General features: G+C 44.3%; 16 protein-coding genes across 22 annotated transcripts; 9 read left to right on the plus strand and 7 right to left on the minus strand.

Annotated features, from left to right (window-relative positions):
- Positions 1-5,105: 5,105 nt before the first annotated feature.
- On the plus strand, positions 5,106-16,052 carry LOC108110526 (homeobox protein goosecoid). The gene is given in 4 exon segments (XM_017219607.2): positions 5,106-5,400; positions 5,402-5,978; positions 6,946-7,313; positions 15,090-16,052. Coding segments are annotated over 4 exon segments (1,272 nt in total). The 5' UTR covers positions 5,106-5,349; the 3' UTR covers positions 15,366-16,052.
- Positions 16,053-20,140: 4,088 nt separating this feature from the next.
- On the minus strand, positions 20,141-22,168 carry LOC108110481 (retinal homeobox protein Rx). The gene is made up of 3 exons (XM_017219559.2): positions 21,686-22,168; positions 21,280-21,545; positions 20,141-21,219 (listed from the first exon to the last, which is right to left on the minus strand). The coding sequence occupies exons 1-3, from the start codon at positions 21,724-21,726 to the stop codon at positions 20,471-20,473; spliced, it is 1,056 nt and encodes a 351-aa protein (XP_017075048.1). The 5' UTR covers positions 21,727-22,168; the 3' UTR covers positions 20,141-20,470.
- A 760-nt stretch (positions 22,169-22,928) lies between these two features.
- Positions 22,929-24,107, plus strand: LOC108111205. 2 transcript variants are annotated; one of them, XM_017220602.2, is made up of 3 exons: positions 22,929-23,337; positions 23,461-23,799; positions 23,858-24,107. In XM_017220602.2, exons 1-3 carry the CDS (start codon positions 23,251-23,253, stop codon positions 24,101-24,103), a joined length of 672 nt encoding a protein of 223 aa, XP_017076091.2. In that variant the 5' UTR covers positions 22,929-23,250; the 3' UTR covers positions 24,104-24,107. The 2 variants fall into 2 exon arrangements, with proteins under 2 accessions (XP_017076091.2, XP_017076092.2); XM_017220603.2 differs by having other exon boundaries at positions 23,461-23,793.
- Positions 24,108-24,132: 25 nt separating this feature from the next.
- LOC108111206 lies at positions 24,133-25,565 on the minus strand. The gene is made up of 3 exons (XM_017220604.2): positions 25,380-25,565; positions 24,972-25,282; positions 24,133-24,918 (listed from the first exon to the last, which is right to left on the minus strand). Exons 1-3 carry the CDS (start codon positions 25,435-25,437, stop codon positions 24,826-24,828), a joined length of 462 nt encoding a protein of 153 aa, XP_017076093.1. The 5' UTR covers positions 25,438-25,565; the 3' UTR covers positions 24,133-24,825.
- A 249-nt stretch (positions 25,566-25,814) lies between these two features.
- Positions 25,815-27,022, plus strand: LOC108110864 (inositol polyphosphate multikinase). Its single transcript, XM_017220111.2, has one exon. It carries the CDS (start codon positions 25,917-25,919, stop codon positions 26,847-26,849), a length of 933 nt encoding a protein of 310 aa, XP_017075600.1. The 5' UTR covers positions 25,815-25,916; the 3' UTR covers positions 26,850-27,022.
- A 339-nt stretch (positions 27,023-27,361) lies between these two features.
- On the minus strand, positions 27,362-31,773 carry LOC108110863 (splicing factor 3B subunit 1). Its single transcript, XM_017220110.2, has 3 exons — positions 31,670-31,773; positions 30,819-31,507; positions 27,362-30,729 (listed from the first exon to the last, which is right to left on the minus strand). Exons 1-3 carry the CDS (start codon positions 31,695-31,697, stop codon positions 27,427-27,429), a joined length of 4,020 nt encoding a protein of 1,339 aa, XP_017075599.1. The 5' UTR covers positions 31,698-31,773; the 3' UTR covers positions 27,362-27,426.
- A 383-nt stretch (positions 31,774-32,156) lies between these two features.
- LOC108111070 (protein Notchless) lies at positions 32,157-33,939 on the plus strand. Its single transcript, XM_017220400.2, has 4 exons — positions 32,157-33,213; positions 33,270-33,620; positions 33,675-33,801; positions 33,864-33,939. Exons 1-4 carry the CDS (start codon positions 32,235-32,237, stop codon positions 33,874-33,876), a joined length of 1,470 nt encoding a protein of 489 aa, XP_017075889.1. The 5' UTR covers positions 32,157-32,234; the 3' UTR covers positions 33,877-33,939.
- Positions 33,825-36,119, minus strand: LOC108111069 (pseudouridine-metabolizing bifunctional protein C1861.05). The gene has a single exon (XM_017220399.2). The coding sequence runs from the start codon at positions 36,072-36,074 to the stop codon at positions 33,972-33,974; it is 2,103 nt and encodes a 700-aa protein (XP_017075888.2). The 5' UTR covers positions 36,075-36,119; the 3' UTR covers positions 33,825-33,971.
- Positions 36,120-36,834: 715 nt separating this feature from the next.
- On the plus strand, positions 36,835-39,701 carry LOC108111101 (proteoglycan 4). Its single transcript, XM_017220442.2, has 2 exons — positions 36,835-37,307; positions 37,370-39,701. Exon 2 carries the CDS (start codon positions 37,378-37,380, stop codon positions 39,688-39,690), a length of 2,313 nt encoding a protein of 770 aa, XP_017075931.2. The 5' UTR covers positions 36,835-37,307; positions 37,370-37,377; the 3' UTR covers positions 39,691-39,701.
- Positions 39,702-39,854: 153 nt separating this feature from the next.
- On the minus strand, positions 39,855-40,888 carry LOC108111102 (translocator protein). The gene is made up of 2 exons (XM_017220444.2): positions 40,476-40,888; positions 39,855-40,416 (listed from the first exon to the last, which is right to left on the minus strand). Exons 1-2 carry the CDS (start codon positions 40,812-40,814, stop codon positions 40,201-40,203), a joined length of 555 nt encoding a protein of 184 aa, XP_017075933.1. The 5' UTR covers positions 40,815-40,888; the 3' UTR covers positions 39,855-40,200.
- Positions 40,889-41,513: 625 nt separating this feature from the next.
- On the plus strand, positions 41,514-46,496 carry LOC108111224 (intraflagellar transport protein 140 homolog). Its single transcript, XM_017220626.2, is given in 7 exon segments — positions 41,514-41,687; positions 41,765-42,363; positions 42,421-42,581; positions 42,647-43,624; positions 43,627-44,804; positions 44,862-45,972; positions 46,043-46,496. Coding segments are annotated over 7 exon segments (4,512 nt in total). The 5' UTR covers positions 41,514-41,540; the 3' UTR covers positions 46,381-46,496.
- A 1,305-nt stretch (positions 46,497-47,801) lies between these two features.
- Positions 47,802-53,432, plus strand: LOC108110728 (DNA-binding protein D-ETS-6). Of its 2 annotated transcripts, none has more exons than XM_017219918.2 (3): positions 47,802-49,192; positions 52,309-52,549; positions 52,785-53,432. In XM_017219918.2, the coding sequence occupies exons 1-3, from the start codon at positions 48,460-48,462 to the stop codon at positions 53,254-53,256; spliced, it is 1,446 nt and encodes a 481-aa protein (XP_017075407.2). In that variant the 5' UTR covers positions 47,802-48,459; the 3' UTR covers positions 53,257-53,432. The 2 variants fall into 2 exon arrangements, with proteins under 2 accessions (XP_017075407.2, XP_017075408.2); XM_017219919.2 differs by lacking the exon at positions 47,802-49,192 and adding an exon at positions 51,090-51,346.
- Positions 53,433-53,540: 108 nt separating this feature from the next.
- LOC108110729 (neuronal acetylcholine receptor subunit alpha-5) lies at positions 53,541-55,594 on the minus strand. Its single transcript, XM_017219920.2, has 4 exons — positions 55,408-55,594; positions 55,156-55,349; positions 54,291-54,918; positions 53,541-54,140 (listed from the first exon to the last, which is right to left on the minus strand). The coding sequence occupies exons 1-4, from the start codon at positions 55,511-55,513 to the stop codon at positions 53,749-53,751; spliced, it is 1,320 nt and encodes a 439-aa protein (XP_017075409.2). The 5' UTR covers positions 55,514-55,594; the 3' UTR covers positions 53,541-53,748.
- Positions 55,595-56,165: 571 nt separating this feature from the next.
- LOC108110731 (minor histocompatibility antigen H13) lies at positions 56,166-58,139 on the plus strand. The gene is made up of 3 exons (XM_017219921.2): positions 56,166-56,508; positions 56,580-57,430; positions 57,524-58,139. The coding sequence occupies exons 1-3, from the start codon at positions 56,299-56,301 to the stop codon at positions 57,630-57,632; spliced, it is 1,170 nt and encodes a 389-aa protein (XP_017075410.2). The 5' UTR covers positions 56,166-56,298; the 3' UTR covers positions 57,633-58,139.
- A 325-nt stretch (positions 58,140-58,464) lies between these two features.
- LOC108110732 (SUMO-conjugating enzyme UBC9-B) lies at positions 58,465-59,507 on the plus strand. Its single transcript, XM_017219922.2, has 2 exons — positions 58,465-58,624; positions 58,706-59,507. The coding sequence occupies exon 2, from the start codon at positions 58,803-58,805 to the stop codon at positions 59,280-59,282; it is 480 nt and encodes a 159-aa protein (XP_017075411.1). The 5' UTR covers positions 58,465-58,624; positions 58,706-58,802; the 3' UTR covers positions 59,283-59,507.
- Positions 59,508-60,471: 964 nt separating this feature from the next.
- LOC108110727 (zinc finger protein ush) lies at positions 60,472-112,037 on the minus strand. Of its 5 annotated transcripts, none has more exons than XM_017219913.2 (8): positions 111,102-112,037; positions 75,640-75,684; positions 64,069-65,000; positions 63,603-64,000; positions 63,337-63,537; positions 61,854-63,237; positions 61,642-61,784; positions 60,472-61,485 (listed from the first exon to the last, which is right to left on the minus strand). In XM_017219913.2, exons 1-8 carry the CDS (start codon positions 111,142-111,144, stop codon positions 61,050-61,052), a joined length of 3,582 nt encoding a protein of 1,193 aa, XP_017075402.2. In that variant the 5' UTR covers positions 111,145-112,037; the 3' UTR covers positions 60,472-61,049. The 5 variants fall into 5 exon arrangements, with proteins under 5 accessions (XP_017075402.2, XP_017075403.2, XP_017075405.2 ...); XM_017219914.2 differs by having other exon boundaries at positions 63,603-63,997; positions 111,102-112,036; XM_017219916.2 differs by lacking the exon at positions 111,102-112,037 and adding an exon at positions 77,256-77,847 and having other exon boundaries at positions 63,603-63,997.
- Between the last annotated feature and the right edge of the window lie 8,876 nt (positions 112,038-120,913).

Raw genomic sequence — 120,913 nt, forward strand, 5'->3', positions numbered from 1 at the left:
TTTGTTGCGATTTGCAACGGTCAATTGAAAAGCGGCCGGGAAAACGATCGGAGAATTGTTAAGAGCCCAAGCCCAGACAGGACCTTAAAACCGAACCTGCATAGCAGTTTTGTTTGGGTTAGTTTTTTATGCCCGAGACAACATGGCAAATACGTTCAGAACACGGGATAACAAGGAAATGGGGAAAGGGAATAGGAACGGGACGAGAAAAGACGACAGGCTAGGACAACATGGCCAGGGGAAAACAATAACGCCACACACGCTGCAAAAAAAGCCTCCAGAGGGACTGCTCCTACACTGCTACAAAATACACAATCCAATCTGTGAAAATCAAATTCAATATAACAATTTACTACTTCAGAGTATTTTCTACCAATAATAATTATTAAGCATCAACATTATAATGTTACATGCTCGTATACCTTCTTCATACACTTTTGAAATACGTTTTCTGTACTCTCACTAGTTTGCTGATCAATTTTTTATATTTTCCCAAATAGTTTCCCAATAATATTTTTGCTATTCCAATACTGAGCCTTTATTTTTGTTTCCCTTTTTCACCTTTGCAATCCTTGCATTTGTTTGATTTCATTTCCTTTCGCGATTTGTTTGTTTGCCAATTTGTTTTGCTTTGTAAGAGGTGACGGATACGTCGAACAGGAGCAGAAGCAACTGAAACATCGCCAGGACCTGGGATTGCAGTCGAGGCTCAGTCTCAGGCCCATATTTTGATTTTCGAGATTTGTCAAGAAAGAGTTGGGACAAACAGCAATCTGAAAAGGGCATGGAAACAGCTAGAAAGTGGTGAAAGGTCCTTCTGCAAAGAAAACTCGGCTAATTAATTGAGTTGAAGTAATTTTCGGTAAAGAGCAAAAGTTCTTGCAAATGGGATTGCCTTTTGCCAGGCTCTTTTTTACCTCCTTCGTTTAGGATGTTTTCCCAGCCATTCCCACTCGACAAATATTTGACTGGCCATTCTCGCCCCTTTTCCATATTTTTTCCACCCACGCGCCCCCAAAATATCCCCGGGTCACATAATTTAAATTTTTAATTACGCATCAAATCAACACGAGCAATTATGACAGCCTAAAAGCAGAATGGAAGGGAGAGTTGCTTTGGGCTTTTGATTTTTGGAAAAGGAGAAGGAAACCAATTCCATTAGAGGAAATAATATATAACCTGAGTTTGTACTTGGTAAAACCACAGTTTTAGATATATTTTGACATAAATACACTTTTTTAAATAATTTTCATCTGGCTTAATGTTCGAATAGCAAATAATTGAACCATTAAACCTTCTAAAGGAAGACGAATGCCTGAGGACTCAGATCAGAATTTTGTTTGGGGTTATCTGTCAATTGATTTCTCACTTGGTTCCATTATACTTCTCCATTCGATTGAGCCCTGAATTGAGGCATTATCCAGAAGTATCTTCCCAAAGCAAATCAAACAAGCCGGGAATCCCGCCACAGCCCAATATCAAACAGCCCTGACCAAAGTGTGGCCTTGTTTACGCAAATACGAACCCAAAACACGGATCCTTGGGATGTGGAAAGGAGCAGCTGCTCCTGATGGCCGCCCTCTGTCTCTTTCCCGCTCTATCTCCCTCTCTTTCCCGCTCGATCAAGCGGCTCTTTTGTCGACCATTTTGGTTTTGCCTCACGCCCCGAATCGTTCCCTCCATGGCATCCCATTCATCCGCACGGGTTTTCGGTTTTATTGCACCTTTTGTCTCCACCCATCCCTCTCTCTCTCTGATCCCATAGCCCCGTCTCTTTCTCCTTCTCGCCATGCGTAATCGAGGCAATTTGCACGCTTACGCATATCGCAAGATTAAACTTATCCCTGATCCCTGAGCTGACTGATCCCTTGATGCGGCTGCCATTGCCAGAAATTGCTTCTACTTTCTACACTGAGAGAGTTGATATCAAAAGGGCTTCCGACTTGGATTACTTAAATAGAGAATTTAAAAAAAATGTTACAAATACCAAAAGGTCAAAATCCATTAGAAAGCTACGGTACCAGCAGATATCGTCATGTTCTTGAATTTTCTGCTACTACAATTTTTTCCTGTGTACCTCTGGGATCGACATGAGAAACATCCGACTGGATCGACCGTACGACGCATAAAACGATATTTGGATTAGGCATTTAATTGACTGCTAAGAGAAAACCGGTGTGACCATATAGAGATGTATCCAGGGGTTGCTACTGCTGGCGTGGATTAGAGGCGATACCGATGACGAGGCTTCATTACCATATCAATGTCGGCAGCAGGCGACTCAGCCGCAATGGCAAATCCTCATCACGGGATTTAACTGCTGAATCCGAAGAATCTGATTCCGATTCTGGTGCGGATTCTGCTGCTGATTTCGATTTGGCTTCTCGAGGAAATTCGCTTAAATTTTTAACAAGACAAATACGCAAAGCACACGCCCTCCCACCCCCGCTTCCTTCTCTCACTGCTCCACCGCTTCTGGGAAAAATTCCTAGAGGGAGAAAGAGAGACAGTGAGAGCGAGGAAAACTTTTCTAATTTTGCACAACTGGAAAATGTAGCCGTGGGCGTCGAAAGAGAAATGGCAACAGAAAATCGAAATAAAAACCATCATCATCGGTGGCCAAGAAAAAGTTCGAAGAAGAAGATGATGGTTTTCCCCGCAGTTTTCCGTCGCTTTTTCTCCGGCGCTCAAATGGAAAAGTAGAAAAACCTTTTATTCCACAATGTTTGCTTAGTCCTTTGCCAATTGAACTTTTTCGCACAGCCAATCGAAGGGTAGTGGCGCAAAACCAAATACAATACTTAGACGAGTTAATTTAATTTTTTATTTAAAATTCAATCTACGAACTAAAACAAAAAGTGCACAGCGAGTGGGGTAATAAATCAGGTCAGAGTCGTGGAGCAAGGGGAAAAATATCAAAAAGTTCCAGAAAAAAGTATGCAGGGAAAATAATAGAAAAAGTGCAGCCCAACTTTTAAGCTTAGCGAGAAGCGCACTCCCAGTGGTTCCTCTCTCCCTCTTCTTTTTGCCTTTCTCCCCCTGAAGTTTCTTCTATACTTGCACCACCTCCATCGGTTTTCCCGTCGGGAGTTTTTGGTCATGTAAGAAGTTCAGTGCAAAGGCAAATAGCAAAGCCCAGGGAGAGATGGGATGGGGAATCCACTGAGAATCGGAGAGAACCTTGGAGAGAAAACGTCCTCGCCCTGCGGTCCTTTGCCTGCTTAATTATTCAATAATTTCTAAAAGCATTTGGCCACATTCGACGTCATCAGCCGTCATCCTTTCATCCTTTTGCAATATGCGACAGGCAACTCCTCCCTCGTCCTTTCCCCCTAATCAGTTCCACACATATTTCCCGGCCCACACTCAAATATCTGCATTTATGAAAGCTTCGCTCTTAGGACCTCTTCGCCCTTTAAAGAACACCGAGCAAAATGCCTTAAATTACAATTTTATATTATTTTAATTTAAGATAAATTACATATAATAAAATATTAATTTAATTCATAATTTATAACAGTTACATCGATTGGTAGCTTTCCCAATACAGAATCATGTATGTGAGTACCTTTAACACAATAAATGTTTAACAAATCTTAACTATTCTTGCGAATTATTTTCCAAGTGGTCCCCGAATAGGTGACATTCTATGGACTTTTCGCTCCATTCGTTTTCCTGGCTGGCTTTCCATTTGCTTTTGTGTGTGTGTGGCTTGCCAGAGTTGCATTTATCATTAGTCGTAGCTTAGCTTTTGTTTTCCTGCATTTGGGTGAGGGAGGGGGTGCGGGTGACCCCGGGGGCCATTGGGGATTTTGCACTTGGGCATGTTTGATGTGGAAACTTTAGATTAAAATATTTTCATATGCACACACACGAGGTGGAACAATAGCGAACGGTCGCCAGAGTCACCAAAGTACTGCAGATTATTCGTAGGGCGCTTCCAATTTGCTTCCTGCGAAAGCTTCACCTTCCCGTATACTATCTTCGGTAGAATGCTTGCTATATAAAGCATTCAGCTCTCCTCCTCAGCTATAACCCTTAACCTCCGAAGGGGCCAGATGACGAAGCTGGAGAAAGGAACCAGGGCAAGAAGCAGCGCATCTCCGTGGGCGGATTGAGCGCATAATGATGTTTATGTGTTGCCAGAAACATAAAAGCATTAATTTAGTCATTATCTTCTTAAGATACAGCGCCGGCAGAGGCATCGTAGAATCCCCTGAAATCGAGAAGAGAGCCAGTCTTTTCACCACCCATCACGTTCATCAGCATTTTTATGCTACCCCACACTGCCCACTCGGGTGAACGAGATAGCTGCAGTATAGCCATCCCTTGTGCACCCTCGCCCCTTCTCTTTTGCACTCTCTACAGCTATCTCTTTCTTGGGGGGCCGTGGGTCTGTCAGTGATGACTTTATCTGTATAAATAACTGTCAGTGGCCAAAGAAAGTAGGTAAAGAGCGAAAAAATACAACAAAAACACAGAATAATTGGGATGAAGGGGGCTTGGGAGCGGGGCATTATCTCCATAGCGCCATCTTTATAAAAGACCTCCTGGCAACCTTAAAACCTGGAAAACTGCATGATGGGGACACTGACACCTTCAACCACCACCGACAAGAGCGAGGGAAAGAGACACTGAACGATGAAAAGAAAGGGAGGGAGAAAGGTTTATAGAGAGAGGTCCGCAGCCAGAGAGCGCTGCCAAACAATATGGTAGCATTGAGGGCGTGGCTTCGCCTCAATTCCATTGGCTGAACTCCCAATATGTCCGCTAAGCGAGAGAGCAGACCGTGCGTTTGTATCTGGTATCTGAGAGTAAGTATCTATATCTGTACGAGAACTGGCCTGACGACTACTCGACAACTTGTCGGGCGGAACGCTCTCACAACAGTTTCGCAGCTCGAGCGGACAAGAAGGGTTCCCGGTGGCTGAAAAACCTGTGAAAATTATCAAAAATCACGACGCGATTCTGGTGCGTGATTATCGTTCGGTTCAGTGAATTTTACCTTGATTGAATTTCTGTGGAAACCAGTGACGGGAAAACTTCCTAGACTCCAATTTAACTCTCTGAACCAATTAGTGGATTTTTCTTCGATTTTAAAGAGTTAGAAAAAGTTGTAATAAAGTAATCTGTGTTACAAAAAAAAAAAACATTTTCGATCTTGAACGTTCCACAAACTCCTTCAAAATTCTCTCCTCATTGTGGACCCCTGGAGGAGGAGGCGGTGGAGGAACCACCACCACTCCCAACACGGCGCCAGACATTCCGCCCTCGAAGGCCAAGTTCAAGATCACCGTCGTCAGCACGCCCAGCCCCTCCCCGCCGCCCACGCCACCTCCTGCTGGTTCTATGCTCGCACAAATGGTTGAAACCAACTCCCCGCCGTCGGGTTATACGCTCAAAGAGATCGCCCAGCGATCTTGGAGAGCAGCAGCAGCCACCACGGCAGATCTCACGATCCCCAGGCAACTCGGCCGCCTATCACCTGACCACCGCCATGCTCCTGAACTCCCAGCAATGTGGCTACTTGGGTCAGCGATTGCAATCGGTGCTCCAGCAGCAACACGCCCACCAGCAATCGCAGAGTCAGACCCCTTCCTCTGACGATGGCAGCCAGTCGGGAGTCACTATTCTGGAGGAGGACCGGAGAGGAGGAGCTGCCGCCGCATCTCTATTCACCATCGACAGCATTTTGGGCTCCAGGCAACAAGGTGGAGCATCCGCTGCAAGCCAAGGCAACCACATCAGCAGCAATGGCAACCAAAATGGACTGACCTCGAATGGCATCAGTTTAGGACTGAAGAGGAGTGGCGCCGAGTCCCCCGCCTCGCCCAACTCAAACTCCAGTTCCAGCGCAGCTGCCAGTCCCATCCGACCGCAGAGGGTTCCTGCCATGTTGCAGCATCCTGGCCTGCATCTGGGTCACCTGGCGGCTGCAGCAGCAAGCGGCTTCGCCGCCTCTCCCTCAGATTTTCTAGGTGAGCTTAACATTAGTCCACTATATATACCATATATAATTTATTTAAACTTTAAGCTGCAAGCGAATTTTTATAGACTTACCACCACTTTCCATCGATGTTATGGAATTATTGTTATTTATGAAAGCTTAAGGTTCTTTCTTAGCTAACAACGAATATTTTTGAATTCCTTGTTCTCCCAGAAAACAGCTTGAGGGAACGCACTCATGCAGTCAGAAATCACCCACACTCATCCTGACATCCTCATCCTCAATTCCACCCACTGAACAGAACCACTCCCGTTCCCAAGCGAAGCCTGAATGGCATTATTCATAATTAGGCAATGATCCGTGAAAGATGATTCCGCATTTCCCTTCCATTTTCCTTCGATTTTGCGGTGAGAGGATTTGCATTGGGGTCTAAGTCTTAGATTGGGCCGGAAAACCGGAGAAATCCTGGGTCAGGGGTGGCTTTAAGATGGGCTCCGGTCTTGTGTTGATTCGAGCGTGGATCTCCGGCGCAGATTTATGCAGAATCCCGCTTAAATTCATTCAAAGGCTCCCCCGCAGGACATGAATATTAAAAACCAGGGAAGCAACTTTTTTCCCCAGCTTGCTGCAACCGGAAACGGAAGCCTCACATATGCTTACAGCTGGGGTAAAAATAATAGATTCTGTTTTGGAATGTTCCATGCAAATATTTAACGGTCATTGTGAAATTCTTGAAGTATTTTGCCAGTATTTATTACTCCAAAAAACTAAGGGTACATTTTTTATACATATTTTTTTGTCCGCTTCTAGTCATTTTGCATCCACTGTAAAGCCAACATGGCGGCCGTTTTATTTTCCGCGTTTCGTTATGCGCATTTTTAAGGATTTACCCAGGAATATTCCACTTACCCCGTCCCTCTCTCGAGCGCTTATATGATGATGATATGACTGTTATTACAGCCAGAGAATAATGAATTTTCCTTTTGTTTTCCCTGCAGTGGCGTACCCCAACTTCTATCCAAACTACATGCACGCGGCTGCGGTGGCGCATGTGGCTGCCGCTCAGATGCAGGCGCATGTGAGCGGAGCAGCCGCAGGATTGGCGGGTCACGGACACCACCCGCACCACCCCCACGGACATCCGCACCACCCACATCTGGGCGCACATCATCACGGCCACGGGCAGCACCACCTAGGACACCTGGGTCATGGACCTCCGCCGAAGAGGAAGCGCCGCCATCGCACCATCTTCACGGAGGAGCAGTTGGAGCAACTGGAGGCCACCTTCGACAAGACCCACTATCCGGATGTGGTGCTGAGGGAGCAACTGGCTCTCAAGGTGGATCTCAAAGAGGAAAGGGTTGAGGTGAGTTCAGAGTATGATTAATCTCAATTTAAGGAAAATATTATCAAACTTCAATGGCTTTTGTGGTTCTAGGATTGCTACCTCCCCCTCTTTCTACCCAACAACCTTTTCTTCTATTTGGCTCTAATTTCACGCTCATTTTAATTCCCCGCGTGAAACCAATTGAGTGCCACACCCCCGCTCCCTTCCACTTAACCAATATGAATCAGATTCTGAATCTGTATCTGAATCTGAATCAGAATGAGAATCTCCGGCATCTGCACTGCCATCTCTCTTCTCTAAACGATTTCTCCCTCTGAGAACTTGGTCTTGTTTATTTAGTTGTTAGCCGCGTACATTTTGCGGGGCTTCTCCGCCGAGGAAAGCAAAACAATGCCAATCCCAATGATTCACTTAATTTGGGTAATGGGACTCGGGACACAACCGCATGTTTAAACGGATGGTGATGGTTATTTGCTTGGTGGTTGTCCCTGAATCGTATCATTGGTAATGTAAATATGCAGGGATTCCTGATGCCTTCTGCTCCCTTGTAAATCCCACCCTGGGGGCCCGGAGGGATAAACCATCCCTTTAACGTCGGCAAATGTGATTCAAAGTCCATTAGTGTCGAGGAAACCCGACAACAAACAAACAAATTGAGAGGTCACCAAGGAAGAAAGTGACGACAAAAGTTGACAATTTAATTTGTTCACATTTTTGAGCTCACATTGATGGGTGGCTATTCCGCGTCTTTGATAAGGATTAGCAACGCTTTCCGGTGCCCCTTAGTTTACGTTTCCCTGGCAATATGTTTGTCAACCGGTCAAATGTTTAATCTAACCCGTCCCACCCCAAACAGGAACCCCTTCTGCAATCACCCTCACCTTTTGGAATCCACGAAGGCGGACAAGTGCGACATTTGTTGACACTCGAGGGGGTGTGGGTTTATGTTTGGCCTTCAGCTTAAGACAACTTACACATTAACATTACTAACCATTTAGGATAATGAGAGGCGTGGCGTTACTTAACCCGCAGGCGATTTGACGCCTGCTTTTTGATTACGCGACAAATGTGACCCGCGGCCAACATTGGAATCCTAAGCGGATTAGATGCAGGTTGCAAGACCAGAGCGGAAGCTATTAGATAAAAATGAAAAACCGAAGTGTGGAAATGATTTCAAAACTTTTCAACTAATTGGAAATCGGGGAATCTCGAATCTGCTGGCTCATGAGGGCGACTAATTAACATACAACACACAAAAAGAGACTTCAAACTTGTCTCTGACAAGCAAAGTGGATGAAGAAAGAGACGGCAGCCATACCCAAGCCCCGATCCCCATTCTCCAATCCCCAATCCCAATCCCCAAGTAAATCTTGTGCTCAGTCATCGCTCGCCATTGACTTAAGCAGCATAATCAACTTCAGGTCTGGCTTCCAACTTGGAACCTCGGCTTTTGTGACTGCTACTGTTTAGCATATTTGCATGCCAAGAGTTGCCACTCGAGACCCCCTGCGCCCCGCGATTTCTGGACAGTCTCTCTAAGACCCCAGCCGGGCCATAAGTGGCAATAATTATTGAAAATCTTGCCTAAGACAAACAGCAGCAATAACAAAAGAGAAAACAGAAGGGAAAAACTTAACAAATTCGAAGCCTACACAAAGCTTACTCTAGCAGAGAAGAGTCCGTTCAATTTGTGATCTTCTATTTAATTATTAATCTTTAAGCTGAGAACCTAAAAACTCCGAGATGATAATATTAGAAACCAATTTATGATCATTGAATTAATATTGTTAAGTTGCCATACAAGTTAGTTGCCATGTTTTGGTTAGTTATAGTTAAGACCTTCACATAATGTTCTCATTTCATAAATTTCAGTTACCAAAAGTGCCTTCTGAATTCTCTTAATTATTCCGTTCCCATCCAAACATCGTTTGGCATTTAAATGATCTGCTTATTTTGACTTCATCATTTACAATTATTATTTTTATTTAGACACTCGAGGATCGGGTGGTTTCGGATCGGATTGGTTTCGATGGGATGGGATTGGATTGGATCGTAAAACAGTAGCTCTACCTGTAGAGCAAACAAACTCGTTCCCTTTGTCTGTCTGCCTCTCTTTTTTCGCCTTGCCTTCTTTGGTGCGTGCAAGTCAAATACGCCTAATCCCGCAGCTCAAGTGATCGCGGTGATTTCGTTCTCCGATCTGCCAGATAGAGAGGAACATACATGCGAGTATATAGAGGAGGAATACCTGGAGGGCATTTCAAATATTTGTCTTCGGTCGTCGCCAAGAAATTAGTAATCATCAGCTTGGCATAATTTCGATCGCTCAACTCTACAAATATTGGTGTTACCCCTTCCCGGACATACACACAGAGAGTGGAGGAGCCGAAGAATGTGCCCACTCATCACCCCTCATCACTCCATTGTGAACTGATCTCTGTTGTGTCTGCGATATTCTCCTACTTTGTCGTTTTGTTTTGGCCAGGACCTGAAAAGGGCTTGTCACCCTACTGCCTTTCTTTCAAGGATCATCCCGTGTCTCAAGCGTTGCCGCTTTGAAGTTGCACAATTGAGAGGCCTCAGCTTTTATTCCGGGCCACCTGCGTTGGCAATTAACTAAAATATTGCTTCTGTATTATTATTATTGTTTTTATTGTTGTCTCTTTTTAGACACAATAAACACATCTTTCTCTCCCCGATGTTTGTTTAGCCTCGAAATTGAATTAAAAACGGCAATGAGCTGGAATCAGCAGATTTCCGTTAATTTTACCCGAGGTCACGACCACCATCCACCCACCACCCACTGGGAGAGCCACTCAACAACCCACTTTCCTTCCGCAAATCTCACACCCCCACTTCCTCGGTAAATGCTGTTGTTATAATTTTTCATAATTTTCCATTATTCAAACACTTGCGTTACGAGGATGCGAATTTCCAGTTATCCCCCGAGAATTTTCTGGCGGCAAAGTGCGTTTACAGCCTTGAGCTATGGAAAATGGAAGGGGCAGGACTTTTCCGAGGGGACAGACGCTTTTCCCATGTTTGCTTTACAGTTTTGGCTGTCGAAGCGTGTAACCGTAGACAAATATTATCGCTGGGGGAGAAAATTGCCCTGGAAGCTGCATAAATTTACACAAAAAACGCACCACAAGTCAGGGGGCGGTGGGTGATGAAAAGTGAAGGTGGGAAGTGAAAGGTGGAAGGGGAAGGACAGGTGCACTTCTCACTAAGCTGTTAAAAGGTCGCCCGTGTAGGCGATTAACAAAAAAGGAAATAACTCGAAAAAAATGTATTTATAAATGCTTTTTTAAGGATGAAAAATTCATTATTTTAATGGGTTTTCTATGGGCACATTTGACAGACAACATTCAAATCTTATTTTGCTGGCTATGCCAAGGAACTTTAAATTTTGTAACAATCGATATACAAGATATTTGTAAACAAACTTCTCACTCGTCTCCATTATTTTTGTCTCTTTCTTTCCATCTCCTCAAATAATTACAGTTAGCTGATGATGTTCTGAGCTATTTGTAAACTGTAACTTTTTGAATAATAACTTAGATTTCTATCGCAAAAGCAAACAAGAACGTTCTAACTTGACATTTCCAATAAGAAATTAAAAGCCAAGAAGTCCGAAATGGCGGGATATATACATATAATTGCAAATAATGCTTTTATATGTATTATTTATTACACTTTAAATATATATTTTACTTAAAATGGTCTATGATTTATTTGGAACTTAACGCATATATCAACTTTTATGGTCCTTTGTTCATTTAATAAACAAAATTTTACCTCCATTTTATGGCGATAAGCCATTAATGAAACGGTTTTGAATAATAGCTTTATTTACAACATTTTGTTAATAATTAAGTGCACAACATGACAACGGATTTATTCAGTCGTTTTCAACAATTTTCAGCAATTAAATTCAGTTTTTGATCGCGGAGAATCACGCGTAAGCTTTTAACTTTTACCAGCCTCCTTCTTCTTTTTTTTCCCACATCCAGTTGGGATCCGCTTTGGTGTATTTTCTAACACTACTTCCAGTATTTTTAGCATTAGGTACTAACGCGATCTGTAAAGGCCGTTATTAAAATAAATTTAAACTTGTATAAGGTTTAATTCAAATTACAATTTTGTTAAACCATATTATTTATGGTATTATTGTTTGAAGCCATTTTTAAAGTAGAGATTCAGAGCAAGTCGATCTTAAACTCTTTAATTAGTGCACATGCACTGTCAAAAAGTGGAATGGGAATGTGCGTAACGAGCAATTTTCATGGGTGCGCGATTTTAATCCAACAACAGACGGAAACAGCGTCAACAATTTTCCAAAAAAGGTCGGATGAAAATTGGGAAAATGAGGGGTTGGGAAGAGTGTGGCGCCACCCACTTTGGTGACGAAGTTTCCGACCGACTTGTGTTGCCAATTTTCACTAATTAGAGCGACTGGCAAAAAGGCAGCCGCCATTTTGAGTTTTCCGCCTGCCCTCAACCGCCTACCGCCCCATTTTTCATCCATTTTCCCCATCTTAACCCCTTGCTCCACATTTTTATTAACCTATCCTGGAGAGATTCCATTTTATTTTTTGGTATCCTGGCTTTTTCAATGTTTTTTGGCTTTTGCCGTGGACAAAATTTTCCGAGCTTGGAAAAACACGGAAAAATTAGAAGAGGAAAATCGAAAGAGCAGGTGCAGCGATTAACGAAGCGCAAAGTTATCATAGCAGTGCAACCATGTGCTGCATTTTGGGAAACATTTCATAGTAATCCAGCCACGCAGTCAGCAGTCTGGCCAAAAACCCAAAAATAACACACACATCTGATGGTCAGTCGGCCAGAATGCTCCGCCCCTTGATTTCCCAATTGCCAGGGGGTGAAGGATAGTAAGGTGGGGAAGGGGTCTGGAGCGTAAAGCGCTTTTGTAGTTAATTAAAAATCAACCGCCGTGGGTATGTTTGTTCAATGGATTTCATGCACGTTTTCGAATGTGTGCCGCTTCGGCCTTTTTGCCCCTGGAGTTTCCACGGCCCCTCGATTTTCCTGCGGTATCAGCGATTTATGCGCTTTTGGATGAAAAATCTGTGGCAATATTTGCAGTGGCCAGTGGTTCCAGAAATCTCTCGACTCGAAGGCGCGAGCCAATGCATGTCAAGTTCTACGCTTCCTGGCGCAAAAAAATGCATCTGCTTCCATTTTACACTGAAAGAGTAGGCCCTACTGAGCATGCAAGTATCTTTTTATACTTCTTCTACTTTCCGAAAAAGTTGATTGATTTTTAAAGAGGTAGGAAAGCGCTCAGAAATATGTTTGATAGTATGCTATAATATATTTGCAGTATATATAAGCATATTGGTTAGAAAACAAAATTTACTTCCCTTCCTTCTTTACTTAAACTTCCTTTACTTTTATAGAGTTTTCAATTCAAAGCATTTTTCCCTCAGTGGGGAAATGCAGTTTCGCCATTTTGTTGGCATGTTGTTGAAGCTATCAATCAACATGGGAAATCGCCCACCACACAGATCCCCCTTTCCCGCCCCCTTGAACCGACACTTTTTGCGCCTTTGTTTATTTAATTTCTCCAAATTTTCACTGCGATTTTTGCGAGCGTGCCAGCCAGCGAAAAGTGGAAAAAACGCGCCTGCGGTTATGGCCAAATTGTTGTGCGTTAGTCAGATTTAAAACGCGTGGCGGGAGAAAGGAGCTGCCAGTGTTCGCCGGAACACTGTTGGCCGTACAAATTACGGGATTAGCAGAGCGAGCGTGTTTTTTCCGGCACACACACATGGATTTTGTAGTCCCGCCGGATTAGGGTTCAATGCGGTTCGCTGGCCAACATTTAATTAAAATATGAAACTTTAATAAGCGCCAAATGCCGAAAAAACCCAATCAGGCGGTAAAAATCGCCGTCGATTTTTTTCGCCCGCAGCTAAGTGATTTTTTTTTTTGTTTTAGAATTTGTGGATTAAAACTGTTGCATAGGTAATTATCTCGCTAGTTTGTGTGTTGACACAATTAAGCCGAGTAATTCACATATTCATTGCGTAATTTTAGAACTGCGTGCCCTGTGTTCTGTTGTTTTAATAACTTAAGCTCATAAAATTATGAAAATTATGAAAATAAATATGCCAAATATACGAGGGTAGAGGGAGTTGTCAAAAATCTAATTAGGCCCTGTGGAAAATGGAAAATTCAACTGCCATTTTGCCAGGGCATCAAACGCTTTGGCAACCAGCAAGGTTCAAAGGTTTCCAGGGCGAAAAAAATTCCATCATAACCAAATAAGTATGGGAAAGCAGCTGCGCTAATTTACTGCAAAACTAAATGCGTATTTTTTAGAGCAGCTGATAATGCCTTGCTTATAAGTTTAGCGCATTTCCCGTCATTTCCACATTTCCGCATTTTCCACAGCCACTTCGTCTGTTATTTCAACAAATTCAGTCGATTTGCTGCATAAACATTTTGCGAAACCCAGAGAAAACTCAACTTTTTCCTCGAATGATAACATTGTGGAAAATCAACTTTCCCACCGCTGCTAATTGTTCTAATTAAACTTTTTCCTGGCCGACTGGCTGCGAGTTTCGGGCCAGCATTCTGCCAGTATTTACTCAGCAAATAATCAACAACAGACGGACAAATAAACATATAGGGGTTGCAAATTCACCATTGCACTCGGATTGGGCAAATAGAGAATCGCAGGGAGAATTCCCGGGGAAAACGCAGAGAAAGAGAGAAAAGACTCCGCCCTCCGAGGAGGAGTGGGTTTTTGGGGTAGCTTTGGGGGCTAATGACAAGACAGATGGGTTCACTGCCCATGAGGGTGATTACATAACGGATTCCTTTCCCGCCCTCTCCTCCTTCAGATAAAATCTTCCCTTGCCCCCAAGAGAGATAACCTCCTGATGCTGATGATGTTTAACCCCTAAGTCACTTCGCAGCCGCCTTTTGTTTTAATTAACTAAGTAGCAGTGGGTGGGATGAAGGCGGATAGGGTTAAAGGTGGGGTATAAAAGCCCAACGGGTTGACAGGCGCAAAAGGCGTGGCCAAAGCCTAATTAAAAAGATAAAAACAATGAGTAAATCCGGCCCGAGAAGAGAAAATGGTTTTTTTACCTGACTTAAAAGAACGGAGTTTTCAGCTTTCGCTTGCTGAATATACAAGTTTAATGATTCCCTTAATAATATTTAAATATTTGTTCATGACTAATCAATATATAACGGTAACCCCGGGCCTTTCTTCCAATCATAAATTTACTTCCCACCCTCAAATCACAAAGAACTTTTCCTTTTCTACTGCCTTCTTCTGAATTTTCAATTAATTACAATTACAATAAGTCATCTCATTAAACCCTGAAAAGGCAGAAGTGGGAGGATTGGTGTCCCTGGCAACTGGCCAAAAGATAACCGCCAAGGTTGAGAGAGAAGCCTTGGAACGTGAAAAAAACAAGGGAGGGACGAAAAAATTACTTAAAATATTTATGAGCAGAAATCCCAAGCAGAAGAGCGAATTTCCGAGCAAAACGGATGAAAGTGTTTTTGAAGCCCCGCGCTCAAAAGTAACCTAGGTAGCCACCCTAGCCACCTCCTCGTTTTCTCATTGGATGAGTTTTTAAAACAGAAGGAGACTGTATTTGTTTATTAGCGCGAAAAGCTTCAACTTTATGAAACTTTTTATACCACATTGGAGAACTAATATTAAAGTAATAAGTTATTAAATAACTTATATAAATTTTAGAAATAAATAAATTATCCATTATTAAAAGACTGTATTTCCTCTTGTTTTTCCAGGTGTGGTTCAAGAACCGTCGGGCCAAGTGGCGCAAGCAAAAACGCGAGGAGCAGGAGCGGCTGCGTAAGTTGCAGGAGGAGCAATGCGGCAGCACCACCAACGGCACCACCAGCAGCACCAACAACAGCAGCATCGGCACCACCACTGCCACCGGAAACGCAGTACCCGTGAAATGCCCCGGATCCGATCACTACTCCGCGCAACTAGTCCACATCAAGAGCGATCCCAATGGATACAGCGATGCCGACGAGTCCTCCGACCTGGAAGTGGCCTAAGCTGGACCTTGGCTGTTGTTGTAAATACGGATGGATTACCATAGGGCATAGTAATACTTTAAGGGCCAGTTGATCAATGTCTTACTTACTTAGAAGTCACTTAAAATAAAAATGTATTTATTTTTTATCGCATAGGGAAACCTATGCATAAGATTTTGAAATGAAACTTGATTATTGAGTTAACAAACCCATTTATTTATTAAATTGTTTTACGCGACTGAGTACTTAAAATTAAATAGTTCAAAGAGTAAGCTTAAATTGACTTCTCGATGTCGGCCCTTAGCTCATAAGTTTTGTTTTGTAAATAGACGAGAAGAACCCCCATTTATGAACCTTTTTTGTTACTAAGTTATAAGTTGAAAGGGGAAAGAAACTAGACAAGTATCTTAACTATATTTAGTAAATCTGTACAGTCACTTATTGTATGTAAACATCTATGTGCGCGAATGTCATGTATCAAACTAAGTGTGAATGCGTTTTGTGGTAATTGTTTCGTGTCCTGTGTCCAAGTCCAAAGTTTATTGCATCTACTATAGAAACCTCCGAAGAAGAGTATTGATAAATAAGTAAAGCATACCATACTACACACAAGCTAAGTGTCATTCCTCCATCGAATAATTCTAATGTTAAAAATAACTTATTGAAAATCGAGAATAAAACAAAAACTTGCCAAAAGTCAAACGAAAATTGCAAGAGAAGTTCTTTAACTCCGGGTGGAAAACTTTCGATGATAAGTGGGAAGACCCGGCGAAAGTCTTTCACACCTGCCACTCCGGGTAATAGGAGATCCAAGGATAACTGAAGAGGAGCCAGGGAAATGGGGGAAACCTGGTGCAAGGTGGGGCGGCAGCGGTCAGCCTGTTAGCAGCTTCGATGGCCACTTTGATGGCTTCGCCTCCAATCAATTCGCCCACAGATACGGACCACACAAAGGATCTGAAACAGCAGAGGATGGGGCAGGAAACCTATGTGCATCTGCATCTTCCCCGCTCTGTGGCAGCTGTATCTGCATGTCCTCTGACGGCATTTGTTGGCCATTTTCATTCTTGCATTGCGAATCGGGGGTCGTGCCAAAACAAGATGGGAAAACCACTCAAATCATCCCCTGCACGGAGAGAATATCGAGCACAAATTATATTCACGTATTTCGGGGTACAACCCGAGGGAAATCATTTAACTAAGTGACTTAAAACTCAATTTTATAAAATAGGAATATATATGAAATATTTCAAAATATTTCATTTATATAAAACACTTTTATTCTATAACTTTGCTTTCCGCTCTCCGACTTACTTCTTCCTTCTTTCTGCTCACTCACAGTCTGTCACCCGAAATGTGATTGACAAATTGTCTCGTTTGGGCTGTTTTGTGTCCTTTCACTTTGTTTTTTCTCCCCATTTTTTGTGTTTTTCTCTTTGGCAAAGTTTCCATCTTGTTATTTTCCTTTGGCAGAGCTGGAGCAGCAAGTCTAGGTCCATTCAGGTGAGAGACTCCGACGACTCGAACCGATGGCCAAAATTCAAATTCAAATTTATTCCATCTTGACCTGACTTGGCTCGTTCTCTTTTATTTGGTCCTCTGCTCCTGAGTCGCCATTTTGTGCCCTGTCATTCCCGGTACTCTTATTTACACAGGCCTATCAATGTATACACCATCCCATTCCATCTGATACGATCTCGAGTTACCCGCAATCTCCAATCCCGAACTCGAATCCGGGATTCAGGATCCTGGCTCCTGGTTTCTGGCTCCTGGTTTTTGCGTCGGGCTTTGTTTGCTGCCCGTTAATAGTTCGTGTAAAAATCTACAAATATTTGCACTCTATTAATTTTTCTGATTTCTTTTTTCCACTCCCCGGCCCGGCCCGACCCGTCTCGTGTTTCCTTTGTTTTTCTAGTGCACGCCTCGCATAATTTTTTCCGTTCCCGTTCTGTATCAACACGACATTTAATATACGCCCATTCCCAGCTTGCCTTTCTGCCCACCAATTCCAGGCTATTTACTCGCTTTTTTCACATTTTAAAATAAAATATGTACTTTTTAAGCTTTTGGTAAAGCACGTTTCGCAACTATATTGTCTAGTCGATAGTGTCTTAGGTTATAAGTCATAGATAATAACTTTAGTATTACTTTAGAATCATAAGAATGATTCTCTTCAAGATTATCTAAACCTATTTACTCCCTCAAACAGCTTCCAAACCATGTTGATGCTTGGAGTCATTATAAAATGTATTAAAATTTACAACTACGAAACGCACTGTAGAAGGATATAAAAATGTATATGCATATAATTTTTTTCGACAATTTTACTGACCCGCGCTTTGTATGTATGTGCAGCATATGAAATATTTACCCATTAAATTTGCCTTTAATTAAATGGGTTCGCCCTGTTGTTACTTTTTTCTTATTCATAGGAGCCGAGGGGGGAGGTCGACATTTCGTTTGTTGAAATAAAAATATTGTTAATTGCAATTTATTCACATGAACACCTCTCCGCGATTCAGTTGGCGAAGAGCTGAGGATCCGGGGGCAGCAGTCATTTCAGTCGCATTCGATTTTAATATTTCATTATTTAAAATTGGCCTGGTGGAAGTCAGAGGGTAAAGGGGGCTGAAAATCGAATGCATATGCATAATGAATAACTCATTTGGATCCGACTGAGATTCATCAGTGTGGGGGTTCCAATGACTTACTGGGAACGGATTGTGCTGACCCCGGAATTATCATGGGATTTTGCAACACCGCTCAGGGAAAGGATTAAGCCCCAATCAGGTTTCTCTGATGCTGGAATAGGAGCTGATAATAATATTCCTTAAAGATATGTGTATACCTTTTTATCAGATTCACCCAGAAAAGAGTTTAATAATTTAATATATTACTTTCTTCTTTTTATTACTTTAAACTCTTCAAAGGTTTCCATTCGTGGTTTTAAAAATAAACCAAACTACTATTTAATATTATACATATTTATCCATACAGATATTCAGCCAAAGGGTTTACAAAAAATCTCGTCATCATTCTTCTTCCCATCAATCAGAGCAGTCCCAGAGGTTGACCCATGTCATGGCTCCTGGCAGAAATCCTGCCGTAGATTAGCAGACGAGGCAGGTGAGTTTAATCCATAAAATGTGCGATTATTGCGTTTATGCGGCCCGGGGCGCATTCGATATAAAATATAAACAAACGTTAGAGAAATTACAGCACAAAAGCCGAGCAAGGAGCAGCTCTCAGCTCTCTCGCAGCAAGTCCTTATACTCGTACGTTCAACACACATGGCTGTGTCCTCGCATGCTTCCCCTCGCTCCTCGGAGGACCGACGCTTATTTGACTATCGATTAAAGTTTGTGGTCCTTGTGCACACAGCCCCGAGATGCGAGTGCTCGAAATAATACCAAAGAAAAGATTTTCGATTAATTTTAAATGTGCCAGTTGCTTGTTCTAACTGCGGAGCAGAAGGAGTTTGAGAGGCTAGACAGAACCATGTCTATAGCTGTTCTCAAAATTAGACTAACTCTCGCAAAAGCATCCAAACTTGGAACTATATTTCGCCCTTCAATCACTTTCAAAAAAAGCCAACCAAATTTCACTGCGCATCGTTGCGCGGCCTCATAACAGAAGATTATCCAATGGCAACCGGTCGCATACTCATCCGCATCCCCATCCTCCTTCGCATCCAAGGGCCGCCATGTCAACCCTCGACCGGGGATAATGAACTTTTTTGGCCATCGGAGCGTGCTGGTGGATTTTTGAGTCTGTGGCCTGTCCGCACGCTGCGACATCCACCTCAGCCTCAATTAGCTTATTGTCCCCGTCATTGTCAGCTGCAAAATGGCATTCTGGGTGGCAGAGGGTGCTGTGGGAGTGAAGGGGGATGGCACTAGGTGGCCCTTGGCCTCGCAAAATCCACAAGGAGCTTGCCAAGGTGTTAAGCCAGCTGAGCCGAGTGCCCCCAGCACCGAATCTCTACCTCTGACTGATCTTTTGCCGCTCCATTCCCTTGAAGGCTTTAGCTTAAGTCCAACAAGCTGTGCTGGTCCGGCCCGAAGAGTATTAATCAAGCCAGGAACCTTCGAGTGATCACTTTCATTCATCACTTATTATATATATCATCACTTCCGTCAGAAAATTCTCTAAAACTATAAGAGTATATAAATGAAAGAATACAAAAGTTTTTCCGTACGATAAATCTGTGAAGATATGAGAATATTTCAACATATTTTCAATAAAATGTTGATTACAATAAACAGTATATCCTAGTACAAGTTCAACCTTTCAAACTGCTCAGCTTTCCACCATCATCAGCCCTCATCCGCTGTGAGCTTTTCCTTAAACCGAGTCGACTTTTAAATGGAGTCTAGGAGTCCTCCGTTAAGGCTGCTTAGGATTAGGTCCTGCAGGAGTCCACCTAATAGCAGTAAATGGAAATTATAGCCAGCTAGAGGGGTGGTCAGAAGAGGGGAGAGCAATTGTTAAAAAGCAAAGCAAATGTTATTGCCGAACAAACAGAACTGAAACCCGAAAACCATTCAAATCGCACAATTAGTTTGCCTCTAATCCGAGCCACAAATAAGGCGTGTGCAGAAGGCGGGGGCGTGGCAGGAGCGTCGGGGGTTCCATTGTTAGGCACACACATGCGGAATCCATAAAAGCTAAAACAGAACGTGGTAGCCAAACTCGTAGTCAAGGACCCGTTTTACCTCGACTTTATATTTAAATTTCCATTCTTCATATTCCTTAATATCGAAAAGTGCTCAACACAAAATATTATTTTCTTTAAATAAAAATGTTGTTTTTAATTATAATAGATTACAGATTTTCCTAGATTAAACAACTTTTTATGACTAAAGTAATCAGGAAATGAACTTTTAAGAATTTGAAAGAGTAATGTTTAAAGTCTTAAAACGTGCAATTACTTTTCGAAACATTTGTATTCAGGTAGGTTGATCTGGCTTGTTTGTAAATTTAGTGACTACGATTAACTAGAAAACAAGAATACCGCTCTAACCACCCACTTTTCCGCATAGAAGATGGAGCATTTCAAATTACACCTACAACTGGATTAACTTTAGCTTACATATAACTAAACAAAGAATTCACCTAAGTTGGATTTACAAAACATCGCTAGTGATGACACCACTTCCCACTGACCCACCCTCGTGCTGGTGATGATGCAGTTGCTCTACGAGATCAGCGATGCCATCGACACCGATGCTCAAAGAGGGCAGCGTCTTGTCCAGCACCAGAAGTGAGGGAGGTGTCTTGGGCTCGCCCTCTTCCAGGCCAAAGGTGGACATGCCAATCCCCTCCAGACACAGTTCATTGGAGGTTCCGACCAGCTGGGAGTGACCAACGTAGGACTGCATTTGGGACTGCTCCATGCTGAGAATACAGTCCGCCTTGAAGCTGTCGATCGTGAACTGGTCCACGTCTACGCTGAGGAACTTCATCTCATCGTAGGCGGAGGAGCCATCGGTCATGTCCAGATTCAAGGAGGCGGCGAACTCAAGACCCTGAGGATGTTGGGAATTCGGCTGCTGATTATGGACATTCGTGTTTTCATGGTGTGTTTGATGGTTTTGGAGCTGTTGTGGCGGGTGCTGCTGGTGGAGTTGATCTTCTGGATTCATCTGCGCTTGAGTATGCACTTGCGTTTGAGGTGGAGGGTAGGTGGACCATTCCATGGAAAGTCCACTGCCACCTCTTTCTAGTCCGAGGTGGTCGATGTTTAGGTTCAGAAAAATATTCGGTGATAGCCTGGAGGGCGACATGGTCCCTGTACCATAGGAAGCCTTCAGTTCGTTATCCAGGGAGTTGGAAGACTGCGGCGGGGTATCCGGTAATAAAGTTCCTCCTCCGCCTAAAATAATTTGAGCGAACAATAAACTGGAACCATGGTTAATGCTTTTGTGGCTCCTACCAAGCGCACTGTCCAGTTGGCCTAGCACTGCACTATCGTCGTAGGCCACGTCGAGATCCAGCGTTCCCTCCTTGTACTCTCCGCCAAGGCCACCGATCTTCTCCTGCTTGCGCCACTTGGCCCGCCGGTTCTGGAACCACACCTGCACCCGCGCTTCAGTCAAATCTATCCGTACGGCCAGCTCCTCCCGAAAGAAAACGTCCGGATAATGGGTCCGCTGGAAAGCCCTCTCTAGTTCCTGCAGCTGCAGGGTATTAAATGTGGTTCTGGGACGATGAAGATGGTATATAATGAGTGTGCATCTATCTAACAGACGTTAAAACTTAAAAGTATGTGTTCTTATATATTTTTTAGAATATTAATGCCAATTATTTTGTACACCCAACTACCAATACCTCCTACCTACCGATATCTCCTCTGCTTGCGCTTCATTGTGCCTTTTTCCATGCGAATCCTGAGTTTGGTTTATAGTAGGTGAAATGGGTGAAATGGGTGGCAAAGTAGTTTGGGTCTTGCTCAATCTCAATATCTCCCTGGGTGCGGAGGGGCGGTCAGCAGGCGCGTCGTGACATAGTCGCCGAGTGTTTTTCTATTTTTTAACGATTTTCGTAGACACTTCGAGGGCTTCGCGGTGCTGCTAGTTTTCGCTTTTCCGCTTGGACAAATTCCACGGCGGAAAAACTGTGCAGCAACAACAACGACCAAACGGATGAAGTCTCCGCAGGAATGCAGCTGCTGAGCTCAGCATAAGTCCATCACCAAAAAAAACTGCATCTCCTCTGATTCCGATTCCCGACTTCTTACGCTTGATTTTAGCTGTTGGTTGCAATGCGATGTCAATTTATCCGGCTGTGCATGTCAAACCTTATGGAACAGGCAATGTTCTTGCCTCGACGACGCGAATTCGACTGAGGAGGATTTGGATTTCCACAGCGGGCAGTGGTAGTGCGTGCTGCCCGTCGACGGAAGCCGTAGAAGTCGCCAGAGTCCACTGTACCTTGCACACTCACGAGCTCCCTACAAGTAAAGGTCTATACTATATGCTCCATAGGTCTGACCCGGTCTAGTCTCTTTGGCAGTCGTTCTAGCCGGGCGCTGTTTGTTATGCCAGAAGCGCTACACCTGACCCAAGCTGACCATAGCGGGAGACACAGTGAGCTCATAGATCATGATGACAGGAGCGCAACGATGGCTTTACAGGATGTATTTTGACATTCTTTTAAATAATTAATCGTTCTTTTTATTACAATATTAGCAAATCAGAAAAATTCATTTAATTTCAGTTTCCATTCTTTTATTATAAGTTTGAAGTAGAAATTCGTAACCTTTGGCAGTACCGACAAAGTAAATTGATTTAAAATATATTTGTAAAGATACGGATACATTTTATATTAAAGCTTATTAAAACTTTAAAATTATTACCGAGAAAAACATTTTTGATAATACCAATGGCTGCAAAACATAAATTTCCCAAAAATCGGAAATTAATAAAAGAAGTGGCTTCCTCTACAAAGGGAAATTCCGGAAAATAAAATCCAATCGGAAATTTATCCACAGCTAGTCCTTTCACTCAAAAGTATGCTACAGTAAAAGTTTTTGGAGCATTTTCTGAATCCAAAAAAAACCACCCTGGTTAACGTCATCGGTGGGAGGGGATCAGATTGCCGTTTGCCTGTGTACACATGTCTGGGTCAGTGGGTTCCTTTGGCCACTCGCACTCCTCGAAGTTCCCCACGCTTGCCGGCACTTGAGGCCTTAAAGCCATTTCCCCATTGAAAGCGGCAAAAAGTATAAATAGCCAAGGGACTCAACCCCATCAGTCGGGCCACTTGAGCTTGGCGTGGCTTGCCATTGTTGTGGTGTCAACTGTTGAACCCATTGTTCCATCCTGTCCAGGTGACGAACCGTAATGGATGCTGCTGCTCTCATCTCTAGCACAAAAGGTAATCTAAGACGCGGCTTTTGTCCTGGATGGCTATAAAAGTACGAAAAACCCTTGGCCAGAGCCGCATAAGGAGTTCAGCGCTGGGCAGGCACAGATTGAGCAAGATGCCGTGGGTAAGTCCATACGAGTGTGACCACATACATAAAACTTCTGAATGTCAATGTATTGTAAAAGAAGCATACATGCTAAATTAAACACATTTATTTTTAAAGAAGAAATAATCCTTTTTTCCCAAGTTTCCGATTTCCATACCGGCTCTAGCGCTGCTAAGCCTAATAAATAAAGGAGAGGCCAGTTTGTACTCCAGTGATAAAGGCTATGATGAAATAGTGGGTCTAAGGAGTTGCGAGCCACAATGCATGGAGCAGCACACCGAGGAGCAGCAATCCGACCGCAGTACATCCAAGATGCTTGATGCACTTTTCGGCTTTGGTCCTAGTACCCCACATCCAACGGAAATTGCAATGGTGATGCCCCACCAGCTGCCGCCAATGTACTATAATGATTTCTACGAGGATCTGCTGACCACCAAACGCAACGACGTACACTCCGCTGGCTGTGATTGCAAAGTTACGGTTTGTTTGAAAATCGTTAACAGCGACAGACGTTTACAGCTTTATTTCCATCCTCCAGAACGAGCTTGTGGATCTGGGCAGCCTACACTTTCCACGTTTCCTGATGAATGCCGTTTGCGAATCGGGCTCTGGACGGGACCTGGCCAAATGCTCACATGGATCCAATTGCAGGCCTTTCGAGTACAAGGTAAAGGTTTTGACACAGGCCTCCCAGCCAGCTCACTCCCACTCTTGGATGAACAAGGATCAACCGTGGCAATTTAAAACCGTAACAGTAACCGCAGGATGCTTTTGTGCCAAGTGAATGACAGGATGTGAGAAACTATCAATTCGTGACAGTTGAATAATTGTTTATTAAAGCGCCAAAAAGACGTCAAAGTTGCTTTATTGCAGGGGGGATTGAGTGTATATTATTTAAATCGGATTTCTATATTCTTATAGTATATTCTAATTTTAATCACCTGAACTAAGCTTAGAATTTCGCTTTTACTTTATTTTAACATAATATGTGTTTTATTGTTGTTAAAATATCGAATCAAGGGTTAAAAAACGTTAAATATTTTAAAAAATTGGAAAAAAAAAATTCAGTAGCTGTAAAACAGGTAAAGTCTAACTTCCAACAATAACAGAAATTACCGATATTGATTCGAGTTAGGAGACTGAGATTTCGAATATTATATATATCTCTATACCACTTAAATCAATTCAAGATTATAAACTTCAATATATAGAAATTTGACTGTATAAATACTTTTCAAAATTGACGTAAGAAAATTTACTACTCATTGAGTAGTTTCCAGTAAAAATGTACATTCGAAAATGTTTAAAATATTAGAAAGCGAAGTCTACTTCTTAAGGCTTCAGGCTAGTAATTAAACTAGTTTACTTTTTACCTCTCTCTGTTGAGCCAAGGCACTTGGACGGAGTACTTTTAAACTTTTCGTTGGAATATACTTAACTTATGGACGGTTTTGTTGAATTAATACCAAAATCGGAATGGGTATGGAATAACGAAGACTTTCAAGACTAAGAAAGTGAAATTAGCCAAGATCCTAGGCTTAAAAGGGTCAGGAACAGCGTCAAACCGACTCCATAACCTTGTCTTGAGAGAGCTCCACTCTGTAACATGTTTAGATAATTAGGTGATCCTGCTAAATATTATTTATACTCACAATCACGAAGTAGTTGCACCGATCGCCCTGGCAGCACTCGTTGCACGCCCAATCCTCGTACCAAATGTGGGTGCAGTAAAGCTGCATATATCTTTTTCTCTTCGACTGACACTGTTCCTTGGTCATACATCGCTTGGAGACGTAGTACTGCTTTAGAGCTCCCTCAGAGAAGTACGGTTGGGATCCCCAGCGAATCTCCGTCCCGCATACGTTTTCATAGGGCTCGCAGGTCTTGATAGTGTTAAGGCACTTTTCCGTATTGCCCGTTTGGTTGGAGCACACATAGCACTCCAATCCGTTAACAAAATTTACTAAAATATATGATTTATAGGAATGTTTTAAATAATTTTATTCGTACATATGCACATAGGTGTGGCCCGAACCTGGGCTTTCAATCCTAAAACTCACCTTGCGAACACAAGTAAACGGCAGCAACCACCACCAAAGCTATCTCCCAGGATTTCATCTTACAATCTCGATGGTTAGATAGCAGATAAGCTGAAGGTAAATAAACGCGCTAAATTAGCAAACAAAACCACTCCCCAAAAACATTAGCAACAAATTAGAAGAACGCTTTCGCTTTGCAGCACTGGCTCCAGGGCTCTTTACAACACCTAATGTTGGGAAGTGCTGCCACCTGTGGCGCCTCTTTTGGTCTTAGAATAATTATTTAAATAAAATTAAGCCCCTCATAATTAAATAGTTAAATTGTAATATAAAAATCAAAGGTTGTTTAGAAAATCATTTATTGGCTCCATCTTACAATGCTCAAAACATATTCCCGCCAAATGAAAAAAGTCAGATCTAACGGGTAGCGAGCCGGCTTGCCATCACTGATTCAGCGTTAAGTGCGCGCAACCTTTTCTGCGCGAGATTTCCCAAGGCATTCCGATTGCCGCCTTGAGTGGTGCTGCTGCTGGACTACTGGACTACAAATACTCCGCCATGGCCAAGAGTGAGCAGGAGTTGCCTAAAGGATTTCGCCAGCTGCAGACACAGGTGGCCGGCCACACATTCGAGGAGAGCAATTCCGAAGCAGTGGGTCTCCTGCAGGACTCAAAGGCCGGATGCGTCCTGAAACCTCTTGGGAAACCAGAGTGTGGCGAACGGGAACTTCGCTTTTATGAGTCACTGGCAGAAGCAGGTGCTTCAGGTGATAATGACCTTGCCCTGCTCCGCTGTCACGTCCCCAGATTTTACGGCCCCCTGAAACTGGTTGTGAATCGTCGTGAACGCACGTTCCTACGCCTGGAAGATCTTACGCGTGGGATGCGCCAGCCGTGTGTTATGGATGTAAAGATGGGTAAACGAACCTGGGATCCAGAATCCTCGCCAAATAAGCGAAAAGTTGAGGAAGCAAAGTACGTGATGTGCAAGCAAAAGCTGGGTCTTTGCTTGCCAGGATTTCAGGTGTACCTTCCCAAGGAGGAGAGTCATAAGGAAACCACAATCCTGCGACACGGCAAGGACTACGGAAAGAGCTTAAACGTGGAGGGATTCAAGCAGACGATGGCCTTGTTTTTTAATGCAAGCACAAGTGATTCCAAGACCAGGAGAGCGGGATCAGAGTTGCTTTTGAAAGAAGTACTCCGCCAGCTTCAGGAGATCCACTCCTGGTTTGACAGGCAACGCCTATTGCATTTTTTTGCCAGTTCTTTGCTCATATGCTACGATTACTCGAGATTAGGGGATTTCTCAAAAAGCCAGACTCTCCTCAATGGCCACCACCTTAATGAAGATGATCCTACAACTTGGGTAAGGGTCAGAATGATCGACTTTGCTCATGTTTACCCAGCAGAAAATGCCTTGCCAGACGAGAATTATATGTCCGGTCTGCAGAGCCTGATAGAAGTTGTCCAATCAATACTCCACCGATGATGATGAAAAGGGACCAAGACCACTCAAAGATGTAGTAGAGATGTTCCAATCTCATTGCAATGAGACACTTTTGTATTATCGTCTAAGCCAAAAAATTAGTCCACAGTAGATACCCACCTATTAAAGGATTGCGGAACTACTCTAAACGTAGAATAAAACAAGACTTTTATAAATTGTTTATGTAATTTATATCGAAATTGTGAATGGAAATGTCGTACGCAGTACAACAGGGGGTTATGACTCACTCAAATTACATTGCGATTGTTTCAAATGAAATTACTAAATCCAAGATATGAATAATGGCTGTAGATGCAATGATTCGTCTTTGCATTATCTGTTTAAGTACTTCTATCTAATCTGATTAAAGATAATAAATCGCATTCGATTATACAACGAATAGGGAATACGATTTCTTGTAATGCTTCCCGTTTGTATGATTTTCCATATCTCGCGACAGAAAATACGAATACAGCAAGTAAAAAAAGATAGATTATTTAAAAACATTCTTCTGGTATAGTTTGGATTTTTATATTTATATCTTAGATAATCCTATCGCTAGCCGATTAGTTATTACAACTTATAGCGTGTAGTCTAGTTCGTACCGTTCGTACTGGTTCTTCGGATCGTTGGTAATCCTTGGATAACCGGCAATTAATGCATCCTGACCCCCAATGTACAGCGAGTTGTAGATCTTCCAATAGACGTCCCTCACTTTGCGAGCGGGATGAAAAAGTCCTTGTAGCGTGTATTGCAGGATCTTTATGGGTCCGAGAGATACTCTTAAGCCATCAACAGAATCCATAAAGGCTTGGACAAGGTGAGGAGAAGTCTCAAAAATATTGGGCCACACATAGTTCAGTAGATGTGTTAATGCATCTTCGCAGCCAAAACCGTAGACTCCTAAAGACATGTGTTTAATGGCGGAGCAGGCGGTTTGTCTGTGGACCAGATCCCGGTCCATAAGTGCATCTTCTAGGAGTGGACAAACAGCATATATGTAATCCTTGCCCATTTCTCCGATGTATTCAAAAAGAAAGGAGAGGGACTTAAGAACACCATTCTGAACGTTTAGCTCTGGTACCCGATACTCGTTCATCAAGGCAGGGAGCACGGTGAAAGGCCGGCATGATTCCGCCACAATGGCAATTGCTACCGTGGTGCACACGCGGTTTTGGCGCTCCTGTACTTTTAGATTATTCAGAAGAGTAGCAAGCACGTCGTGGGGACCAATGGCCTTAGCTATGTAACCAAAAGTGTTGACCGTTGCTCTTCTAATAGCCTTCTTGTGGGCCTTGAGCAACTCTAGAAGCTCAAAACAAATACGCATCCATTCGCGAGCAGACACATATTCTGGTCCCCGATCTGCAATGCGACCAACCAGGTCAATACAGTTCTCTTGCACTTTTTCGTGACGATTCTTTAAAATAGGTGTGAGACGGGGAAGTAAGTCCTTAATGGGAGGCGTCATCTTCGTCATGCCAATAACATTTACGATGGCCTTTAGGGCTCCTAGTATACTACCCAATACCTCAGGATACTCCTCACCCAAGTACTCGTATAGCACAACTCCCAAATGTCCCATTAGCTTCTCTTCCTGACAAGTTTTCATCACGACCGCTATTCTGGAGATCAAATCAGCGGCTTGTTGACGCACTTTTGCAGATTTGTTGTTTAGTCGCCATAAAATTGTACCGCAAATCTGGGGCAAATATGGCTTAACTCGCTTGCCTAACTGGTTTACAATGGTTCCAAAGCCATTCAGCATCACCACATCTTCGGTAGTCTGTTCCTGGAAGGCATACAAAATACCATCGATAAGCTGTTCCTCTAGGCGGGAATCAATGTCCGCTGCTCCCAGATTGCCCATGATTTTCTCTACCGTTTCCATCACCATTTTCCTGTACTGCTCGTTCTCATCCTTCAGGTCATCAACGACACGATTGATAATCTCAGAGGCACCAACCTTGTTGGCAATTTCAACGGTGGTGTCTACTAACTGTCGGTAGTTTCTTCTGTCCAGCGCCATCCGATGATTCCAAAAGAACTTAAAGAAGTGCGGAAGGATCTCCTCTTTGATGTATTGTGGTTCCACACCATCGGTGGCACAACATTGTTTGACCACCTTTAACACGATCTTTTTCATTTCCTCATCTGGGGACTGAAACTCACGGATGAGAATCAACATCACTTCACGGGTATAGTAATTTGCATACTCGGCATCCATTAGGGGAATCAAATAACCAATAGCTTTTAGAAAGGCGGCTAGACCTTTGCCTCGATGGGTACGAATACCCTTCCAAAGAGGTTTCAGTACGGAATCGAAGGATTCAATGCCGTACGGTGTAGCTGCCTCAGCCAGAGCAGCAATTGCTAAGGCTGTAATTGTGCGCACCTTTTGCTGCTCATCTACTAAGCCGTGCTCGATAATCTCAACCAGAGCTTTAAGATGCGGCAATATAGCACATCCCATAAGAATAGCTATTTGCTGGACAATCTTGATGCCCGTGTGTCGCGCTTGCCAGGATTTCTTCGACTTGCACACGGCCTTTAAAAAGGGCAATAGGGATGGAATACCCAAAGCTGAAGCCACTACGGCAAAGGCCCTCGCTGTGGTGTTTCTCACGTACTCATCGATGTTGTCAATATCCGGTCTCATGGTGGAGATCATGGTGGCCAATCCAGCAGCCTTAGCCAGATTTGAAATAATTTCTCTGCCTTCTATGCGAGCATAGTGATCTTCATCGATCAGCAGAGGTTCTATGACCACTAGAATCTTATGCACATAGGGTCGTACTAAATCATCCAATTTGTAAAGAACACGATCGATAACCTTCACTAACAAATGTCGCTCTTGATCCTCCAAGGTGGGCGACATAAGCAACGGAAGGATCTGATTAAACAAAGGACCTGCTCCAAATTCCCTTGCTTTATCTGTTATCTGTCTTAAGGCCGACTTTCTCATCGGTGGTGAGCCGTTCTTGATTGTTAGCAGTAGCTTCATAATCTTTCGCTCTTTTAACTCCTCAGGAGACAAAGCGTCTTCATTGACGTCCACCAGAAGTTTATCAAAATATTGTGCATCCTCAGGCTTCATGAATGGGAGATTTTGACCCTTTGGTTGGTTATCCATGAACTTCGCGTTTTTATCCTCCACTTGGATGAAGAATCCGGCTGGAGTGCCAGCGATTGGTGTAGGGGTGGCCATCAGTTTCCTGCCGGGAGTACGAAGTGGAACGTAACCAGCTGGTGGCGGTAGAATTTTGTAACCAGGCGGAAAGATTTGGTCCAATTCGTCGTCAGTGTAAGGCCTGTTTCTCTCGTCGATCTCTTTTTCCCAACGATATGCCTGCAATTGCTCGGGTGTCATGGCAGCCAGAGCTCCCGCAGAGGGTGTTTGCATGGCCATTGCCTTTACTCCAATAGGGGTACTGCCTCCTGGTGTAAGCATAGGAGTAGCATGTCCTGGAGTCGCATGTGGCGTCATACTGGGCGTCATATTTGGAGTCATGGCATTAGCGTTTGTGGGCGTAATAGCGGGCGTAGCATTAGATGGAGTTTCATCCCAGCGGGAACGACGTTTGGAGGCTCCAGGAGTGGACTCGATAGAAATGCTCTCCACCCCTGCTCCGCTGCCGGAGCGATCTGGTTTTGGAGTTTCAGCCCATCCGCTGTGTCCGGGAGTTTCGCGCTCCGTCTTTGGGGTTTCATCCCAACGATTCCTTCGGGCCGACTTCTCGTGACCGGGTGTCTCGTGACCTGGGGTCATGGCGTGAGCCGGTGTGGCATCCCAGATGCGAGTCCCCAGACCTGGTGTGGCTCCAGGCGTTTCGCTTCCCTTGTGGCCTGGAGTCTCGTCCCAACGATGATCCCCAGGAGTTTTCTGTGGCGGATTGTGTGGTTAGTACATATGTATATAAGGACTTTTCTAAAACTATGAAATGAAATGATAATTTTGCTTGAAATACTTACGTCCTCCCAAGTTGGTGTAGCAGCGCTGCTGGGCGTTGCCACCTTGGCCGGGATAAAGCTGTCGCTGACCGTCTGGTCCCATCTGCCCCGCTTCCTGCCGCCGTCCTTGGGCGCCGCAGATTCTCCATTCGAAGATGATGACAATGCAGTCTTTACCAGAGTTCCCTCCTTGGTCTTCTCAAGGATCCTTCGCCGCAACTCTGTTTCCTCGCCCTTAAGCATTTGCTCGCGCATAATGTCCGTGTAGGTACGGGAGCCCACATCTGGAGTCTTTCCGCCGTCGGCAAAAGGATCTGCCCGCTCTGGCGATATGATAATGCGACGTCGCTTTTGCCTGTACTCATCCTCACGATCCGCAATAGTGGGGCGCCTCCGATCCGCCATGGGATCCACATCCTCTTTGCCCTGAGTAACATCCTTCAGCACGGATGTGGGCGCCGTGTATGTGGTGCGCTTTTGAGGCACTGGAAAACCGTCGTCTTCGTCCTCGTCCACCTCATCTGCATCGTTGGCCGCAATTGATGTGTTGTACCCCTCGTATCGTCCCTTTCCCTTGCCGGCCTCATCGTCGTACAAGTCGGTATCAAAGAATCCTCCGCTGTCCAGCAATCCTACACCAGCTGCCGCGGCAGTCGTCTTGGCCAGCTCTGTTTTTTTTTCCTGTATAACGCTGATTTGTGCCTCGATGTCTGTGGAGAACAACGGGTGAAATAATTGATTTTAATATGAGACCACCAGTATGGTAGACCAATGATAAAAATTTCAGAAGGCTGTCTTGTCCAGTCAATAAAATAAGGCTTTCTATATTTTCTGTGTCAGGGGTTAATATTGTATGCTTTTTTTTTACTTACCCTCATGTGTCCGCGGAATATTTTCCATTTTTTATATAGTTTTATTAAGACGCGTACATGAAAATCTTTGGATTTTAGAGATGGACTTTAGAAACTTATGTAGCTGTTATCGAAGTTGCTAAAACAAATATGGCGTCCAATAATTTCAATAATGGTTAAATCCTAATAATTTCTTAAACTTTATAAATCAAACGTTTACTGTTATAAAACATATTAAATGAACATAAGTATATACTTTAGAAATGGTTATCGCATTAATATTGTTTTCATCTTATTATACAAAGCGTTTTAGAGCGTGAATACAGCAATGTAACGAATAGAAAAGGTAACGAATCAAATATTTTGCAATATTTCAAAATAAAAACATTTTTTTAAAACAAATTTTACAAGGTTTATAAAACAATCGTTATTCTTAAAATTTTAAAGGTATTCGTGTCCCGACATGCTATGAGTAATCGATAGCAAATTTTGCTGGGTACCAATTCGATCACCACTAACGGAAAAGTGCGCGGCACGTGTTTATTTTTGTTTTGTCGTCTCTTCCATTTTTGAGGCTGCCGCGAATATGTTGGCCAAAAAACAGAAAATGATGGTAGAAACGGATTCGGAGCCGCAAACCACGCCTCACACGATACAAGCACGCCTCATTTCGGATTCTGGGGAGGAGGCCGGTCCGCCCATAGACCTTCCAGCAGGAATTACCACCCAGCAACTGGGATTAATATGCAATGCTCTGCTGAAGAACGAAGAAGCAACGCCTTATCTGTTCTTCGTAGGCGAAGATGAGATCAAGAAGAGCCTGGAGGAAACCCTGGACTTGGCTTCAGTGGACACAGAGAACGTAATTGATATTGTGTATCAACCGCAAGCAGTTTTTAAAGTACGCCCGGTGACAAGATGCACAAGTTCCATGCCAGGGCACGCAGAGGCTGTGGTCTCCCTTAATTTTAGCCCGGATGGAGCTCATCTGGCAAGTGGAAGTGGTGATACCACGGTACGATTGTGGGATCTTAACACAGAGACACCGCATTTCACCTGCACAGGTCACAAGCAATGGGTTTTGTGCGTATCCTGGGCTCCGGATGGCAAACGTTTGGCCAGCGGCTGCAAAGCTGGCTCTATAATCATCTGGGACCCAGAAACGGGACAGCAGAAGGGTCGCCCCTTAAGTGGACATAAGAAACACATAAACTGCCTCGCTTGGGAGCCCTATCATAGGGATCCCGAGTGCAGAAGACTTGCTTCCGCTAGTGGAGATGGGGACTGCAGGATTTGGGACGTTAAACTGGGTCAGTGTCTAATGAACATTGCTGGACACACGAATGCGGTGACTGCCGTCCGTTGGGGGGGTTCAGGACTTATTTATACTTCCTCGAAGGATCGCACAGTGAAAATGTGGCGATCTGCCGATGGCATCTTGTGCCGGACATTCTCTGGCCACGCTCACTGGGTTAACAACATTGCTCTGAGCACGGACTACGTGCTGCGCACAGGTCCATTCCATCCGGTTAAGGAACGCTCTAAGAGCAACATCAGCATAAGTAGTGAGAACTTTGTTATCGCATATTCTTTATCGATTCTAGTAGAGCTTAATTTACAGCTGAACAGTTGCAGGAATCCGCTTTAAAGCGCTTCCAGGCCGTCTGTCCAGATGAGGTGGAGTCCCTGGTTTCCTGTTCAGATGACAACACCCTCTATTTGTGGCGCAACAACCAAAACAAGTGCGTGGAACGAATGACAGGCCACCAGAATGTGGTTAACGATGTAAAATATTCGCCGGATGTTAAACTGATCGCGTCAGCTTCGTTCGACAAGTCTGTCCGTCTCTGGCGAGCCCACGATGGACAGTTTATGGCCACCTTCAGAGGTCATGTCCAGGCTGTATACACACTGGCCTGGTCTGCGGACTCACGTTTGATTGTATCAGGAAGCAAAGATTCAACACTGAAGGGTAAGCACCACATCTTGCCCATTTTGGCTCTGATTAATTCAAAAATTCTTTTAGTTTGGAGTGTACAAACCAAGAAATTAGCGCAAGAGCTGCCTGGGCATGCAGATGAGGTGTTTGGAGTGGACTGGGCGCCCGATGGCTCTCGAGTTGCCTCTGGAGGCAAGGACAAAGTCATAAAGCTGTAAGTTTTATAAATAAGGTTGCTAAGTTAACAATATCAATTGGTTTAATTGCATCTTTCAGATGGGCTTACTAAACACATTTTTATCTTGTACACTTTAAGAAAACACATAGGAATAAAGAAAAAGTCCTGTTTAAATGCCATTGTTCTTTTCGGTCACTAAATACCATCTAAATGCTTTGCTGTTGGATGATTTTCACAGTTTGCTTGTAACGACTCTCAAAGGTTTCCTGTATTGAGAAGTAGGTTTTGGGCACCGCAGACTCTGATTGGAGAGCTCTTTCAGCAGCAACGAAACCGCCGGCTACGCATTCGTCTAGGACTCGCCCTTGCAGCAGGGCAGTGATAAACCCAGCACAGAAACTGTCACCCGCTCCCGAGACATTGACAATATTGTGAACTGTAGGAGCGGCAAAGAAACGAATACGGTGGGGCGGTGCGAATTTGCTTACGTCCAAAAGCATCCTAGAATCATTGTCTGCATCCTGTCTATAGCTGAAAAGGACACCGTGGCTACCTAGGGTGGCTATGATGCAATTGAAGTGACAGTCAATTTTTTTGATCATGGATTTCGCTTGATGAAGAAGTTCCGGTTGTGGGAGTTTGTTATCTAGATTAAGTTGCACAGTTTCACCTGTGATGGCCTCCGTGATGGTCTTTAACTCTTGGAAATTCGGTTTTATCAGGCGTATGTTCTTTGTCAGCTCTGGCAGCAGTTTAAACGGTTTTCCCGCAATAAACATATCCGTCGGTTCAAAAAAAACGGGAATCTTGTTCTTTTGTGCCTGATGCAGGATGCTGGCCATGGCTTGCTCCGAAATGTTGCTGTCCATTATGATAATAGGAGCCTCACGGAAGAGTTTATGATGCGCTTGGAGGGTTTCGGGTGTAATGCTTTGGTGAATTTCCATGTTTCCCAAGATTAGCTTGCAATCTCCAAATTTATCGAAAATGACGGAGCACAGTGAGGTGTTATGGCTGTCTTCAAGGATCATACCCCGATGCAGCGCCTTTGGCATCATCTGAAGCAGTGTTTGTCCCATCTGATCGTTACCCACGGCGGATATAAAATTAACATCCCCGTATAGCTTGTAAATGCCCTCCGCTATGTTCCGACCTACTCCACCAGCAGCCTGTTTTGCTACTGAGGAATATGTGGATCCATCCAGCTTCACTTCCCGATTCTGGTCGTCTATTTTAAAAGAGAGATCCAGGATGGAGGCTCCCACAACCAGAGGTTTTCTGTTCAAGGTTCTTTTGCCTGTGTTTTCGATTTCTGTGGACACATCGCTAAGAGAAGCGGCTATTTGAGCAGCCACTTTCGCATTATTTTTTATCAGAGCTATATTGGACTGAAGACTCCTGCCCTCAGTGATCTTGGCTATGGCGGCGAGTAAGAATGGAGTCACCTCCTTTCCGGAAATTCCCTGAGTTTTAGCCTGGGCCGTTGCTTCCTTAATAGCCTCTTCAATTTTTAATTTATCTGCAGCAAACTCCTCCGGAATGGGGACACCAATAAGCAGCCCGGACTTTAGTCTTAGCTCCCGCCAGTATCGCAATAGCTCTGCCGCCTCCTGAACGCTGTTGAGGTTGTAGGGAACTGTGCAGCCGCTATCCCGTGTGTAGAAATCTGGAAAGACACCACCAGGACTTTCGAAACTGGCCACACACACACCTTGGGTCTCTAAGTATTCCAGTGTGCGAGGAATGTCTAAAATGGATTTGACGCCGCTGCACACGACTGCCACCGGAGTGCGACCCAGCTCGGTGAGATCTGCGGAAACATCTAAGGACTCGTGGCCATTGCGATGAACACCGCCAATTCCCCCTGTGGCAAAGACCTTTATTCCCACTCGATGGGCAATGATCATTGTGGCGGCAACAGTGGTTCCACCACTCTGTCTTCTGGATACCACGAAGGGTAGGTCTCTCCTGGAGCACTTGATCACCTGCTCCCTGGGCTTCTTGGCCAGCGTGGTAAGCTCCTCTCGGGTTAGACCGACCTTGATTCGTCCGTCAAGAATGCCAATGGTGGCGGGAATGGCTCCGTTTAGCCGAACTTGCTCCTCTACCGCCAACGCAGTAAGTACGTTTTCCGGCATAGGCATTCCATGCGTAATGATCGTGGACTCTAGGGCAACGACCGGCTTTTGAAGCTGCAACGCTTTCCTGATCTCAGGATGGAGTACAATGTGGTCATGCTGACGGTGGAGACTCCGTCGCACAAATCGCACGGCGGGAAACGGAAACAGAACACATCTCCGGAGCAACATTGGAATCAAATCAAAACAAACCAAACGCACGCCTGCTGATCTACAGGTGCTGCGCAAAGTGTGACCGCTTTTGGGGAATCAGGATAGAGAGTATTTTTGATATTTTCCCGTAAACTGTAATTTTTAAAAATATGGAATATAAATCTTTCCTTTTATATAGGAATTGATTTTGAACGTTTTTTTATGCAAAAAAAAATAGTCAGTTAATACTAAGTTTTCTGTAAACCCAAAAAGACCGACACCACTGTACCGTTCGATAATCGCACTCAAAGTCGATAGCTATCTATCAGACCGTTAAGAAATTGTTATCGACTTTAACTTGACCGCAAAAATTTGATTCTTATAAAAAATAGTTGTGCTCAACTTTGTTATAGTATCTCAACTTTCATACTTTTTTTTTTTACTATTGTTAATATCACTAAGTTAAGAATATGTAAAAATGTACCCAGAAATGGAATCCTTCTGATAATGTTACAAGAAATTCAGCAACGCGGATAGTAAGTGGTAGTTGGACAACTACTGTGGTACGGGTAATAACGATAGGATAACTAATTCGTCTTATAATCTGATTGAAGTTTTTTGGTCTTACCTAAAAAATAACTATGAAATTATATGACTTGTAACCAGTTATTTAAAATATATTTTTACTGGCAATTCATTAAATTCATTGGAAGGGAGGCAAACAAACTTACATACATATAAATCAATGCAAATTTTCTATTATTATTTTCTCTAAACAAAAATCCGCAGTGCGAGCGAAACTACCAGTGAGAAAAGTTCGCGGTCTATTTTCGGGACTCGAACCGTTCCATTTCATCCCATCCTATGCCTGTGCCCCATCATCAGTCCCGTTCCCATCCTTATCCATCCATTCGCATCCCGAGAGGCAACTGCGGTTCAACAGCCGCTTGGCTAGCCTCATGCCGAGAATCCCCATAAACTAAACTGAATCAAAGCAAACCAAAAGCATCGGCCATCGGCTGGTGTAGGAAATGTGGAGCTATTTTTAAGCACTGGGGCGACATTTTTCTTGTTTTCTCCCCGATTTGCTAGCGAAAACATACAAAAATTTGCAAAAAAAGAGCAGTCGGCACGATATTAATAAAAGCAGCGCTGCCGCTGCGTTGGATTCGTGGTATTCGGGTGGTTATTCTGGCGGATCGTGTGCCTGTCCACTGCATTTGTAATTTTGCCCGTGGAGTTGCACATTGTGTCATTTTAGCTGGGCGGAAAGTGAGGCGACTTCTTTGATTTTATGTAATATATATTTTAGACTAACCCTAGTTGTCCAATAGATAGCAAGATGAATGTGGAAAAGCTAAAGCGCCTGCAGGCCCAGGTTCGTATAGGTGGCAAGGGCACACCTCGCCGAAAGAAGAAGGTCATGCACCAGACTGCGGCCACCGACGATAAGAAGCTGCAGAGCTCCCTTAAAAAACTATCAGTGAGCACAATCCCGGGCATTGAAGAAGTCAACATAATTAAGGACGACTTAACCGTGATTCACTTCAACAACCCCAAGGCACAGGCATCTCTTTCGGCCAATACTTTTGCCGTCACGGGTCACGGCGAAACCCGGAAGGTCGTGGAAATGCTGCCGGACATTCTGCCCCAGTTGGGTCAGGAAACAGTTGTCCAACTGCGCATGTATGCAAACGCCATGAACAATCAGAAAGGAGGTTCTGGCAGCGGAGAGGGAACTGTTACCACCGAGGAGGATGATGACGTTCCCCTGCTCGTTGGAGATTTCGATGAAGTAGCTAAGGTGGAGGCCACAAAGCTCTCGGAACAGGCTACAAAAGAATCTGTAGAGAACAAACCAACCGATAAGCCACAACAGTTGCTCAAGAAGGATCAAAAGCAGTCACAGAAAACTCCGGAGGCAGCCAAAACAAACGAAAAACCTAAGGAGAAACAGGAGAACAAGAAGGCTCAATCCAAGGAAGGAAAGAAGAACGATCAGGCCAACAGAGACAAGCCAAATAAGAACAAGGAACATGCCAAGGGACAGCAGACCCCTCAAGCTAGCAAAGAAATTGCACAAGTTGCAGAAACGCCAAGGTTGGAACTTCCAAAGCCAGCGGCAGAACAGAAGAAGGATGACATAAAACCCGTTGACCAGAAGATAGAAACCAAGCCTGCGGAAAAAAAGGGGCAGCAATCTATACCCACTGAAATCGAACAGAAAATTGAATCTAAACCCACTGAGAAGAAAGTAGCGCCACCAAAATCGGCTGAAAAATCGGTGGAAAAGACAAAACCACTTGATCAGTCCAAAGACAATGCCAAAATATCGGAACAGCCGAATCCTACTGGTAAACAAGTGGGTCAGAACTCCCAGCCCAAATCCCCTGATCAGAAGATAGGGCCCCTAGAGCTGGCGGAACAAAAGAAGGACATCAATCCAGCGGAGGCAAAAATTGAAACACAGAGTCCTACTCCTGCAGGAAAGTCACAACCGCCTCTTCCAGTCCAGACTCTCGCACAGATTGTTGCCTCGGAGCCGCCCAAGCAATCTGATCTTTTAGAGAAATCTGTTGGGGAAACGGCACCTGCTCCCAAAATTGAGGAGCCTATAAAGGAATCGCCTCCTCCAGCTAAGATAGAGCCAGTTAGTCCGTCATCTGCACCTATCAAACCTGATGAGGCACCCAAGAGTTCTACTAATGAAGAGTCACTAACAAAGACTGCTCCCAAGCAGGAATCACCACCAAAGAGTGCACCCAAACAGGAGTTGCCGTCTAAGAGTGCTCCCAAACAACCTTCTCCACCTAATGGTGCACCTCCCCCACAAAATACAACAGAGAAACCAAAACAAGGTACTCCCACACCAGCTAAACAGATTACACCACCAGCCGATATCGAGAAAACTTTAGCTCCAGAAACTATCAAAAATCCGGCTCCGATTTCACAGGCACCACTTAAAGCTCAGGATCAAGCAACACCAACGCAGGCGGCGAAGTCAATTGTAGATGCAAAACTTGCTGCCAAGAAGGAGACACCTCCACCAGCTGCAGCTCCTGCAGAGGCGCCATCTCCAGTTGCTCCATCCCCAATGGGCCCCAGTACTCCACCGTCGACTCCCACTTCGGCGCCGCCAACTGCAACGGCAGTGACCCCACCATCTCCCGCCGCAGGCTCTCCTCCAATTACTCCGTCTCCGAAGCAGGTTCCTCAAGCTAATTTGAAGAAACAAGAGGTAGGGCAAAAGCCAAAGCAGCAGCAACCAGCTAGCAAGCCTCAGCAGGCGCAGAAGCAGCCACCAGGAGGAGCAAGTGCAGCAGGGGGAAACAAGCCCCAGCAGAAGCAGACAAATCCCAATGCCAATACTAAACCAACAGTTGCTCCAAAGCCAGGTCAGGCAACAGGGAAACCGGCGTCCGCATCTCCAAAAGCTTCCAACCAGCCAAATCAGCAGCAACAGCAGGGAAAAGCAGCAAGCAAAGCCTCTCCTCCCAAGCAATCAGGAGGCCAATCAACTGGAGGGCAGCAGAAGCCAGCGGCCAACTCTCCGAAGGCCACACCATCTCCGAAGGCAACCGGCTCTCCAAAAGCATCCTCTCCTAAGGGCTCAACCCCTCCTAATATCCCTTCTGCCCCTGGAGGCTCCAATTAAACCTCTCTTCTTCAATCCGGCTCCCTTGCATTTTAAACTATTTCGCATTTTCAGACTCTGTTTTCGATTTGGTAATCTCTATTAATGCCTGGTACTGACACATTTTTTGATAATTTCCTAATTTCATTTTTAAATAAAATTTTAATTTAAAAAACAATTACGTCTCCAGTGAAATAGTGTACAAGGATAAGGATTTTATTATTTCATTTTTTATCATTTTTATTTAAGATCCTGAATACTATTAAGATATAATGGTTTATTTTATAAAAACATTAAATTTACTGCTTAGAATCACTAAGCGTTTACGTAATTGAACTTCTGGTTTGATCGAACACTCCTCTGAGAAACCATTAACATATAATGTAGGATCCTTAAGTTGGTGATAACATATTTTAAATTTACCGCTCACTTTGAGGCACTATTTATCGATATCATATCCAACTTAGCCATCCCTGGTTCGATATATTGAAACATACAAAATATGAAAGAAACTTAAAACTTATCCTGTGCTTAATTGGCCTTGCCGTGACTACCAGAGGGTTTCTCGTCCTCCTGGGCTGGTTCCTTTTCCGGATTAAGTTTCCAGATGGCGTAATTTAGTGCAGTGGCAAATCCCAGCCAGGCGACGTAGGGTACAAAGAGCAAACCGGCGACCTTGTTGACCCGGTAAAAAAGAACTCCGCACGCTCCAGCGCACGCCGAAAGTGCGACTATGTCAATAAGCCCCTGATGGATGACACGAATTAGATATAAAACCCAGTGATAGTGATAAAACTATTACTTACTCCCTTAATGTTGTGCTGGCCGAAAAAGATCGGCGACCAAGCCCAGTTCAATGCCAGCTGGGTTCCGTAGGCTATTAAGGGTAGCCTGGCTTCCTCCCCGGCAAGTCCTCCGCCATCCCGCCACACCAGATAGGATCCGTAACCCATTCCGGCATACAGGGATGTCCACACCGGCGCAAACACCCAGTTGGGCGGCTTGAAAGATGGGAACTTAAGATTGGCATACCAGTTTTGAATGTGCTGTCTAGTTAGCCTGCCGTTGTAGATCCCGCCTAGATTAGGCAGGATTATGGCTCCTGCGATACGGAGAAGGTTTCCAGCACACGGACGATCAGCCATTTTCGAAGTTCGCACTGCAAATGAGTCGCAATATCAACTAACGTTCTGTTTTCTCCGTTTTGTTTGCCGGTGATTTCATTGGAATGCATGAGTATTGCGTGTTAACGAGGCGAATACGTAACGGCTGATTGTGTGGGTAAGCTTCAGAGGTAACCTTTTGACTTTTTTCAAGCTAAAAATTGTGAGGATAAAAAAATTATAAAATTGAGATCCAGTAAATATACAAAAATAGCTAAAGACCAAATACTTAACTGGTATGTACATATACATATATTAAACGCGACGGAAATACTGCAAGAGGTGGAAATCACATGCTTTGAAGAGGATAGAAATTGCTTATCAATCAATTGTAGTTTGATGTAATAAATAAGATTGGACTATTGTTTTCTTTGAATTTATTCATTTCATATCAAAGTCAATTCTGCAGAAAATTAAGAAAACATTTTTTGTGGACAAGCTATGAAAAATGTAAGTTTGAAGTGCAGATTTGTAATATTTATTCATATCATACTCTCCTTATATTGATCCTTAAATCCAAGAAAGATAACTGTCGGCGTACATCAACATTCAAATATATGTACATATTGTATTATATTTTAGGTGTCGCACATCAAATGCCGGCATGTATTAGATTGGAGCAACCATGACAACCGTTGCTATACAAACAAACCTACTGTGTTTTGGTTCTTGTAAGAAAAACATAGCTGCATTTAGGGTATAATCAAGATGACTCTGTATTTTGACACGAAAATTGAGTTCCTGGACTCGGATGCAGTGAGCACCATTAGTAGTTGGCATCCCAGTGAGCCACTCTTTGCAGTAGCCTCATTTAGTCCCGAAAGGGGAGGTTCTGTGACAATTTTCGCGGATACTGTGAGTAGTTATTTTTCACTGTCCTTTCCTTAATGGATTCACACATATACATACATATCTGGTACCTCGTTTTGCAGGGTGAGCCGCAGCGGGATGTAACTTATCCGGTGCACGCCACTTCCCAGGCAACGGCATTATGCTGGCATCCAGAGAAAGCGCTCCTAGCGAGCGGCTGGGAGCACGGGGACATCCACGTGTGGTTTGCCGGTCATAGGGAGTTCGCCAGCGTAAACGCACCGCACAAGGCTGCCATTGTCCTGTTGCAGTTTAGCGAACAAGGCGGACGAATGGTTACTGCGGATGCTATGGGGTTGGTTACCGGATGGCGTTGCGATGGTCAGTACCAATTCTTAACCATGTTCTCTCACGATCTGCGAGAGGTGCTACTACTTATCTGCTTCCGTCGAACGGTGGAGAGTGAAGTGCGTGAGGAGATGGCCAGTCTTGCTAAAGCAGCGGTGGCCGGAGATGAAAATGCCTTGGACACCCTAACCAATTGGAGGCCGCGTACTGCAGCCCGCAGCATGACACACTCAGGAGTCAGGGACAACCACTGCTTTTACGCCTGCACCCAAGGAGGAGTGGTGTACTACATCAACCAAGGGGGCGCCTGCGTCGAGGTGATGAAGTGCGGCTCTCTACCACCCATTGTCCAGATGTTGTGGCACCCCAAAAAGTAAATCGATCTTTAGATCGTAGATTTGTTCCATATTTGAACTTTATTAATTTCTAGGGATGCAGTAATTTGTCTGATGGAGGACTTGACCGTCACTCTCTTCTTGGTTGAATCCACGGGTATTCTAACTGAACTGGATCGCGTAAAGATGAGCGGCCGTGGAGGAGGCCGGCAGGGAGGAATCGCCTGGTCTGGAAACTCTCTGGCCATCATAACAGGTTGTATATTAAAACCCAACTAAAAATGAGCTTTAGTCAAATATTTATATACATAATTTCTTTAGGCGATCTTTTTGTACGGATTTGGGACATCGAAAGGAGTGACAATTACATTCTAAAAATGGATCTCCCCAGCTGCAACCAGCTAGGTTCATCCTTGGCCAGTTTGAGTAATGCCACAGTGTCCTCGTCTAACCAGTTCTTTAGTCATGACAGCAGCGAAAGCACCAGTGTGCCCCGCAAAACACCAAAGTTCGGTCAAATCAATGGAGAAGTTTTCACCTGCTTATCTTATAGCGCTACGGGTCAAACTCTGTGCGCAGGAACCTCCCAGGGAAATCTATTTACCTGGAAGAGGAGTGGCAGCAGATTAGTAGGTGCCCCTGAAGATGCCTGGCAGTTGACCAACATATCTTATGTAAGGGGAGCCATCCGGAGTTGCGAGTGGGGATTCAACGAGCTCGCTAAACCCTGCATGCTGGTGAATTGTATGTCCAATGTTTATATGCTCAAAGAGCAACCTCTGCTGGCCGTACATACCCGAGAACTGTGGGCAGTTCAGAGGTCTGCTAAATCTGTACAGTTGTCGCACTGCAGCGGTCGGGAGACCATAGTTCAATCGGAATTCGCTGTGACTGCCATGGCTTTAAACGAACTGAGTCTTGTGATGAGTAATGGCAGAAGCATATCATCATACAGTCTGCAGAAAGTGGAGAAGAGTTTGGATGAGTTTGATGTGATTCTAGAGACTGTGGAGGGTGCTCCGCCAACAACGGCATCAACAGCAACTAATTTAAGTGTTAAGCTTCTGCAGACCTTTTCTGCAGAATGTTTATCCTTGAATCTGTATAACCAGAACATATTCTGCCTGGCAAGCAGTGATATCATGGTCTACTCCGTGGGAGGCGTCGTTCTCCACCGAATACAAGCTACCGATATTGAAGGGAAAATCATCGGCATGGATTTGAGTGGCTGCTATCTCTCAGTGTTTACAATGAATGGTTACGTGAAAGCATACGATGTTTCAAGGCATGATCCCAAACTTCTTTTCCCAGCAAATCTGGCCATGACATCTTTGATGATTTCGGGGAGTTCATCCTGGTCAAATGCAACAGCTTGGGAAGCCATCTGGCCATGGTGATAGCCAGCAGAAGTTTTACCCCAATTTCGACTTTATTCTGCTGGGACTTTGAGCGTAATAATCTTTTTGAATATGGCTTAGTTAAGCAAGATTCTGGCTCTAAGAAGGAAATAATTTCATCAAGCTTGCCAGTTCGAATTTTTTGGGATGCAGATGAACCTCGACTCGTGGCTGTGGAGGTCAAGTCTATGATGCAGAAAACTCTGCTTCAGAAAAACTCTCCTCAACCCAGTCATTTTGTTCAGTCAAAAATATTGCTATTATTTTATTCCGAGAAAGGTTGCCTCAACATTCTTGAAACTCAACCCATGAGCCCAGGCTCTCTATTACTAAACCTTTGTGTGCCCAACGTGATACGGCTGAAGATTAATGCAGTGGAAGAGCAACCGCTTCAAGATTTCGTGGATCTACAGCAATGCAACCCCACTACAAGGAAACAAGTCCTCAATTTCAGTCTTTACGTTGCAGAAGGAAATATGGATCTGGCTTATCGTAGCATTCGCTCGATACAATCCAAAGTGATCTGGACCAATCTGGCAAAGATGTGTGTGCACACAAACCGCTTAGATGTGGCTAAAGTGTGTATGGGACATTTAGAGCAAGCCCGCTCCGTTCGTGCTTTACGGCAAGCCATTGAAGACGATGACCTCGAAACTGAAGCCAAGGTCGCTGTTTTGGCCATCGAACTCGGTATGATTGAGGAAGCCAAGGACCTTTATCGTCGATGCAAGCGTTTCGATTTGCTCAACAGACTACTCCAGTCTATAGGTCAGTTAGACGAGGCACTGCAATTGGCCGAAACAGAGGATCGAATTCATTTAAAGCACACTTACTACCAGAAGGCCCAGGAGTTGCGAGAGAAGGGTGACATCAAGGGTGCTCTGGAATACTTCGAAAGGACGCAGAATCCTGCGCAAAACATAACGCAGCTGCTATTGGAGAATCCAGTGGCCATGAAGCGCTACATCCAGACTACCAGTGATCCTAAGCTGCTTAAATGGTGGGGACAGTATATTGAGAGCTCAGGAGACATGGATGCTGCTTTGGCTGTTTACCACAAAGCGGAAGATTGGTTCTCACAGGTAAATTATAAGAGCTTTAAATATTACACGGTTGCCTGATCCCTTGTTTCTTTCCAGGTTAAGATCCTTTGCTATCTAGGAAAGATCTCTAAGGCAGACGCCATAGCCAGGCAGTCAGGAGATAGAGCGGCCTGCTATCACTTAGCGAGGCACTACGAGAACGTCGGCAAGTTCCAGGAGGCGATCATGTTCTTTACGCGTGCCCAGACCTTTAGCAATGCGATCCGCATCTGCAAGGAGAACGACTTTCAGGAAGAGCTATGGACAGTGGCCAGCTCATCAAGGCAGAGAGATAAGGCCATTGCTGCTGCTTATTTTGAAGAGTGCGGTAACTTTAAGCATGCGGTGGAACTTTATCACCGTGCTGGGATGCTTCATAAAGCCCTTGAGATGGCCTTTGAATCTCAGCAGCCGGAGATCCTGGAGATAATTGCTTCCGATCTCGTGCCCGAATCGGATGCTGAATTGATCAACCGCTGTGCAGATTTCTTCTGCAGCATTGAGCAATTCCAAAAGGCTGTGCACCTGCTTGCCAAGACCAGACACCTAGAACGAGCTTTGGGTATATGTTTGGATAAGGGGGTTCCCATAACGGAAGAACTCTCTGAGATGCTCACACCGGAGAAAGGAGAGTTTGAGGAGTCTACTCGAGTCCACATTTTGGTCCAGTTGGGTGAGCTCCTTCAGCAACAGGGTGACTACCACAGTGCTACTAAAAAGTTCACCCAGGCTGGAGACAAAATTAGGGCTATGAAGAGTCTTTTGAAATCGGGCAATACGGACAAAATTATTTTCTTTGCTAATATGTCCAGGCAACGTGAGGTGTACATCATGGCTGCGAACTATCTCCAAGCGTTGGATTGGCAATCAGATGCCCAGGTCCTCAAGCATATAGTCAGTTTTTATACCAAGGGCCAGGCCTTTGATTCCCTGGCTAACTTCTATGCCATCTGCGCTCAGATAGAGATTGAGGAGTTCCAGGACTACGGCAAGGCCCTAACCGCCATGCAGGAAGCATCAAAATGTTTGGAGAAGCTCAGCCATGCCCAGCACGTATACAACAATCTGCAGCGGACGGTAGCAGATGTCAAGGCGATCCTAGAAATCCAGCAGGCTTTGCGAGAAGGCGATCACCAATTGGTCATTGGATCCTGCCGCAGCATGCTCAGTAAGTCCCTGCCTTACAGTATATATTTTCTAGTTTCCTTATTTCCTTTTTTTTTCTTTATTATATTTAGTCAAGCCAGAGTTACCACCTATTCGCCACGCACACATCCTGTCCATGTTGGTTCGAGCCCTGGTCTACGCCAAGGACTATTCTGGGGCGGGAAAGGCCTTAAAAGAACTTGCCGTGAAAGACAACTCTTGGAGTGCCTCAGGACTATTGGATCGTGGAATTGTTCACAAAATCGCGCAGGAGTGTGACTTGGATTTTGATCTCATTTGGAATTCGGGACGGCATTTAACCGCCTCCACAAGCGGTACTGCGGCAACTGGAATGAGCAGCACATCAGCTATGACGACAAGTGATGATGACGAGGCCGATGACGAGGAGATCACCGAAGAGCTGCATTAGATGATTCAATGTATGGGCAATGCAGAGCTAGTCACGGCCATGTTTATTCCACAGCGAGTGTAAAATGTAAACCTTATAAAAATGATAAATAATTATATCATATTTCAACCGTAAAATCCCATCTACTCTTGAGCTGATGTTGCTAGACAAGCCAAAGTCCCCTGCTTCAAAGAATCTAAGAATCACTTTAATGATTATTTGAGTACAAACATTTGTCTAAGTTGCTCCTATAAGTAAACTTATACGAAAATACTTGCTTACAGCAACCCTTCAAGCCCATTTGCATATTCGGCATTTTATGAATGAACTTTACGACATACGCGACCTAGTAAAAGCTTTCGGCACAAAAACATACAGTGGGTCTGAGAGTCGGACGTCACATCAAAACAAATATAAACAGCGATATCGATTTGGATCGCCGGTTCTGCCGGCGCCAGCGGAAAAGAGAAAGAGAGCGGGCCGTCGGAGCGGCATGAATCACTTGCCCAAATGCGTCCTCAGCTATGAAATCAGAAGCGTTTCCAGGAAGTCCGCGAAGCTCAAACAGGCCGAAAGAGCAATCGCAAAATGATATGAACTAAATTGAAAAACGTCACCGTAATAAGCAAGCGATTTTATAATTGTTTGATCCAAAAATAAATAAATATCCATATATGGCAAACAATTTAAATAAATGCAATCAATATAAGACAGTCTATGACAGCTACAATTTAAAATTGTTTTAATAAGAAGATTAGGTCTTGTTTAAATATTTGTCATTTTTGAGTTTATAAAGGCAATGCATACTAACGATCACTTTCTCTGCGTGATTTAAGTAAGGCGACCTGTTGCCAAATATATGTATGTATTTGTATCGACATACAAATGTATGTATGTATGTTAGTATACTTACTTACAAACAATACATAGCTATGCATAGATACTGTTGTACACAGATATACTCAAGTAGGCATGGACCACAGACAACTAACGACTCATGGCTGATTTCCCAGAAAAATGACGGAGCAAAAGCAAGAAAAACAATTCGTAGCAGGAGGGGAATCGATGAATGAATTTTCGTTGGCCGCCAAACGGCCTTACACCCGACCCGAGCCACCCCCCTGTGGTCCACGTAACGCCTGGGGAACACCATCGGCTTCCCAGCGATCAAACTCTTGTGTGCTCTGTGGACGAGTGACTCATTCGAAGTTCGAACTACGCCAGTTCCACGACGTCATGCTTAAGGTTGTTATTTGCCAAGTAGATAAGCGGAGCACTTCGGAGAGCAAAAAGCTCTTAAAGAGAGAGGCTAACTGGTCCCGAACACCATGTGCCATTGGGGCAGCCGAATCTGTGAGAGAGCGCAAAAGCTTGCAGTCCGCGATTTCGTCATGGCTTTATCACAGCACGGCGGTTGTGATCATTAGTTCGTCACCCGCCAATTGGTTCGGACGCTCGCAATCGAGCAAAGATCTCCGATCTGGAGTGATCTACGGTAGTACTTTTAACCCGTTCGGAGGTTCTGTAATCGGTCAATGAAATAACGGTTATTAAAAGTTTTCTATCGCTAACTTTCCGCGAAAGATTTCCGCGATTTACGGCACGTGGAAAGCCTGCAGCTGACTCCACTTGTTTGATCAGCAGGTGAAATACCCTCGCCCGGTGAATCATCCAGCCAGGCGGACCCGCATCCTAAATCCGTTTCGTTTTCCACGATCAACCGGTTGCAGGCGACTAATAAATGCAATAATACTGAAGTGTAATTCCCAGAAAATCATGATTAAAACGGAGGGAAATGTAATTGTGTTGACTTAACGTGCAAACAGTTCCCAAAAATCATGTATTCGGTTTTCACCTTATTACCGGTTAAAGTCCTTCTAGAAAGTCACTAACAACAGTGTGGCTTTTAATTTTAAAAAGTTGATTTATGTAATAATCTACCAAAGCAAACTTCATAATAAAGTAAATTGTGCAAAACCAAAAAGCAAACTGATGAATATTATATCAAAGCTAAGTGATAATAAAAAGTTACCAAAACCCTGGAGGTGATGGTTATTTCGCAGTGACTAACAATAAAATAAAGAATTTAACGAAAATTGAATGGCAATTCTGCAGAATAGTCACCAGAGCCATAACCAAATTTCACTCCACATTTATACGGCTCAGAGTGTTTGGTGCCAGAAAAGGCCAATTAATGCCATGCATCAGGATGTCCGGCAAAAAAGTATCGGATCTGGAAGCGAGGCACAACTGGAAGCGAAGAAGAAAGTGGGTTCAGATCCGGAGGCTGAGAAGGAAAGCTCTCCCAGCAGGAGGAGAAGCAGAAGGCGCTGCAGCAGCAGTTCCACTAGTGACTCCAGTGAGTCTTCGGATTCCTCAACAGACTCGGACTCCGGGTCGTCTCACAGCAGTAGTAGTTGTAGAAGTCAAGCCGAATTGCCCGCCTTCAACTTGCCAGTGGCTCTCCCCCTGGACATACAAACTTCTCTTACCTCATCTTCCGCCCACCCGCCTCCGTCATCTCGAAGAGGCTCCAACGATTCCAATCGGACTATCTCGCCGGTGGAAGTGCCTGTTGACCCGCACGCCTGGACTACAGCGGACATTGCCTGTTGGGTAAAGTGGGCCACGCAAAAATTTAAACTGGATCCGGAACCGGATGTAGACAGGTTTCCCAAGGACGCCCAGGAACTGTGCGAGCTGACTCGCGCGGACTTCTGGGTCTGTGCAGGATCTAGACGAGGCGGCATGCTCTTGTCCAAGCACTTCGCGCTGAGCCTCTACCACGCCACTGGACGAGAGACTAGTCCAATGCTCAACGACAACGAACCAAGTGAGTATTTTTGAAAGTTTTCATTGCCTTTTCGGAGTGCAAGGGTTAGGGATCTATTCTGGGGCTCGTTTGTCAGATTTGTAAGCCTTGTCGTAATTTAAAAAATTCCTATTATTAATTATTATTATTTTTGCATTTTGACCCTTTTTTTTAATACTCGAAAAGATACAGTTTTTGTGACCATGTTGAGAGTTCGAAGTTTGAAGTTCAGACCAATATTTTTCTCACCTTTTAGAAATAGTGGCTAAACAACGGAACTTATCTCGGACCTCATAAATCTGAGTCGTTGTCCAGAGATTGAACTGCTTGGTAATTGGGTTCACGTGCTATTCCCAGTGGTGCGATTCTCAGACTCTCGAATCCTTTGTGGTCAGGCATCAATTGAATCCTTTTGACCTCCGCCGGCAGCCAAATGGCAACTGATTAAGATGTTGGCTGGCTGATAGAGCCGTTACTTATGTGTTCATTGATTGTTTTTCCCACACTCCGCCCCCTAGATTCGCCCCTTATTTAATGTGTTGATAAGGAAGAAAAGTGGCAAAAGGTGTGGGCCGTCGAAAAGCCTTTTAATTACATTTTCCTTGACTTCGCAAACTTTTTGACTCCGCAAACGTAAATCGCTTGGGAAAATCTCTGCGCGACAGCAGCAAAGTATGCAACACTTTTCCAGTTATTAACTGACGATGATAGCGGAGGGAGCGAGGCTTAGCGGGCGGTCGCGTCAAGTGATGAACTTAATAATAAACGATGTAAATATGATAATTTCTCTCAGGATGTGGCATCTAATAATAAAATCAAAATAATCCCACGCAAGCGACAAAAGTCGCCGAGTCAAGTTTCAGTCGAGCTACTATGGGGCGATGGGTGGTTGTGGGTTGGGTGGTATGTCATTGGCTACGGCTCTGCGGGTGGTCAACGTCTGGGCACAGGAAAATATTCATTCGTCGCATCCTTCCTGTGGCAGGAAGAGCTACTGAATAGAGTAGGAAAGACTCCTGATTTGGGTATGGCATATGTTGGTGGGTGGGCAACGTAGCCATATAGCTGACTTGATCCCGGGAGCAGGCGACGTCGATTTAATTGATTTGTTTTTTATGCCAACGAGGATTACGCGTTGTCGCCGTCACGCAGATTACATTTGTTGTGGGCTACAGTTGTTGTTCCAATGTCTGAGTCACCTCCCCTTTTTACCGCCCCTTTAATAAAATATATACAGGTCATATAGTATTTCATGGTTGATAACGAGCCACTTTCCATTTTTTAAATACACATGTAGGTACCACCTTTATATCTGTAGTTATATATTATATTTGTAATTTATAAAAAGAAAGCGTCTGTAATATTTCTCAAGCAACTTCTCCCACGATATCTTTTAAACTTATATTCTGATCTTTCGATTCGTACTGGGTATTTTAATGTCGAAGCCCTGGAAAAAGAAGTAGTTGTTTATTTTGTGCTTGCTGGTGGGTGGAGTGGGTGGTAGTAGAGTGGCTGCACGTGGCCTCTGACTTTTGTGACTCCTCCGGCAAATGCCGAAGCAGCATTTACCACCAGCTGCGCAGGTGAGCCGTAAGCGTTGTCGCAATCGTTCCCCAGCTTCGCAGGCTCCGCGGATGCTCGGCCAAGACGTCAGGCGTACGTCTGGTGATAAGGAGTGGAATCCGCTCAGCGCTCGTGGATGAAAATTCAGTTGCCAAATGGCCCTCGTCCTAAACGGTGCACACGCTCTCGAAAAAAAAGTTATGAACACAAAGTGATGCTAAATTTCAAGATATCTTAAATGACAAAAACTTTCATGACGAAAATGTTTTAAAGTAAATGAACCTTTTAATATATTAATAACATGACTTTTGCTAAACTTCCATTAAAAAAATTGTTTTAAAAATAAATAAGAAACACTCAGTGGATTATTTAACATCCGTCGGCATTTAAAAATTCTGAAAAACGATTTTGAAAAACCCACCATGAGCGTCAGTGTGGATGTGGGCGTCATGTGGCGTCTTTCGGAGGACTTCAACCGGCGATTTGGCCTCCGGATGCAGCCGGCGCCGCCAGTCGGCCAGCATCCCCATCCGCACCACGGTGCCGTGCACCACCACTACCACCACCACCATCAGCACCACCAACATCCCCACACCTCGATGATCTTCAATGGTAAGAGAGACGTATATATGGCCGAGAAATCATAAGAATTTCCGCTGAGACAGGCCAAAAATCGACGAGATTTGTGTGAATGAATTTCTCAATGGCAGCCACTCGATCTCTGGTATTTCCGGCGAGCGTTGCGCCTAGAAATATGAATGGGCTCGAGATGGTTGGTGGGTCCAACGGTCTGCTATAGTCTACAAGTGAGAATTGTGTCTTTTAGCCGCGGCATTGCTTGATCAGCGGATGAGTCACCGTGGTTATGGCACTTTCGTGCTTTTGCAGCGGCACTTTGAGGGGATTTTCCCTGTAGAGGTGCACAGACTACGGGATGTGGGAATATCCCCATGGCCAATGATCAAGAAAATGTATATTTAAAATTACTTTTAAACCTGAAGATTTTTATTCATTGTTGCATTGCTTTACAAGGACTTTAAATTATTTTTTTTAATAATACGTCGTTATTGTCATTGACAAAAGACATATTTTTTTGTAAATTTGTATTTAGCATTCTTAAAATCATAATTCATAATTTTTACCTAATTTTTTTGTAAATTTGTATTTAGCATTCTTAAAATCATAATTTTTACATAAATACGCAAATTATTGTACTCAAATAAACGAAGAAAATGATGTAAAAAGAATCAAAGTTACACATTCAGTAAGAACTTTCTTGACATTTTGATTTCATTCCTGTTTTTCTCTGTGTGATCCAGGATTTATGCCTGTTTGCGGTTGATTTTCTGTGAATCCGCGCGAGCTTATGCCTTTCAGTTCCACTTGGCACTCTTGCCACGTCGTCGTCCCCCACCATAAAATCTCGTTTGGCTGGGTTGGCTTTTATTTGCGACTCTCTCCTCTCGCTCGCTCTCTCTGCCCTCATATCTTGGTATCTCTTTGGCCAATGTATCTGTATCTGTATACGAGTATTCGCCACTAATGCCCCATCCCATCCACCGCCTCTCTTTCAGATCCGTATCAGCTGCTGAACGCTGCCTCGCACCGATTGGTTGCCCAAGGTTCCGGGGGCCAGATACAACTGTGGCAATTTCTTCTGGAGCTGCTCGCTGATTCGTCTAACGCCAACGCCATCAGCTGGGAGGGCCAATCGGGCGAGTTCCGGCTCATCGACCCGGATGAGGTGGCCAGACGGTGGGGTGAACGCAAGGCCAAGCCCAACATGAACTACGACAAGCTGAGCCGGGCTCTCAGGTAAGTCCTCGTTCTCATGCACTTTGCTTACCCTAAAAAATGCCTGTGATTTGTTAAAAAATAATTTTTTTCTGTATTAACAAATTAATTTATAATCTCTTGCAATAAAAAGCATTCTCACCAACCACATGATACATTTATCCATCTTCAAAAGAATTCATATCACAATACATAAAATTAATTAACGAGGGTTAGTCAGTAAAGATTCTATGAGATTTAATTCCCCTACTTACAGATATTACTACGACAAGAACATCATGACCAAAGTGCATGGGAAGCGGTATGCCTACAAGTTCGACTTCCACGGACTGATGGCCGCTTGCCAGGCTCAGGCCCAGGGAGGAGATCCGGCCTCCAGTATGCTAGGTTCCTACAACCACCACGGAGGAGGGCCGATGCAGTTGGCCCGCCATCCTCCGCCACTGCACCACCACCACCAGCATTCGCACCACCAGCTGGGACAGCCACATTTCTTACACCCGCACCACACGTCTCCCGCCTCCACGAGCTCTAGCGTTGGATTCCCCTCGTCCTCGACGGCCTCTTCGCAAGCTTCACCCGGTCAGGCGGCTGCCTCTTCCTCCGCCTCTACTTCGAATTTTACTGCTTCATTCCAAGGTGGGATAGCAGCCGGAGACCCGGCCAGGACTTCCTCAACTGCGGGAAACTATGAGCAGGGCACTCCCACCACAAATGCATTTAATTGAGCCCGCATCAACCCCAATTTGTTGCCAGGGCTGTAAGTTCCGATGGGGCATAAGGATGCGCAGGGACCACCCACTGCGCAAAGAGAGCTGAGCGCCCATCGTTCCAGGCACCAACCACCCATCGAGGGTCAGAGCTTTGACCGTAAAAAGGTGATTTCGCATAATTCCAGCTACTTTGGGTTAATTGAGGAATTGTGATAACCTAAAGCATCGCAGAGCAATACTCCGAAACGAGAGCCAATTTGTTACTTAGCCTGTTATTAGCTTCTAGTTGTAAGCAATCATTCGGCAGAGGTCCTTTATTCCAAACGGGGTCTCATCATTAAATAATTCTAAGTTCGCACACAGAGTAAATATAAGACATCGTAAAAGCAAAAGTAACTTTGAATGCACCTAGGTTTTGTCTAACTTCGTTTGGTGCTTCTGGAATACTAAATATAGTTGGTGACGACCTCAAGGTTGGACTGCATTAAGTTTAATTCACAACAAGTCCTAGATAACACATCTTATGGCCAGGATCAGAAAAGACAGGCTGAATGCCAAAAAGAATATGCGGTCCACGGCGGTAGCTAGCAACGCCCAGTCAAACTGGTTAGCCTTATAGCCTGGAACTTCGGTGGGATTTATTTCCAGCGGGCTGGTCACGTCATGATCTTGGGGATCTTCGTATAGGTGCTCGCCCAACTCCTTAGTTTGATCCCTTTGCTGCTCACCGGTGGTGCTGAACTGAGAGAGAAGCAGCCAGGTGCCCAACTTTCCATGAAGCAGTTTTCTTAGCACCTCCGGCAAGCGCCTCTTGTGTTTGGCGGTGGCCAGGTACAGTACTGAAACCTCAATTACGGTGGACACAGTCAAAAACAACAGGCTTGTGCTATAGAAAATCACTGGAAGAATAAAGAGGATCGGTTTAATATATGAATATTTTAAATATTAGTTTTAAATTTATTACATCTAATACTGTCCAAAATTTTGAGTATAAATAATAAAATTGGTGGTAAGTATTGAAATAGTCCATCTTAGAAGAGAGAACTCACCGACAAGTGGCGTATTACTAGAAAGAATGGGCATCAGTTGGGCAAAGTACATCAGGAAAGCGGCGATCACAATAATGAGTAGTCCGTTGATCATAATTTTCTCTCCGCCCATATGTGGTGGCAGCCAAAAGGCGGACAGAGCTAGGATGACGATACAGGAAGCGGGCGTGTAGATTACAGCAGTGTACATGGATGATCGGCGCTTAGCAGTCAGGGTGTATTCCATGTATCCGTAGTAGTCCAGACTCACAAACTTAGCTCTGGAGTCCACGATCTCCCACTCAGGCGATTGGACCAGGTCGTCACGGTCAAGAGATGTACCCTTAGCGGTACTGTTATCCGGAAGAATGATTTTTAAGCCCCAGGAGCCGATCTTTAGCTTACAAGTCTGCTTGTCATGTGGCCAGTCCACCATGTTGAGGTCGCAGTAGGCCGTGTACAAAGCTGGAGCCATCCGTCGAAAGTGACCATCATGGCTAAGGGTCACCTGGGTATCCGCCAAAAGTCCACTATCGTCTCCGTTGAAAAGCGTTATCTGGGGTGTCCATACCTCGCTGGCCCTTACGGTGATTTCTGTGATATTGTCATATTCCGATGGTTGCCACGTACGCTGCTCATCGCTCCATCGCTAGGAATTACATATGTAAGTAAGTGGGTTAGTACGAAATATGTCATTCGCAAAAATATTGTGTGTTCGATGTTTTTAAATTATTAATATGACAAATAAAATTTCAATAGAGGGAGGAAATAATTATCAAATTTAAGGAAAAACAAACTTATCTTTCGTCAACTTATTGTCTCAGCTGCATACATACATACATATATATAATACATATATATTTTTAAGGGGAAGGACTGGACTTACGATATTCAACCAACAGTGAATGATCAGTTTGCCGTTCATCTCATCAATGTCTATGTAGTTGATCACTATTCCAAGAGCCACGTTTGTGAGAGCTCCTTGGAAGTGGGGCTGCAGATTGCTGTCGTAGTTCAGGAAAAGCCCTGCTTGAAGCCGGTCGGAGGCCTTGACATTGCCGTTCTTTGTGTCTGGATCAGCTAATAGACAATCGGACTAATCAGTGAGTTAGGCAAAATCGGACCTAAAAACACTCACAAACGGCGCCTGGTACGGAAGCCAAAACTATAAGCATCCCCATTAGAATTTGCAGTACAACAGGACCGGAAATCAGTGTCTTTATCTTGGGAGTCGCCTTCATCATTGGGTTGGACTATGTTTTTTACCAGCAGTCAATGCTTGCCTCTAGGAATCTGAAAGGGAACTGAGCGCAGTTCGCGGTTTGGCACATGGCCGAGGCTTCGATATCTCTGGCGTTTCTCTGCCACCGCCGGAGATAATATAACAGCCCACATATTTCATTTTTGTGTGGGAGCCGTTATTATATTAAGCTTGGGGAGGTTTAAAAATATCGCTTGTTTTAAATATTTATTTTAAGGGAAATAAAAACATTAAAGGAAATAATAAGTGCATATCCTTATCTGTAAACGAATGTATGTTGTACAAATATGCCCATATGTATGTATGTATTCTTTTATTACATTCCTTATTTAACTTAAGTCAAATTACATTTCGGATAGATTTTAAAAAATTTAACTTTTAATGGTAAAAAGTTAAATATCAATATTTAGATTTTTATTTTAAAATCCATTGTTGGAAAGCTAATTTCAAAATGACAAAACTATTCTACTTAATTAAAGTTACAAACATATTTGAAATCCACCTAAGCGAACTTAAATATATTAATTTTTTTTGGTATATTTTCAGCGATACGTGGGCTTCAATGTCTTTAGTATATTTTCGGTATATTGTTTTGTCTTAAGGGTGGTTTCTTTTAGTTCGTTTTCATTCGTGCAGCGAGGTCGCACTGCAGAGATTGTTGACGTGTGCTGCTGCGTGTCATTTCATTTTTCACCCCCGCAAACCGGCGATTTAGCATCGGGAAGTACCTAGCTTAGCTCAAAACAGCATTGGATTAGACACCACACAATGGCGGAAGAAGTGATCGGAACTGTGAAAGAGGTAATCAAGGGCATCATTGATAATGTGAATGCACCTAAAAACGAGTCGGCGCCTGGGGAGAAGAAGCCCTCGACTCCGGAGGGCATGGCAGTGGCCTACAGCAGCCTTGTGGTAATGGCCATGCTGCCGATTATATTTGGCTCCATCCGTTCCGTGAAGCTGCATAAGCTGAAAAAGGTATGTGACTGCAATCTTGTTCAGACTTGGTTTTAATTAATCTTTCACATTCCCCATTCGATTCCGTGCAGTCCACGGGCGAGAAGGCCGATACGATGACCAAGAAGGATGCCATGTACTTCCCGCTGATCGCCTCGGCGGCTCTCTTCGGTCTGTACCTGTTTTTCAAGATATTCCAAAAGGTACACATCAACTACCTGCTCACGGGATATTTCTTCGTGCTCGGTGTGATTGCATTGGCCCACCTGCTCAGTCCGGTGATCAACTCTCTGATGCCGGCCGCTGTGCCCAAGGTGCCATTCCATATCCTTTTCACTAAGGGCGAGGGAAAGCACAAGGAGGACATTGTAAATTACAAGTTCTCCACGCACGATATCGTCTGCCTAGTAATCTCTTCGGTGATCGGTGTGTGGTACTTGCTCAAGAAGCATTGGATCGCTAACAACTTGTTCGGATTGGCCTTTGCCATCAACGGCGTTGAGATGCTGCACTTGAACAACTTTGTTACCGGAGTAATCTTACTGAGCGGCTTGTTCTTCTACGACATTTTCTGGGTGTTCGGCACCAACGTAATGGTCACCGTAGCCAAGAGCTTTGAGGCACCTATCAAGCTAGTGTTCCCCCAGGACTTGATCGAGAACGGGTTGCACGCCTCCAACTTCGCCATGCTGGGACTTGGCGACATTGTCATTCCGGGCATATTCATTGCCCTGCTGCTCCGCTTCGACGACAGCAAGAAGCGAAAAACTCGCATCTATTTCTACTCTACGCTGATCGCCTACTTCCTGGGTCTTTTGGCCACAATCTTTGTGATGCACGTATTTAAGCACGCACAGCCTGCTCTGCTTTACCTGGTACCAGCCTGCATGGGCACGCCGCTTCTAGTGGCTCTCATCCGCGGCGAACTGAAGATTCTTTTTGCGTAAGTATGCAGTTTGGCGTATCCTTTAAACATAATCGAAGGGAAGCCTCTATCACCATGATCAAATAAACTAAATTCCTTTTTCTTCCTCAGTTATGAAGATCATCCTGAGGAAAAGCCAGAAAAGAAGGAGAAGAAGGAAAAGGAAGAGGGCACCAGCTCGTCCAGCAGCAAAAAGAAGGAGTCAAAGAAGGGCAAGTAAGGCCAGGAGGACCGTCCTCAAACAACATCTCCATTCGTTCCATCGTAAACTGTCTTCTGCAGCTAGCCAAGCTTCCTCTTTGTTATCGCTTCACTCTCTCCACACTCCGTAACTTATACGGTACACTGCTACAAAAGACGATTCACTTATTGCGTTAGTTACGTTCCTTGGCCTGGCACAACAACCTTATTTAGTTTGATTAGGTTATAATTGTAGATAATTATTTGTCAGATTTTTTAACGGAATCAAATTTAAATGTAGAATTCTATTAATTTATGTGGCTCTCCATAATAAGAGGCATATATTTAAGAAGAAAAAGTTTAAATGCTAAAATATTTTCCAATTTTTGTACGGCACTGAGCCCCTAATAAATCCATTGAAAGATCTCCGATTTAATAGGGAACCACTGAAGATTGACTACGAATACTGCATTGCATTTCAAAAAACTAATGCAATAATAATGTAAACAGTTCAAATACGAATAAATTATAATTTTCGTAACACCAAGACTATGATGTGTTTTTCATTAAAAATGTATTGTTGAATTTTAGTTTATAAGCACTACTTTTTTTATAGACTTGCTTAGTCTTATAAAATCAGTGGTTTAATAAAAAAATATTTATAAAAAACTAAACTCAGGTTGATGTTAGAAATATATTTAAAATATCTGATTTAACTGAATGTTTGACTACTAATTTATAATGTTAATAATATATTTTTAAAATAAAAATTTATATTTAACAAACATCCATTTCAATCTAGGTATTTTTAATATACTAGATTCAATGTAATTGCTTGTGGACTCTTCTACTAAGTATCGATAACAAACATAGTGGAACCGTTCGCCTGGGCAAATTTAGACCATTTGCGTGCACAAGCGTTCTCTTCTGCTAAAATTGCGCTAGAATTGGCAAAATTTGTAAAAATAAGCCGGCGGTTAGATCAAACTAGGCTTTTTCAAGGCACATTAGAGGTGATTTTAGAGTGAAAACGTAAGTACGCACAATATTGGCAGGACAAATGCCAACAAAAGACTTTGGAGGCCAATTACCAACACACACACACATTTGCAGACAGACGCGCGTGCAAAAAAGCGGAGTGGAATTGCCTAAAGAAAATCAGGATCACGAAATACCTTTTGCCCGGAAGTAGATATTTCTAGTGCTGAGTATGTCCGGCATTGCAATTACGCGGTTGGGCGAGGAGCGCAAGGCCTGGCGTAAGGATCACCCTTTCGGCTTTGTGGCCCGTCCCGCCAAGAATCCTGATGGTACTCTCAATCTAATGATCTGGGAGTGCGCCATTCCCGGCAAAAAGTCCACCCCATGGGAGGGCGGCCTCTATAAGCTGCGCATGATCTTCAAGGACGATTACCCTACCTCGCCGCCCAAGTGCAAGTTCGAGCCGCCGCTATTCCACCCGAACGTTTATCCCTCGGGCACCGTTTGCCTGTCTCTTCTCGACGAAGAGAAGGACTGGCGCCCAGCCATCACCATTAAACAGATTCTGCTGGGCATCCAGGACTTGCTAAACGAGCCGAACATCAAGGATCCGGCCCAGGCAGAGGCCTACACCATATATTGTCAGAATCGGCTGGAGTACGAGAAGCGTGTACGTGCTCAGGCACGCGCCATGGCGGCTACCGAGTAATCTATCCCCCAAGTCCTGGCCACTGGCATACCACATAGACATTAACAAACACATTTAGGCGGTAAGCGTTTTCGTGAATGCTCTCCACATCTATTTACTTTTACTAAGTCGACTAATGTTGAAAGAACCTGCACACAAACCATCTGATTAATTCTTGTATCGCAATCGCTTAGTTACCAGCTATTCTGTGTATTTCATCTGAATAAAATCAAATAAGTTCTGTAAGTCTGAATATACTAAGGTGCACAGACACCCAAAATGGCTACGTGGCAGCTAGTTGAACACCAGCTTGGATCTTGGTGAATTAGTAGGGAGAATACTGATTCACTTAGGATTTTCTTTTTCTCTTCACGTTGTTTTGGAAAATTATTTACAATCTATTGGATGTACCATTTGTGTGTATATATATATAGTTTTTATAAGTATATTTTTAGTTGTATCAGTATAAGCATGTTGGGCCCTTAGGGTGCTGCAACGGTTTTGTGATGAAAATGATATCGAATTAAGTCTCAAGGGCACCCAGTTGAGTAGGGCGACTAAAACCTGTAGATGCAGACGTACGTTTCCGAAAAATTCCATATTTATTTAATTTTAAATTCTATTTTGTAGTCTTGTAGTATTTTTAAGATATCTAAAAACGGCCACTTGAAGTTATAATTATCCCTATCTGGTGGCTTCTCTTGCTTTAATCGGCTTTTCTTTTTTGGCGATCTGGCAACACGATCAGCTGATAGGTCGGAGCTATTTTTTTAACTAACGGTTATTTCCACAACAAGTCCGCTTTCAATGACTGGCACTCACTTTCTATAAGTTCTGTTCGCCTGGTATATCTCCTAAAACAGCTTGCTATAGGGACATATTTTTAAATACAAAGCTGGCGTATTATTGGGTTTTAAATACCAGGAGAGCATAAATTGGAAGTAGGTAACTTTAGTATTTCCACCATGAGTTTAAGTAGATTTTAGTAGACAAACTTTAATTCAAGTACCAGGCGAACATGAACCAGTAGCTGGTTTCCGGAGATCAGCTGATTATTTAGCGCTTGGCTTTAGCATTGTTATTTTTTTATCGATCTGGCAATATAGTGAGTTGTTTCCTCGCTTGTCTGGCAAGAAGTAAAAGTTTTGCTAGCGCTGAACCGGCAACACTTAAAAATTCGTTAGACTTAAAAAATATAAGAATATCTTGATTTTTGTTGAATAAATTAATTACTTTTATTGTCGCACACACTTAATAAATAATGTATTCAGTTTAATTACACAGTTAGAATCGCCTTATACATGGAACAGCGAGCCATTTACATAATAATAATGGATCTACATAGGAATACTTCGCCTCCTTCTTCACCGCAATCCATTGCAAACTTGTAGTTTCTTCTCCTCGGTTTAGTTTCTGTCTAAGTGGTAAGCTTTGGCATGCATTATATGTCATGGTTCCCACTTCATGGGTATGCGTCTACATATAGCTAGGTAATCTAAATATTTATTTACGTTAACTATATATGTATGAATGGGTGTATGTTCTATATATCTACTGCTATCGATCGGTAAGTCGAAGGAGTCAGTCCCCAAGTGGCGTTTGGAAGTGGAGGGTAGCGACAGGGAGATTCTCCGGGAATACTGTCGTCGATTACAGGTTGCGGTTTGTAAAGTGTACATTTTAATGGGGGCTATGCTTAGGATTCGATTAGGTTCGGTCTTCTGCTTAGAAGCAGGTGTAATACCATTCCAGCTGCTTGCGCTGCGCCTCCCATTGCAGCTGGCTCTCTCAAATGGCGGCCTCCTGCATGTTTTCCTTGTTCTTCTGCTGGCCATGTCCGCCGACCATACCCCCGATGCCCAGGCCCACGGCAACGCCGCCGCCCATGTGATTCGGACTTGGGCTATCGCTTGCCTCTGGGCGATTTGGCTTGTTCTTGCAGTAGAATTGCTTGTGGGCCAGGTAGGTCTTCACGTAGTTGAAGGATATGTCGCAGGTGGAGCAGTACTTCTTCATCACCTCGGCGGCGGCGGCTGCTGCGGCGGCGACGCTACTGTTCCCTAGTGGAGAGGTCATCGGCGGAACCAGACCACCGGGCGCCACATCCAAGCCGACTTCCATTGGCTCAGCTTTGATATGTGGCGTGACAATCGGCGAGTTGTTGTTCTCGTGTACCAAGCTTAGAGTCGGCGGGGGATCCATGGGCTCCGATTTGATATGGAAGCTATGGAAGACAAAGAAGTGTAATTAATTCTTAAGTCTGGGCACTAAAGTAAAGGCATTTGTCTTTTCTTAAAATCAGCATTTGGACATTCGTCTACCTGAGACCTAACTAACCCATGTAGTGATACGATTGTAGATAGTATCCTCCCAACCTTACCTGGTTGCCTCGCCATTGGAACCATCGGAATTCGAGTGTTGATTAGGAGTGGTGTTCAAGGCCGGTTCCTGATCTCTGGTATCCGGGGAAATGGAAGGTGAGTTGATGGCCACATGCGGATGCATTAGCTTCATGTGCCGCAGCTGAAAGGTAAAGGTCCACAGTCAGTTTTTCAATTCATCGGCAATATTACGAGATAAGGGAATACGCACCACATTGCCCTTGTAGGTGGAGCCGTAGTTGCAGTAATCGCAGTTGAAGATCTGTGAGGGATGTTCCATGGAATCGTGGCCAGTGGTGGTAGATGGCCCTGATGAGGGAGCCAGCTCCTGGACGAGTGTGGAACCCTCCTCCTCGAAGATGCAGGTCATGTAGTGCTCCTCGTTAACGTCGCTGGTCTTCTTGTCGAAGTGAGTGCGAATGTGGGTGCGCATGCCTCGAAGAGTATTGCCCTTGTACTGGCAGATGCTGCAGCGGTATGCTTTCACAGTTCCGTGCATCTCCATGTGCTTCTTGGCCAGCGCCGCTGTGGGACTCACTATTCCGCACACAGGACACTTGTTAAGGCTATTGGAGGCAGGCTGGGAGTTGGTAGTGGGGGCGGCGAGGGCATTTGTGACAGGCGGCGGACAAGGCAGGCCAACCTCGTGCAGAGTCTTACACTTTCCGCACTTCTCCTTTGCCATGGCCAGTTGTCCTGGGTCTGCGGCAGTCGCGGCGGGGGCAGCAGCTGCTCCTCCCTTAGGGCAGTAGTAGTTCTGGTGGGCTCGCAGGTTGTCTAGGGACGTGTACTTTATCCCGCAGGCTGCGCAGATCAGTTGTTGATAAGCCACAGGAGTGGTTTCCACCGATGAAGCAGCTTCTGCGCCTCCAGCTCCCAATCCTGCAGCTCCGGGATTGGATGGAGAAACCGCTGACTTAATGTCCACCTCACCTGTGCCCTCTTGACCTCTCGCCGAGCAATAGTGCTGTTTGTGGGCCAAGTAATTCTCATACTTGCAAAACACAATATTGCATTCCATGCACTTGGAGACGCCTTTCTTCACATAGATTTGTGGTTGCTGGCTGCCTGCTGATCCTGCGCCTCCAGGATTTCCGGCACTCGCTTGGGCAGGAAGAGGAGAGGGCGGAAAGGGTGTCGCTCCACTGCTGCCCGCCACAGCAGCTGCTGCAGCTGCCGCTGCTAGTTTGAGAGCTAGTTCCGGATTGGTTTTGGCCAACAGCGATTCGGAGAGTCCGAAGTCCGCTGGCAGCATAGATCGCATGTCTAGCAGGTGGGGCACAGCCACATTGAGGCCGGGTGGTGACATGGAGGAGGCACTACCAGCTCCGGAACTGCGAGGGCTAATGGCTCGTCGCTTCGGCGACGGACTCATTGAAGGACTGCTCGGAAGAGAGGGGGCGCACACGATCTGCTCAGGAGTCACACTTCCACCTCCTCTCGGAGTCTCCGCACTCTCCTTGCCAGTTCCTCCGCTGGCAAGAAGTACTTCCTCTACGTCTAAGAGGGCGTTGCGCAGTTGGCGCTGCCGCAGGCTTAGTGAGTTCAGGGAGATTGGGGACCTACGCAGCGAGAGATCTAATGGCGCAGATTCCCTGGAGAAAGTAAACGAAGATTTACGTGGTATTCAGGGATTTGTTCAGTCTTTTGGCATGTTTTATGTATTGTATTTCTGATGTTTCAAACTAACTTACCGACTTCCTCCTGCCTCCTTTCGCTTGGGCTCAGGTGGACTGCTCTTGGGTTCTGTGGGTTCAGCAGCTGAAGAGGGAGCTGAGGGCCGTTCGGGCTCCAAAGAAGCGCCAATGAGCGCAGTGGCCAGTGGCTTGATCGTTCCATTGTCCACTGTGAAGCAGGTGGTCTCTGGATTCACAATCCCGGAGTTGGGTGTTGGCCTGAGGATTCAAAGTTTAAGTAGTTACAATGAGCAACTTAGTTAGCGGGTTCTTTAAGAACTTACAGTGGCCCTGGAATAAAGCTTGCCGCCCTGATCAGCGAGCAGGGCACAATGATGATCGGGTGGGTGGGCAGTGCCAAGAATGGTGGATGCGTGTGGGGTGTAGCCTGGAGGGAGGCAGCCGCCGCCGCTGCTGCAGCCGCGACAGCGACCATTGCTGGAGTAGGTGTCTTATTCCTGGCCAGCGGACTTAGCTTTCCGGGCGCTGTCGCCTGGGCAGACACTCCTCCAGGTCCAACTACAGAACCCGGCCCTGATCCTGCTCCAGGAGATGCGTCTGGCTTCGGGGTGAGCTGTCCCTCCGGCCTCCGCGAACTGCAGTAGTGCTGCTTGTGCGCCCGATAGGTCTTGATGTTGTTGAACCGGATATCACAGTGGCTGCAGTAGCGATCGGTTTGCTGCTGGAGGGGATTTGATAAATATTACTATTGGACTGCAGGGGCGACTGGCTCCTCAACACTTTACTCACTTGACTAGGGCTGTCCTCCAACGAACTGGGCGTAACTCCCGACGGGGCTAAGCCGTTCTGGAGCAGGCTTGGCAAACTGGCAAGTGTCGGAGCCGCCGGCGATGTCTGGTGCATCCGCATGTGGCGATTCAGAGACACTTTCTTATCCGCACTGTAGGAGCACTGGGAGCAGCCGTATTGCTTTCCTGTCCTAGCCATTTTGGCTGGTGGTTCGGCGGAGCCGCTAGATAAGCCAGCTCCTTCTCCGCCCGCGACTGCCGATCCTCCTGCTCCTGACTTATCACTGCCCGCCTCCTCTGTTTCCTTAATCCTATGAGAGCAATAGTAGGCTTGATGGGCTTCCAGAGTTGATGGCGAACTGAAGGCGATACCACAGGGCAGGCACATGAACCTGGCTGGCTTCAGCAGAGATTCCGTAACCTCTGACTGAGCTTGGGTTTCTGGCTTCACGAGTGGCGGCGGAGCCAACAGACGTGAGTCCGGCAAAGTCAGCTCCTTGGCATCTGGCTTGAGGGCAGGGTCTGATGCGAGGAGCGCATTCAAACGTACCTTGGGGAACTTGGGCGTGGGACAGGGCGAGGGACACGGGGAGGGTTCCGCCTCTGAGGGGGGCGTGGCAGGCTGTTCAAGTTTGGGAATTAGCTGAGGAGAGCAGGGACTTCTGGGCGGAGTGCTGGGACTGGTTGCAGCCAAGTCACTGTGCTCCTCCTGCTGAAGGTCGTGGTCTTGCTCCATTTCTGTCTCCCCCAAACTCTGATCCTGATTGGGATTAGTCTCTTCTGGCTCTTCGAAGTCAGCCTCTTCGCCGTTGTTATCATTGTTATTGTTGTTCTCCTGAGGGTCTCTGGAATCCTCCAGCTGATCCTCTAGTTGATCCTCCATTTGCTGTTGTTTCTCCTCGCCCATGTCTTGAGCGGTAAGATCTTTGGAATCTGGAAAGAAAGTATTTAATATTACATATATTATGAAAATAACTTTGGCAAGAGCTAGCTTAAAAAATATTACAGGCACATCTAAAAGATTTGTTCCCAGCACGTAAGAGTTGGCTGGCCCAGCCCAAACAATCCTGGGAATCTGCTCTCCGGGGCTAGACAGTTACATGGCAGTTTAGTGGCTCAAATTGGCTTCCCAGAATCCGCGGCATCCCATCTCGGGCATCCGGCCGTGAGGAATCTATGTGTCAGACAGCTGCTTTGGCAATTATTATCAAACAAATTGTCAGTGGTCAGAGCTGTGAAAACAATGCGACAAGAGGCGACTGGACAAGCTGCTGCCTAGATGGAGCAGCAGGGAAGCAGGGGCAGCTTATCCACGCTGGCCATCTCTTACGTGGAAAACGCTGGTGGAAAAGGAAGGAGAAAAGAAAAGCGCATGGTGGCCACCGATGATTAGGGCCCGCGGATCGCTGCACAAGTTCGAAGTTGGCCAGAATCCCCGAACTGACATCTGATTTGTTTCTGTTTTGGCCACGGCGAAATATTATAACGACCAATGGCGATGCTGGCCGAGATTATGCCGGCGGACAGTGGAAGTGGACGTGGACATGGCACACACATGGCATGCAGATGGAGCCGCCGGATAAGCGTCGCAGTTTGCAGTTTGCATCTCGCTTCGCCAGAAATTCGACATCTCGGCCGCAGCGAATGTTTGCCCTGCTCGTGCGGGCCACAGCTCCCAAAACTCTCCTTCAGGAGACCTTCCTGCCCACGGACTCCCTCCTTGTAAGCTGGTGAAGATGCGCGTTGACCTGTCAATTGATGGCTATTGAAATGTCAGCACATTCAGAGCGACTGAGTCCCAGACAAGGACGGAGAATTAGAGACTTGTACAGAGTCTAATATTCTTCACAGGAACATTTGGGACTGCCACTGGAACAATTTTCTCACTGAACCACAAGGAAACCTTTTTTTTGAACATTGCTTGGATTTCTTAAAAAACTTGGATGGCGAAATATAATTCAATCTTTGGTTTTTAATTTTCGTTTAATAATCTCAGAATTTCTTCCTGTGGAAAGCAAGTTTGTTGCCTGAGTCTTTTGATTGCTGCTGTTTGTGATGTCGTTGCTGCTGCCGCTGCCGCTGCTGCTGCCACTGCAAGAAATATTGCAACTGTTGCCAAACTATTGACGGCCCGCCCTAATTGCCGCCGTCGATTTTTCACGAATTCACACAATTCTGCACGTGAGCAATCGGTTAGAAGAATCGCAACACCCCGCTGGCCCTCGGAGTAAAGGGCTCTGCTGGCATTCCGAGGCATTCTGCTTATTTGTAAGATATTTATTGCCTTCGATTGGGTGGCGATAAGCCGCACACGTAAAGTGTTTTGTATGGGAGAAGATGCCTCCGCGCAGAGAGGAGCAGGGCAGCGAGATGGCCGAGCGCCGATAGAGCGTGAACGGGAGACTAACAGCTAACAATGGCTTTCAGCTTGGTTTTGGTTCTGTCTCTGACTGCGATCCCCAGCTCGGAGTCCCTAGCTCTGCCCCTAGCGACAGCTGCCTCTGCCGCCGAGGATTAGCCCAGGCCAGGCTTGGCGGTGCAGCAGTTGGAGCAGCAGATCTCCTCCACAGATAGTCTCGCGAGTGCCATCACAACACCCTCTCTTCATTTTCATTGTTGTGCGGTTTCGGTTCCGAGCAGTGAAATCTCTCAAAGCCTCGACTTAAACGGTTTCAGTAACACGAAATTAATCGATTTTTAAGCCACTTTTTATTTAAAAACGTTAAAATTTTTTATAGTTCAGTTACTTTTAACATCATCTAAGTTAGGTTAAAAGAAATAATAAAGAACAACCTAATCCTTAAGAACTCATAGGGTAGAAGTTCCAAGGCTACGCATTCGCATACGAAATCGATTTCGGATCTGGGAACACGCAGTATTCGCTGAAACGGCGATCGGACGATCGTTTGTTTAGCCGTTTCGTAACGTTACGCCGCCCCACACACCTTTCGGCGGGTTGAAGGTGCCCTCTGTCCCCCTCTCTTCAGCCCCTCTTCATGCTCCATCCCCTCACGGCCAACGCCAACAATTGTTTATCAATTTGTTGAATCAGCTCGGCCGTCGTCTTCAGCTTCAGGTCTCTCTTCTCTTCTTCTTGCTGGAGCTGCGATCGATCCTCGCCGATAAGCGACACAACAAAAACACACAGCATTTGCGGCAGAGGGAGGGGGAGGGAGGTAGGTCGGGGGGTACCTGGCACTTTATCAGCCGGCAGATGATTGTTGCTGGTTTCTCACTTGGCCGCAACTTCTCTCGGTGGGCGTTGTTGGCAGCCATAAACAATCGAACAATTTGGCCCAGGTCCCGGAGGAGCCCCGAGAGGAGCAGATCCCCGGGATCGACCCTTTGTTCATTTGTCGCTGGCTTTCAACCGCGGACCGCCGTCGCTGCTAATCGTTTCGGGGTCAGTTAACTTGAAATCGAAGTAAAAGGCCTAGCTCAACGAAAACGAAACTGGCTATCACTGGCAGATCTTTCTGGAGATGGTGGCATGCCAGGGATAATCCTGTGTTGCCCAGGAGGGCGGGAGTAAGTCGCCAGTGCGTCTAGCTGGGCCACTACTTAAAGTTCTCCAAGATGCCACTGGGGCGTATGTGTAATGAGCGGGTTGAAGCGGCAAATGTGGAAAGCAAGTGATATTCGTTATGTTATGGTTGTAAGAGCCGACCCATTAGTATATAGCTTAGGACTTCTCTCCTAAGATTACCAGTCACCTTTTCATTATTTTTCTTTCACAAGTCTTGACCAAAGTGCTGTTCAGAATTTCTTCAAATATTTTGCAGACTCGCGACTGCGACTCCACTGCCTCATTAGTCACACAAAATGTGCGGGGACTACTGCCTCGATAATTCCCAATGGAGTATAATTAAACAAATTTCTGGAGTCCCTATCGATGATCAGGATTTTTGGGGGAGAACAGAAATTGAAAAACGTGAGTGAGCAGCCCAGAAAGAAGGGGGCAAAGGGAAAACGTCTGCAGCTGCCAATTGTGATAAGAGAAATCTTCATTTTCGCGCGAAAATTTTGCCACCTTGCCTTGGGTTTCCGGGACTGGGACTCTGATTTCAAGTAGACTGCGGAGTGCGCGGACTGGAACTACGGGACCTGGCACGGGTAATCAACGCCATCAGCAGCTCGGGGATGCAGCCAGGTCTCTGGGCCAGCTCCACGCTTATCAATTGTTATTAATCAAAGAAAAGAAAAAGGCCCCTCTGCGTCCGGGGAATGAATGCAAAGAGCGCAAAGTTCGCAAATTTCATTTCACTTCACACTTGGCCAGCAGGAGGAGCAGTCGAGGAGGGGGGTTACTAAGCTCCAGCAGATCTGTTTTTGCGCCGTGTGTCCGTGTAAATAATCAACATTCTCATATCTTGGGGGCTTCCAAGCTATTCGTGATTTACTCGCCGAATCCTCTGCTCTTTTTCCAGCTTTCTGCCAGCTTTAACTTCGATTCCTACCTCTTGTTTTTATAGTCAGCACCTCTTTGAGCCGTCTCTATGGGAACCCGGTGAGCAAAATTCCTTCGATCCAAGGATAAGCAATTTTGGCTCTTCTTCAACCTCTCCACCATGTACTCCCTGTAGCTTCTTCAGTCCTCTCATCGTATTATCGCCAAACTCAAACCAATAGCCTTGTATTTGGACCAAAACTAATTTAGTTCAGTTGGTTCAAACTTACTTGCTGATGTCAATGGGAGGAAGAGATTAAGGGTTTCGAGTTGTGGGAGTGGAATCGCATACACTTATGGTCAAACTTTTAGCTCTTCAATGAGAAAATGTTCCTAAGGCACTTATTTCGTTGACTATAACTCGATTTTAAAGTGCAATAGGAGAGCATAACAGATTTCATTTCGAATATTATGAAATATGAATACGGGTATGAGTATCCCATTATCTTTACCCGAAAGCCAAACTCTGAGGTTCTACTATTTCCACCTCAACTGTTTATGTAGTCCAACCTTTGTGGTACTATATCTTCGATCTATAGAAACCGAAACACAAGCCACAGACAAAGACAGACGGCAAGCAATTCCTCGAAATCGCCCAAGTCAAAGTCTCTTTTTGATGTCTTAATTAAAAAACGTGCAAATGATACAAGGGCTGGGGGCAGGGCGACTGAAGGGGGTCCCCAGAAGGGGTGATCGTCTGGGCCTGTGCACAGAGTTCAATGTTGAGCAATTGATGCAACTGTTGAGATGTGTTGCTGCTGTTGCCTGTGTTGTAGTTGCCGTTGCTGTTGCTGTTGCTGTTGCTGTTGCATGGCGCGCTGATAACAACAGGGAACAGGGAACAGGGCAGAGTAAGGGGAAGGAAAATTGTCACAGTACTTGAAAATTTCGTGTGAGCACGCTCAGCGTCGATTGTTGCTGGCTGCTTGGCCTGATCGCTTGATCAGTAGCAACAGCAGCAACAGTTGTCGTCGGGCAGCCAGAGCAACACCAACACCAATGCACCCCGATCAATTGCGATCTTGGCCATACACAATAATGCTGCCTGTTGCTCCCACAATCTCATGTGTTGCTGTGCTGCAAGGAGTTGCTGCCGTGCAACTGCCACCAACTGTTGCACAAATTTAAATTGACCCAAGTGCAAGTTTGAATGTCGCTAATCTGCCATCGCCTGTTACCTGCAACATGTTGCTGCCGGGCTCATAATTTGCGTTTATTAAACAAGCCTGGCATTTGCATAAATGTCGCTTTCCCCGATTACCATCATTCGATAGTGGAAATGGCAGCAGCAACAGAAGCATCAGCAACATAAGTCGAACTGCGACCAGCAGCAACATGGCACCGCAGCAACATTAGCAACATTTGCAATTGCTGTAAACAAATCACGCTTTCTGCAGATCAATCAAGCACTGACAACTGCCCCAAGAAGTCACAATTCAATTGTGATGTTCCCCTGCCTGCGATTCCATTTCCTTTCGGTCTATTTTCCCTTATAGACACGACAGCAGCAGCAGCAACAGCAACAGCTTGTTTCTTCGGAGTGCTTTACTGTTACACCCAGTTCGTGAGGGCGGCAGGAGGGCGAGGGGCGTGGCAAGTCCAAAATCGTGTCTGGCATTGTGTTGACTTCATTGCTCTGTTTTTTTTCTCTCTGTGCTGATGACTTTTGATGTGTTCATCAGGCAATCACGACAACGGCAACAAAACTGCGAGGGGCAGCGTCAAGGGTTTGCCATTTCTTTTCAACAGTAAATTAAAGAGGCGCGAAAATTGCCTGCAAGCTGTGTGGAATGGGAATGGGAATGAAATGGCCCCAAAAAAAGAGGGGAACGCGGACAGTTAACAAACTGAAAAGGGGCCAAGACAAAGGACCCCACAGCAAGACCTGCTGATGGGCAGGGGCGGAGAAAAGGGGGCGACTTGCTAACAAGATGCGCGCAGTCAGCGACAACAGCAACAACAGGCAGTTAGCCAACTACAAAGCCGAAGGCCGCCAAGGAGTCCAGGAACTCCAACTCCAATTCCAAGTTGGGTGCCCGATTTAAGTCCCCGACGGAGTTTTACTGCCAGCCTGTTTGGCAACGCAGCAAAAAATGCCACGCAACCTGGAGGAAAGCAGTTTGCAGTACACGGAGGGAAATAATAATTGGAAACTGTTGTGCGCAATGTGAGTTGCAAAAGAGGAAATATTAAAAAAGATAAACGGTCATAAAAATCACTAAAGAGTATTTAAAACTGAAAACCTCTATGTACAGGCTTATTACAGTTTCAGGCCATGGTAACTCAACTTTCATCTTATTTTAAGGTAAAAAAGGAACATACTAAACTTTCTCTGCGTGCACCTCCTGGACTGACTAACAAAGCAGCGAGTCAGACACATCATTACCTACCAATTAGGCCCCGAAAAGTGTGTGCGTCTGTGTGGCGCAGGTTTTGAGCTGGGGAATGGAACCAAAAGGAGGCAAGCGACTGCCGAGAGCGGAAGGGGAGGGGAGTAGAGTGGTAGCAGGCCCAACACGAAGGCCCAGAGGACGTGGACTGAGGATGATAGGAGGGCTGTTCTTCTGCTGCCACCATAAACGTTTACAACTTTGCGAATGAGTTGGGCTGGTCTTCCAGTTCGGAGTGCGGAGGAGTGGTGGCTGGGAGGTAGCCAAGTGACTGACAGGTAGCAAATAAGCCGTAAATGCAGGAGCCAGCCAGCTTCTGGAGGGACAGAGGGCAACCTGGAGATGATGAAGTGCAAAGTGTCTGCTAACAACTTGTAATGACCTCCAAAGGTGTTGCCAAGATTTAAGAACGTCGGGAACATTAAAACATAGCCCACCCAGCATTTAGAAGTTAATTTCGAGCACACAGCACTGACTCGACAAATCCTTTGGCTAGAATTCGATTTATGCGCTTCTATTGTTGATTGAATTTCCCACTGGATTTTACAAACAAGCCAGCAAACTGCCAGAAGTCATCAGCAAGTGCCGGAAAAAGCAGGCGCAATGCCAATCAGCAATCATCAACACCAATGACGAGGGTCATTCGTGCGTGAGCTGAGCAGTTGGAAAACGACTGAAAGCCAAATGCAAACAGTCATGAGAAAGTGGGAAAGTAATAGTGGGTGGCTGCTAAAGCCAAGTTCAACGTGGATGACGAGCGAAAGAAAGGAAATTCGCTGGATAAAGGCGAGCTTCTGACATTCAGCTAATTGATTGACAGATGTGGGTCCCAGCCCAAAGTGATTTCTCAATAAAAACTAAATCGAATAATCGTATAAGTAAGAAGAAAAGGAGAGAAGTTGAGATAATGTGAAGTTTTTAGGATAAGTATGGAATATTTTAAATTGGGTTAGGATCAGATAAAAGTCTCCCTTATTCAGGTCAAAGGGTTGCAGGAGTTTTAAGAGATTTTAGATTTCTCAAAGAGCAATGAACCAAAAGCCTTATAAGTCTTAACGATGCCCGCAAACAGAGGTCAAGTTATTAGAGTCCGTCCCCAAGCGAAATTCAAATTTCATCCCAGTCCTACGTACTACCCCTTCTCCCAGAATCCCCCACTTTTGGGAGAATGATAAAGAGCTCTGTAATGCTTGCTATATACATAAAAAAATTACAGCATAAATCACACACGCTCACACTCACACACGCACACGGACACGCACATTTACGAGCTACACTCACACACGAACATACAAATTTCGGTTGTTGTATTAAAAATAATATCGTCGTCTGGTCGACGAAGATAAGAAAATTTATCCAAAGGATTGTGTTTGGTGTTATGGCCACCGCAAAAAGTGAGGCCAACCCCAGGTCCTTTCCTCCGTTTCTCGACTTCTTTGTCTGCGCAACCGCAAGGACAAGGCAGAAAGGACTTCTCCTTCGCCTTGACGCGAGCATTTTATGACCAAAGCCCCCAAGTCGAACTCATCATCATCATCATCATCAGAATCCAAGGGCCGTGGGTCAGGAGGGATTTAGGCAGCAGGCGGAGGACCACCAGCAGCGATCTGTGGCCAGCGATAAGGCGGGAATACATTTCATAAATGCCGTGCCGCAAAAAGGATTACGAGGCTGCCACTCTGGGTGCTGCTTCTGCTATCCAACACAGCGAAAAATCGTGAAAATCGCAGATAGAAATAATACAAAGGAATGCTGCAAAAATTCACCATTGGACGTTCCTCAACTAACTTGGAATGTCCAAACTTTGTGCAAAAATCTGTTTTACTGATTCTACCATAAGTTTTCTCTCAGTGTGCGCTTTCTTTCTCTCAATATTTCATCGTATCCGAAAGGGAACCTCTCTTCGGTGGTAATTTATTGTTAAAATAGTATAAAATATATCCACCCCAAACTTTATGGATCGGAAAAAAGAAAAAGCTACAAAAAACGAGGAAACGAAGGGCTTTACATTTCCAATCATAAATCCAGAAAATAGTAAGCACCCAACCTGTACGATTTCCCCGTTTTATAGTGCACTTACACCGGCCCACATGTCGTATGCTTGATATTTTTGTAAGCATAAGTAAAGCGGGCCAGAGCAGCGGTAAGGGTTGTCTGTTGATGGAACGCAGCTGATAAGTTTGAACGCCGTGTAATGGTTTTTTCTCGATTACCGCTGCTGCTGATGTTGTTGTTGTTGTTGCACTCGCCTTTGGCCCGCAGCAATTGCAATGCGTCCCGCATGAACGTGAACCCAAAAAAAAAAAGTAGGAGATAGAAAAACTTTGCCCCTCACCCCGCGAAGCTCGAACCTTGTCAAATGATTAATTACATGCCGAAAAGCTATCTAACAATTTGACTCGCTGTCTGTGTGTGGCTCGGTTTGGCTGGGTTTTCGGGTTGGTTCGGCTGGATTGTCATTAAGCCAACAGCACGGCCACAGAGGGAGACATAATAAAAAATTATGCCATAGATAAAATGCCATTAGAGAGGATTGGGGTGGGCTGAGAGGGGGTCACCACTTAGCGCCATTAGAGGGCAGCCAACAGCCAACAGCCAACAACAGGCAAGAGACAAGAGACAAGGGACAAAAGACGAGAGGGAACGGGAGGAGCAGCCAACCAAAAGGCCAGGCTAGAAAGGGAAGAGCTGCAAGTATGCAATTCTGCAAGATAAGCCGAAGCATTCATGAATTTCATAGATAAAAACCAAGCACACACATACATGCAAAGGCAGGCGCTCACAGATACACAGATACAAGCAAGAACACACACACAGGACAGGGAGATGCGCTTACAGTACATTGCACAGGAGCAACAACAAATGAAGAGCGCCGAAAGTGAGCAACGTCATCATCATCATCGCCAGATACACCAGCCAGTAAGGAAGGAAAAGCAGGTCGGGGTGGGGTGGGGCCTTCAAACAGCAGCAGAAGCCACCGCAAACAAACAAACATCAAGGGGCGGAGCCAGAAAAACCTAAAAGAAACAGAAACAGGGCCAGATAGAAGGTAGAATACCCTATGCAATAGATGAAGGAAGAAAGAATTTTTTAGGAAACGACGAAACTTTTGGATATCGAATACCACCAACAACGAGTTACCACAGGGCCTAATCCAATCTGGCCGGCTGGAAAGGCAATGTAAGTGCGGCATTGGTAATCTTTGGCCAAAAAAGTGAGGGCCAGTGGGTGAGGGGCGAAGCGGGCCCAAAGGAATGCCACACGCTTTTCCCCACGTTTGTTGTTGGCTGACTGGTCTCGGCTCCTCGGTCGCTTGGCGTCGCCATGGAGTGTCAACAGCCAGATAAAGATTAGCCCAGACAAACGCCCACTTTTTAGGCGAACTGTTACGCCCACTGGCCACTCGACCGCCCTTTCCCCGCTACCCAACTCCCGATTCCATCTGACTTTTGTGGCCCTGTGTTCGTATGCTGGAAATCTTTCACTGACGCAGCACAAAAACGGGCACGTGGAAGGGCTGGCAGTTCGAGAGGGAAATGGGGGGAGGATGGGATGCCCTGCTCCAATTGCCGCCAGCTTCGGGGGATTATTAATGATGAATGCTCGAGATGGCAGCGAAATGGTGCGGAATGTCGAGCCAAAACGGAGCAGGAGCGGAGTTGAGGTTTTAGATTACGGATTAAACTGGCCAATGTATTACGGGTTGATCTGAAAATTCATTGTTTGAACTTTTCTTCCTACGAGACATTATAGTTCTTTGACTTTCCTTTCAAACTTTACTCTCATACTTTTTGCATCTAAACAAATTCTTCATTGAAATTCGGACTCAAATTATATGAAAAGGCTAGTCAGTCTATCGAGTGGTGTGCTGGGTAAGTCTAATAAAACCCATGAACTTTACGATAATCCCTGAGCTTTATTACCGTCCTTTATCTACTGAAAACATTCAATTCGAAAAGCTAGAGCCACAGTCCGCTCCTGGGCAACACAGAAGGGTTGTGGTGGTCGGGTCAGAGACATCGTCTCAATGACGTTGACATTGCTGATGATTATGAAGTGATATGAAATTGATGCCAATGATGTCGGAGTGAAGTCAAAATTCCACCCAAAGGGTGGGTTAGCCAAGGGGTCTCAGTAGTAGTGGAAAGGGTCACAGGAACACAGGGAGTGAGCGAGAGACAGACTTGACCCGTTGTCATTTCCTGTAGTCCATCGAAGCGACTGAAACGAGGGTTGCGGCCACCACCCTCCTCCAGCCGAAAGGGTTTATAAGGTCTGAGGTGTCAAAATCGCAAAAACCGCAGGAGGCGAGAGGGAATGGGAGCAGTGCCACTGCACTGATAAAAATGGTATTAAATTAGAGGGCTTCGTCTTCATCTTTTTTCTGGATTAAATTTTTATTGGCAGAATATCAGCAGCTAGCAGCCAAGGGTGGGAACGGGGAATGGGGAACCTCCTGGGTCTACACACATCGAGAAATTTATTATTGGGCATTAACGGGTTATGTCTGTCAGAGGGAGACGGCTGTAGACTATAGACAGAGAGGGACGGGGACACTCGCCTGTTTCCTGCAGTCGAACAGATAAGAATTTATTTTTTGGCTTTGGCCCATTTCGTTTAAGCTGCAAACTTATCGCGGATGGAACGGCGGACAAAGGACATTGGACAGGCCACAGGATGTGCCCTACTTCCAGAGGGATTTTCCTATACAAACAAATATTCGAAGTCGGCTTACCTCTGCTGTCGACGGTCATATCTTCTGTGGTATCGGAACAATCACCTAAAATGAGACGTAACAGAGTCTGGTTAACAAATGGTGGAGACATTTCCAAATCTGAGCAAATTTAGATTCTATACATGAGATATTTCTTAATTACTTAGTTTTAAATTCGCATAGTTAGGCAGTTGCTATCCTATAGAAAAACAAATTGAACCATAAGGGTCGGAATTTCACGCACACTTCCCGCCCAGCGGCCTCGACTAATAGTTGCAGATATATATCGCAGATAGTTCCAGCCAAATAGCTTTACTTTAAAAGCGATAATAATTGCTGCGAGGGCCGCATTGTTTGCTTTTGTCCACCCATTCTCTGTTGCCCAGTATCTTTGGATCTTTTTCTGTTTTCTGTTGGAAAAGTTGAGTTTACTACGCACAGTAGTTGGCTGCGAGGCCGGTGTCCGAGCCTTCACTCCACTCGATTACACCACAGTGCACAGTGCACAGTGCCCAGTACCCACTACCCAGTAACCAGTAACCAGTAACGAGTAACCAGTACAAAGTACCCCTCTACACATCGCACTCCTCTTTGTGTTGTTTTTCTCATTTTTGATTATATTTCGCTGATTATTCACTTCAAGGAATTATAATAACAATAATAACAACAATCCGCAGAATTCCTTCGTTTTTATTTCAGCTCCTCGCCTTCTTCTTCCTCTTCTTCGTTCGCCGCAGATCGGAGATAGCGCAGCACACACAGATACTCGTACTCACAGATGCAGATACATATGAGCTGGCCCGAACTGAGGCCGTGGAATGAATGTGAAGCCACACAGCGCAGATAGGCGACTGATAAGCAACTGAAAGCTGGCTGCCATGGACGCGAAATGCGGACTTGGACTTGGACTACACTGTACAGTGTATAGTGTACAGTGCCGGACAGGCGGGACTGGGACCTTTTCCCCTCCCTAACCTACAGCCTGCTTTCGGACAGGGTCCAAAGGCTGGCTTCGATAGCAATTGGCGGGATTTTCCGATTCGCAGTGCTGCCTCATCGTACTCCCACACATGACTTGCAGGTTGATTTGAAGGCCTAGGGAAGCGGGAACAGCTCCCAAACTTGGCTTCAAAATCGTTTCTCATAACTAATGCTAGCATATGAATATGTTGAACTCTTTCAAATACTCTAATTGAAGTTCATAATTGTTTGTTTTAGCAATCCAACTTGACCTTCTACAATGGCTTATCGGGGCAAAATCGAGTGACTAGTCTGAGACTTATCAATGAATATATGTTTATTATTACCAACTGGCTTCTAAGTACAGATGCTCTTTTCAAGTATCAACTTATTGTAAACAAATGAATAATTTAGTTTAGAATGTAAGGCACATATCTGGCAAACTATTCACCCTAGAAAACAATATTCATTTCTAGGGTAATGATAAATATGTTGAGTTTCTAATGAGATAAACCGTAGAACAATGTCTTTATGTCTCCAAAAGTCAAACCGAGAGTATAGGTATCGGTATTGGTATAAGCCAAGTTAAGTTAAGTTAGCAAGAAATGTGTAATGTCATAAAAAAGGTCACGTGGTAGATGACGACCTTTCTTGCACTACTCAGAGACATCGCTCACCTCGCGAATTGCTGCTAAGCATGGTTGTCCTTTTTATTTTTGTAATCCACTTGGCAGATAATCCAGGCTTTGTTCTCACTCTCTCACTCTATCACTTTCTCACGCGCACATGTTTTAGCTTTTGTTTAGGCCGAACTAAAGCGGCAATTATGCTGTCACCTCTGATGGGAACTCACTTTGACTCATTCACTGTAATACAATTATTCAAATTTTAGTTATGACGAACGTATAGTATCGTATCGTTGCTCTTGTTCCCTTGAATTCCCGCTGGGAATCGACTACCGCGTACCGCTCGTGGTTGCTGTTTGCTCCGCGTTCCACAGCAAACTGAAACTCGGACCGACCGACCGGCTGAGGCGGTGAGTAATGAAATTTTCGTGCGCCGCTGTGAGATACAGATACAACCGATACAGATACCGAGCGACCTAAACCGAGCGGCGATGACGATGACGACGCTGCACAGCTGATGTTTGTTGATGCCGGGATGCCGGGCTGAAAGTTGTTTATCTTTGGGATTCGAACTGGCACCGGACTGGATTCGTACTGACTATGGATTCGTATCAGCAACCGAGGAACTCTCTCGCTCGTCGGTCTGCCGCCAACTGAAATAAGATATTGTGCCTGAGCGGAGACACCGAGAACGAGACTTCAGAGACTCTCTGCTGCGGTCGACTTCCTTCGCTCGCCTCGGAATTATTCGAAACAAAAACTGATAAAGCACTGATAAGGACGCAGCGCGGCGAGCTCTGCGCTTAGATAACATCGGAGAAACAGAAACAGAACCAAAACCAACCAACCAACCAGCAGCGAACGGATACACAAACACTAAAACACCGAACACCGAACACTGAACGTCGAACGTCGAACACCACTGCAGATACAGAAGAGGGTGTGCTTGTGTGTGTCTGTGCGCGAGGGAGATGCTTTTCAGCGATATCGCGTCTACGGCTAATGGAATTCTGATTATTGCTTAGTGATAAGCGTTTTGTGTTTAATTGTATCTCTGTATCTGTATCTGAATGCACTGAGCGAAACGGGGTGTGAATAAGTTTCGATATTTAGAAGGTATTTAAATGTGAATTTACATTGCGTGTTTTATAAAGAAACCCAAATTGATTGATTTAATTATATATTTACAGTTATAATTCCGAAAAGAATATTTTTTATTTCCTTTTAAGTATCTCTCACAATCCCAATCAAAAGTTCCATCTTTTATGGCTCTCAGACTTTTCTATAAAACCTCAAGATCTCTCCATCGGTTATCATTCACCTCCTCCAGCCGCATCCACATGGCCATTTCTATCTGCATCTCCATCAACTCTCCATCATCATTCTGCAGCTTTTGCTCACGGGGCTTTTGTTCGGCTCTTTCTCGGATGGTTTTCCTGGCGAGCTTATCGCTCGACGCAGATCTATTTTTATGTTGCTTTTGCTACTCTTTCCCGCTCTCTCTGTCGCTCCTTCCAGGCACTCCCCACTTCCCATCTACATCTCAGGCGACCTCCGCCTCTGATTCCTATCGGCGTTTGGTTTATTTCCATTTCCCTGGCAACTTTGCAGATGCAAAAAACGTTTTCTTCTTTCCCAGCGATAACAATCGCCTGGCTTCCCTTCCCATCCGCTCTATCTCCCGCTCTGCTCTCCGCAATCAGCTGTTTGCAGCGTGTTGCGCATGCGTTGTGGCCTAGCGTTATAGTTATATATATTGAGATATATCCACAGCCAACGGACCAACGGACCACCCTCCCCCTGCCAAATTTGTTGTTGTCTGCTGGCTGCCTTTGCGGCGATTATCTCGTTTGCCATTGTTGACTTTTAATTAGATTCATTAAACGTGCCGCTTGCCGCCAACTCTCTTGCAACCCCCTTCGGTTCGCCCCTTTGCCCAAGGCTCTCAGCACGACTTTGAAATACCCTGTATATCTATCAGATACTGCTCAAGGACGCAGATGCTTAGATCAACGTGAGCCAATCTAGGTATTTTTATAATTATTGTTATGTATTTGGCAGTTTTATTACGAACTTGACCTAGCCCTAAAACTAAAATCATCATGGCACTGTTTGGACCAAAACCAAACTCAATCAGACAGATAACAAGGGTTTACTTTATAGTAGGTATATAAATGTTAATCTAGGAGAAGATAAAGGGTATTCCACCTTCGTTATTACAGGCTTTACCTATTGGTTTTAGCCTTCCTTGCCTCCTTATGTGTTAGATTACATTTTCAGCAGTTGTGGGTGTTTTTTAAGCTACGAGCTTATGCAGCGATAACCACTTCATGCGTGAATATCTGCAAACAGTTTGTGATAAATGCGACCGCTGCTGTTGTTTCGCGTTGTTGCTGCTGGTAGTTGTCGGTTGTCGGTTGTTGGTTGCTGGTTGTTGTTGGGGTGATGAACTGCCACCACCCATTCCCCTTTCCCCCATTTTTGCCATCTCTTTTCGGCTCTGGCAGAAGCAATTGTTTTGCAATTATGTAGCGACAAGTCAGTACATACGTATACATACGCTTGGCTCTGTGTGTATCTATGTGTGCCATTGGTGTTACGTGCTCATTTATTGACATAAATATGAACAAATGCGACAGATCAACGTCTGCTGATTGCACTACTCGTACATCGAAAAAGCGTTTTCAAGAAAATATGCTAAAAATACTACAATGGGAGAAATTGTACACAGAACACTGTAGATCTACAGATTACCAGACCAACTTCTCTAAAGGCAATCTTGAAATCTTAAATATAATATTTACATTCTAAACACAAATTTGATCATATTCGATATAAGCATAAGGCTATAGGACTTATCGGTTGCATTAATTCGAAAGAGATATATGCACTTTGTAATGTTTCTTGATTGCTTTTCTGCTTTTCTTTTTCTGTTCTGCAATTTCGAATGACGCAGCATTTGGAGGCACTCCCCCGCTTCCCTGTACTTCCCTGTACTTCCCCTTTTGACCTGGATACCCTTCCCCACACAACAAACACACTCTCATATACACACACACATTAATAAACGAAAAAACTCCGCTGAGAGCGCAGATGCAGCGAGTTGATAAGAGATCCTCACGCTGATAAAAACCAAAAGCAGCGAGCTAACTCACAGTTGTTGCTTATTTTTGGGGTTATTTCTACTTCTACTCTGAAGCCAGGCTCTATTGCCGTCTCTGTTTAGCTGCGTATCTCCATCTCTCTCGCTGTTCGTCGCTTTATTTCATTTCGTTCGCTTTTCGGGTAGATGCATCGTTAAGATTAGCACATTTGTTGTTGTTGTGAAAAACATTTATCATGAAATAAATCTACTTAAGTTTTGTTTTTTGTCTGCGTTTTCCCCCTCCCCAACCTTCTCCCGCACTCTCTTCTGTGAAACACAACGTCTGCACAGGAAAAAATTCCTGAATAGGTTGTCAGAAAGAAAGACAAGTTTGTACCTATAAAAGTTACCTTTCAGGATACTTCTTCGAATATCTGAATTATTACATAACGCAAAATAGTTACATAAGACATTTTCTAAATTAAGTAATAATAAGTAATTTCTCTCTGTGCACAAAATGTTGCGGTTGTAACTTGAAACTCGCTCATTACTATATAGCGGAAAAGAGGTTGGGGATCAGGGTGTTATGTAATCAATGGAGTTGCTCAGTTGCTCAACTCATTTCCACCGAAAAACCCAAAAGTGTTCAACCTTGAGTTGGCTCTGTCTGTCCCGCTCTCCTCTGTCTATCTGTCCCTGTCTCTGTCTGTTTTTTTGTTTCCTTCCCACACAGCAGGTGCTGACAGTTTCGCTTCCCGTTTCCTCCCCACTTTTAACTCACCCTTGGAGCCTGCATATTTATGAAGTCTGGCAGATAAGCGATGACTTCATTGTAGCGAAATTAAATCAATTAACATAAGCCAAGGTGCGAGCTAAGCCACCGACCTCAGAGCCACCCTGGAACACCCACCCCCGTCCCCCTGTGCACTTATCTCTGTCTCCCAGGTCTCCCTCCCTCTCTCTTCCCCGCTCCGTTTCTGTTTCTGTTTGCCTTTCTGGGCTAATCTAGCAATCAATCAAAGTGATTTAAATTTCATACCGCGTATCTGCACCACCGCCACTCCAAATCACAATTATGACTGAGGTGGAGCTCGAAGTACGGAATACATTTGTGGAAGTCGCGATTAAGAACTCAACCGAAAGCCAGTTCGGGCTAAAGGCAACAACAGGGGAAGGTTACAAATGGAATCTGTCAGAATGGTAGATACATTCATCTTAAAAAGCAGGACATACTTTCCTGACAAACAAGACAACAAAGGGAATGAATATGTTCTCGTATGTATTAGCAGAATAGAAATTAATAATCTTAACTTAATCATGACTTAGAACTTCTTTCCGTCATAATATTGATATAAATCTATCGATGAATCTCTCTACCTGCATATGACTCATGTATCAACCAAATATCACCAATCTTCAATAGCGGCAACCCCCTTTTTTTAGTGCTCGATCTTCATCTTGAGATGGATATTTATACCCGTGAATATTACGAACCCAGTTTTATTGACCTCCTTTCCGAGCCCTTGACTACTTCACCAATTCGGAGTTTCTGTCTGAGTTTCGAGTTTGCTAAGTGGTCATAAAATATGCTTAATGCATCAGGAAGCCGCCTCTATGCGGGTGCCACCGGCAACTGGCAACTGGCAACCCCTTTGCCCCGCCCTTGCTGGCTTTTTAACGGACACCCTGCTCTACTTCTACTTCCCCGTCGTCCGTGGCTGTCGTAAAACTCCTTATCTGGGAGTTCGACTGCGACTGCGGCTTCTCAGTCATCCGTTGGTAAGTGCGAGATTAAAATATTGGATAAAGTGGCAGCAGAAATGCATGGCGGGCGATAACGAGTGGAAATGGAAACGTTCCTTGGCCGATGTCGCCGCTCTTTCAAAAATATTTATACGCTATCGACATCGAGGCCCTGTTTTGAATACTGGCTCGACTTGGGCTCGGTTTCTCGGGTAAGTGAGTGATAAACACGAGTTATCGCATCAATTAGTTCGGCGTCAAGTTGACGTCGTTAAAGGCAGCAAAACAAAGCCCCAGGCAGCTCGACTCATTTTCGATTTTTGAACGAAAAGAGAGTCGCTCGCATTTGAATGGGAAGGCGAAAGTCATTCCGGAATGCCATAAAAACCTCAGTCGCCGGCGAAATCGCGGTCTGCGTCCCTTTTCGGCCTCCGGTGAGCCGGCCAACTGAGATGACAACGATTCACGGTCAATTTGGCTAAGAAATGGGAAATTTAGCTGAAAGCACCAGACTTCGCTTTGCTACCTATAACGCTTTATGAATATGTTAGCTTTAAAATTGAAGGAAAAACTCAGCTTATGATTGCAATTGTCATGTTGTTACTTAAAATCTTAAAATTGGTGATTAGGGAAACCAAAATGAATTAAAAGTGATTCTGATGCATAGGTAATTTAGCTAAATCCAAGCTGCCATCACTGTTGCCCAAGGCGTCATTCGATATTTTGAGACGGGGGCGCTGCGTTGACAAGAGTGTCAATGATCCTATAACCGATATTGAGACAACGCCGTCGCCGTAGTCCTCTCTCTTTCTCCCTGCCAGTCTGTGTGTCTTTTTCCTTCACCCGCCCGTCGCCGTACGCAAATTATGCTGGAAAGTGGCTTGTAAAACATTAAACGTTTCTGGTCCAGTCGCCAGTCATCAAATGAGCAAATGACGCGACCGAGGAGCGATGTGGGAGGGCCAAAGTCGGATTCCATTCAGATTCAGGTAGAGATGCAGATACAGCACACGCCAAAGTCCGGGCTAATTGCCAGGGCTCGTCTGTCCCTGTCGAAGGTATCTCTTTCTGGCCCACCGAGGCTGTCCTTTTCTCGTCCGCCTCCTTGGTCCTGTCAACGGCTTCCACAGTGCGTCAAAAGATCTCGAGTGGATAACGATGACGATGACGCTGACGCTGAACTGCCGACGACGACGTCGGTTATCGCAGCCGGAAGTGCCATCATAAAAGGAAGGTGCAATAAAAATATTTTACACGCTATCTGTCTCTCTCTCTCACCCACAACCACCCTGGCTTTCTCTCTCTCTTTCTGCCATCTCAATGGGAATACCTCTTTTGGGTTCCTTCTTGATCAACTCAATTGGTAGGAAGTAGCTGCAGCATCGAATTCGCTGCTACCCTACCTCATTAGGGAAAAGTCAGGGTGAATCTTGGTCATGGTCTCAGCAGATTATGATAAGATGTAGGAAAACTAAGCTGGGTTTATCTATTTTTATTCTCTATTTTTTAATTTATTTAAATCAATATTACTTATCACTTATCTATAAGACCTTTTCCTAAAACAGAATCATTCAAGTAAAATTTAGTTAGCTTATTATGGTGGATGAAGTCAAACTACCTCCTGTAGTTGATATACCCTATACCCACATACAGTGCTGACTCAATCGGAGGCAACTTTCCCCTGACTTACTACCGATTCTGATTCCTGCACACATGCAGGCCACATGTGAGATGACATCGGGAACGACGAAGGCCTCATCGGAAGTGTTTCTCTATGCAGCCTTATCAGCTGGCATTCCATTCCTCGAGCTCCTTCCCTGTTCCCATTGTTGCCTGCTCCTGCTCTTTTTCCTGTTCCTGTCTTCCACGTGTGGGTGACTTAAAGGCAAGATGTCAGGAGCACAGGAGGAACTACCACGGGACTCTGACTCATGACCGAAAAGTGTTTTTGGGTCGCACCATAAAAATCATAACAGTTTATGTCCTGCCCTTGCTTCTCCTGAAAGTGGGCTCTGCCCCGAAGGCTCCCCCGAAAAGAAGACTTATCATCATTCGCTCCTCCCCCATGGAACTCTGTGAGAGATTTCCATCAGCGAAAGTTGTGGTCAAATAAAAAAGCATTTGTTCTGTGTAGTAAATGACCCGTTCGGAGGGCAGTTCAAGGTTCAACTTTCAAGGATAATAACAATTTTCGTGAATTACAAATTACTTATGAAGGCAGCAACTTTGTTTTTATTTGTGTGTGGATTTGCTTGCTCATACAACCGAGGGAAAATTCGTAGCTTATCAAAACATATATTTACTGTGAGGTTGGCTGTGACTCATTGTCTTAAATAAAAACTAAGTCAGACTTCTCAGAAAATGCAAACTTGACCAATCAAATGGTAAAATAATTTTGCAACTTTAACTCTACGGCCCTATTTATTTGACTCGGTTTGTAAATAAGTCATGTTCATTAAGGCAAGCTCGGACACGCACACACATAAATCGCTTATCCTTTATCCTGTTGCTGTTTGATGTTGATGCGTGTGTGTTTGAGCGTGGGTGGGTGGGCTGTGTGACTGGGCCAGGATGATAAATCCTCATCCGACTCTGCGGCCAGTGGACTGCAGCCGACTAAATGACAAACTGCAAGGAGGCAGGACCAAAAACAAAATACCAGCGCACGCAGGACAACGCAGCTGATAAGGAAAGTTGTGGCGGGCGGGGGAGAGTGGTGCGACTCAAAGCGTTTGTCTCAGTGTAGCGAGCGAGCCATTAAATTGACAAAATACCAACTCAGTGGGGAAAGTGGAAAAAGGAAAAGGGGCCTCAGCCACAAAAAGGACATTCCTCAGAGCTGAGAGAAAAAGCGAGAGCGAGATAGGCGGCAGCGCCATATTTTATATTTTACATTCTTATCGCAAAACTCTCACTCAGCCATTTCGTTTGGGCTGGAGGTTAAAAGGGGGTGGGGCTGGTGGAGAAAGCAAGGCAGAGAAAGCCAGAAAGATAGAGAACACACAGAAAGAGAGACAGAGAGAGCGAGAACACAGTAGCTGGAGAACTGATAACACCCGCGCTAATGGGACCAAACAATGCCAAATGGAGCAACGCAGCAGAACAACACAGAGGCGATGCACACAACCACAGCAATCCACCACCACTCCCGCTACCCCGTCTGCACCCACCGCCCACATAACAAGGACACACAACACAGCAACAACATCGGGAATAGTAGACCCACCCAAAACTGGGCTGGGCCGTCTTATCTATGGCCATCAATCAGGCGAGCAGCGGGCGGCGATAAGCAAAAAGATTTTAAATGGAGTGCACACAGCCAACGAGAGAAATGGAGAGGAGAAAAGGAGAAAGAGAGCGAGATGAGGAGCTGGGGGTGTACACAGAGGGAAATCTTTATATCAAAAGTCTTGCTTGGGTGACCTTGATATTAAATATCTTTCTGAATATATTTTTTGTTTTATAGGACCTAATCGAATTTTGCTCTAAATATTCTTCGTAAATATTTCCCTCAGTGTGTCGACAGGGGCAGCCCCCTTTTAACTGCCCCATTTTCCTTGCCCTCCGATGTCAGGAGCGCATCTCTGGGCGGGAATTGGGTGGTAGGGTTTTGTCCTACGACTGCTGGCAGAGATAAGCGAAGCTCAAACTGAATGCAGACAAAGGGTCGGGGCGGGACGGGACGGGCGATAGTTCCTGGCCAGGTGATGCCACCCACTTTTGCACCCCACGTTGCCCCCCGGTGATTCAGTAAATTTCATTTTCTGCTCGCGGCCCACGAATATTTTCACTTGCCGTTGGTGGCGTTGTCGTTATCAGTGCGCCCAGCTTTGCTCTCGAGGATGTGCGGGGTGGAAGGACGCGACAGGACACTGAAGGCAGTTGCTTATCACACACACCCACACCCACACAGAAGAACAAGTGGGTGGGTGGACTGGTGTTAACCATACGCCAGAAGCATCAGAGCAGCATAAAGCAATCGCGGCAGCAGGACAGAAACAATGACAACCAGTTGACAACCCTTCTGTACAGCAGACCCAACCCCACCCACACCCCTACCCCCCATTGTAATCAAGGCTCTTTCAGTGTTGGAAAATGCGCAATTTTGCATTGAATGAAATGAAATTGTTAAATGAAATGATTCGCCTCCATTCAAAGGCGATGCTTTTATGCATTCACCAATTGATTTCAGCCACGCCCACACTATCAGGCCACGCCCCCTTTGGTATAGCGCCTTTACTTAATTAACTGAAGTGAAAATGGCGCCTGCATGGAAACTGATAAACAAACATTTTTCGGCCTCGCTACCAGGACCAAAGGACCCAGGAAAATTCCCATTGTGGCCAGAAAGAGGGGTGAAAGCAGGGTAGCAGGGGTAGTTCCACTGCTTATCGCTGTGTTTGGAATGTGCCAAGCCATTCGAGGCTCGACATCCAGGCAGCAGTGGTGAAGATAAGGCGGCCGAAACGGGGAATAGGAGCAGGAGCTCCCTGGCTAGTCCTAGCTCTGTGTTTCGGTGGTCAAGGGGGTGCTCAGGGGCCTGGAGGGTCCAGATGTCCTGTTCATTGCGTGTGCGATACCAAAAATATACAAAAACTCAGGTGCTAGAAGGGCGAGGAAGCAGAAATCACTTTGAGGTATACCAACTATACCAAAAGTCCATGCTATCTAAAGGGGGCGGTCAAAGCCATTCCCTCAACTTCCATTTACGGCAGGTGGTCAACCCAGCCTGCTTTCATTATAAATATATGTTACCTTCTCTCACACCTCCATCTCAACGGGTTAGGAGAAAGAAAAGAAGTACAATTTGGTACCTCAATATACCTGATTCCTAATATTTATGATTTTTCACAGAAAATGTTTCACAAAACTTACTGTTTTAAAAATCGTTTAATATTTCTAAAGACTTTTCTCAAAGTTTTCTCAAATTTTGGCCCTTGTAAGTTCGCTTCTACCTTAGCTGTAGAAGAAGAGACAATTCTCCGCCACCATATCCTTTTCGTCCTGTGCTCTCGTAGCACACACACTCCACTCCGCGAAGTGCGTTTGTGTGTGTTGCCTTGTGTGTGGCGAAACAGGAGCGCAGAAAACCGGGACAGGGGCTTGCAGATACAAACGTGAATGTATCTTGCAGATGGCGAAGCTCATTGTGTGCGTACTTTTTGGCACCTCCTCTTCGCTTGTTGCTCTGCTGCTCTTAGTGTTGCTCTTGCCACGCGCCACGCTTCGAATGTTTGCCAAATGCTTGGCTGACCCAGATTACGCAATCGGCGAGGGGCCAAAGGAGATATGGCCAAGAGGTCAGGTGTGCCGAGCCGAGATACAGACTCGCCTGCTGCCCCGATATGGGCTCTGCATACCCCCGGCTGCAAGCCGTCGAAGGAGAGCGAGTGAGAGGGTCTGAGGGGCAGTTCGATAACGATAGCGATGTGGAATAGCACGTGCAGCACTCGCGAATTCATATGCACCGACAGAGATTAAGCGGCGAGCTCAGCTGTTCGAGCTTATCAACCGGCAACCTTATCACCACCTGCAGCTGCAGCAGAATATCATAACTGGTTGCTGAGAAAAACGAACAAGAAGCTGAAGAGCAGCTGAAGGTAAGTGAGATAATTAGATAGATACCACATCGACTTCACCAAACAGAGAAAAAGTTTATGCATATTTTTTAAAGAATTTCAGAAGTAAGATATCTCTGCAAACTGTTCTGTAAACTTATGAATAAATATTCATTTAATATTGTTTTTCCCGATGTATCTTTCCAATTTCCTCCGCCGCCCCACAAATTTGGCTCGTTGCGAGCAACATTTAATGATGATTGCCTCTGATTGATAACATTTATTGCGATTCGCATTCCTCTGCCCTTACCCCCTACTACCCCCTTTTCATACGTATATCTTCTCGTTAATGTTTGGGCTGCAAAATGTGGTTTATTTTTGGGGGCTAGCCGCTGCGGTCGATGCCAAATCCTGATAGCTCTGATGGATTCTTTGATGATAAGCATGCTTTTTTTATGCTTTTCTGATGACAGCAGGCAAGTACCCAGAGCGCAATTAATGCCTGAATAATTCATCAATCGATTCGAGAAAGTTCGGCACAGCAACAGCAACCGCAACAGCAGTTCAGGCAGAAAACTAATGCAATAATTTCCCTTTTTATGGCCATTTGGAGATCAACTTACTGCATTCACTACTAATTTACTTATTGTCGGATCGCTTAGATCCAGTTACTATCCAACTGAGAGTCACCCAAGTCTCGTTATGGCCACTATTAAAGCTGGATAGCCCCCAACAAAACGGATGGAGATAGGGAGAAAATCCAAAATGCGATTTCATTTACGACTCTCGGCCATAACTTATGCACATATTTGTGACTTTATTTGGGGCCCAGCCCCTCCTATAATTCGATTGGGACTGGGGTGTTGGATTACGCATGGAGAGGTATTGGGTATCGCTTAATATTGATGAGGCTGCTGTGGCCCAGAGATGCCAGAGGTAATGGGAATCGAGTTGGCGCCCCATGACTAAATAACTAAATGTGCCGTGCGAGCAAACAGAGTCATAAACTTCTGCTTTATGACCATGCCATGCACACACTCCTAAACACGGTGGGTACACCTATACTAAGGTGTATTAGCTACAGTCGCGGGGATATTACTAGTGGTGATTTTTTCAATAATGTCAAATATCATTCAAATGGCAACTTGAATACTAAAAGGGACAAACTACACTGGAGGTATTAACTATCCATCACCTATTAGGGACTGCAAGCCATAGGGCTTTATTAAATGTTTACCAAATTGGACTTTGGTGTATTCCTATATATTTATATATATAAATTTCGTCTGTCTATTTGGGCGAGCAACGCGCTTTGGGTTATATATCGACTATCGCTAGGTTAGGATCTCCCCTCTCCCGTAACCTCATCCAACTCATTTCCCTGAAAAGCCGAAACAAGTTATCGCTTGGTTGGCATCTCTTTCCCCACCCCTCCACCTCCTGGTCACCACATTCTATCCTACCAGCAGGATATTTGCCAATAAAAGCAAAAACGAAAACTTTTTATAGACACGCACACACACTAAGACAGATGGGAAAGCACACTCTCACACACACACACACCATTTGGGGCAGACCTTATCAATCAATCTTAATTAATCACAAGCGAAGATCGCATAAAACCGAAAGGAATGGGGCGGGAGATTGTGTGCATGCCACACAGGTGCTCGAATCGGAAAAAGCAAAAAGTTCGTCATCGTCGGCTACAAATCGATGAGCAAACACAATCCGCTGGCTTTTGAGTCTTAGTTTCAGTTTTATGTTTAGTATTGAATTTAAGTTAAGGTTAATACAGCTATAAGTCGCAATGAGAAAAAGCAAGGAGAATGTATTACAAATATTGTTATGATTTTCATCAATTCATTTACTTTTAATAACATTTAAAGGCATTTTGCCTTTGGTCTCTTAAGTTCCTTAAGGTGATTTTTTAAAGTGTTCCTTATCTCATTCCGGAGTGAAACAAAAGGCAAATGCGGCGAATCAAGGTATTCCTGGGGTGTACTCCCCCATCCCTTGCCCCGCGCTCCTACTCCTACCCACTTTCTGCCACACCTGCCCCAGTTTTTCTGGGTGAGCCAAAAGCGAACGGACTTTTATCAACTGCCGCCGTCGCCGCCGCCGTCGCTGCGATAATGAAGACGCCAGCGCCATCAGTTTTGGAATAAGGAACATCAGCGGATTCCGATTTCCCTCGTTCAACCTGCCCCGCCCCCTCGGGCAGTTCCTCAAACAAACGACGGCGTCGTCTTTGTGGTTTCGCCTTGAAGCGCCACTCGAGCGCCACTTAGATGAGATGTCTTGATGTCTTGGCGGGGATATCGCCCCCCTACCGCCTTCTGCCCCTTTGGCTTATCGCAGCCAACCAAAAAAAAGAAAATTTTCATTAAAATGATTTATGGAAATGCAAAGCCCGCTGACCGAAGCCAAGAAATACGTTCGATTTGGATCGGAATGTGTACATAGCAGGCATCTGTGGGCAGGTGACAAATGGTTGCATTTAGTGGGGTTCTAACTTTTGCTCATAATTAATTACAATTTAGTTTATTAACCACCAAAGTTGCGTGGGGCATTTACCCCTGCTTGATGTATCGATGGTGATAAAGTTGACAAATTTTGCTTTTAAGCCTTAGCTAATGAGGGGTCCCGAAACTGGGGGTCCGGGGCTGTCATTGCCAGCCCATAAATGAGCACAAAATGCCAACTCAGCTGGGACGACAAATCAAAAACCAAAAATAAGCAAAGGGATCAAGGCCCGGGCACTTGCTGAATCAGCAGAGTTAGACAAGATATTTGAGAAAGGCTGAGATTCTAGATGTCTGCCGAAATATTAAAACACAATAATTCCGCCTATCGCAGCTGGAAAATCTCATTTAAAATCGCGCAACTTGCCATAAACAAAGAGAATAATAAGACAGGACATGGACAGAGACGAAAGCACAGCAGGGCAGTCAAGTGAAAGGAAAAACAAGAACAGTACGAAAAATCAGCTTAAGTCAAAGAATAGCAGAGGAAGGAACTACCTTACAAGTTAGCAGCTTAGAAGCTAAAAGAAAGTAATATTTATTCAAACATAATCTAATTTGTAACATTTCTGTCATTTCTAAATAAATCTATAATCAGTAATAGAAAAAAAAGCATTGATCAATGTGTTTCGAAAACATTAGGGAAAAATCATCTAATTTTGCGAAAAATGGCCAAAAATTGCCATTTTAAACATTGAATGCAGTTTTTTTGGGAATCAAAATACAAACTTAACGAGGTATCCCATTCGATATTCCGACTATTTTTGGCTTTGCTCTAGACAGATTACTGATGTTTTGGACGCAAAATTAGGTTGCCTTTTTGGAATCATCAAATTTTGAACCAAGACAAGAAATTGGTATAAGAATGCACTGTATCTTTTGAAACAATGGTGGTTATTACCAAGTCTTTCAGATGTATCTGTATCTCACACTGAGCCTTTGCCCCCTTGTTAGTGTTTTTGTTGAGATTCGCAGCCGGCATTGAACAGGCGCCCAGAAAAGGCAGTCAGGCGCTCCAGAGCAGCAGCGAAAGAACCCCAGTCGAAACGGAGCCATACTCCGAAAAAAGGCAACAAAGAAACCGAATCCGATGGGAAGGAGCTGTGTCTGTGTGTGAGTGGTGTGTATCTGTTTGAGTGAGGCACGCAAATAAAAACAGCCTCAAAGATAAACAACAACATAAACACAGCCGAAGCAAAAAGCCGGCAAAAGAGAGAGAGAGCGAGGGTGTCCGCTGAGAGAGAGAGAGAGAGAGAAGCAGGTGGAGGCAATCGCAGAGTATTAACAAACAAACAGACCAGCAAACACAACAAGTACAACGACTGCTGGCAAACAGGCAAACACACCCATACACACACAACCAGAAGCAACAGCAAATATTCATGTTTCACCTGGGTAAAAAAGGAGGAAGCCCCAATATAGGTGTCCAGTGAGAGTGAGAGGGAAAATGAAGGGGCGAAAGGGATGGGGACTTGCCGAACACTGGATTCAGCCTCGTGTTTTGTTTTTATTTTGGATAATGGCCCCTTCCCTCGCTTCCCCCTTAAAACCATTCGGATAAGAATATTTTCATTCCCACGTCCGGCTGATAAATCATTAAGGAATCAAGAGGAGGGAGGGTTGGGTTGCTCTGGCCAGGATCAAGCCACCTCAGGACTTTTCGAATTCCGCCAGCTAAGCAACATTATCAAGCTTTCTCAGCTCCCTAACTTCTTAATCGTAATCCCGTGTCCCGTAGCCCCCTTAGCATAATTCATGACTCGAAATATCCAGCTAAATATAGTGAATATTCCTAAACGGCGTCACAAAGTAGTGCTTCTTCTTCTTCTTCTTTTCCGAAGAGCCAACAAAATTTTATGAAACGTAAAACGGCGATAAGAAAGCCGAGTCAGGACTGCACTGGGAAAACAATCAGTGAGATTAACTTGTTGCATTTTGCCATGATGGCTTTGAAGGTGTGCATAATCTTCCTTGTGTGGTTCAATGTCCTTAATTAAACTGAAAAATCTGTATTAAGGTATTATTTACGCTTAAACCTTACCAGATGAATTTAAATTCGAAGATTGCTCTAAAAGACCCCTTAATTTGGCGCCGTGTATCGATTGCATCCTCCTGCACACACAAACACTCACATGTAGGGATACAGCAAGGATGCAAGGCAGTCAGGACTCAGAGTCGGCTATTATGCATTGTCATTACGAGTTGATTACGAAGTTTTAGGACGAGGATGCATGCCGAAGGGGCAGGAGGTGGAGGGACAGGGCGGGCTTGTTGTTGCAGCAGGCAGCCGGCAAAAATGATACATTTTAATGCGAATCTTGATAGTGCCACAGAGATTGCTCCGTATAAAAAGAGAGGAGGCAACAAAACTGGCGGCAGGAGGCGGGAGGAGACAGATGCACATGCTGAGGCAGAGGCAAATGCATACTGCTCCGAGTGCGATAAGCGCTCTCCTTCCTCGCAGGCTGCTCATTCGTGTGACAGCTGAAGAAGTTGTAAGCAAACTGAGATTCGGTCGCAAGGACGAGGGGCAATGGAGAATAGTGGGGCTAAGGAAACGTCTGCAATCACTTGAATATTGCATTAACAGGCACGTAAAGCACTCGCACTGGCACACACATACAGATGCAGACATGATTCGCGCTATAAAGACGTCGAAAAGTTTTCAGTTGCCCACCCAAAAAGTTGCCAAACGCTGCGTATACGTAATGCAAAATTGCTCATACGCCACGCGCCGCTATCTGTGTGTGCGAAACGTGATTTCCTGCAGGAAAAGGCGGCAAGTAGGATGCAAAATGCTTGCAACTAACTGATAATTCGCCACCAGAACACCAGAAGGAGAAGCTGCCAACGTTCACAAACAGCCAACATAGGGTTTAAGCTTTGATAATTTCTCCAACAGTTTTCGAGTTTGGCTCATAGGTTTAGTTTACTTTATGGTTTATCATTTAAAAACCACTGCACACGCTTAAATATTTTAGAAATTACATGGCTCACACATAGTTTTTCGAAATAGCTAAAAAGCTAATCGACTGATGAGATTCGGAGATTTGTGCAATGGGATAACAAGCATTGAGTTTCGGGGCATTGCAGATGGGGGCCAACGTTTCATGTTCAACAAAGTTGAGGTTGGCCAATCATTAAATGAGATCTAGAGCGAAGCTCGTTACGTGGAGCAACTAATTACACATGGCCAGCACACACAGAAATATAAACATCTATTCGGGCGAGTATCGAATCGAACTATAGCCCCCGCCCTGTCCCTGGCCACGAGGCTGGTCTAATTACTCGATGATATCGGAATACATTTTATTTAAATTCATTTTACATCAGCAAACAATTGCGAATTGTTGATCAAATTGCAATTTAGAAACGAGAATTCATAATTTTTAGCCTGGCCCGTACAGAAGTGGGCCTACCATTAAGCCCACTGATGTGTAAACTGAAAAACTTTGATAATATTGTCAGCATTTTCAATTTGCGCATAACACAAAACCAAATCCAATGCGGCCAACGTTACCAGCAGCCACGCCCACACATTCTAGCCGGGCTAAAACGAACGACCAAAAAAAAAGAAAAGCAAATAAAGGAACGAAGAGGGAACAAAGCGAGGCGCAACAGTTTTGTCCACACGGGCTGTCAGGATGGGAAAACGAGGCAGAGTTCGAGTTGTCAACACGAATGCGGCCACAAGGAAAAACCCAAACCAGCAGCCGCCGTTGAAAAAGAATAAAAGTGCGAAATGCAATATGGAATAAATGGAAATTTTTGTAACCTGCGCACACAAATGGGGAAATGTCGTCGCGATTTCAATTTAAATGCAATCGATAAAGAGAAATGACTGCGGGTAGTCTAAGGGGGAAGTGGGCAGTGTGGAGTGGGAGAGGGGAGTTACTCATCCTAGATGATCAGATCCATAAATTCCAGAATGGAATTCATTCCGCAGAAGCATTAGTAGTTTGTTCTTCACATTCATGTTCGTTTTAATATTTTTTCATAATGCAGTTATACAAAATTTATATTTTTCAGATGGTTAAGCCTTGCAGTTAGTTTTGAAAAAAAGAAAATATACAACAATAACCGCGAAAATCATGTGAAATATTCCTCGTTCCTCCGATGGCTGCTGATAGTCACCTTTTTGTAAGCGTTGATTTTTCTCGGCGATAATTGGCCAGCATCTCAGTCTCCTTTGGCCGTGTGTGATTGGAACACCATGAAAGCCGAAAGGCGAAAGGTGGAAAGAAAATGCAAATTGCCAGAGAAGCGGTGAGAAACTGGTTTTCCCCAACGGAGAACGGACAACGGAGAACTGGTATCCAAGGACCAGATATATCTCCGCTTCCCCCGCTTCTCGTCGTTGTCCAACACTGCTTCACCGGCTTGTCTGATCGACGCACTTTACACTATCTGCTCTCGAAGATCTGCCGCTGCTGTCTGCAACCATTTTGAATTCGCTCTCCGCTCACACTATCTCGGGCAAGGCACTGGGGGATAAACGCGGGGAAAGGGGGACCTGAAACCATGCAGATGGAGGCCCTCGAGCTCTCCAGTTAACGCTGATTGGTGGCCCAACTCGAGTGCGCCGCCCCAATCTGGTTATACAGCCTCAAAACACGGCCTCGTTGGCTGAACACCGCGTTGGCTCTGAACTCTGTTGGAGCATAAGTTTGAGTCGAAGGTGATGCTTTGACTTATCTGTTAGAAAAATAGGGCTATTAACTTTTGGAAAATGAAGATGGTGATACCAAAGAAAAATAACTCAAAAGCAATTTAAAAATGTAAATTTATATAATAAATTATTTTATTTATGCTTATTTATTTAACGGATAACAAGGCAAAGACTTATCAATGAACTTGAATTGTTAAAAATCAAACGACTTATAACCATTACAGAAAAGTGTTAATCTTTGTATTAGCATTTCCCTTAATATATTTAAGATCGCTTCAAACTAAATACCTTCTTCGTCAACAACCGTTCATCAGCCCAAACTCTATCTAAATCTCGAAATCACCTTTCCTAAGTCCCCTCGGCAGTCGGCAATAGCTGCTTATCGTATATTAAAAATCAATTAATGCGATCATCAAAAACTGGTCCACTTAGAGCGCCGGCAGCGGTTCCAAAAGCCCGCGTCGACCTCAAAACAAAAGCAACGAGATCCAGCTAGATTGTGGGACCGATAAGGCACTTCGATGACTTCATATGCCACAGAAAGCCGAAATCACACCTCAGACGAATATAAAAATCGCTGAGCACTTAAACAGGCATCTGCATATGGCCGGCTGATCGGCGATCAGCGATTGTCTCTGTGGCTGGGCCATAAATTATAAACCGTCGGTGGATGAGATAGGCTAGCGGTTTTATCGACCGCTTTCCAATCGCAAATCGATTCCGGATGGGGGGTGGGGGATGGGGTATGGGGGATCAAAAGGAATCGAAGCACGCGGCGTATACGCAATTTTTATCAGCGCACTCAAAATAAACAACAATCGAAGCTCAAATGTGTGTGCGGGGATTTCAATAAAATTAGAAATTTATGGAAATGGCCATTCGGCTGAGATAACGAAATCGACAGACAGCAAAAAAGCAAAAAAGCCTCGACAACAAAAGCCAAAATTTAAAAGCTTAAAACTAAAATTTGTCGTTAATGCGACACTCGGACAGCCGATTGCTATCGCGGGCTATTTTTCGGGGGGGCAGCGGAATTTGGCTAATGCAAAAAAGATATACGACTCTTAGATGGCATGAGATTTGCATAAAAATCTGCGTTTTTAACCCATTTTTTTCGCTCTCAGCTCGCTTTGTTTCATTTTATCGGGCAGCATCAAAAAAATAGCCACAAAAAGTGGGTGTGGATGCAATCAGATGAGTTTGGCCTGTCAGCATTTGCAGCTGGAAAAAAAAACAGTGTAAATATCAACAGCAACATCCGACGAACAAACATGAAAAATTAACATAAAGGGCGGACAATAATAGAGGGTTTTAAGCGTTTTTGCTCCAAACCGAACATCATCAGTCAGTGTCGGAGCAGTTGGCGTTTTGTCAGCTTCCGTCCCGCCATTTCACATTTCCCAGTTAACGTTTTCCCTCCATTTTCCAACACTTTTTTCCACAGTTCCCAGATGTTCATGAGCTGATAGAGGAGTGTCCTCAAATGAGCGATTTCATTTGCTATAAAAATAACTTTAATTACTGCTCCTCGGGGTATATCAAACATTGAGTTAGCTTTGTTCTTTTCAAAAGGAATAATTTATTATCTGACCAGTAAAATATTAAGTAGTTAGGAATCCATTGACAGATGTTTAGGTATCCAATCTCAATTCCCTTTCTTTGAGTATTAAACTATTTTGACATTCAAAAGGAATTCAATCTTCGGATTGTGAAATATCATAATTGTTTTGCTTTGTTTCGTTATTTGTCTTGCTGTTTTTATAATATTTGAAAACGGATTCGTTGTGCGGTATCGCAGGCTGCTATCTGCATTCACTCCGTTTTGCGGTTTTTATGTCCGCCCACAAATTTATATAGTTGGCGATAAGTGCGATACCAGCAGAGAGTGTGCTTGTATGCAGCACTTACTCACTCGGTACAAGCCTCTTGCATGGTACATCCCATAGGCAGGAAGGGCGATTTTATCCGCCTATCGCCAGTAAAAGAAGCCTAGGAACGGACCTGATAATCGGAGCCTCTCGCCACCACCGAAAAACTGAGTCCCGCATTTGTTCTCCGAAACCGAATTTAAGCCGAGAACCCCCATAAAAAATCGTTAAAAAAGCGGAAACAAAATGGCGGTCGTCTGGCAGTTGCTGACTGATGATTGGTGCAGAGCTCGCAGTTTGTCGTCCTTATCAACGAGCAATATCAGTCAGAGTGATAAGATAAGGTTACAGCAGCAGCGGCAACGAAGGGCAGGCAGCCAAAGGGAGCCGGCGAAAGGAAAAGGTGAACTGCAATGGAATTGGCAGCGTCTAATGGCCGAAATGCACGCGATATTTTAATTAAAATATTAAAGGCCTCGTTGCCGTGAATTATGAGTCCACCCGAAAGACTTAACCTCAGAAAGCCGGAGGATCTTGTGTTACTTCTTTCCAAATATTAATTTATTTAATATTTAAACTATAAATACATATTTTTAGCTCTTTGTTATGTTAAATATTTTAACAAATTTTACTAATTGTCGACTATAATTGGATTTCCGCCTTTCAAGGGTTAACCATAACAGCTAACAAAAAAATAACTTCAAATCCAATCAAATTGGAGAGCGTCTTAACCAGCAGACTTCATCGCCATCTTCCCCATTGTTGTGAAAATGGCTAAAAATGGAAGTTGGCCACGAATATCCCCGTCGTCAATTTAATATGGCTGTAGTCAGGGGGACGAAGAGGAAGGTAGCGGCGGGGGAGTCAGAGCGGGGCCAAAATGATTTCAATGCAATTCGCACCTCATAAATCACGAAACGTGTCCCGAGCAGAAGGAAAAGCCGGGAAAAAGAAGTTTGGCTGGCACAGATTGCAGTAGGAAATGTAGGAGAGCTGGCTGCGAGGAGGGGGGTCCAGAAAGGGTAGACAGGTAATGCGGTTTTTGTAGGCGTCGTGCCTCCTTGCTGCTGCTAAGACTCGATAGCAAGCTCTGGGATGCAATTTGTTTCGCTGGGCGGTTGATCCGTAAGCAAAAAGCACCAAGCAACATGGTTTAGAGATCGCTGAGGAAAGGTGTTACAGTAAGGAAATATTTGGGGATTCATTTCTTGTATAATTATTCTAACTGTTAATCCTTTTAATCCTTTTTAATTATAAAGTTTAGGAAGTTCGAAAAAGTATCCTAAATAAGAGTTATTTCCCCATTTTAAAATAACTCTTTAAAGGGGAAGATACTGGTTTCCTGTAGTTCAGTGCCAGCTCTTTAGCCATTGGCGTATTTGTAACACTTTGGCTGATGCGCCAACTCCGTTCTCAGATTGGAGTTCCTGCCTAACCCCTCAACTCCCGCCCTCCTGATCAACGTGGAATGTGTGGCCATTAATTGAAAATGCTTCTCTGGGATAGCATAGTGCCTGGAAGACGGACCAAAATGAAAGATGGTGTCGAATCGTGCACACACACACACACACATCCAGGGAACGGAGACTATGATCCAAGCCAATCACGATGGCATGCAAACGCCTCCAGGGAGGGAGAACCCAAGGAATCGAGAACCCAATGGAAAACTCGTGCTCCTCCGGCGGCTAACTTTGTTGATCATCTCCCCTGATGATGCGGATGGCCAGCCAGAGCTAAACGAGCCGTGAAAGTGTTATAATGGGCAATGGGAACGGGATCCCATCCAGAGCAACATTATCACACTGAGCGAAATGATTGGGAGACTCCAAGTGCTAGTAGTATTTGGTATAAAGTATTTTCCAATTACTTTTTTAACCTTTATATTTCAACACTAATATATCCAGCATTAACTTTAATGGATAATATAGATGAACTAAGTCCCTGGTTTCCAGTCATTATTTGAGTGACCTTCCTCTGGCACTTCATAAGCTTCGTGGTATGTTTGCCTAGGTTGTTGGTTCTAAAGATGTTTCTGTTCTTTCGCCTCTGAGGGGTCTCTCGATATCATAATCGTAATCGTTAATTGACCACGCCCATATGAGGAACACATATGTAAGGAGGAGATAAAATGTTAAAAAAGGAATGAAGGAAAATACAAAGATGAAAAGTTAAATTGGTAGTCAATTTTCTTTGGGATAAAATGGCAAAATAAATCACAACCAATTTTAATGCAAATCTAACACCAATCTGACCCCTCACCCCGGAGAGAGCTTCGTGCAGCTTCGGCTTCGGAAAATGTATCTACAAATTGTGTGGATCAACTGCAACTGCAACTCCTGACCCCGGTGAACCAGCACGCTCGTTCTGCGCTTTTTGTGGCAATAACGTGGCCAACACCAAACTATTTGGCTAAGCCCAGCAAACACTAAAAGTTCGGGGAAATGGAAGGAAAGATGCAGAAGGAAAGGCTCGATGGAGGAGCGATGCCAGACAAAATTAACACCTTTTTTCCAGCTGCTGACTGCTGACTGCCGAGCTGCACGAGCTGATTTTGTATTTGAGATGGACACCAAAAAGGAGGCGGATTGGAGCTGAGAAAGGCAGCAAAGCTGGGGAGGAGCAGCGCAGACCAGAGCAATTCCCACTCGAAAGAGAGGAGCCTAATTGGCATGCTAAACAAGCTGCGTTCAACACGATCTACACAACCTATCGGCTGCAGCGTCCAGTCCTAAGACCCAAAATCCGAAAAGAACAGTGGTTTCCATTCGAAGAAACTGCAAAAATATTTACAGATTTTATTTATTAGGTCTACCACATTCGTAATGTGCTCTTGCGCTGTAAGAGTGGTATGGTGATATCATTTTGTAAATCACGTGCAAATGTATTTCGGCCCACTGTGCACTGTGTTGTCATTGCATTGGCTTGTTTGTTTAAATGGCATCGGGAATGGTCCAAGTGCGACATTAGTTTCACACGAACACCCACACTCGGCTCAGATGAAGGATTTGGATTTGGAGGCAGGGACAGAGCGGCGGGCGTCTCAGAGGGAGGCAATCAAAAGTGGACGATGGCCATCGCTCCCTGCCAAAGAGGAGAGGCAGAGAGGGACAAGCACGGAGTGGAGGGGCAAAGGAAACTGCCCCGAGAGTTTATCAACTTTTCAAGATTTGCTCAATCCTTTTGTGGCCAACAACAATTGAAAGGCAGAGCAGCTTATCCACAACCCACACGGAAGTGCAAAAAAGGAGACTTTGCCCATCAAAAAACAATAATAATATTCGATAATCGAAAATGGGCAAACATTTGAGAGGAAATTCTGAGAATTTGGACTAGGCGATAAGATTGGATATGTTTCCAGAAAGTTTGACGCGGCATGGAGTTCTTCAGAGGATTCAAACATATTAACAAAATCGAATAAACGTGAAAATTTACGTTTTAAATCTGTGAATAACCAACCGGCTAACCCCAGCTTTTATGACTCAGACCTTTCCAGTCGCCAAGATATCGGGTAAAAACAAAACGCACCCAAGGATGGGCCATGATATCACCTATGGCCATGCGGGGCCCATCAAGCCCGGCGTCTGGCGGCCACATTTGGGATAACAGTTCTCGAGATAGGCGCTCTGCTCAGAAACAAAAACCTTTTTCAGCCGAACATTATGGCCAGGGATCGGAAACGGAGTATGTGCCAAGGTATGGTGTGGATGGCCTGTAACGTGGAGTGCTGCTATCGCTGCACTCAGTCAGTCAGTCGGGGCTAATCTACACGGAGTTATCGGCCATAGAGTCAGCTCTCTCTCTCCGAGTTTCCTGCCACTCTTTCTCCTTCTCGAGATTTAGCGACGCCAAGTGAATCATGCTGGCTCTCGGATTGGATAAGCCCGATGTCGCTGCACTTATAAAATAATTATAAGGGGGCACTGGCGTATGGGCTCGTATCGGTTCATATGGGACTCCTTTTCACCCACCTGTCCCCGGCTAGAACCTCGACGTGGAGGCCAAGAATGCGGGCCTGGCTGTGTACTCGCTGGTTTTTGTGTGGTCGATTCCAGTTGTTGGAATAATCGGACAAAATGCCTTTTGACTTTGACGTGCCAAACAAAAGTCGCGGCCTTATCGCTGACCTCGATCTCTACGCAATGCGGGGAAAGGGGCGGAAAGGAGGCAGCACTGTGAGAAAGGCATATTATTAGTAATATTACAAATGCCAAAATGCAATAAAAATATTAAGTCATGTTTGAAAAGAGATTACAGATAGTTGGTCTTCTAAAATAAGTATTTCATTGATAGAACTGAGCAGATATTTATGGTTATTGCTTGAATATTTCTCTCTCTGCAAGAGAGTGGCGAGGTTGACAAACGAAATCCGAAAACGAAAGCAAACGAGCCAAGCCAAATAATGACAGGCAATGAAAATCAATTGTAAAGCAAAGAAGCAAAACCGGGCAAAAACCGAGACCGAAACCGAAGCCAAAGTCAAATCAAAACCAAATCAAATTCCAGGGCAATGTTCCACGTAAATCATAAATTGGCCTATCTCGCGGAAAGATCTTCAAACGGATGCTCCAAAGCGGAGCAAACATAATTAAGAAAACCGAAACTGAAACTGAAATCGAAATCGAAACTCAAACTAAGAGATAGACCGTAGCACTTGGATGGGGGATGAGATGGAGCACAGGCGAGATGGATGGCCAAAATGGCAGCTCCATTCATATCTGACGTGAGTTTGAACCCATAGACGGAGAAGCTTTTACGGCAGCAGCTAACTTATCTAGATTTGGCTCCGATATACCCGGTACGGTAGGACTGAAAGGGGGTGACGTTATTAGAGAGCTTTGCTTGGGTAAATTAAGGATACCCTATTAGTCTGAATTGAAGAATCATGAATAATTTAATTAAAACCAAACATTTATTATTTAGGAAACTCATTCGCTAATATGCCCATTCATTGCGAAGTACCCAACAGCGAATATTCTAGGAGAGTGGGGAATTCAATGTCGGCGACAAAATGTCTTTATTCATTTTCTGGCTGTTTCTTAATTTCTTTTCAAATCGAATTCATATTTCGCCCGCTCGAAGTGGGAGGCGGGGTGATAAAAGAGGGCGGTCGATGGCCTTATCAGTTGCTCAATAAATGACGCACAAAGACAGCGGCAAGAAGCAGAGTCCTAAGGAAGCGGGATGAGGAGATGGAGGAGACCGAGAATGATGAGCAAGATTTGCAAAAGAGGAGAGGGACTAGGAACGATTTTGCTATCAACATTCTCATAAATCGATGGCCAGTGGACAATCCTTTGCAAAAGGGGCGGGCGGGTCGAAGAACCTTATCTAAATGCCATTTAAGAGAGGGAGCCCAAAGTAGGCAAGGGGACAACTCCAGCTGGGGGACACCTCACAGCAAACCCAGACACAAGACACAGGTGGATAAGGAGCAGCAGCAGCAGCAGAAAAAGCAACGCATTTTGTGGTCCCATAATTAAAATGTTTTAAATGGTAAAAGGAGGGCCAGGAGGCGAGAAGGAGAGACCAAAGGAAAAGGCAGACAGAACACGTTGTTAACATTCATTTAACCCCCGGCAGCCCCAGCCTTAACCCCTGAATAGCCCCTCAGCCCCCGCAGCTGGACACGGCGGCAATTACGCTAAACTGAACAAACAGCAAAGCTGTAAACAAACACGCATCCATCAGCGCCAAGCCCTCGGACCAGTTGCAAGTTGCAGGTTGTTGGAAGTTGGTTGCTGGTTGTTGGTTGCAACAGGTCTTTCATTCCCGCCACGAACTGGAAACCCGTTTCTCAAGGCAGGACAGTTCCGCAGAGATCCCGAGATCTGAGATCCCAAGTGAGACCTGTGCGGCTCCTAATGGCGCCTGTTGCCATGTAAATTATGCTTCCTCAACACTTCTGAGCAGGGACTGTGCTCTAATCCCAGCTCATTTATGATGGGGTACAGTGAATAAGTCTTTCAGCTCAGCTGGAATGATGATATAATAAATGGAATGATTAATAATAACAAAGAGCTAATGGAATTCAAAATGTTTTGATGAAAGCTCACTTAGTATAAATACTACTACTCACTTTTATAAATAGTGCCTATTCTCAAGTAACTCTGATAACGATTTCTTATCCGAACCTCGTCCATTTTAAATGTTAACTATATAAATAAAAAATAATGAAACCTCCAAGCGAATTACTAGTTTCATGCGCTTTGTCATTAAGAAAAAAAGTAGATGCTTATTTTGTTGTTTATATGAGTCAAAAAAGATTAAGCATAATATTTCTATAAAGTTATATAAAACATTTTTGATAAATCATAACTTAGCTTCGAAAATATCCAGGCTTTTATTTTAAGAACTGAAACTTCTTGATTTTGAATATTTAAAGGCTCTTCCCCAAAGAGTATATCGAAGTCAATGCGTTTCAATTACAAACTATTCCCGACTCCTTGGCTCACTCATTTTTCCTCTTTTTCGTTCACTATCCTCAATTTTCGATTCTCAATTGGCTCCACATTGGCGACGCATTCGATAGCTCTTGGAGATATTTTCCTGTCCACGTGTGTCTCCCTATCGCCATATCATAATGGAAGACGAGACTGTGAGGCTGGCATTTAGATAAGACTGGCGGCGGCGGCAAATGTCTCCCATCTCCCATCTGCACTCTGCGGTCCTTGGTCTTTCCTGCATCTGCATCTGCATCTCCGTCCCTGCATCTCGACCAAATGCAAGTTGTGGGCCATTCAAGTGATTAGGCTTAAAGTGCTCTGCAAGTCGAGCCTCGGAATCCAGATCGGTCGGCGACTAAAGCTGTTATGGATTCATCGCATTCTTCGGCCAAGCCAGGCGCCAAAATTACTTGATTGAGCGAGAAATCCGCATCAGCGATATTCGAGAGAATCGAGCCCGAGCTAATGAGGATTTTCGAGCTGATGACGTGATTTGCCTGATTCACTTTCAGAATCATTTTCAGATTTCAGATTTTCCCTTCACTTAGAAAACTAGGTCTGTATGATCGGATCGTAAGATTTGATTCAAATATCAATTAATATCTGATTCAAACTCACTGTTTGGGCATCAGTTTATCATTAATCAGTGTGTAAGACAGAATTCCTCATCCTTTTTTGTCAGTGTGTAAAGTTCCAAAGTTCTGTTGGGGCTTGATTCATTGGTATGGGAAGTTGGGTTGGGCCTGAAGACAAGCGAAAGATAAACGAACAAAATGGCCACCAAGCGACATGAAGGAGCTCCAAACGCTTGGGGCTATCGCGGCGTGGGATCGGCGCAAAGCTAATGGCATAAATAGAAATCATATTGCCCTCCATTTGCGCCCGCTCCCCCTCGCCGCCTTCAATCTTAATTACACATAGACAGAGTGCGTTCGATTCGTTTCGATCAGCAAATAAAATCTAGGCATATTATTTTATGGATTTTTAATCGATTGCCGCACGCTGCCTTGTTGGTTTTGCCGGCCTTTTGGGCCACCGATTCTATCGATGGCATCGCTGCCATTCAGTTTGGCTTCTGATTGTCGTGGGTAAACAGAAGATACCCAGGGGAGGGTGACTAGGGGGCAGGTGGGGACTTCACAGACACAGCAAGTAAATTTGTATTGAAATACAAGCAAATAGGGCACTGCTTTTCTCAGTGTAGCTATTGATGTAAAAGTCGCAATGTCTTCGTTTATCACGTAATTAGTTTGCTTTCGAACACCCTGTTTACCCCTCATCCACCTCCACATTCGAATTGAGACATCCTAATTTTGGTTTATGCGTAGGTGTCCCCTCCCCGGCCCGCCATCCAAAGCCCCAAAACCCCAATACCCCCGACCCATAAACGAGTACACATCTTACGAGTGCTTATCTCTAATGACAAATGTTTGCTTAAAAATCTTTTAATTGCACTTGTTCTGGGTTTCGCTGTGGCTCTTTCTGGGTCCGTGTTGTTGCCTCCTGATAAGCCAAATTAATCGCAGCACTTAAATTTTCATTTTGAAATTTTTTCAGCCATGCGAACGTGTTTGTCTGTCTCTAATTTTCTGTGTGTACGGCATACGATTTTCGATACGATTTTGTCTCGATTTCGATTCCAACGTCACTTCCCCTCTCCCCGTTCATTGCTCCTGAGCGCTATCTCTGTGCTCCACGGACATGTAAACTTAATCAATTTATCACGAGGCGGACAGGAGAGGGCTAGGCGAGGGCCTAGATAGGCTGAGCTGTACACTTTGTAATTAATAATTGATTGATGAGTTGTGTGAAATAAGCAAAACTTAAACTCACTTCGAGCGGCAATAGCACCAGGTTCATGGGGTAAAATGAGATATGAGCTATAGCTGAGCAAGTGAAGAAACTGAGAGATGAAACGGGAAAGGGAATATAACAGGAAACTATCTTGACTCATGGTAATACTTAATACGGAGAAATGGCTTGCCGAACTGTCAAAGATCATCGAGAACGCATTCTAGCTTAAATATTTTTGGCAGCCAGCTTCATCTAGCAATCTGTACTCAATCTCGCTGGCTGGCTTAATAATTTTCAAGGTCTGCACTTTGACTGGCAACGGCCACCAGCAGATAATCGGCAAGAAAGAGCGCTCATACTATAGGGAACCTATATGTACACACCGCATAAATACATATACATATATGTGGCGATGATTTGCGGTCTAATGCCCCAGGGCAGACCATGCCCGGGCTTAATCAGAGATTGCAGATGGAAGCGACAACGAGCAGCCAAGGAACGAATGCACACGAGCTGGAGGAGATTCGGACTGAGGAGGCAGAAGAGATGGAGGAGGAGCAGAGTGCAGAGGATCGATGGATGGATGGATGGACAGACGTGGTTGGGTCAGTTCGGATGGTCAATTAAATGAATGCTGCGCTGATCGCTGGGAAAAGATAATAGGACCTCGGCATGAACTTTATTTCGAGATAAGGCCGCAGCTCCCAGGATTGATAAAGAAAGGCCAAGCCAAAAACGAATTTGAGCGGAGAGCAGAGAATCGAAACTAATTAAGTGGGTGGAAGACAAGGAGAAGGAGGAGAAGGAGCAGTCGGTCGTTTGATGATGATGGTAATCTACACATAACGTTTCCCCTTTCGAAATTGAAAATCGACGGATATCTCAAGTTGATATCAAGAGGCCAACACTAGACGGAATTCGTCTTGCGAAGCGATAACGATAACGATTATCGCTGACAACGCACAAGAACATCACATCATTAGGAGCACTCGAAATTGGAAACTCGCCAGATGAACGCGAAAAGATAAGGTGTCGAAATTCGAACTGAGATTTGTCGCCTCGATATCTCTGAATGAGTTTCTATCTCTCTCTTCCTGTCTCGCCATCTCCTTTTCTAAGGGTGGTTCAGGTTTAAAGGGTATTTGCGACACTTATGTTTTTCACAGAGCATTAACTATCTTCTAAATTTCCAAAACCATCTTTATTTAGATTGGTAATTAGCAATTTGTTTCTTTTTAGTGTTTTTAATAGAAATAAATGACTGAAATTATATAAATTAGAGTAACATGCGGTCTATCAGTAGACCTTCGACTTCCCCTTTCCCTTTTGTTTTTGTGGCTCGGTTGGTCTATCGGCCGATCGATGGACACTAGAGCGATCAGTCGCCCGGTTAGTGGGCCGCTGATAAGGAATACTTTGGAACTTCCCCTTGGCTAGTGCCCACTGAATATAGAAATCAGTTCTAATTTTCGGCTACCGATAGCCATCGCCTATCAGCTAGATTGGAACGTTTCGAGGAGGCGCTGACAGAGATTTATGGCATTCAAAATGTTCCGCTATCAACGCCCCCGGCGACAGTGAAGACATGGATTCCTCCCGGAATGCCGCTCGCTACAGGTTCATCGGATGCGATCCCCGCCGATTCGATTCGATCAGATTCCGAATCGAAAATGAAACTGATACCAAATATCAGATGTAAGCAACGACTGGCGAATGGAAATTAATTAACTCGCCAGATATCGCGCCATGGCCGAAGGGAAATCCGCAACTCAACGGCGGAGATCGATCATTCCGATACTGGCCATATATTATACAATGTTACGGGTATATATATATACATATAGCTACATACAATATTCAGTTTTTAAACCCTATATATATTGTCATAGCTGGGGATCTCTATCTGTATCCGACAAACCACATCACATTGACATTTTTATCTTTAGCTGAAAATCTCTTCAAATTGTTATAAACGAAAAACACACGACAACAATTGTTGTTGTTGGGCGAGTTCATTCTCTCATTTTTGAAGCAAAGCGCGACAATCTTGCCATCAGATCAGCTGATAAAAAACAACCGACCAGGCCCCGGAGCATTGTACAAATCATACAACAACCGGCGCGGCAACAACATCGTAAAGTCCACAACAACCACAATCGACAGCTGTTTTAAGCGGTTTTTAGCTTTATTTTTATTTTTTATTTTATTTTTCGTTTTGCTGGATGGCCGTATTTGTTGGTGTTTCACGAAGGGAATGTTTGGAAAATGACTACAAACCATTATCGCCGGCCGGGCATCAAGTTTCAAACTTATTTTGATTGCATTTTACGATTAAAGCTGAAATAAACCCACGAGTGGATACAGAGGGGGCAAAATGGGTCAGAGTGCGGTTCCACTATCGCAGGTGATTAGTCAACTGTGGGCATTTCTAATCAAGATCTTCCAATACCTTCTTCAACCGTCATGAAAAATTCTGAACTAAAATAAAAAATGAATGTGAACAACGAGAAAATCCCAGAAAATGAAACATTCATCTAATTCATTTCAGCTATTTACACATTTTTATCTATATTTCATTTTTGCGTCAAAGCTGCGTCCTGTACGTTTATTCCACGGCTGACTCAATGTGTTAGATAAATTTAGCTGACGAAGACAGCTTTCCTTGAGGAAACGGAAATGCATCATGCAAAGTCATATTCTGATTAGATTTTAAAATGGTGCTATAGGTAAAGCATGTTTAGTAGTGTTGGAAAACATATTTTTTATAGAATGATTCAGTGTGATTAAGATCAAAAGCTCATCCCTGTGCTCATTCTTAAAACAAGTTTATCAGTGCTGTTTGAGTCGCCTCATTCGCCCATTGATTAATCACTTTTGAATTTCCCTTCTCGTGTGATAAGAGCAAAGCAAAACAGCGCAAAAACGGCAATAAATATATCGACATTCTGAATCCGCTGGCTGACTAAGTCGATCGTCAAGTTATTCCCCTTGCTATCCCCTCACCCCCTTATCACACCCCCTGGGCCCCACCGCACCATCGCCTCACTTGATATGCAAATGTGCTGGCCAAAAACAACGATAATAAAATGCAACAAAGTGAAAAACAACATTTTGTAATTTGTAATGCTTGTTAATGTTTTTGTTTTTGTTTTTGTTTTAGTTGTTGTTTTTGTGTTTGCTGTTATTGGCGTATTGTTGGTGCCTTTTTATCTAATGATATTTCCTGGTCCGATTTCCAGCAAATCAACAAAACAGAGACAAAGAGTGAGTGAGAGAGGGAGAGGGCGAGGCTTATCGCAATTATTAAAATACAATGTCAAAATGGCCAAAGCTCGAGATTATCTTTTCCAATTGAAATGGACAGAACAGCCACAGAGGCGGTGAGCAGAGGGGCAAACCGTACTCGCAACCTGAGCCCTGGCTTTTTTATCGCGGCTGCAACTGCAGCTCTTCGAATGCAAACTGCAAACTGCAAACTGCACTTGCAATTGCAATACACAGTTAGCTAGCTTCTCTTATCGCTCCAGCTCAGCTCAGCGCAGCTCCACCTACCCCCTCTATAAAGATCCCCCTTTCCGCCGAAAAGCGAAGCGAACCGCTTGACACGTACCCGCGCCGATTTCAGATATGAGAAATAGGGCCCCAGTGTGGAAAACTCTCAGCAAAACTGGGTTTTTAATAGATTAAAGCATCTTAAAACTGTGCCAATTATTTTAAATTCAGAGCATTATAGAATTGTTTGGTTAACCACACATTCTTTCTCCCAGTGTAGAGCTTGGCCCGCTTCAAATCGAGTAGAACTCAAACATGACTTGACTTTTGACTAAATTGTCACCCGCATGGGAATGACTATGTCGATGGGCGTCCTCTTTTGTTGCGGCTGCCGGAGAGCAACGGACAACCAAACAAACAAGAGCCAAGCGAACATCCAGCAACCGACAGCCAACAGCTGGCCATTAACATAAAATTAGTGATAAGCGTAATTAAAATTTATAAAAAACAAAAACGAAAGGCTGCTCACAACAGCGCTTATCTATGTGCGACTGCACTCCCTCAGGTCTCGAAACTCCTAAAAGGTATGAGATAGGAATCGAAAGCAGGTGGGACCTGGCTAAAATGGTAATACCCTGCAATGCATCGAAGTATGTGATGGACTATTGTGTTTAGTTTACTTAGATTTGTGCTACTACTAATGGGATATTTTATTTATTTTTAGAAATGTATATAATGATAAATATATATATGACAAACAAATTTTTGGCCTGCCAACCTTACCCAGTTTTAAACTAAATAGAAAGGGTATTCCGAAAACGAACCCGGGGGCGTTGTCATCGCGATTCCTACAGTTCTAGTTCTGGTCTATACGATACGGCGATACAAATGCCAGTTATTGGAGCTTATGTAAAGGCAACAAACACAACGCCTGAAGAACCTCGAACAAAAGCCACGCAGTTGATGTTATTCGTTGTTGTTGCTGCCACTGCTGCTGCAATTGTGATAAAACTTTATCGAGTTGTGCTTTGAGTTTTTTCTCGCCTTCCAAAACCAACTCCCACTACCGCCGTCCCGCCACCCACTACTAAGCCATAGAAAACAACGGGACAGAAGTGAAGCAAGTGTGCAAGAGATAAATATGCAAAGCAGAAATGGTAGGGAGGTGTAGGTGGGTGGTGGATAGTTGCCCAGGGATAACCCACTGATAGTGCAGGTGAAACAACAACAACGGACAACAGCTGCACCGATAAAAATACCCTAAATTATCGTAAGCTAATGGTAAAGTTTCACCTTATCCATTCGTCGTACCCTATAAATAGTTTAAAAGGCTAAGCTTGGTAGCTATTCGAGTATAAATAGCTTTTTAAGTAGTTTTTAAAAATATGAATGCCCTCACTGGAACTCCACAAATAGTTTAATGTTTTAAGTTTAAGGGGACTTGCTTACTTTTCAGGTATAAATAAATTCTAAAGAATTTCTTCTAAAGAATTTTTTTATCTTTTCGGTCGTACCCAATAATTAGCTCTAAGTTTAAGTCTTAGTAGGTAGAAAATATAAATATATAATATATAGATATAGATATAGATATAGATCTTGTCTCTCTTTAAGGTATACCAAAATCCCCTGTAGTCTTGGCACAAGATATAGATTCCCGACCGCTTACTGTGGAGTTTCCACTTTCATGACTTGGGCTGATATCACTAGTTGACTATTTGTGGGGTTGTTGGGGGCTCTGTTCAGATGGGTGTTGGGTGGAGCAGAGTCAGCCAGTCGAGAAACGTGCTTGGAGCAGGGCAGCGAAAGCGATAAGGAGTCCAAAATGGCAAAATGGATAAGCGGAAAACGGGTAGTCGAGCGGGGGCTTCTGGGAGGGGCGGAAACTGAGGTGAGTTCAGGTGTTTAGGGTGTCCAGTGTCGCAGGTCCGGCACGTTTTATCGATTTCGATTCCGAAATGCATTCATTGGGTGTCAAATGGTTCGGGGCCATAAATATATCAAATGGCAAACAACGAAATGTAATTAGTTAATACTCTCCGCACTCTCTCTCTCTTTCTTCGCGTCCCTGACGAAATTTATAAGGTGTGTCAGCTGCACGTACAACAGGTATCGATATCGATATCGAAAAGGTAAAGAAATTTCATTGAAATGAGTAAAGAAACTTGACAATATCTGCACTTCCTTTCTATAATAAACATATTGTTTATACCCTTCACATGAAAAGTAAACAATTTAAAGTACATAATAAAATGGTTTTCAGTTTCCTGGCTTAATCTCTTTCCCTGGTGGTACCGATCTTTTTGAGTCGTTTTACGTAATCATAATCTAAATAAATGATTTCAGTATCGGATGTCTTATAGCGGCAAAAACTTGACTTTATCATTCTTATTGTTTTGATTTCAATGATTCGTTGGCTTCTTTGTCTTGGCATAGTTTATCAGTTTATCCCCCCGCTTGCTTCCCCCTTTCTCTTGGATTTCTGTGTTTGCTGTGTGTTCGTTCACATGTTTTGCTGTCCAAAAAACGAGAGCTGCTGACCAAGCGAGTGAATTTGAATGGGTCAGCTGGCGGTCAGATGGAAAGCGATCGTTATTGCGATTGTAAAACCTGGACTTATGGTTGTAATCTTATAGGTTTTATTGTCTTTATAAGTCTTCATAAGTGAATAATAAAATCTGTACTTTAATTAGTTATATTATAATATATGATAACTATTAACTCACCTTTATTCAACGGCTTGGGGTTGGACTGTTTGCGTCGTGACATTTCGAGTCCAACTGCTGGACTGGAGATATATCTTCAGCTACGTCGGCATCAAGTCCGTGGAAGATCCAGATCCGTTTCCCTTGGCGCGGACATTTACCGGCGGATGCGATCGCACTCACACACAGGCACTCACTCTCTCACACACGGCGAGTATCAATTATGGGCAATCAATGCGATTACTTGTATTATTTGTATTATTTGTTGTATTATTGGCGGTGATTAACAAGCCTTAATGAATTTTTAACGATCGGCGCGACGAAAAACGCGCGCGATTACAGAACGGAATGAAAATACAATTCCGATTGGAATGCAACGGAAAATAATCTCCAATTTGATCGCAAATCCCAACAATATCTGATCAGTGTTCTTAATATGGTTATTATTATTGCAGTCGCGTGTTTCTTGCCAAAAAGCCTTTCGAATAGAGGCGTGGCATGCGGGGCGTTCTTGGAGGCGTCTGTTCGAAGCAAGCTCTCGCTCACGAATGAAGTGCACGACGAAACCGAAACCGAAACGAAAGCTTCAACTGGGGAGACGGGAGCTCTTATTGGAGCAGGCGCAATGCTCTTTCTCTCTTTTTCCATTTTGTTTTGAACTCGATTTTTCATTGCTCCACACTCTTTGGCGTCTGTTTCGCGGTGTGATAACAATCATACCCAAAACGCTATCCTTTTAATTTAGGATAATTCATCATAAATTCAAATTTCCTAATCATATTCCTCTTGGTCTGTAGCTACTTTGCCGCTCTTTTTGATCAAAATATTATGTTCATCGTTATTCTAAAATTTCCGTTCAGTTTTTAACAGTTCTCTTAAAACGGTTGTTAACGAGAGAAACCCATAAGAGAACTCTCGCGTACGAATAAAATCCATGTCGAAACCGAAACGAAAGATCCAATTGGGGAGAAGAGAAACCGGCAGAGCGTTAAAATCTCTTATTGGAGCAGGCGCAATACTTGTTCCCTCTTTTTCCATTTTGTTTTGTACTCGATTTTTCATTGCTCCGCATGCTTTGGCGTCTGCTTCGCTGTTTGATAAGAATCAAAACAAAACCGCCGAAACATTTACGCACGTTTTCACATGTTCATTGCTGTTCTTCATTCTCCATCCTTAGAAATTCAAAACCGTTTTAACTCGTAACTTATATTAATTTGAAAAAACTGATATACGCAGAAGAAAACAGCGTCGGCACATAATTGTTTACGATTTACGCACGCACATTTTTAAGTCTTAATCGCCATTAATTCATTTTGTTCTTATTTGAGTTGCCTTCTTTCATATTCCTAACTTCTTGACTTTTACAGTTGGTTTCAAAAGGCGTTAAGAAATTTAATTTCATTTAACGCAGTTATGAGCAAGATAAGTACAAGTTACCGCTTTAAGTCGCTAGATGGCGCTTAACTCATTTCCATTACCTATGCATACTTTTAGGCTTTCCATATAGAGGGCGCCTGACAAAGGCGCCTAATTTAAAAGGCCAGAAAGTTAGGTGGATTTTTCGGGTTAACAATGATTCATGATGGTTGCTTTTTGTAAAAAATATATAAATAAATAATTAGAGCTATGTCCACAGAATTCCATTTCCTGTGGAAGCAAAAAAGTCAAGTTTTCAGCATTTTGTTAGCTGCACTTCCGTTTGGTTTTTTCCTTTTTCTTTTTCGCAGTTTACGTTTTTGTCTTGTAATTTTCACCTATTGCCTGGTTTTAATGGGAATTGCTCCTGCTTTGCATTGGACACTCATAGATTTTAAAAATTCCGACAGCGCCGGAAATGAAAAGCTTCCTGTGGCACAGACCCACTGTCAAGGGGATGGTCGGAGTATTCTAAGGGCTTCATGCAAATGGGGATGCATGGCAATAAATATCAGAAAGCAGTTAGCGGGCCATAATCCCACGCTAACATATGGCGAAGTCGATTAGCCAACGCGACATTTCTCCCCACCCCCTTCCTTGGGTCATTTGCGGTCTCCTTTCATTCCTTTTCTCACCCATTTTGTTAACGCTTCCCTTCGTTAATCGCTAATGAAGTATACGCACCGTTGACCTTCGCAACGTTCATTAAACTTCGTCGCTGACTTTTTGGGCAATCACCGATCTTTTTTGCCTCTTTTCAATGCAATTCGGCAAACGTCCAACAAACCTATAAATAAAAGAAAAACAGGTAACAATGCAGCAACGATAAAAGGTCTAGATAGAACACTGTGAGTTAACTAAACTAAAAAAACTTGTGAAAATTTAGAAATTATAAATTAATGTTAAATTACTCACGAAGTGCGTCACGAACAAAGATGTCCAAAATGTAGTAAAAAATTGACAACAATTGATTGGGAAATACTTTCTAAACATGGCGCTACACACAATATTATAGCCTTGACTAAAGCTGAAAACGAAGATCTTGTTAGTTGGGAGACGGAAAAAATTCCAAATAGCCATAGTTAATGTTTTGGGGGAATCCCAGGCGATTTAGCTTGAAGTCATATACTATAATGAGTGTGCTGCTTCTTTGTCAGAAACATCGAAACCAAATCAATCAGCTGGCCAAATACACGGCTTGTAGTGTTCCACCGAATTTTTTGGCAAACACAAAGGCCCAAAAAATCGCAATATACACATTTCATTTGTAACCGAGTCGGCCTCCCCTGTAATCATAGTGCATTACACCCGACTGGAGGCCTGATGGGGATATTGGAACATTGGGATATTGAGAGCAGCAGGCGAGGCGAGGCGAGGTGAGCAACTTCCAGGTCAAGCAACTTCTGGCGGCAAGGCCATGCCCGTGACTGAAATGGAAATGGAAATGACAGCCGCGAAACAATAAAACAAAACAACAAATTAACCGAATAGCTGCCAAAATTTTGGCGGGGGAAGCGAATATCATTGACCCAAGGTGCAGTTACCTTGCGTGTTCGCTCCGAGTGCAATGATCCGCTGATCCGCCGATCTGTCGCAATCGGATCGGAAACGGTGCGCTTCCAACCCTGGGAGATCCGACCTTACCCTGAGCGGAAGAATTTATTAACGACTGTATGGGAAAAGGGGGGTCAAGTCAGTGAACCAGTTAACAGTGAAAGGTTTAGTTTTCATCACTTAATGTTAAGAGTGATGTAAATAGTAAGTAATTTCTTTATGTGCATGCAGTTTTCCGTTGATTTTGCCGTTCTCTTGAACACTCTTTTGGCGGTGCGATCGATTCTCTTCGAGCACTTCTCTTTCTTTCACTTTTTCTGATGCTGATCCACTCCCAAGATCAGCTCGGCTGGGCTCCTTGCATAAATTAAAACAGCTGATGAAATTCGCCAAGTTCGTCGCATAAGCGAGCTAAAAAACCAAACAGACTGTTTCCCAAGCGGAGATAAAATTATTCACTTATTTTTTTAAAAAGCTTCTTTGTTTTTGGCCTTTTGCCGTTATACAGACCGTCGACGACGCCCACAAAACTCACTGCATTCGATCAAAGTCCAATCAGTCTGACCCGCCCCCTTTTCCCCCTGCACTGTGGGGTTCTATGGTTATTTTTAGTAGCAACAAATGCAATCGCATTCCCCTTCTCACTTTCGCACTCGGATGCTCTCTACCCGTTAAATAGTCGCTGCTAATTGGGGGCCGTCGCCATTGCGGTAGGTTCGTCCCCCACTGCGTATACATAATTTCACAGACCATCCGAAATTTCAAATGGCCATGGATGGGTTTAAATATAAATGGGTCTGTACATCTGGTACCAAATAATTAGCCATTCACTTTGTATATTGCTAAAAAGGGTGGAGAGTGGAGAGCTATGGAGAACTTTATACTTTATATCGGACAGGAAAACATAATGATAATGAAATAATATTAGTTAAAGAATATGCTTCTTAATAATAACACAAAATCTTCAATGACTGCACTGAAAGTCCCACAAAAACAACGGCGAAAAGTCAGCTAACCGATTGACCTGAATTTATTCACTATTGGAAATTCCCAACTTCAGACCAGCTGCCCCTTAGATGGGTGATTTCCCCTGATCCGCTTTCCCGGATGATGACTTCGCCCTCGTTGGGGCGCTTATCTTGGGTCGAACGCGAATTCGCCGCTTCTATTAATAGCAATTCGCAGCGAAGTTGCTTGACCAGACAAAAGTGGAAGATGATGAAATACGTGTAAAATGCTCGGGCTGAGATTGCTCACTATGCCGATTGCTTTGCAGATTACCACGGTATTTCGGTACTTCACCCACAAGTGGAACTCGTAAGTCGGAATTTGGCGAACTTTGCGCCACCTTCACTTATTCAGGGTCACCTTTGAAGTCACCTTCACCTTCTGAACATCGATCATTCGCCTCACGCATGTTTATTTGCCCCGATCGACTTTTAAAACGATGAGCTTTAGGTGGACCTTAAAAATGGCACAGACTGAGAGAGTGCCCAAGGAGTATCATTCCAAAGTTCAAACTCGACCAAGACGTGCTTCAGTACATAATCAGTGCATAAGTTCTGAGCTCGCTTTTGTGAATACCTCTTGAGTACTTGTGAAATCCCAATTCAAGAAATATAGCTGGGAACTCATATTATTTTTGATTTATATTTGCTATGCTTTGTAAAACAGGATAGATTCTGCTTTCTCCTGCGGTTCGACCACAAGGAATTGCATCTTCCAATAAGTAATAATTTGTGCATATGAACATGAGCTGCGGGTATCCGATAGCCTCCAAGTCTGACCATTATTAATTTGTTTACTCGATTTTTGTGTTATAGTTGCGGACTCAACCAGCCTGCATTACATTGTACTCCAACACTTTACTCATCCAGCGAAGGCAGTCTACGTCAGCGGACTGCTTCCATTTTTTTTTTTTTTTAATTTTTTGAGACTTGACTTGGTTCAACGCATTGTGAACGCATTGCTCGTTGACCTTAAATGCAATTTGTAGCTGCTGCTCGCTCATGTTGTGATGTTTACTTCCGTCGTCGTCCTTGCCAAAGTGCAAAAGCCTCCAGCGAACAAAAATTAATTCGAATAATGTATAACTCATGCCCTGTTTCGAATGTTTTGATTTCGATGCGATCACCACCCGATCACCCGATCACCCGATCTCTCACATCTCCGATTTATAGCCCCGGCGACACGATGGATAATTTGCAAAAATATGTTAATTATTTCTTTGGTCCTCAGGTGGCGCGATGGCACGTATCTTCTGCTTTATCCACATCCATAGCTTCGATTCCGGACGCCCTGCTTTTGATTATTTGAAACGCGTCGGAGTTGCTAAAAATAAATGAAATGTGGGCAAGCACAGAGCAGCCACAAAATACATTTTTTGCGCTCGTGCTTCGATTAGCCATTAACAATCAGAGAAAGAAGCAGGGCAGGGCAGTAGAAAATGTGCTAAATACTGAAATTATTGTGCACGCCCCTCGTTCATGTCTATGGATCATTGGGGGAAAATCAGCAACCGTATTAGTAATAAATCCCAGTTTCCAATATACAAAAGATACCAAAGCTGGGTCAAACATCCTGTATGTATATCAAGGTAATGCTTAAAAACTTAAGAGAGTAATGGTTGCTAATTCTGAAAACATTCGGCCCATACATACAATGCGTGGCTGACTGAAATCGCCAGAGATAAGCGGGCAGACTGAGACGACCTTCCTTTTCGCCACCCATCCCCAAAGCAACAGCGACAAACGCGCCCACTTAAACCAACAAAAGCAACAATGTCAATAAGGCAACAAAACTGATACAAAATACAGTACACCGCAGTAATAAATTGCAGAAATGAGAGGGAAAGAAAGCACTAGCCGAAAGAGACGGGGAGAATGAAAGAAAGAAAGACAGACATATTGAGAGGAGTGAGCACTTGGGCAATTTCCATTGTTTGTCTGCCGGGAGCGAGCCTCCTCTTATAGCTTCGCGAAAGGGTTTACGGACCCGTCAAGGGCAATCCATTAATCGCGGGTTCGCCGCCTATCAACTACCGCTACTGCCCCTCCCCACCCACTTTTCAGTACAAAACGAAAAAGCAAAACAAGCTCGGAGGCACCAACGCCCATAAACAAGGTCTGCTACGTCATGCCACGAGCTTAGATAAACACACCGACCGTTTCGGAACCGATTCGCACTCGATTCACGCCCGATTCCCATTGCGGTTGCGATGGTCACGTTGCCGTCGAATGACAATGAGTTTGATAAACAAAATCGGAAGTGGTGTGAGATATGGATGTGAGATGTAATGGGATGAGCACACCTCGAGTAGACATATTTCCTGATATAGATTGCGTAATACCTGTGGATCATAAAAGATTTATTGGTGGAGAAAGCGTACTGATTAGAGCACTGATTATTAAAGAACCATGAGATGCTTTGTTGGGACTGTACTTCAGCAATAGGGAAACATTACAAAAACACATTGCCACTCAATCCTAAGGACACGATGAGCTCGATGTTGTACGACATATCTGATTTAAAGGAAGTCATGACTAATCTGAACGAAACCCATCCAGATAACCCCAAGCCATGTCAATGAATAATTCGATTCATTCAGAAATCTGGCTTAAGATCAGCCATGCAGATGACGAACAGATCACCTGCATTTACGGTTCTCGGCATTATCACCCCCGGGAGCTTAGTCCAGCCCCTATCATATTGATAAACCTCCATTGACGCCTCTGGGAACCAAGTCCTACCCTCCCTGCTCCTCGCAAATTGATAAGGACCCCCGGGCTGATAACAGCCACGCCTCTCGCTCATGTTGTGACAGACTAACGGACAGTGGGACTTACGGACAGACAGACAAACGTTCCGATAGGCGGACCTACTGGCCATGCGGTGGCCAGCTGGGAATCGCGCTTATCAGTCCGCACTCTTATCATTTCGAACCGAACCCGAACTCAACCCCCGATGTAGGGTTGATCCAAAAATGGACGACTGTCCGGGGGAGATGTCCGCCCATTCCGCCGTATTATGAATAACGCAATTATTATTATTCTTTGCGAGCTGTTCACGTTGACTTCACGTGGCCCCAATCAGACGCCCCAGCGACCTCGTCAACATCGGCAACGGCATCGGAATTGGAATTGGAATCGGAATCTACGTCGGCGGCGGCATACAAAAAACGGGTCTATCAGCGGGCCCCCTGCCCTCGCCTTCGAGTGCGCTTATTCTACATTTATTTATGTTTGTGCCATATATTTATACGCGGTACTCGTGGGGTCCAAGGGAATATTGTATTCGTCAGAATGTTTGTCGGATTAGACACCTGTTTATCGAGAGTGAGATGCCCGCTGAGAATGGTGCGTTGTTTGCCTAAGAGAGTCAATATCTATACCTCTTAGTAACGCTGATAAATAAAAGGGGTTAGCAGGCTGTCAAAACAAACTGCTAAATTAGTTTTCTCCGCTAAGATATCAAGTTCTCTTAGTAACGCCCAAACGTGGCTACTTTTGAAATTTAAGATTGCATTTATTTTTACGCTTACTTATATTTATTTTTATTACACGTGAGATATTGTTTAAATAACGTTCAGCCAAGACAAAAGGTTCCTAGCATTGGGTATTCTTAAGTCGGAAAACGGAAGCATTCGTAATTGTTTCTGTTTGTCCCATATACTGTTTTCCCACATATTTACGATGATGTTGTTTGTTTATTTCCAACGCACGACTGATGATGAACTGTCGTTGCCATTGAGGCGTTCACCTGAACCGGTTCAGGGACGCTACATATCCCTACGATGTTATAGACCCCAAATCCTTGCCATATTCCCCGCAAACGCGGCCATTCACATCCCAGTCCGTATTGGTTCCAAGGACAACAACTTTCAAGTTCAGATGGAACATTTGGCAGCTAAAGGAACTGGGCCAAGGTCGATTTTTACCGGCAGCCAGAACAAAAAATGGTATGAGAATAAATGCGAGAAGTGCGGACGAAAAAGGAAAATGAGAGGTAGAGAAAAAACCATTAAGCATTGACTGGGGGAAACCTTCGCATCATCGTAAATTTCCATTGGGAAGACCGAAATCCCAATTGAAGGTCGTCTACGCCCCTGCCCTTCTCTGTTTACATGGTGCCCAGAGCAGGCCCCTCTCTTAGCCTTGCTCTAAAGATCTGTAAACTCTGGTTCTCCCCCACATCGCTTCTCGTTTCGTTCCATTCTGTTCCACATTTGTAGCTTTCGGTTTTAGAGCAACGCGTCATTAGGCACGTAGACAGAGAAGTCGACAGAGACGTCACATGTGAGGGGATTAGCTCCGAGGGCGAGAGGTGAGATTTGGGGGCAGTCATGGAGAAGTTTCTATAAAAGACTGCCGGCACTGATACTAAGATAATGGGTGCCAGGGCAGTTAGTACGTCTGAGAGACTTTTCTAGCCTATATTGTTACATGTTTATATACATAGGTATGTATATGTTCATATGTACAAACATTCAAATATAACGATATAAGAAACATATAAGTCAAGCTCCTAAAGCCCGGGATCTAGAGCATTCTACCTGAATATGCTAGTTATGAATTAATGTACCTTAAAAAAGAATATTTTAGATTAAAATTTACAACATTTTTATGCTATAACAAATAAAAAATATGCAGTTCATATTAAATTTTGTATTCTTATTATTTTATTCATTGGGCAATAGATGAGGAAGATCGAGGATTGTTCATTAAAATGAAAGTCTTAAATTAGATATGAGTCCCGAGTTAGTCATGTGAACCTTTATAACAAAGATAAATATTTTGGTATATGGCTTATATTTATTAATATCCACAACTTTTAGAGATGATCACAATTTTAGCCTTTAAAAAAGTTTCGCCTTGTTGTGAAATGTAGAAAAAACTTCAAGAAAAACTAAAAGTATTAACTGCATATTAATTTCATAGTAATTAAGTTAAACATTTTCGGTTTTCTTTTTCTGTCTCCAAAATTTATAAGAGATCGTATTATGTGTTTAATTATGAAAAGTTTTCTTGTTTGTAAGTTTGTTTACAACTATGCTAAATTAACATTTCGGATAAATTCTTCTTTGATGAAAGACCGGTAAACAAAATAAAACCAAAAAGGTAAAAAGTCTTCATTTAAAGTCACGAGTTCGTATCATGACGTCATGGAGAGTTTCGCCGATCTACGCGATTTTTTGATCGGCAGACAAATTGGATGCCATAGGGGATTTATCCCAAGAAGCTGCAACAAACACAAAGCAAACAAAGCATTGCTAGTCAAATGTTTGCGAAAGGAGGCAATGGTAAATGTCTGAAAGGGAAATGGGGGAAAAATGGAAAATGGGCGTCGCATTTGACGCTTTTGACGCTGTTGCCGTGCCGAATTATAGACCAATTCCTCATGACTTTTGCACCGACTGTTCACCACTCGCTGAATACATGATTGAATGGATGATATATGAATATGAATATTACTAACAAGCAGGGTTATTTTTTGAGGGTCTCTGACGTCACGATCCACCTGTGATTGACTCTCGACCAACGCCTCCGTGCGAGAATTGTCTTCTATTTGGAGTTACTCTCCTTATTAATAAGGAATAAGGCCTTGAACCCGGCGGAAGCTCACGCCTACGTCATGGTTTTTTCTTTTTGACCTTTGACGAGCAACAGGAGCAACGCGAGCGTGGGTGTGACGTCACCGTGCCAACGAGTCTGCTACGTAATGCCAGATGCCAGAAGAGAATTACGTCAATGCGCAAACTCGCATTGCGTCGAGGATGGGGCTAGAATTTACTCAACTTCCTTTTAGTTGGCCCTTTGGAACACAGTAAAAAATGTTCATTTGTTTTCTTTATGTTCACGACATTT

Source organism: Drosophila eugracilis, unplaced genomic scaffold, assembly GCF_018153835.1.
Source record: "Drosophila eugracilis isolate 14026-0451.02 unplaced genomic scaffold, ASM1815383v1 contig_2152, whole genome shotgun sequence".
Taxonomy (NCBI): Eukaryota; Metazoa; Arthropoda; class Insecta; order Diptera; family Drosophilidae; genus Drosophila; species Drosophila eugracilis.

What these genes read in the sequence shown, in the direction of transcription:
- LOC108110481 (XM_017219559.2), bottom strand. Translation starts at nt 21,726, where the DNA reads ATGGAAAAAGGCACAATGAAGCGCAAGCAGAGGAGATATCG. An exon ending in CGCAAGCAGAGGAGATATCG is followed by an intron (nt 21,546 to 21,685) that starts GTAGGTAGGAGG and finishes TCATCGTCCCAG; the next exon opens with AACCACATTTAATACCCTGC. An exon ending in CCAACTGGACAGTGCGCTTG is followed by an intron (nt 21,220 to 21,279) that starts GTAGGAGCCACA and finishes AAATTATTTTAG; the next exon opens with GCGGAGGAGGAACTTTATTA.
- LOC108111205 (XM_017220602.2), top strand. Translation starts at nt 23,251, where the DNA reads ATGGCTATAAAAGTACGAAAAACCCTTGGCCAGAGCCGCATAAGGAGT. An exon ending in GATTGAGCAAGATGCCGTGG is followed by an intron (nt 23,338 to 23,460) that starts GTAAGTCCATAC and finishes TTTTTTCCCAAG; the next exon opens with TTTCCGATTTCCATACCGGC. An exon ending in GCTGTGATTGCAAAGTTACG is followed by an intron (nt 23,800 to 23,857) that starts GTTTGTTTGAAA and finishes TCCATCCTCCAG; the next exon opens with AACGAGCTTGTGGATCTGGG.
- LOC108111206 (XM_017220604.2), bottom strand. Translation starts at nt 25,437, where the DNA reads ATGAAATCCTGGGAGATAGCTTTGGTGGTGGTTGCTGCCGTTTACTTG. An exon ending in CGTTTACTTGTGTTCGCAAG is followed by an intron (nt 25,283 to 25,379) that starts GTGAGTTTTAGG and finishes CATATATTTTAG; the next exon opens with TAAATTTTGTTAACGGATTG. An exon ending in GGTGCAACTACTTCGTGATT is followed by an intron (nt 24,919 to 24,971) that starts GTGAGTATAAAT and finishes AACATGTTACAG; the next exon opens with AGTGGAGCTCTCTCAAGACA.
- LOC108110864 (XM_017220111.2), top strand. Translation starts at nt 25,917, where the DNA reads ATGGCCAAGAGTGAGCAGGAGTTGCCTAAAGGATTTCGCCAGCTGCAG.
- LOC108110863 (XM_017220110.2), bottom strand. Translation starts at nt 31,697, where the DNA reads ATGGAAAATATTCCGCGGACACATGAGG. An exon ending in TATTCCGCGGACACATGAGG is followed by an intron (nt 31,508 to 31,669) that starts GTAAGTAAAAAA and finishes TGTTCTCCACAG; the next exon opens with ACATCGAGGCACAAATCAGC. An exon ending in CTACACCAACTTGGGAGGAC is followed by an intron (nt 30,730 to 30,818) that starts GTAAGTATTTCA and finishes AATCCGCCACAG; the next exon opens with AAAACTCCTGGGGATCATCG.
- LOC108111070 (XM_017220400.2), top strand. Translation starts at nt 32,235, where the DNA reads ATGTTGGCCAAAAAACAGAAAATGATGGTAGAAACGGATTCGGAGCCG. An exon ending in GAGCAACATCAGCATAAGTA is followed by an intron (nt 33,214 to 33,269) that starts GTGAGAACTTTG and finishes CTTAATTTACAG; the next exon opens with CTGAACAGTTGCAGGAATCC. An exon ending in CAAAGATTCAACACTGAAGG is followed by an intron (nt 33,621 to 33,674) that starts GTAAGCACCACA and finishes AAATTCTTTTAG; the next exon opens with TTTGGAGTGTACAAACCAAG.
- LOC108111069 (XM_017220399.2), bottom strand. Translation starts at nt 36,074, where the DNA reads ATGTTGCTCCGGAGATGTGTTCTGTTTCCGTTTCCCGCCGTGCGATTT.
- LOC108111101 (XM_017220442.2), top strand. Translation starts at nt 37,378, where the DNA reads ATGAATGTGGAAAAGCTAAAGCGCCTGCAGGCCCAGGTTCGTATAGGT.
- LOC108111102 (XM_017220444.2), bottom strand. Translation starts at nt 40,814, where the DNA reads ATGGCTGATCGTCCGTGTGCTGGAAACCTTCTCCGTATCGCAGGAGCC. An exon ending in GCCAGCACAACATTAAGGGA is followed by an intron (nt 40,417 to 40,475) that starts GTAAGTAATAGT and finishes GTCATCCATCAG; the next exon opens with GGGCTTATTGACATAGTCGC.
- LOC108110728 (XM_017219918.2), top strand. Translation starts at nt 48,460, where the DNA reads ATGGCAATTCTGCAGAATAGTCACCAGAGCCATAACCAAATTTCACTC. An exon ending in GCTCAACGACAACGAACCAA is followed by an intron (nt 49,193 to 52,308) that starts GTGAGTATTTTT and finishes CCTCTCTTTCAG; the next exon opens with ATCCGTATCAGCTGCTGAAC. An exon ending in AAGCTGAGCCGGGCTCTCAG is followed by an intron (nt 52,550 to 52,784) that starts GTAAGTCCTCGT and finishes CCCTACTTACAG; the next exon opens with ATATTACTACGACAAGAACA.
- LOC108110729 (XM_017219920.2), bottom strand. Translation starts at nt 55,513, where the DNA reads ATGATGAAGGCGACTCCCAAGATAAAGACACTGATTTCCGGTCCTGTT. An exon ending in TTCACTGTTGGTTGAATATC is followed by an intron (nt 54,919 to 55,155) that starts GTAAGTCCAGTC and finishes TGTAATTCCTAG; the next exon opens with CGATGGAGCGATGAGCAGCG. An exon ending in TAGTAATACGCCACTTGTCG is followed by an intron (nt 54,141 to 54,290) that starts GTGAGTTCTCTC and finishes TTATTCTTCCAG; the next exon opens with TGATTTTCTATAGCACAAGC.
- LOC108110731 (XM_017219921.2), top strand. Translation starts at nt 56,299, where the DNA reads ATGGCGGAAGAAGTGATCGGAACTGTGAAAGAGGTAATCAAGGGCATC. An exon ending in AGCTGCATAAGCTGAAAAAG is followed by an intron (nt 56,509 to 56,579) that starts GTATGTGACTGC and finishes GATTCCGTGCAG; the next exon opens with TCCACGGGCGAGAAGGCCGA. An exon ending in GAACTGAAGATTCTTTTTGC is followed by an intron (nt 57,431 to 57,523) that starts GTAAGTATGCAG and finishes TTTCTTCCTCAG; the next exon opens with TTATGAAGATCATCCTGAGG.
- LOC108110732 (XM_017219922.2), top strand. Translation starts at nt 58,803, where the DNA reads ATGTCCGGCATTGCAATTACGCGGTTGGGCGAGGAGCGCAAGGCCTGG.
- LOC108110727 (XM_017219913.2), bottom strand. Translation starts at nt 111,144, where the DNA reads ATGTCACGACGCAAACAGTCCAACCCCAAGCCGTTGAATAAAG. An exon ending in AGCTTTATTCCAGGGCCACT is followed by an intron (nt 63,538 to 63,602) that starts GTAAGTTCTTAA and finishes TTGAATCCTCAG; the next exon opens with GCCAACACCCAACTCCGGGA. An exon ending in TCCAATGGCGAGGCAACCAG is followed by an intron (nt 61,486 to 61,641) that starts GTAAGGTTGGGA and finishes TGTCTTCCATAG; the next exon opens with CTTCCATATCAAATCGGAGC.